The 104,603-nt window shown below is 40.2% G+C and overlaps 4 protein-coding genes and 1 non-coding gene across 6 annotated transcripts; 4 read left to right on the top strand and 1 right to left on the bottom strand.

The window, feature by feature from the left end:
• Positions 1-7,069: 7,069 nt before the first annotated feature.
• MOS (MOS proto-oncogene, serine/threonine kinase) lies at positions 7,070-8,119 on the top strand. Its single transcript, XM_062514182.1, has one exon. The coding sequence runs from the start codon at positions 7,070-7,072 to the stop codon at positions 8,117-8,119; it is 1,050 nt and encodes a 349-aa protein (XP_062370166.1).
• Positions 8,120-24,684: 16,565 nt separating this feature from the next.
• On the top strand, positions 24,685-27,655 carry RPS20 (ribosomal protein S20). The gene is made up of 4 exons (XM_062489106.1): positions 24,685-24,836; positions 26,095-26,194; positions 26,938-27,011; positions 27,432-27,655. The coding sequence occupies exons 1-4, from the start codon at positions 24,834-24,836 to the stop codon at positions 27,612-27,614; spliced, it is 360 nt and encodes a 119-aa protein (XP_062345090.1). The 5' UTR covers positions 24,685-24,833; the 3' UTR covers positions 27,615-27,655.
• Positions 26,795-26,858, top strand: LOC134054495 (small nucleolar RNA U54). Its single transcript, XR_009934042.1, has one exon. It is a non-coding gene; the product is annotated as a small nucleolar RNA U54 (small nucleolar RNA).
• Positions 27,656-29,444: 1,789 nt separating the features above from the next.
• On the top strand, positions 29,445-53,550 carry LOC134042018 (kinesin-like protein KIF20A). The gene is made up of 18 exons (XM_062489095.1): positions 29,445-30,393; positions 31,548-31,622; positions 34,632-34,751; positions 35,653-35,791; positions 35,880-36,064; positions 39,312-39,408; positions 39,881-40,078; positions 40,159-40,270; positions 41,719-41,790; positions 43,253-43,399; positions 43,986-44,151; positions 45,453-45,623; positions 46,271-46,410; positions 47,848-48,013; positions 49,543-49,660; positions 49,739-49,806; positions 51,346-51,465; positions 52,644-53,550. Exons 1-18 carry the CDS (start codon positions 30,154-30,156, stop codon positions 52,917-52,919), a joined length of 2,610 nt encoding a protein of 869 aa, XP_062345079.1. The 5' UTR covers positions 29,445-30,153; the 3' UTR covers positions 52,920-53,550.
• Positions 53,551-53,701: 151 nt separating this feature from the next.
• LYN (LYN proto-oncogene, Src family tyrosine kinase) lies at positions 53,702-104,284 on the bottom strand. Of its 2 annotated transcripts, none has more exons than XM_062489076.1 (13): positions 104,212-104,284; positions 83,307-83,443; positions 82,027-82,075; positions 81,829-81,934; positions 81,276-81,374; positions 81,067-81,170; positions 79,475-79,624; positions 78,060-78,212; positions 72,010-72,192; positions 70,431-70,507; positions 62,894-63,047; positions 61,384-61,515; positions 53,702-56,379 (listed from the first exon to the last, which is right to left on the bottom strand). In XM_062489076.1, exons 2-13 carry the CDS (start codon positions 83,436-83,438, stop codon positions 56,177-56,179), a joined length of 1,542 nt encoding a protein of 513 aa, XP_062345060.1. In that variant the 5' UTR covers positions 83,439-83,443; positions 104,212-104,284; the 3' UTR covers positions 53,702-56,176. The 2 variants fall into 2 exon arrangements, with proteins under 2 accessions (XP_062345060.1, XP_062345068.1); XM_062489084.1 differs by having other exon boundaries at positions 83,370-83,443.
• Between the last annotated feature and the right edge of the window lie 319 nt (positions 104,285-104,603).

The following is a 104,603-nucleotide window of genomic DNA, read 5'->3' as shown; positions in this document are numbered from 1 at the left end:
AGAGGAAGGCTGTTCTGGTTTTTCCCTTTTCCCTGGTTCTTCACACCTTCTTTTCCTTTCCACGTACGAGCATGCCTTAGGATGAAAAAATGTTTTTTGACAGAGAAATCCAGAACTCATGCAGAGCTACTGCTGAATGAGCAAGAACTGATCAGCTATGTGCTGTTGGTTTCCCTGCTTTGCAAATCAAAACATTCTATAAAATCAGATAGAAATTAAGTTTTCCAAAGTGGGAGCTGCCATAGCTCATACAGCAAGGACTGGTGATCACAAACAGGCAGCAAATGGGACAGCAAGATAAACTCTGCTACAAAGTTTAGTCTGTATTTAATAGTTTGAGAGGTATATTGGAAGATTAACTGGTGCTTATCAGTGTGAGCTGGGGCCTTTAGCAAATAAACAGCAACACTGTATTTGTGTTTTGAACATGAGATAATGGTGTTGAAAATGACAGACCCCAGCAGTAGTATGATGTTTCAAGTTCCTGCTTATGTGCTATATCCCAGTGTAACCGCTTGCCTGGTACTTTTATTTTTCTATAAATTTATTTATTTATTTATTGTAGTGGTCTGCATGTCCTCAAGTAACGAACATTTTCACAGAAATAAGTATTTGTAAAAAATATAATGAACAATTCTGTTCTTCATTGTCATTGTCATCACTCAGCCTTGTCTCATTTGGGGGTATTTCTATCACAAGATCACCAGCTATATAGCTAGTTTGCCTCAGAGGGGACCAAAGGAAGAGACATCAGCTGTCAGCTGAGCATTCTGAAAACAGTCCTGGGGTAATGCCTGCTGTGGCTGAGCTGGAAATCATTTGAATTGATCCCTAAATACTTTACCCATGGGGCTGATTCTCACTGTTGCACTGAACTGCCACGTACAAAGAAGAATGGTTCAGTGTCACTTTCATATGTCAGATCTCTGCTTGATGTGTGTTAAGTAGTGCAGAAAACCTCAAGAGTTACAGTTTCTAAAAATCAGTATATTGCTTAAACTCTGGTGAATGTTTGTGTGCACATGTATGTATGCATGCATGTATGCATGGGAAAGTAATCCAAGCTGGAAAAGTTGATAAATTAGTTTGGGTTTTTTTACATTTCAGTTTCTTCCAAAATGTTTAAAGTGTTTGTGTTTTATAAGTCCAAAATGAATCATATTGTTTGTTAAGGTATCCCCAAGTTAACACAGTGCATGCAGGCAAGCTGGAAGAGCTTCTTCAATTACTTGATTAATCTATGAGAGACAGCAGTTTATCTAAAGGGTGCACAGACTCCAGTGAGGAAGGTGTTTGTCAGCTGTCCCTGTGTAGTCCGAGATACAGTTTCAGCAGAACAGTTCTGTAGGCTGTGCCTCTGAAATTTGGCTTGACTTCTGGTTTTGTGTTAAATGTTACACACATGGTCGTGGGTAAATCCTTAAATTTCCTTCACAAGTGCGTACGTTGAAAATAAAAATAAAATAAAGGCTTTGTGTGGTTTAGGGGCATGCAATAAGTGAACAACATCTGAGCTGTAACATAAGACTATCAAATATCAAGCATTCATGACAAATAAACACAGACTAAAGTCCCAAACATTCTGAAGTCTCACCTGAAGATTGTCCTGTTTTATTTTGTCAGTGTTTGACTCCTTACACCAATGAAGTATTACAGGGCTGCCCCATACTTTATATGCTCTGTTCAGCTTGGGCTGAAGTCAGCAGTGTTTTTACAAGAAGCTTCTGCTTACACACTGAAAGCCTTGCAGTAATGTACTTGAATTGTATGACCCAATTTAATGTTAGTCTTAAAACACTTCAACTTCAGGCAGCCTCTGAGAATTTGCTGTGCTCCACCAGGGTACCCAGGCTGTCACTTCAGAGCCACCAAATTTAGCTGATTCTCTTGCCTCTTCTTCTCTACAGCTCTCCAAAGAGGTGGTGTTTGCAGGAAGCCACTACATTTGCTAGGGCAGTGTATTTAATATACATCACAGAGCTGGGTGTGATCTGTGTTAATGGGATTGTGCAAGCCGCAGGGCGAGACTCACCCCTTGGTGTTTCAGTCTAGGCATCAGCATTGAATCCATGTACCTAGCAAAGCAGCAGCCTCCCAACACTAGACTTAGCACTAACATTGTCCCCCTGGGTCCTTTGCTGTGTGTGATTAATTTTTCTCATTAAGCATTGAAACTGTTTCCTTGTCTTAAAGCTACAAGTCTTAAATGACCCAGCAGAGTCAGCTTTGCTCCAGGGGCAAGACTGCAAAACCAGTCTTGGACAATTTGGCTGAAAATACTGTATAAGGTGCCTGCCATGTGACAGCAGTCGACCTGCCAGGGTAGGCATCCATCTTTACATGGCCAGAAAATACTGCTGTGGGTGAGAGCCTGTAGTTTACATTTTATTGTCTTTATCCCCAAATCTGGATTCTTTTAGCTTGTCACAAGGTGCTTTTTTGAAATTGTGGTATTAATCTACAGCAGCAGGTCTCAGAATTTTATCCCTGGTCCGCCTTGAGACCCCTGTGAATTAACTGTGAAACCTCACCTGCCTTTCCAGTGCCTCAAGTTAAAACCTCAGTGTGTTCAGGTAAGGAGAGCCTTTGCTTCATGCTCTTGAACACATGGAGACATGGAGTAACCTTAGTGTGAAGGAAAAAAAAGCATCAAACAGCTGTTTGGCACTGTGTGTTTGAAACTTGGTCTTATTATTTATAAACTAGGGTTTAACCTTTTATAATGTTTATTATTATTATGTCTCAGCAGTGAAACAGCATCACAGTTCTTGCCGATGTATTTTTTCCTTGCATTTGGGTTTACCTTTCACTCCTTTAATGAAAACTTGCTTATATTTGTGGTTCCAGGGTGTCATCTGTCCCACCAAAACAGTCCGACTCTGAAACATGAACTGGATTATTTCCTGGCTTGTTCTTGTAGGGGAAAAAAAAAAAGGAAAAACAAAAAGAAAAAAAAAAGTTTATCAGTAGCCTATCTTCAGAGCAAGCCTCTGTAGGGACTAACTCTAGACAATGCTATCACTTACACCTGTGCAATTGATCATATCAGAATTCCTTTCAGGCAACTCTGAATATCATTTGAGGTCTATGAGGTGTGACCAGAAGCAACACTTGGACTGTGAAACTCTGTGCATGAGGAGAATGTAGGTTCAGCATCCAATCCTAAACTGGGATTAGAGGGACTAACAGTAAAAGAGAAAAAGGAAAACTCCCGGTTTCAAGCAGAGAAGAAAACCTCTCAGAAGGCAAGGGAACTGTCCTGCTTTGAGTAGGACTGTAATTTAAGTACTGAAGAGCTACATTTGGCTCCTTTAGCAAGGTTACAAAGTAACCTAGTAGAAACACAATGTGTTGAAACACAATATCTCTCTATTGTTAAGGCAGTTTTCAGAAGCCTCTGGATAGCCAAGCCTTCAAGGGATTGTTACATGGCACAACCACCAAACGTACAAAGAAATAATCATTTAAGAGAAGTATATAACTATACACTCCTAAACTCTCTGACGTTCCAATCCCCAGCCCTGTCCTTCTCCTGTTTTAGACAAAAGTGGCTATTAACCACAAGAGCGATGTACCTTGATGAAAACAAAACTGGTGTTTGGTACGTGCCCTGTGCTGTGCTTGGTTATATCCATGCCAGCCCTTTAAGGGGCTGTCCAGTGACCAAACAAACAGCAGTAGTAACTAAGAACAACGGCAAACAAAGGGTTCCTATATTCCTGATATGCAAGTGAAATATGAATGGGGGAACTGAGCAAGATTCTGTACTCCTTCTCATCCAGGAGCACAGACTAGGTTGGGCAGCTGGTGCAGCGTTGGATGCACAGGTATGTTTTACCTGCAGAAATACAACACACAAGCTTGGAACAAACCCATTGCTGCTGCAGTTTATTATAGCTGTGACACATTGCAGCCCACAGGACACAGGCTGTGCGCTTCCCCTCCTGTCATTTGGAAAAGTTGCATTCTGTACTGATGGCTTCTGGCTCCTAGTTTCCTTTTCCCTCATGGAAAAAGCAGTGCAATGAGAACAGTGTGGTTGGAGGCTGGTGAGGGTTGTCCTGGGGAAGGGTGGCCAGGAGGGAAGGGGCAGCATGCCCCCAGCAGCCCTGCTCCCCTCTGCAGGTGGCTCCCCAGCCACCCCAGGAGCAGCCTGGGCAGCAATGCCAGAGCTATACAGGGCTGTGAAGCTTGGCACGGACATCCTACAGCAGTTGTGGCTCCTGGGAAGTCACTGGGCCAAATCACCAATGGATTACAGGAAAACAATGTTCATGAAGAACAAAAGCCTGCTTGCGTTTAAATCAGATTTAATCATGTTCACATTGAAAGACTCTGGATATTCCCTTGCTTTGGTCCTCAGCTGTAAGAATGAGGCAGGACAGTAAGTTACACTGAGGCACTTTACATCCCAAAGGATGCCCCTCTTCCTGTTCAAAAATTCAGTATTCCCCAAGAACATTACAACAGTGTCTACCACAGCAGGGCAAAACAGAAAGATTTCTGACAGAAAAGGGTAACAAGAAAATTACCTGAAACAGTAGCAAAAGGACAACTGACAGATGTGGACATGGAGTTTGGAAATAATAATGTGGAAGGTGTGATATATCCTTTCAAATTATTTCAATCAAAGAAATTTGAAAACAGCCCTAATCCTGTCTATTAAAAAAAAATACTTTCTTGCTGTTTTATAGCATTCACAATCATCAGATAGGCTGCTATAGTTGTTGGCTTAACAGGTCTATGCTCAGTCTTTTCATCCACACATCCTTCTACCTGTGCCTCCCTACACCCAACTTTCCCTCTGAACTTCACTGCCTGCCACCATAACCTGGTGAAAACAGGCTTGAAGAATTCAGGAAATAAATGTCTTTCTAGTGCTTTTATATGCTACGTTGCACAGAAGCCCACTGAAGAACTGGAGCCATACTAGCACTCAGAAAACAGGCATAAAAAGATTTTCTCTCTCATGTAGCTTCATCCACTTTCTGCAGCTTCTCATTTCCATCACAACTCAGCTGCCCAGAAGACATTCTCTTCAAAGATTGGAAAGCAAGACTTCTACATACAAGCTTAACATCCCTAGTGCTGCTCAAGAAAGGAAAGTTAATACCTGTTGTCTCCATGGCTTATTTCACTGCGCATTTGAAACTACACTAAAGATCCTCTGGTCCTCCCCCACCCCCAAAACATCACTGTGTAATTGATGATGAGCCAGAGAAATGCCCCGAAGCAGGGGTAGCAATAGGGTACTACTTGGCTGGTTCATGTTGTGCAATGGAAAGCTCACGGGGTGTGGTAGCACCTGAGGGTCCAGGGGCCCCTTGCACTGCCAGGGTCCCTTCTGGGAGGGGCCAGGAAAGAGCAGCCTTGTGTTGTCAGTCAGCCCCGTCTGCAGGAATTGTCCCACCCACGGCCCTTGCGAGGTCTCTTGGCATCCCTTAGTCTTTCCGCTCTCACTTGTCAACAAGTCCGATTAGCACCTATTTATTCATTTATCTTCCCCAGCCTGTCTGTTTCACACTGCCAGATGAGAACCCAGATTCTCCATTCCCGTTCATCTGTGGTCCAAGTTTGCTTCCCTGTGAATTGCTACGGCAAATTTCTCCTGATTGTCCTAAATCTCAGTACTGGGGAAGATCTCCATCACTGATTCACTGAGAAGTGATGTCTTTGAGACTCTCTGGTCGAGCTGACCTAGAGTTCAGGGAGGGTCAGAAGATGACTTTGGGACATCAGGTTTGTGTGTTAAAGTGAACTACTGAACCCATCTCAAGGTGGAGAACACTCCACTTCTGCTTGCACATGGTCTGGATACCCTTGAAACCCGCCTCAGCAGCCTGTGCTGCGTTTCACTCATCCAGAGGGGAGAAAAAAAAAAAAAAAAAAAAGAGAGAGAGAGAGAGAAAACATCAGTAGACCCCTGCAGGAACTGTCTGCAGAGTCGGTGCTGCCCAGAGATAAACCCTGGAGAAAGAGGCACTGTCAATCTGAAGCCCCTTGGCAGAATCTGTACTGAAAAATCTGACATCCAGAGGAAGGTTCTGAAGAGTAAGGAGGCAGTAAATGGCTTACAAGTTTTCAAATATATTTGTCAACATGTACAGAAAGATATTGGACTATTAAAAAATCCTTAACTGTATAGGTCCCTTAAGGGTGCTCTGCTATCTGGGCAGTACATCAGGTACCAAACACTATGGCAGTTTGCATGAGCACTGTAAATATGTGAAAGGGTCAAAATTCAAAAAAGCCCTTTAAAAACCACATGGACCACTAACACAAAATTATGTTTCTTTGATTTCTACCAGAACAGCTCTGTAAATTCAGCAATAATTTTTCTAAGAAGGATCCAGAAATAAAATACACACCTGTAATACTGCTAAAATGGAGTGTGATGGGAAGATGACCAAATACTTATGCATAATTCTAGTTACTGTATCCAAAGGATGGTACAGAACAATGATTTGTCTTTATGCTGCTGTTAGGGTTGTGATCATGCATAGACAAAGCTGAGCATCCAAACCAGTTCCCTTGTCCCAGTCATGTTGAAGTGGTAGGTCTCTACAAACACACTTTTGTATTTATGCCTGCCATAGCATCATCAAATGCTAGCACTCACCACTTCAGCTGCTTCCACTGACAAAGACTTTGAGCTGTTTAATGCACCTGATGCTGATCATTTCTGCCTGGAGCCATGGTGAAATGCATTCACCAGTCACTGCTTTATTTACTCCTGGGGCATTTTGCTAGAGGCATTCAGTGGGCAGAACATATTTCTTTTTCTTTTGAGATTATAAATTATATGAAATAATTATGAGTTAATAATTTTTTAGCTTTAGATCCATTTGTCTTGACCTTCTAGAGGTTTGCTTCAGGGCTGGAGAAGAATGTTTCCAGGTGAACCTGATTTGGTTCTAACAGTTTTGACAGATGCAGTTCATTTGGGGGAAGGAGGGAAAGCGGTGAGGGGAGGATAAAAGGCTTTGGAAACCAGTTTAGAGTTCTTTCTGTCAGAAAAGCTTTCTGGTCTTCTGTCTTAGTAACTGCCTGTTGTTTTCTCCTTCATATTATGCCATCACCTATTCCTCTTAATTGTTTTCTTTCCTTTGAGTATTCCCCCTCGACAGATTTGCGCCCCTGTAGCAGCCCTTTAGTTATCTCTGGCAAAGACAGCAAAACCTTTCTGGGGGGAGCTTCTTCAGGCAGGACTCGTCGCTTGCCTCCACGCCTGTCCTGGTGCTCTATTGACTGGGAGCAGCTCTGCCTCCTGCAGCCCCTAGGATCTGGGGGTTTTGGCTCTGTCTACAAAGCCACCTACCATGGTGCAACAGTGGCTGTGAAGCAGGTGAAAAAGAGCAGCAAAAACCGTCTGGCATCGCGGCAGAGCTTCTGGGCTGAGCTGAACGTGGCCCAGCTCCAGCACGATAATGTGGTACGTGTGGTGGCTGCCAGCACGTGTGCCCCGGCCAGTGAGAACAGCCTAGGCACCATCATCATGGAGTATGTGGGTAGCATCACTCTGCACCATGTAATTTATGGCACTGGGGATGCGTGGAGGCAGGGGGAGGACAATGAAGGAGGATGTGGAAGGAAGGCCCTGAGCGTGGAAGGGACTGTGTGCTATTCTTGTGACATCATGACAGGCTTAGCCTTTCTGCACTCACAGGACATTGTGCACTTGGACCTGAAGCCTGCAAATGTTTTCATCACTGAGCAGGGAGTGTGTAAGATTGGAGACTTTGGGTGCTCCCAGAAGCTGGAGAAGGGCTTGTCCCAGAGCACCTATGTTTGCCAGCAGGGGGGCACATACACTCACCGTGCCCCTGAGCTCCTAAGGGGGGAGAGGGCCACTGCCAAAGCAGACATCTACTCGTTTGCCATCACCCTCTGGCAGATGGTCATGCAGGAGCAGCCGTACCTGGGTGAGCGGCAGTATGTGCTCTACGCCGTGGTCGCCTACAACTTGCGCCCTTCGCTGGCCACCGAGGTGTTCCACGAGTCACCAGTGGGCCAGACCCTGCAGAGTATCATCAGCTGCTGCTGGAAGGCCAGTGTAGAGGAGCGTCCAAGTGCAGACCAGCTGCTTCCTAGCCTCAGGGCCCTCAAGCAGAGCTTCTAGGAAAACTCAGGACTCTTTATATTCCTTTTGTCGACTTTTCTTTCCCTATACCCTTCTTCTGAACATAATTAATTTAGCCCCTATGTTATCTAAAGACTTTGCTGTTTTTTTTATGCTTGGGGGAAAAAAAAAAAGAACCCAAACTGTTTGAAAAAAAATTAAAATAGAGATTTAATGAAACTGTGGGGTTTTACCCTGGAAGGGGATAGAGGCAAAGATGTTGGCAGACATGACTTTTTCTGGTTGGTGTGTTGTGTGCTGCCTTGCTCACTAGGAAATGTGATATGCAGGAAAAAATGGTGGCTGTAAGTGAAGTAAAAATAAGGGTCTGCTTTTGGAAGGTTCTTTATATATATAACCTTTTGGTGTTTTTAAAATCTCAAATATGAGTAGTTTTTGACACCAGCTAGGGTAGTGCATTTGAGCTTTTCCTCTTCCTTTACCAAGGAATGAGTATGTATCACAAATCAATGAATGCAGAAAAATAAATACAGAGTGTCAGTGGTCTATTGAACTTATTCTTAGATGCACGTAATTTCAGTAAGAATACGATGCTTCTGATATGGAAATGTGAACTACTCACGTACTCCTTGATACAAAGAACCTTTTTGTCAGTTTAAGGCTACTAAGACTTAAGAAGATGCATTAAGAACCTGTCCTTTTTATAAGATTTCCCTGCTACCAGGCGTGTTAGTAGTAACTTGCTAGTTGGAACACTGTAAACTTTGAAGTATTAGTAGACTTTGTGTAGAACAGAGCTTTTAAAAAGGGGGGGGTGGAGGGGGGAAGAATAGTCAAGTGAGGATAATTTTGCTTTATAAAGCATGGCTCAGCATTGGACAAGATACTGGAAGTACATAAAAGAAGTTTGCTTACAGCACTAATAATGTTCCTGTGCTGGTGCTCAAAGCATACACTATTGAACTATCCTCTGCACTGCTTATGTCTTATCTGCTATCTTTGCTAATCTGGTTGTAGTGTGTCTGGGAAAGGAAGTGCTGTAGGCAATGCTGAAGACAAAAACCTCTGATCCCTGACTTATCAGAACTGATAATTGTATATCTGAATCCTTATCTGGAGCTGCCTGCTGTAGCTGATATTGCCATTCTGCTCAAAGCCTCTGCTTCTTTTTAAGACAGGAGGGAGAGTGATGTTTCAGTCAAATTGTTTTTTCTTCTTTACCCTTCCTCCCCCTTGCTTCCATTCTGGAAAAAAAAAAATCCTAAAGGAATTGAGCCAGTTTCCGGATTTCTGACACACATCTGTTCGTAGCCCTGTGAAATCCTGGAAATGAGCAACTATGTGAATTTGAGATGATTCTGTAGGTCTTTATGGTATTTGGGTTGGTAATTGAAATTAATGGTTTATAAAGCATATCTAAGCTTAACTATTTCTTGGTCTTCTGTCCCCCTTAAGTGGAAATAGAAAATGCTGGCTGGAATATAAAACACTGAAGTAAATTCTGGAAAAAGTTTCCATTGTTTCTCTGTCAAAATAATTATGCTATAGAACCAGAACTTTTTTTTTGTGGATGTTGTATAGCTTATTTAATAAATAGGTTGTTTTATAGATGTTATCATAATAAGCCAGTTACCTTTTGAAATTATTAGCTGAGGGCATGCAAGATAAAATTTTAGATAAAGCCATTGACATGCCTCACCTTAACATCAAGCCTTAAATAAAAGTTTCTGCAGCTTTCAAAAAAATAAAAAATGGAATTAAATTTTCAGTAGTTCCTAAATGTTTGTATTGTATTTATTTTGCCAGTCTAGGAAGCTTGCTGCTTATACTGCAAGAAACATGTGATTTTTTTGCTTAATGATACTTTAGCATCAACAAGTGCTACTTGAGCCTCTGTGAAAAATCAAGCACCCTTCAAATCCTCTGTTGTACTTGACAGAAGGATACTGAATGGCCAAGATCTACTCTTGAAGTATAATCAGCTCTGCATATGTTTCTGTCAATTTTATGGGGTTCTCTTTTGATAGTGTGAGAGAGAACTCTGCACAGCACTCAAGATGTAGGTACACCATACTTTGCTGTTATAATGACGGTCTCTTTTTTATTAACTTCAAAGGTTTGTTTTGTTTTTTGATTGCTAATGAGCTCTGAGTTAATACTAATCAAGAAATGTCTCAAGCCTAACAGCTCAGAATCCTTGGTTCTATGTGATGACAATTTTGCCTGTTCACCTCACTTTACACTAATATACCTTGAGTTTCTTTCTAACAGTTTGTACTTGGCCCTCGTATTTAAATAACTCCACCATCAGCAAATTTGTTTATCTTCTGGGTCCCCTTCTTGCACTCCATTTGTGGATGTGCTGGGGAGCAGAGGATCCCCTGAAACACCAGTGGGTACTTTCTCCTGCTGAGAGAACAGTTTTACCTGCCCCCGCCCCCACCCGGTGCCTATCTTTTTGCTTATCCAGCCTCAGGTTTTCTCTCCTAAATGTGGCTGTTTAGTACCTTTCAGACATTTGCAGTGAAGGATTTTTTCAAATACCTTTGGAAACCCTTAGGGAATATATCAGTCAGAGTCTTATCAACATGCTGTCAGTGCTCCTAAAGAGTTCCAATACAATCCAACACAACTGTGAAGTGCAGTTCTTCCAATGAAAGCAATATTGGCTCCTTCTAAACAAATCATGTCCATGTATCTGTTATTTCTGTTAATATGGAATCTGCTAATGTGTCTTGTACAGATGTCACTCATGTAATCAGGAAATATATTTTTTAAGAAAATTTCCCAGGATAGGATCCTGGAGAGAAAGGCAAACAACACCTGATGGATTTTCAAGGATTGCCTTTTCCAAGCTCAAGACTGGTCCATCCCCATGAGCAGGAAATCAGGTAAAGGTGACAGGATGCCTCCAAGGACAAACAAGGAGCTCCTGATTAAACTCAAACATAAATAATAAATATGCAGGAGTTGATAGACCAGTGTGGGGTCTGAAGCAAGGAAGATTTACTAATGGTAAAGACAGATCAGGTTAAGTAAGGAGCCCTGAAACCAACGAGATGTATGGAAGTTCATAGGTACTGATGGGTTGCGTTCACAAATGCTGAGGGAGCTTGCCAATGTCATTGCCAGGCAACTCTTGGCTATCTTTGGAAGGTCATGGTGCTCAGGAGGGAATTCTGAGGTCTGAAAGAAAACAAATATAACTCCTTTCTGCAAGATGGCCAAGAAGGAGGATCTGGAAAATTTAAAGCCAGTCACCTCATCTAAATCCCTGGAAAACTGGTGGAACAAATAACACTGGAAATCACTGGTAAACATATGAAGGACAAAAAGGTGATTGGGAGTAGTAATCAGGGATTTATGAAGAGGAAATCATGCTTAACCAACTTTGCAGCCTTTTGCTATGAGATTGCTGGCTGCTGGAGGGCAGTGGTGGTTGCTCATCTTGAGCTTAGGGGAGGTTTTTAGCACTGTTTGACATTGTATCTTCATAGAGAAACTGATTAAGTACTGGCTGAACACTGGAAACTGAAAATTAGCTGAACTACTGGGCTCAGAGGGTTGTGATCAGTGACATGAAGTCCAGTGGGAGACCAGTCATTAGTGGTGTACCCCAGAGATTGGCACTGGGCTCAGTGCAGGCTAATATCTCCACTGAAGGCTTGAATGATGGGATGGATCACCCTCTGCAAGTTTGTAGGAGATACAGAATTGGATGGAGCAGTCGATACCTTGGACGGTTGTACTGGCGTTCAGAGACATTACCAAGCTGGAGAAACCTGCTGGTGGCAACCAGTGCAGGAACTGCTGTGTCTGGCACGTGGGGCAGGATAACCCCGAGCACCAGGACGCACCCGGGCCACCCGGCTGGGAAGGAGTTTTGCAGGAAAGAGCTGGAGCTGCGGGCAGACACCAAGTTGAACGTGAGCAAGCAATGCACCCTTGCGGCAAAGGCGGCCAACAGCATCTGGGGTGCACTCCAAAGACTGCTGCCAGCTCCTCCAGAAATTATTCCCCGGTGCTCGCTCAGCCCCGGTGAGACACATCTGGGGCGATGTGATCGCCTTAGGACTCTGCCGGAACAAGAAAGTCACGGATGTACTGGACCAGGAGCTCAGCATTAACTTGATCACAGGATTGGAATCTGCGTGTGAGGAGGAACTGAGAGACGGAACCGTTCAGTCTGGAAAAAGAAGGCTCGGGGGGGATTTTACCAGTTTGTAGAAATACTGATGGGAGGTAGTAAAGATGGAACCCGTGTCTTCTCAGTCCTGCTAAGAGGCAGGGTTAGATGTAATGGACACAAATAGAAGAGTAGGAAACTTCATTTAAATGCAAGAGAAAACATTTTTACTGTGAAAATAGTCAAACACTGGAGCAGGTTGTTCAGAAAGGTTAAGGAATGTTCATCCTTGGACATACTCAGAATCTAACTTGACATGGTACTGAACAAGCTGCTCTAGTTGACCCTGATTTGGAGGGGACTGGACTAGACTGTCTCAAGGTCACTTCTAACCACAGAAGGTCTCCAATTATAATAACATTTATATATGTTTGAATTTCAGGCATCTCCTGAGTTCTCCTACTAAAATCCTTCTAGTTTGAGCCTATTTTATGTTTCCTTCAGGGACAATGTACATGCAAGCGTCACTACATATTTTCCATGGCTTGTTGTCTTGGGGTTGAAACAGGTTAAAAGTTGAAATGCTTCAATGGGGGTATTCCTGATCTTGTTTGGGGGGGGGTGGGTGGGTGGGTGTGTGTGTGTTTGGTTTGTTTTTCTCTTAAAAACCTGATATCAATAGATCTGCCAGAGGGTCTTGGCAGATTTCTTGTTCTTGGTATTCTGAAAACAAAAAAAAAGAAGAATATGGAGTTTATGTTAGTTCCTTGAAGGTTTTTCCCTCTCTCTTTTTATATGTAATCCACCAGATTTTTATCCTTTTTGTTTTCTTCACCTGGACACAGCTTCAGGTTTTAAAAAGATTCTTTCCTGCTTCTAAAGCTGGAATGATCTAATAAGTGTAGCTGCACTTTGCTCTTAGCTTTGTCACACTTGCATACCTCCAAATAAAGTGTTGGTAGAAGGCACATGATGCTAGCAGAGCAGTTGCAGACAATTATGTCAGAACTCTAAGGGGATTCTGTTCATCCAGATTTTTCCCTTTCTATGAACTGGTTTTGTCCTTTATCTCTCCTTCCCCATATATATGTATGCAACATATTTCCAGATGGTTAGCAAGACCTGATTACAAGTTACAAACCTGAAGGGCTATTTGTACCTAGTTTATTTATTCTCTTTGTTTCTGGAACTGGTTGCCAGTAGATTGACCAGCCTAAACAGAAGATTTATTGAAGTGTTGCACAGATTCCGATGATGATGCAGCACCAGTGTAAGTCTGGGAATGGTGGTATTGGAATGTCTTTGACAGCCAGGTATGCTCTATTCAAGGCAGGGGTTATCTGATGCTAAGAACATCAAGTAAGAGTGTGCCTCCTCAAATAAGAATTGCCACACATCTTGACCGTGTTCTGGGGAAGGAACAAAGACTCATTTCTCTCATTTACACTGGTAAATGAAAAAGGTCAGATCTCTCACGTTTTAGTATTAATGGAGTTTCACAGTTTGATACAATCATTTTCCCTGGAAAATCAGCTATTCTGGTGTTTAGTTTAGTTTAGTTTGTTTGTTTACTTGTTTGTTTGGGGTTTTGTTTTTAATAGCAGCAACCAAAGTGGTGTTTCTGGGACCCAGGGATACCATCTCACAATAGCCAGCTTTGCAAGGTGACCTGCTTTTTTTTGTTGCTATTTTACGTTTTCTGTCCCTAAGCAGCACAAGCTGCCTTTTAAACTTCCAGCTCTGCAGCACTGAGAGCTAACTATTCAAAACCGGGTGGGTTAGCTCTTGCCTCATACCAGTCTGGGGTAACCACAGCCTGCATGGAAACTTCAGCTTTTTCTCATTAATCTCTCAGTACCTGGTTGCATTTAGTAATTTTGGAAAGTACGTATAAAGAAGATACTGTAAAGTGCTTGCATTCTCATGGGTAGTAAACAACAGCAGTAGCCCTGGACATATTATTCATATTAGAGTATTTTATTTTGTGCTTTCTTGTTTATACAGACAGTATTGTCTACGAAGGGAAAGCATGAGTTAAAAGTTCCAATTCTGGCCTTTTTTTCTTTTATTTTATAGCAAATGGCATTCACTATCCCAACCTCCCCTGACATGTCTCCTCTTCTTCCACAAATGTGCACATGTGTAAAGCTTGACAGGATGCACTTAGGAGATTTTATGTAATTTTACCTGATTCAAACTGAATCCCCAGATAAGAGTCAATACTAATTGGTGCTGGAATGGTTTTAGGTCAAAATTAATTTTTTCTCATGCCTTACAATGAAAAGCAACTTATACAGGCTATCCTGATCTCTGCAAAGTGCAACAACTATTTTAGCAGTCAAGTGATTACAAGAAAGACAAGAAAAGATGGCTAGAAGCACAGGAACCATGCAATTATAACAAACTGTTTCCAGGAAAAATGAGAAATGTGGAAGAGAAAAAGCATGGAAGCTTATCATTCCATATTAATCTTTAATTACTATAGCTATTACCAAAGGTTTAGTGTCTTTGGATCCCAAGGAGAAATATCAAGAGACATTTAATAGGTTTTAAAAGAAATTATCATAAGATACAATGCTCTTTATTTGGCTTGTTCTGTTGTTTTCTGCTCCTCTTCCTACATTTTTTAAAATTATGCTTTATCTCAACCCAGAAAGAAAGTGATAACATCACTATTTTCAAACAATAAAAATACTACATGACTTGGAAGGGGGCCCATCCTCAATTGAGAAGGTAGAATGGGAAGCATGAAAACATAAGTCTGAAGAAATATGGGTTATTACTGTATTCTGAGGTAAGATATACTACAGCAAAGAAAACAAAAACTGTTTTATACAGTATACCACAAATACTTGTAAACTCAACAGGACTTAAGTGGATGCTTACTATTTGACTCGTGTTATCAATTTTTGCAGTGTTAGCGTCTGTGTACATAATTTCATCTGCTACAACTAAGATGAAAATAGGGACAGGAAATGAATGGTTATTTTTCAAATTAACTGTACATGGAATATTCTACTTTTACTTTGTCCTAGCTATTTATCTGGTGCAAATACCTCCATGCAGTGCTCAAAGAGGCTCTTTCTATGCTTCAGTTAACCCAGCTGCCAAATATTTGTCTGCCTGTCAAAGAAAAGCCTTAAAACCAGTTAAAGAAGGCAAATGGAACAAAAAAGTCTACTGGCATCTATCCCAGTCTGCCAGTAGCTAAGGATGCCATGGGACAATTTGACAGTAGAGGCACTACCATCCACCCCTGGACTTCTCTGAGCATGAGGCTGAGTTTTGCTGTCGACCCAGCCTGAAGTTCAATAGCCCAAGTGTTCAGCAGAGCAGGGAGGTGATTGCATTTGCCTTTGCAGGGCACCTGGGATAATAGGGCAATTCATAACTTAATAAATATTCTACTGCACATGTGCCAGGCTACAAAGAGCAAAGTAGGCTGAAAATTGGAAATGTAAATGTCCAGTTCTTTCTAAGTCACTCCCTCCACAAGGGCAGAAGGAAAACCAGTTTTATTTTCAAGTAATATATTTTTCTTGACCACTTAAAAATGTTGAAAGGGCTTTGATTCAGATATGGCACAAATGAAGCTAGTACCAGAGACAAGTGTAGAAAATCTCTGTGCACCTGAACAGAGATTGTATAAAAGCTGAATGTAAATAAGGGAACTGATAGGCTGGGGAGGCTGGATTTCTTTTAATAGTAGTTAATAGTATATATTACACAATACAGTAAGTTTAGAGAGATATCATGCACCTTTTCCACATCCTTTTTGGTTATCCAACAGTTCCAATAAAATCATTTACAGATAAGACAAAAGCTACATGCAAAAAAATCACTGTACTAGCATGCCAACAGATGAATGTCACAGTGATTTCTCTTTGTTTAGAAAGTAACAGAACCCAGACCTCCCCTAAAACTTCAATCCTGTCAAAACTGTCAATCCTTCTACAGCTTTTGGGAGTGAAATGATTGCTATAAAAAGTTTTCTGATTGAAAGGGGAGAAGTAGGTATTCCTAAAGTTTAATAAATCATTCCTGCCAACAGCTGACTTTCAGAGGAAACAAATGTAGTTATATTTTTAAAACGTTTTCATGGTTGCATAGTTTGTTTAAAACTTGTTGAATTGCAAACAGCATTTGAAAAAGTGTTGATCATAAAAATCAGCACTACCTGACCGATCCTAGCAAAAGAGCCATTCTCCCAGGGAGACAAGAGAGGGGGCTGGAGGAGGCAAGGAGACAGGGAGAGAGAAGACACCCCAAAATCCAAACGTATTTGCTACAACCTCTTCAATCAGTGAAGCTCTCACTGAAAAATAAGTTTATACAGGCATGTGGCTTTCTGTGCTGTATGCTGGAGATACCTGCCCACTGGACTGTCAGGATCTTGCATGACTTAAACTAAGGTCTTGAATCAGTGCTTAAAATCAGACAAGGCCACTGATTCAGTTCAGAGTGGTCACCTGTTTCCATCAGGTCAAAGCAGTGTCTTGGTCCGCTGAAAGAAGCACAGACTTGCTCTCACTCCCAGCCCCCCAGAACCTCAACTGGTCTTGAAAACTTGTCTGACTTCAAATGCTCTGCTAGCCATTACCAGTTCCCAATGTGCCTGAGAGGGTTTTTTATTTCCTTTTCTTTACGATTGCACTATTACTAATTCTGATTAGTGCTGTATTTAAGTAGGACCAATGACTTAGCAATGTATGCTAGTACACAAGCAATGGTAGGTTTTTCATTGGAAATTTCCTTTATATATGGAAGATTTTAAGAGTAAAAAACTCCATTTTCTGTATCAAGGATACAGACAGCTGCTTTCACCTTCTTTTATCCCTAAGAAAAAATGAGAAATAATTCCTAGGTATTAGCATAAGCATTTGTTCCTGCCAGAACAAAAGGATTGGCTCTTCCTCACACTAGGAACATTTCACAAGAGTGTATGAGAATCAGTTATTCCTCTGAACAGGTAAGAGATTCTTGAAAAGGAAATACACCTGTGGCAGTGTGATAAGGGGTTATTGGTAGGATGAAGTGACTGCTAAATTCGCTCAGAAACAACTTCCAACAGTCATAATTATTGAAAGAATATTTTAAAACATATGAGTTTCATACATGAACTAAAACCACAAGGTCATAATACTGAAAAAAATGACGAATATTAATATTTCTGAATTTTTTTTCAGGGGACATGGGTACCATCCTCAAACCCACCTTCTATGTTTTACAACAATACTTAATTTTATTTGCCTAAAAATGGGATGCTTGACCACAACCTTAATAAATGGTAATACTAGCTTCTCCTCAGTTTTAAACCTGTCGAAAATACTGCTTCCCTTGATTAGCATCTGGAAAACCTGTTGCTGGGGATTTCACTGTGCACAGAGGCAGAAATGTTGGATGTGCAATCGTCTGCATGTTAGTGCACATTAATTTACATACAGTTGCTCTTACATTATTTAAGTTATTGCTGCAGGGGAAGGAAGACTTTTCTGTTTTATATCATTTCCAAGGGGAAGAATATAGCAAACTATATTCCACATTTGCAACCATATGTTGTAGACTGGTGTAAAAGGCCATGCACAAGTCCCATTTTCATCAAGTAGGAACTTTTTGTGAAGTAGGGACTTCTAGCATGCATTTAGGTGAAAGATAAGTTTCACAGACTTGCTGTAATCTCCTAATAAGACGTTCCCTTAAACAAAACTTCTGGGTCTTCTATGAATAATATTACAAACTCTGTGGTTGTTTCCCTGCCTTGCTACTGCAGCCTCATAACTTCCATGCAGTAAATTGCAGCTGCCTCTTTGCCACATTAGCCTTGTGGAGAAGTTAGTAAACCCTTTGAAACCAAAACTTCTTCATATTTGACGCCTCTTGGATCTCTTTCATGTTATGTTGTGGATCTGACCAGCTGTTCTGAGCAATCACAGCGTGATGATTTCCTCAGTGGCTACTAACTCCTGTTTCTAAAGCACATCTTTAACACCACAGCATCTCCTTTAGTTCCAGCTCCTAAGTTCTATGTTGCTATCCCTGTTTCTGTCAGGTTTTGAGTAATTTAGCTTGGCTAGTTCACAGAGGGTCAGGTCACAACAGGAGAAGCATTGCTGAATTGGCTTTAATCTTTCTTTACAGATGCCAGGGCTGGGAAGGGAACCTCAAGTCCCACAGAAGGCTGACACATGGATGTAATCTAGATAAAATTGCAAGTTACAACTAATATCCAGCTCTAATGGTCCTGTAACATCAAGGTGGAAATCACGCCTTGCTTTAAGTGTCTTATCATCTGTGGCAAGCATTTGCTAAATTTTGTGCTTGCAAATATTCACCATCTGAAAACCCATTGATCAAGAGTATCACAAAAGGACACCAGTCCTAAAGAGATGAAGAAAAACTTTTCAGGAACAAAACACCTAAACATGAGGAAGGGATGCATTCCATATCAAGAGAATTTTTTCTTCTAGTCATAAGGCACTGTGAGACCAGAACCATTCCTTAAATTACCCCTCTCCATGAGAGAGAAAGCAGCACAAGCACCGTGAAACAATTCCCGACTACTCTGTCTCGCCAAAGAATTACATTAGATTAAACTGGTCTTTGGATAAAAAAAAACACATGATCAGTGACTTCATAACTGGGCTCTGTAACACATGGGCAAATGTGTATATGGGCTACATATACTGATAAACAGAATTGCTGTAAGATTAAACACCATATTTTCCCTCTGGGACAGACTCCAACCATGCCAATACCCTGAGGCTGGCAGTTTTACACAGTCTTTGCAGGAGGCAGAGATGAAGAGGAAAGACAACTCCAAAGTCTTTCACAGCACAGTATTGTGAGAGTTTGTATGCACCAGTATGTGCCACTAGTTCCTAAACATTCTCAGTAGAAAGCACACATAGAGAAGCCAGCGAGACAAGAGCAGCAAAACAACCTGTGTCCTGGAAGCCATTTCCAATTCTGGTGAGCAAAACAGCTTGTTCTGTTCAACAAGTCACATAGATATTATTTGAATAGGTGCAAGTTTTCCACATGTTCTACGAACTACTGCAGCCATCTTGAACTATTGTCACAAAGCGAAATAGATCACAGTGCCAAGTGATGCTGCCTCAAGTGGCCAAATCCAAACTGGAGAGATTTGTGTAGTTTATTATTTATTTTGTACTTGAGTAGCTTTTCCCCACATGAAGTCTTCTGAGGTGATTTCCAAAATGAAACCTGGATGTGAAAGAAAAAATCACAGTTCTGTTTGTACGCCCACTAGTTCTGCTTTCACTGGGGATTTTTTGTACAGGAATTGCATGCCCCCACTCTTGGTAACCTGGCCTGAATATCAACAGATGATAGGGTAGGAATGTGAATATAAATAGCGTATGTGAATGGAATACCCAAACTGGCATGTTCTGAGAGGATGTTTGCCCAAAACCTGATAACACTAAGAGGAAATTAATAATAGCAAAGCTTGTTTACGACAATGATGACCCAGATTAAATGATAAACAGGGAATTAGATTAACAAGAGGGGGGAATAAAAAGGCTTGAAAAGCAGCATGAGAATTTGTGATTATTAGAAGAAAACTTATGGTAGGTGCTATTTCTAAGACCTTCCTCATCAGACATGGAAAGGACCTGCCACCCCACTCCTGGTACAGACTGAGGGGACTGACAGGACTAAGGAACAGAAAGGATTCACCCCTCCTGGTATGTGGAATGGCTGCACAGGCTTCCAAAAGTGGGACTGTGTATTGTAACTCATGCTTCTTGCAAGAGAGTGGAAGTGCGTATAAGGAATGTGTGACTATGTAGATGAGATCAGTTGTAGAAGGGTATGAAATTTGTAGGTGCTTACCAGAATTGTCATTTCTGTTATAGTGCTGATACTGATCCACAACATATAGTTCATTGATTACCAGTGAATTACATGTTGCTAATCAATAAACCACCTTGGCAGCTATCAAGGCCATGTGAGTTACACCGTCATTTTCTGCAAAAAGTGTTTTTTTCATTATTATGAATTTGACAGAAGCATCACATCTGCAGAGCAAGGACTGGAGAGAAAACATTCTTCCAGGAAAGCAGAGAACACGTAATTCACCAAATTGAAAAAAAAAATTAAATAAATAAAACTTAAGATTGAACTAGAGCAGGATGAATTCAAATATCCTCCTGAAAGCCTCCCAGATGGACAGTGCTTTTTCAGACCTGAATGTTTGAAGACATATTGTAATGATGTATCACCGATTTGATGTCACTAGAAATGCTAGTAGCATATCAGCAGCTTTGTATTTCTTGTCACAGTGATCTGTGTCAGAAAAACAAGGCAAAACAGGCTGACAAGGGAGAAGTTTTGCTCTAACCGCATCAGTGATATTAGAGGCCAAGTGTAATATCTGCCAGGCATAAAGCACATATTTAGAAGGAAAGGGCCCGTGGTGATAACGATGAAGTTCAAGCTGCCCACTTGAAAATATCTCCTAACAATCAATATTTGTGGCAATGTTTGTCAATAGTAAAGGATTCCATTAAGGCACAGTTGCTCTTTTTCTGAATCACAAACCTAGTTTATGTTTTCCATGCTACGTGAGGAATTTTTAAGGTAAAGAGAGCCTAGTATTTTGAGGGGCTGTTACATTTTTATATGCTGAGCTTTATGCTAGAATTGGCATGAAAATTTAGAAAATGTAAAATGGACAGACTAGGTGCAATATGAGAACTCCAGCTGTGCATTCTGTCTGCCTGCTACCTGCAGAGAGCAATGCCGTTAGCAGCTACCCATCTACACAAATCAGTCTTTTAAAGGGGGGTATTTCTTAATTCGGGAGGGGGAGGAGTGCAGGGGGGTGAAGTTCCAGTAGTTTGGGCACTTGTAGAGAAAGCTAATTCCTGAGCAAAGAACTTGGATGAGAGTTCTGCAACATGATACAACTGAGAAACTTAACACAAGAGGATCAGCAGATACCTACCATTAAGACCAAACAGATGCTGTAGCCTTTCTTAAAAGGGGTTGAAAATAGCTTTCATTGGATTCCTCCTGACTGGTTTACAGACTCAACCATCTATTGATGACCTTTGTGGAAGCTATGATCCTGCTTCACAGGTATTTGAAGACCAGAAGCTCAAACCAAACCCTTAAAAGTGTGTTCAGATCCCAATGACCTTGGAGAAGGAAGTTATTTACAAGTAAATAGCAATATGTTAATTGCCACTGAAAGCAAATATTAGAGGTATTAGGCTGGCATAACCAAGACACCTTCCAGGTAGCTGTTCACATGAAATAACCACTACGAAAAGTGACACAGCAGATTTAAGGAAGCTACTGTGAGCCCCACCAAAACCATTCATGGGACACCAGTGTGAAATAAGCAGAATAAATCTACTCAAAAAAATGAATGGTGTTCACAACCCAAGCTGCAAAGCCTGGGGAGTATGTCTGGCCTCTGATCCAGCCAAAGGTGCATCAGAAAGGTTCACCATTCACCAGAAGACAACAAAAATCTGCATTTCACAAGTTACTATGAAAGACCCGATTGACTCTAGAACATGCTCCTTCTGACACATAGATAGACTCATCCTAGGATCTACTCTTCTGAAGGACAAGTAGTCAAACAAAGAGAGAGAGAGAAAAAAATCCACACTAATCTGTAAACCCAAAAAAAAAAAAAAGTCAGAAAGTATCATGAACACACAAGGACTGATACTCCGCATGATAATCATAAAATTAAGTATCAAATGGTTTCTGCTACAGACTACTAAGTCATGTCAAAAGCATGTCTTGCTTCTTAATAGTTTATCTTCTTAATTACTTGACATGAGGGAAACATTCATGGAAGCCTCACCTGAAAAGCACAGGCTGTTGGGTATTATTTAAGACATAGAATCACAATCGCTTAACTGAAATTAGCATTGTCTAGGGAGAAAAACATGACAAGCAGTATGTAATCAAAGGAAAATCAGGCAGAATACAAAATATTAATCAGAAGTCAAGAATGACAAAATACAAGATAAGGAGAAAGTTGTGTTTAGAATGGGTTTTTTCTCACATGAATGGCAAGAAGGAGCATTTTTTGATATATAGTGTATTTCAGAGAAAACCAAGTTTAGATAAATTTCTGTTGCACATTTGTGGAGAAAAACAACATATATCAAAAAATTCCAACAATAGCCGTGGAAAGCCTTAAACATAGGAACAGAAGTGAGGCGGTTTTTAAATCAGCAGCTCCAGATAGCCTGCATCCAAGAATTTTAAGAGCTGGCAAAGGCAAGTTGTGTGCTGTTAATGTGGATTTTCCATAAGCTCTGAGAAATCTGGGGAAGCTCAGAAAAAAAAAAAAAAAAAAAAAAAAAGAAAAATCTCAAAGAAAGCTGAGGTAATGCCAGTACTAGGAAAATAAGTAAGAAAGGAACAAATTCAGGAACTTACGGTCAACCTCGCCTTAATCCCAGGGGGGGAAAAACCAAACCCAAACCAACTTCTTCACAGAGGAACAAGAAATAAATGAGCAAATTGTACTTAAATTGTATAGCTTAAATCTATGGAAAACTTGTATCTTTTTTTAATTACTTTTTTTTTCCCTCATGCAACTATAGCATTTGTTTGGTAGACAACAGGAACAATGTTGATATACCACATTTGCGCATTGACTATTTCAGTAGGACACAGAGAAACTGGCACAGTTCTGCACATACAGTTCATAACAAGCAAATTAAAACTAAGGGTACAGGTCTGTGTCAGACATATTTCTAATTGAATCCCACAGGAATTAGTTCTTGGCGGCAAGGTAGTCAGTATTTTATCTGGAAATAAAGTTTACTAAGAACATTCATAAAAGCTCTAAGTAAACAGTGAAGCAAAGCTGCCGATTGGGAACCATCTGGATTACTGGAAAATTAAGTGCTTCAGCATGATCAGTGTGAAGTCATGTACTTAGTAGTGATGAATTTAAAACACTTATAGATGGAAAACTTCCTCAGGAAGTAGCTGGAATAGCTGGTAACAGAATAAACATGGGATCCTTGAGTATGAGTTCAAAACTCATATATATGTAATTGTTAAGTGGCTCAGAAAAAAAAAACCACACCAGAACCAAATGATGTTTTTATTGCAGGAAAGAGAAGACCAGAGAAACGTAACTATCATCAAAACAGATTTCTCAAGTACTGATCTCCATTGGCAAAAGACATTGCTGCATTTCAGGAAACAGCAACAGGACAGCAACTTCTGTATCCACATTTCTTGGAGCTGCTTTATCAGAATACAGCCTCTAGAACTTTCAAAGAAGGTATCAGTAAATTACAGATTTTGAAGAGCACAGATAATCCAAGTGCAAACAAGCCTAAACAATGGAATAGTTGGCATATAAAAGTTAACTGCATCACATGAGGTTTTAGGACCAAATGAAGATCTCTAAAACAACTGGTATGGGAAAAAAAATATACTAAAGCAGGGTGTGATAGCTGAAAGTAGGCTCATCTTAGAATGCCAAGCAAGTTTTCTTGAATAACTGTAGTAATAAATAAGCTTCCAGATGTACAGTAGTTATGCTAACATTATACATGACTATGATTCCTGGACAGAACTCCAAATTAGAATTTAATTATTAATTTTAAAAGACAGTCATAGTGACCTTACTACAGGCCATAATTTCAATACATGTTTCTCTAGTTCTCCAGTGATGTAACTTGAAACAGACATATTTTCAGCAAAACGCTTGGTTTGGGACTAGCAATTACCACTGCCCAGGCCAAATCAAAGACAATGCTCAGTAAAAAGTACCCCTTCCATGGCCAACCTGAACAGATAATGGGACTTCCATGAATAAAACAAGAGCTTTAACTTAAAACTTCTGCTCTCACACCTCCACCTTAAACAATCACAGGATCACCTGGCCTAGAACAGACCTCTGGGACCATCGAGTCCAACCTGTGACCGAACACCACCACGTTCAACTAGACCATGGCACATCCAGTCTTTCCTTAAACACCGCCGGGAACAGTGCCCACCATCTCCCTGGGCTGCCCATTCCAATTCTGTGAATAAATCCCTAATAATGTCCAACATAAACCTTCCCTGGCACAGCTGAAGACCATATCCTCTCTTCCTGTCGCTTTCATTATAAAAGAAGATAAAAACACCCAAAGGCTCAGAGGGGAATGGGCCCGCTATCACTGGAAGCGATAAAGCCCCGCTTGTGCGCCAGATCCCGGCCCTCTCCCCAGCAGAACGCCGAAATCTCTCGGAGAAGGTAAGCAGGAGCCCGAGATGCCCGCGGGACCCGAGCGGGAAGGACGCTGTGTCCCGCAGGACGGGCCAAGCCCGAGCAGGGGGCACAGCAGCTACCGGGCCCCGGTCCCGCTGGCGCTCGCCATCAGCCGGGACTACAGGGCCACCACCCCACAGGAAGCAGAGCCAGCCCGGCCTCCCCGCCCCGGCGCTTCCGCGCCCGGCGGGCGGGTGAAAGGTCCCGCAGCGCCCGGATGGAGGCGGCGCCGCTCCGCTATAAAAGCGCCCGCCGCCACACCACCCGCCTCTCCCGCGCCGCCGCCTCCTGGCTCACCGCTGTTCGCTGGGCCCCGCGCTGCCCGAGCCCGGGAATAAGTCGGTCAGGAAGGCTCCGCTGCCGCCATGGTGAGGCGGGGGAGCGCCGGGGGCGGGGGAGGGAGCGGGGCCGCCGCGCCGGCCCCACCGGGCGGTGCAGGCCCTCGGCCCCGGGAGAGCGCCGTGCGTCCCGGCGGTGCGCGGAGAGCCCTCGGCTGCTGGGGCCGCTCCCGGAGCTCACCCCGAGCCGGCGGGCGGCCTGCGGGCCTGGCAGCGCCGTTCCCTCCGGGAGCGGCTCCGGGGGAATGCGCAGGCGGAGGGGAGGCGGCTGCAGCCCGGCGTGAGCGGTGCTGATCCGGCCTCGTATCCCTTACAGCGGCCCTTGTTAGGGAACGTGGTCACTTAATGCGGCAGGAAACACCTCGTCGTCTGTGTGCCGTCCCGTGTTAAACAGAATCGGAGAATAGATCAGGTTGGAAGGGAACATAATGGGTCATCCCAGAGCACGTGGCACAGGATTGTGTCCAGACGGCTCTTGAATATCCTCAGTGAGGGATACACCACACACAGCGTCTCTGGACAGTCTGTTCCAGTACTTAGTCACCCGCCCAGTAAAGCAGTTCTTCATGTTCAGGGGGATCTTCTGTGCATCAGTTTCTGCCCGTTGTCTCCTGTCTTATTGGTTAGCACCACCGAGAAGAGCCTGGCTCCATCCTCCGGGAACCCCCCCATTTATATTTTTACAGAGGCATATGTATATATGTATCATTACTCTTTTATTAAGACTTCTCTTTTTCCATGTTTTTACTCCTATTTCATCAGCTCACTTAACTCACGTTAATGCCCCATTAATTTTGCCCCAAGCGTTTAAGCTCCTCAGATCAGTTTCCTGAGTGGCCGAATTATCCTTTCTGGCCAGGTGCCCCTTTTTGTTCTCCTAGTGTGAGTTGTAGATTTGTTGATCAGGTCTCTGCTACTTCATTTGTTGTGAGGTTAAGTTGTAAGCTGCAAGAAGAGTGAAACTTTTTTTTTCCTTGAGGAAAGGAATGTTTGTGTCAGCCATATATAGGTAAATGAGGGAAGGGTGTGCTTGCAGCTTCCTACCTGAGATGCAGTTAAACACTAAAAAGTTGCATTTCCTTAGAGTTAGGACTTTGCCCTTTCATTCTCTTTCCGTTTTTTTATACCGTGCCACCATGCCCTTCAGATAGCTCTTCTAGTCGATAGTGTTAAACAGTCCCATAGCTAAATTGTTCTTTATGCTTCAGAAATCGTTTTTTAAGAGGCAGTGGATGGTGAGAGTTGGTGTTCACTGTAGTGTCTGATATTTGTAACTTCAACCTTCTAGGCGTTTAAAGATACTGGCAAAGCACCTGTGGAACAAGAGGTGGCGATTCATCGCATCAGAATTACTTTGACAAGTCGCAACGTAAAATCACTGGAGAAGGGTGAGTAGTACTTCCCTGTTTATGTGGGTAGCTTGTCAAGTAATGAATAATAGGTGCCATGTAAGGCATTGCAAAGTACAGTGTGTTGAAACCAGTTGTAATTGAAGATGTTACTGCTTGCCTTTTTGTATGTGCCTTGGCTTGCAAAGTCAACCCCAAGTGCTTCATACACCAAAAAGTAAATTCTGATTTAATTTTTAATGCAAGTTAGTGTTTTGGGGGTTTTCATTATGCAAAAATACTTACGTCATAATGACTAATGTAAGAGAGTGCAGCTTCTTCCCTTTACCTCTGAAGGGGAATTTTGAGATAGTTATCATGCTTAGAATGTATAATAACTGAAAGGCACTGGTTTCTCGATATTTTGTCATTTGTGTTATGAAGAGTTTATCATAACATTCTTTAAAAAAATTCTTAATCTTGTTTAGGAATTAGCTTTGCCAGTCTTTAATCATATAATAAAAACATAAAATAAGTTACTATTTGCAGGATCTGCAGGCTGATAACAGCTTAAACACAGTTTAAACTTGTAATGGCTTTTGCTTACTGTTGCACCATGATTTTGCTCATGGTGTCACAACACTTCCAGCTGTACGAGGTTGGCTGTGAGGATAATGCTTATAATGAATGGCAGTGATCACTCATACGCTATTCTGAGCCAACATCTTGTTTAAAATACTTGCTTTAAAGAGCTAAGTAAGTAAAATAGTTGCAAACCTGGGCTGTTGCATGTCTCTTTTCAGTCTGTGCTGACTTGATCAGAGGTGCTAAGGAAAAAAACCTGAAGGTGAAAGGACCTGTTCGCATGCCCACCAAGGTACTTGACACTGTTTTCCTGTCCTAAAAGTTCGTTTGCTTTCTGCAACTGTGTGGTTAAAAACATATTTTTTTTAAAGAACAAAAGGTGAGATGAAAAGCAGTGCTATTGAACTGAGGGTGACCCAGTGTAAAAAGATGATTTCACAAGTTGCTTTGACACCTAGGGTAACTGTTAAGTGCAAAAACACGTTGAATATGGAAGGGGCTTTTCTGTTCAATTTTATTAATGAACCAATTTTTAAAATTAAATTAAATATGTAGGGAAGGAGTGTCAATTAACATCAGTAGACCATAACTTAATAGGTAACTTTCTAATGGCATAGATACCATACGGTATTTGTAGGCGATCATCTTTTTATATGATTGTAGATAACTCCACTCAGTGTGTCAGCTAAATACTTCATGCTTGACTTTTCAGACCCTGCGGATCACTACCAGGAAGACACCTTGTGGTGAGGGTTCCAAGACCTGGGATCGCTTCCAAATGCGTATCCATAAGCGGCTCATTGACCTGCACAGCCCTTCTGAGATCGTGAAGCAGATCACTTCCATCAGCATCGAACCAGGTGTAGAAGTTGAAGTTACTATTGCCGATGCCTAAATGATGGTCGTCGTTGAATAAAGTTGATTTACAAATTTTCATCGCTTGCTTCTTATGTGTGCCAAGAGATAGTTCTGTGATGGTTTTTGTGAAGAAGGACAGCAGAAAACACAATCACAATGCTGTGTGAGAGGAGGCTCTATTTAAGGAAGAATATGCCAGCTGTAAATTCCAGGAAAATTAAACATTGGCATCCTGGTTTCATTGGAGGCTGGCAACTATATGATTGTGCAGCACTTTATGAAAAAAATACATTTTTAATAATTTAAGGGTTTGATCTTGGCCAAAATCTTAGTTTATACACAGACAAGTACCTGAATTTAAATTGATATATTTAGGTAAAATTACCATGTTTTCAATTCTCTGTTCTTGCTGTGCAAGACTGAACTAATGCTTAGCTTATTTGGATTTTCTTTTCCCATGTGTGTCACAATCAAAGGATCTTGGGGGATGCTAGTTATGACTTCATAATTTGTGGTGAACACATTGAATTGAACAATTTTGTTCTTTTGATGTGCGTGTAGAGTCACAACACTGAACTATGGACTTACCTAGTTGTCTTTTCAGGTTTAGATTTCCATAGATATTAATGCTGAGTAAGCTTCATATGTAAAGCAACAAAACAGTCATTTTTATTGCTGGTTTTAAGTCTCAAAGGGACTGTGATTAATTCTTAAACCAACAAAACAAAGCCCAGAGTTACAGAGAACGGTTTTATTTAATCCATTTAAGGATCAGGTTGCTGCTTCTTCAAGCATACGAGAGAACTTGAATTCTAAATAAAACAAGCAGTGGTGGTTCTCTGCAAGCAGCTTCAAGTCCTGTTTTATGTTTGCCAAGACCTAAAACTGACCAAAGCTTGAGCTTTCTTACTCGAGATAGAAGAGACCTTTGATTTCCAGTTAGTAGGCTGGAGAGCTTTGGTGGAAGGGAGATGAATGAGTTCAAGCGAACAGATTGTGTCAAGTCTACTTCCTTGAGAAACAACTATGAGAGCAGAGGGGAAAATACCCCCCAACATAAAACACCTGCATCTTCCTTAAAGTCTCTGAAAATATGCCACAAATACAAGCTGCCTGACAAATACTTCTAGCTGAGTTTTAATAGTATTTTTATTATTTGCTCTTTACAGGAATAAATGGGCAAACAAATACCTTGCAGTCACTGACATAAGTTATTTGTACTCAAGTAGTCTTCCTCCTGATGAGCAGAGTATCCCTGTGACTGAAAGCACTTGGAGGGATCTAGGCACGGCTGCTGTGTATGACACCAGTTCTGCCTTTGGTTTTCCAAAGGGCTTCCAAACAAGTTTTCCCTGTTGGCCAAAACTGTGGAACAGTTTTGTATCCGCTTACGTCTGGCTGTACCTCTTTGACTTACAGGGTACCTCTTTAACACACCTAAATGACCTGAAGTCCCACCGATACCCTCATTTAGCCGTGGCACTTCAAGGACCAGTTTCCTCTGTCATATTTTTGACTTTACCCATAAACAACACAGGTGCAACTTTACCTTTGTACCTTTGGGTCCCGCGCTGTGCAGAACTCCTGCTGCCCGCCTGCTCGCCCAGGAGGGCTGTGCGTTTGTCAGCGCCAGGGTAGGCGCGGCCCTTGGCACGCGGCGGGCGCTGGACCGCGGGCTGTCCCCTCAGGTCCTCCCGGCTCGTCCCGCCTTCCCCGCGCCACGCCGGCCCCGACCCGCGCGTTTCGCGGTTTTGTTTATTTTCTACTTCGTTTTCTGCTTCTACACCGCGGCAGTGCCGGAAGGGTTACGCAACACCCCCGCTAACTTTATATAACTCGCTCGGATGGAAACATTTAGGTACGCGCGTCTCCCCCGCCCATCCTTCGCCCTCCCGCCCGTGTCTGGCAGAACACCCCTCCTCCTCCTCTGGCCGCCCGGCTGTCGGTTCAAACCCTTTCTTTACCGCCGTGCCGTACTGCGGCCGATAAGCAAACGCTGCGTCTCCAACACACTCTTCTCCGTCCCGCTCCGCTCCATCCCAGCGCCCCCATTCCCTCCCTCACGAACCGGCTGCTCCGCTGTCGTCCTCTGTGCGGCGGCTCCCCCTGCCGACTCTGCCCGTGCCCGCTCCCCCGCGCTCGGCCAATCAGCGTCCGCCTCCCCCCAACGCTCGGCCAATCAGCGTCCGCCTCCCCCCAACGCTCGGCCAATCAGCGTCCGCCTCTCCTTCCAAAAAGCCCCCTCTGCGCCCCAAGGTAGCGGCGCTCCTGGGAAGGGCGAGCGGGGCTGCTGGTGGCTCTTCACCGCCCTGGTGCCTGAGGGTGCTGGGCCTTGCGGGAAGGGGCTGCAGGTGGATGAGAGCAGCGCCCGGCTCTGGCTGTTAGCGCGCTTTCCCTTGTTTGTTTCCTAGTGTTACCTGCTAGGTGTTTTTTTTTGTTGTTGTTGTTGTTTTTTTTTTTTTTTTTTTTTCTAAAGGTCGTGCTCCCTAGACTTTTCTAGATTACCTAGAGATTTCTAGATTACCCTGTCTTCTTCGGAAGTGCTTGTTTGTGTACGAGCTGGCCCCATCTTTCTTATGCTCCATACGTCTTTTTTTTTCCACTCTCTGAGCAAACGATGGGCTTTATGTTTTTTTTTTTTTTTTTTTTCCCCCCTTTCCTTACAAGTTCCTTTGCAGAGGACGATGGCTGATGAGGGGAAAAACTGTGTTTCCACGGAAGTGTGTGATGTGTTGGATTCGGTTTCTTTTCTGAGTGTAGAGGGTAAACCTTCACCCTTGGAGTCAACAGTATTGCCTAATACAGAGGAACAGCAGGTGTGGATTGGTTTTACAAGGTGTCTTCTGGTGATGCTGGGTTGTTTTTTGGTGTATTTTATTTTTCCCCTTTTTTAGCTTTTACAAATGCTTGGTAAGACCTGCTGTACTCCTTTGCTCGTGGGATGTGTTTGAGTCTTCTGCTTATTTCTCACTGCTTGTACACAGGTCATAGCCTGCACTGAATGCAGATACATGGTCAATGTTATGCGGTGTGATCTGCTAAACTTTGAGAAAAAAGAGTAAAGAACTTCAGTAATTGTAATTTGAATGTAACAAGACTGTACTGCTCTTTAAAATGAGCTTTAAAAATATGTGGTTCCTTGATGTGGAAGCTCATTAGGTGCTTGGAAATAAAAACCTATAATGCTCTGGTGTGGTGGAGCAGGAGATAATAAACCCAACTATGAGTTTTTAGAGGAATACGTTTCCTGGGTGGCTTTTCCTCAGGTGACTTCACTTTGTCTGATTAGTGCTGGTCTTGACAGGGCTGTGGAGAATGCCAGTAGATCCATCCATGTTGCTTGCCGAAGTAAAGACTGAAGCTGCTTGAGAAAAGGAGTGCTGGAATCCCTTGAAAATGTTCCCTGCTGATATTGCTTTACCTGGATGGGGAGGGAGATTATTGTATAATGGTTGGGAGATGGAACAGGCCACTTGAGCAACTGAGAATGGTTGCCTGATTGTTACAGTGAGGAAGATGAGGGTCTGGTGCCTGGATGGTGGTAAGAAGTGGTCTCCTGAGGCTAGGAATGTGTCAGTCAGTGCTAGCTGAACGTGCTCTCTATAAAATGAAAGTGCAATACTATGCTAGAATAACACAGCTTGTATTCAGTACAGCGGGAGACCAGAAGGTGGAAGCACTGCAGTTTGTGCCTCTGATAGTGTGCTCTTTTAAAATCAAAACGCGGGCTTTGTAATGAAAGAATGCTGAAAGGGGGGGCACACAAAAAAAGGGTTACTTAAGGACAGTAGAAGGTAAAGAACCAAATAAAAACGTAGAGTCTAAACTTGATGTGGAGGGAAAGCGTGAGACATTAACTTAAACTAGGAAACACTGTATCCGATATGTATACTGATAATGATTTGGGGCTGTTCTGTTTTAAAAGTGGCAATTATAACTGTGTTTTGTCTGTCTTCTTTTTAATGAATAGGTAAATGAGCCTTTGAAAGTCTTCTTGAGAGTGAGGCCCTTTTCTATAGCAGAGTTTGAAAGCCATGAATCCCAGGTTTGTTGTAGAACTAAGAAATAACATTTTTCTTCTCTGAACAACACATAGTATTGTAAGGCAGAACTTTCTTTTACATAAGCCATGTATTGCCCCCACATGGAATTATTGGCTACTTGGATAGGTGTAAGGTATTTTTTTTTTCCCACCCCCATGACTTTTAATGTTTATAGTATGGACATGTGCACCTGTAGCTCTTCAACATTCCCCTGGGTACCTTATTTAAAAATTGGTGTCAACTCTGTGTAGTGCTCAAGATACAAAGGAGTTCCATGGAAGAGATTATGCAGTTCTAGGCATAATTGGAGTATCTGACCCTTTAGTTTCTTTTAAATGCTTGAATAAGCTCCTACCTCATCCTGGTGATTTTCTGCTCAGAAATGTTCTGTAACCTCTATGCTGTCAGATTCAGATACTCCAGCATTTTATACTCACACATGCAGAAGCATTTAGAAGTGCTCCCCTTCCCCTCATTATGATCACTGGTACAAAGAATTCCTTTATCTGTCTTTGCAGGACAAGGTCTCTATCATCTCTCAGTCCTTGTCTTTGCAGGCTTTCTGATTGAAGAGAGGTCAGTTTGAAGAGCTCTGAGAAGGATTTAATATTCATTCTTATTTGCATCTTGCAAAGTGCTTTTTAAAAATGTTTTCTTGCTTTTGATCTACCAGAGTTGGAGCCTTTGTATCATTTTCACTTGGATAATTCTTTCCTCCACCCCTCAGATTCCATTTGTCTTTGCTTAGTGAGCTCTCCTTGAATAGTGTGCACTTCCACAGTGTCTCTAGTTTGGTAAATTCCACAGTTTGAGCTGACTCCAATGTAAATTGATTTGCAAAATTGTTTAATGAGTTGTTTATCACATTCCTCTTTGGAGTGAGATGTTTCTTTAAAGTGGGGAGGAAAAAAGTGTACATTGAAGTTTGTACTATTTTTTTTTTTTTTGTTTTCATGTAGTTCAGGCTGAAGTAGTTAACTTCCAACCTATTAGCTTTATAATCAGTTTTGCATGGGATTAAGGCTGTTTTCTCAGCCTCCAAAAACAGAATGTTTGGAAGATCTTCAACATTTCTAGTGCTTTCTCCTTTCTTTACTATCACCTGAATCCAAGAAGAAAATGTTTCCAAATGGTACCGAATGGAAGAAACCCATGAAAAACAGTCAAGTGAACCTCACTTCCAAATCATTAAATCAAACAGATCAATTTAACTTTTAGGTCTTTTATTCTTCCCTGCCATGCATTGTTTTCAGGAAATCACCTTTGTTCCAAATATGTGGCACAAAAAACGAAGGTACAAGTAGATCCCAAGACCTATTTCTTATAGGCTGATGCTTTAAACAAAAATAATCAACAGGTTAACTGACCAGCTGTTGCTTATAGAGATAGTGATTTATGGGAGTAAAGCTTAAGAGCTGTGGGTGACATTCTGTACTCCTGCCAGGGATTCTCCAGAGTCACCTGTGTGAAAGCAGGAAGTTGTGGTTTTTGGATATAGGTTATGTGTATGGTGCCAGAAATGGTGTAGCTTTTGCCAAATTACCTGCAGGGTTAGCTGGGGGAGACAAGTCAAGTGAATTGTTACCAGCTGGCTTCCATCTCTGCAGATCTGGCTCTGGGCCTCTACTTGCAGGTTTCTATGAGGTTGGTGGCAGCTGATGGCACATGCTGCAGATCCTTGATTATTCTGTAGCTCTCTAGGGTTTAGCACATCTGACCTGCATTCCTGTCCCCAGTGAGGTGGGAGAAATGTTAAAGACTGTATAGGTTCAGAGCCTGGCACAGTGAGCAGGTGATTGGTCTAAATTCAGAAAGCAGTTTCTTAGAGCTTCTCAGAATCACAGGATAAGCTAAGTTGGAAGGGACTTGCACAGATCATTCAAGTCCAACTTCTGGTCCTGCACAGGTCAGCCCTAAGAGTCACACCATGTACCTGAGAGCATTGTCCAAATGCTTCTTGAGCTCTGTCAGGCTTGGGGCTGTGACCACTTCCCTGGGGAGCCTGTTCCAGTGACCAAACACTCTCTGGGTGAAGAACCTTTTTCTAATTTCCAAACTAAATCTCCCCAATACAGCTTCAGGCCATTCCTTCATGTCTTCTCACTCTTCACCAGGGAGAAGAGATCAGTGCCTGCCCATTCTTGTTTCCTCATGAGTGAGTTGTAGGCTGCTATGAGGTCTGGACCAGTTAATTACTGGCATGGAACTTGTATATCCAGTTAATTATCAGACTTGTTAATTGAAGCTCCTTGGAACCACAGTACTTCCTATATATGTACCATATATGGGTTTTTGGTCTTAGAATTTCTGGCCAGTCTCTGAACATAAATATCAGATTAAGTTACAATCAATCCTTTCAGATGATGCATCAAGACATTACAGTATACTGGGACTTCACTTTGCATCTTTGGTAGCCAGTCTGGTGTAAAATAAATTTTCATTTAATACTGCACCCTACATTCATCTAGCTAGTGAGTGTTTGGAAATTATATTTCACCTTTACTTAATTGAGAAATAGCAATCAAATTACTTGAAACTAATTAAGTTTCTTTCGTTATTGATAACACTATCAATCAAAGGATAATGCTTCAGACTTGCTTTAATTCTGTTCTTAATCTGTTTCACACTGAAAATGACTGTAGATTTCTCTGTAATTTTTTTTTTCATATTGATTGTGCAAGCTTCAATCACAAAATACAAGGATTTATAATGTTCCCAAGGAACATTTGCTGGAAGGAATGCTAGTGAAAGTTTTTACCTCTTAAAAAACCCTGGAGGGTTGCCATGACTGTGTCTATACTCTGGCCTTCATGTAGTGTGAATATCTGTGTAGGTGACATGCTTTGAGATGATATATGTAAACTGTGGGGCTTTTTGTAGCTGTGATAAATGGGTGAAGACACTAGGATTTTGGGGGATTGTTGGAGGGGGTGTTTATTTTTTGTTTTGTTCCGATAATTTTCTTCATGAATAATTTGTTGTGTTTTGGTTTACTTTGTCTTGTTTTTAAGGGCTGTGTATCTATTAAAGATGCCCAGACAGTAATTCTTAGTGCACCCAAAGAGTCTTCTGCCATGAAAAACAGTGAAAGAGGGATTGGTCATGCTGTGCACAGCTTCACCTTTTCTCAGGTAGGCCAAAATATTTCAAATTTTTAGTTTTTTATTTCACTATAATAAAAGCTGAATTTTGTACTATGTCATGCAATGTGATTTTTCTTCTTTTAATTACATGTGGTGGTACTTGCTTTTTTTTTTTTTTTTTTTTTTTAAAGACTGCTTATTAATTACTGACAAGCTGTCAGGAAGGCTGTATTACAATGGAGGTGCCTATTAGATGGGACAAGGAAGCTTCTTTGGCATATCAGTGGTTTTCTTTGATTAGATGCTACAGAAACTTCTTGTAGGCACAAATATACTGTGGTTCTGCTGTTCCTGCAGTAGCTTTTATCTTGGAAGTGTTACAGGAAACCTTATGTTTGTAGGAATTTATGTAAGCATGCATTTAGTAACTTCCTTTTGAAAGAATAGCAGCTAAACTGCTTAAACCTTCTATACTGAAAGCAAATGTCTTAACTCTGCCTGCTGCAATAAGTTCTGTTCTTACAGTACCAAAAGATAAACAGTTCCAGGGATTGAGTTATTTCGACCATTGAAATGCTGATTTTCTTGTCAGTTGTGGGTAACTGGTGAAGAGTGAGGAGGGAGTTTTATATCACAGGCGGTGCTCTTGAAAGTATCCACTGAACAGCATGTGCTCAGTAGAATTCTGAGCAGCTTATTTTAGGAGTAGAAAAATACTCAAAAATTAGTGTAAGCTTGAGTGCGTCTCCGAATTAAGCAGGCATCCTTTGAGAACCCAACAGACAACATTGAATCAGAAGGGGCTCAGGCAAGACAGGAAATTAAGCTGGTGTCTGCTACCCAGCTTGCTCTGAAAAATCAGTCATCTCTAATCAGTACTTAATATTTTGGCTTATGAAACTGCTTTGGGCCATTTGTCACGTCTTTTTTTTTCTTCCCCTTATCCTAGGTCTTTGGACCAGAAACTACTCAGAGTGAATTTTTTGAAGGCTCAACAAAGGATCTTGTAAGAGCATATGTTAATGGAGTGAATGGACTGGTATTTACTTATGGAGTTACAAATGCAGGCAAGACATTCACTATCCAAGGTATAAAATATCTGCATGTATAAAAACCAAATGAAATCCAATGACATGCTTACATGAATGTCTGCACTTAATTTTTAATATTTTTAAGGGACCTCAAAAGATCTTGGTATTTTACCTCGCTCACTTGATGTGATTTTTAACCACATAAGAGGAAAACATTACCTAAAGATGAATTTCAAACCATATTTAAGCAATGATGTTAAGAAACTGGAAGATGAACAAGTTAAGCAAGAAGAAGCCTTAAAAACTGCTCTTCTTGCGTCACTAAAAGAGGTCAGTGACCAAATGCTTCTTTAAAGCTGTTCTGTAAGAAAGGAAGTTTTAAGTCTTTATTCCACTTTTTTTCACTGATTCTTTGTATATATAAAACTGTACAGTATGCACACTTGGTGAACCTTGGAATAATAAGACAATTGGCTGGTTTTAGAGCTCAGGGTAAACTGGAAGAAATTTCTGCAGCACACAGTTCCACACCAGGAACCATTGCAAAGCCAAATCTCAGTTTCTAGAGAGAAGTTTCTTCTTTAGAGGAGCAGTTCTGACACTGTGGTGACAGTAGCCTTTGAAAAGTCTGAGAGCTACATGACCTATCTAAAACCTGATTCTTGTTAAGTGGCTCTTCTTGTAGGTTGAGTTCCCAGGCTGGATCTGGGTGCACTCATTCAAATGCTTGTACCATCAGGAGAGATGATGGCACTGTCTTAGCAGAGGCAGGGAGAGTCTCTTTTGGTGGAAGACAGTCTTAAGGTAGATTTGAAAGTTTATGAACCTGTGTTTTATGTAACTTCCTAAAGAAACTTTGTGATTCAGCAAGTGAAGTGAGATGCCACAGAATGAATGTCCTAAAAGGATTCCTGTCTGGCTTAGGGAATGCTAGGTGACTAAGGCTGGTCTCTGAAGTCTGTAGGTAGAATAGAGAAGTCTTTATTGTGGCAACCTCCTGTTCTTATTGTCTAGTAATTTTTTTCTAAGGTAAGAAGCTGTCTCACCAGAAAATGGGCATCCATGTGCTTGGGACTATTTTGTATTTTTAAGTCCAGTTGCAGTTTGCTGTCTGATTCCTTTTGTTCAGAACATTTTCCCCTGAACTGTGATTCTGTGCCTCTAATCCCAGAATGCAGTAGACTCAGCTGGTTATCACTCAAAGCAACTCTAAATTAATTCTGGGATGTACAGAAATAATGATTGGGTTTTCTTTTTTCCTGTGGTCTTTAATACTAGCCTTGTTTAAGTATTCCAGTTAGCCCTGAAAAATATTCTTCTATGACTCTAATTTTTATGTAAAGTCCCTTCTAAATTCTGTTGCTTAATTTAAACCCTGCAACCCAAAACTCTGTTTAGTCTGAGTCAGGTTAACTCTTGAGGAAATAGCTCAGATGAAAAATCTGAAAGATTTGAAAGATTACATATTTATTTTGAAAGTGTCCCTGAGTATGTGTATGTGAATGTGCTTAGAGGATGAGGGGGCCTTAAAGACAAGTTGAGATAGTTAGGAGGGTAGTAAGTAAATACCTTTAAAAATTTTGTGGAAGCTATTGCCTTGAAAAGAAGAACAAGCAGGAGCCCAGGGTCTGGAACAAAAGGTCAGTATCTTATTTTGAAGATAACTATAAAATATTTCCTTCAGTTAAACCACAGTCTGATTTACTCATAGCTTAGGAACTGAGTTTTGCAGCAGGTGATCTAGATGCTGATGCACTGCAGTGAAAAGAGTAATGCTCTACTATGAGGAAGGACAGGTAAAAATGAATCAGGAAACCCTTTACATGACAGGACCTTGTTTATGTGTTACAACACTTCCATAGAGACAGATCAGTGATCCCCAGTTCTGAAGCTGTGCTTCTTGATAGCCTGTGAATGAATAGCATCACTGTTTGGATGCTCTCTCAAGCTGTAATCTGAGAGCAGATATGATTTGGTGGGCTTGGCTTTGGTTCACATGGATTTCTGTAGGCTTGTTTCCCAGGCTTAGTTCACATGTCACACAGAAAGAGCTTGCTGTTCCTTCCTTCCTCTCAGTTTTAACTGCTCTGAGTTACTGCAGCACTTAATGTCCTGTTGTTTATGTTCTATATGCAGTACTGCTGCAGCAACTCTTGCATAGCATGGTTCATACCCTCTTTTCTTCCCTTTCCTGAGTCTCTTCATGGGATTAAATACTGGTTTGCACTGGAGTAAAAGATGCTTTATGTGCATTCCTATTCCCACCTGTTATTTTGTTTTCTATTGAATGTCAGCTTCTGTTGTTGGCAAACATCAGCTCCTTTTCTCACTTGTTTTTAGGCAGTCATCCTCATGCTCTTTTCTGCATTTCACTTGAAGAGCAGTGTAGCAACATTTAATTCACTGATAATGTGTTAATTACAAAAACTTACCACATGCACAATTAACGTGGTACTGGATTTTGTAAATTCCACTGCATTTTTGACATGCATGGATGAGATACCGTGTGTGTTAGTCCCATATCCTGCTTGACACTTCACAAACAATGAATAGGATCCCTGCTGTGGTTAGACTTCTAATACTAGAGAAACATAATCATGTAGACAGTGCAACTTTTGCAAAATGGCCACTTGAATGATTTTTTTTTTTTTTGTAATTCTATTCTGTGCTATTTAAAATGGGAGGTCTCAAAGTATGGCTTTGTGCCTCTCTGTTTGTAAGAATTCTGGTTTGGTTATACCAAGCAGGTAACATTGGCATCAGTAGTCAATCCATGATCAACTTAGTGCTGCATTTGAATAGCTCTAACACTAAGGTTTGTGTCTCTGGATCTGTTCCCTTCTACTGTAGGATGGCCCTTTCTCAGGTAAGAGACATCAGAGTGAGTGTCCTGATTTACAGGGGCCTATAAAATATATAGAGAGAGGTAGTATGTAAAAGTTCTGGACTCTAGTGGGAGTTGCTACTTCATTACATTAGTTTTTCCAGAGGTAACTTACAGGCTGTGCTTGGGTGAGTCTTGGCAGGTTTAAGACAGTTCTGTTGGTGTAAAGAAATTCAGCAAATGTGTGTATTTAAAGAAACTTATGCTGTTATCTATTTTTCATGGTCTTTTAGTTCAGTCTGAATTAAAGCAGCGCAGTGTTGTTTTGTCATAACTTAAGTCCTACCACCTTGGCAGCTACTCCTGGAGAAAACTTTTCCAGTTCTTTTGGGTGACTGAAGCACTGTTCAGATTTGGTGACTAGGTCATAAAGGCATTCTGGGCTGTTGCAGTCTGACAGAATCCTTTTTCTCCTAGGACTCTGAAGTTAAGTCTCTGGTATTAGCAGCAACTGGCCACCAAAACTGGTTGCTGGGAGTAGCAGCAAGCAATAATTCATGTGATGGAAAGAGCATTTATTGATTATAGTTCAGTGTTGTTAAAAACATTTCACTTTCAGTCAGAGTAAGGGTGGCCTAACACTTAATACTACTTCAATATTTAAATCTTAAGTACTGCAATTGCTCTCATTTTTAATTTCTGCTTTTCTCATCGTCTATTCACAAGGATTTAATAGATTGTTATTTTCTCAAGGAGACAGAGAGCATCTCAAATGCTACCATGAATTTCTGTGATGTCAAGTTGGATTCTTCTAACTGTACTTCAGACCATCACCCTTCTAACTCCCTAGGTAAAGCAGAAAACTGTTGTGTGTGGGGAAAACATAATATAAATTAAGAAATATTAGTGGGTAACTACCAGTGGATAAAAAAAATCCCTACACTATACTGTGAAGTAAATATGTATAGGTTGTGACCAAATTTTTGTCTCTTTCCTCTGGAGAAAGGGCAACAATATAAAAGTATTTTGATAGTTTCACTCCTTTTTGGGGGAAGAGGGGGACTTAGTTTTGCAAATATAATGTAAACTGTTGGAAGTCTGTGATAAAGCTTAGAACTTGGGCATATTCTTGTAACAGATAACTGAGTTTGAACACTTTTGGATAGAGCTAAAGTTATCCATGTGTATCTAACTGTAGAACACAGATGTATCTAAGCCTTCTCCTTTTATCAGGTTCTATAGGTCCTTTTAGAAGATTCTATATACTGATTTAAAATCTGTCAATGAGTTGATCTTCGAACTCTTCCTCTCTTTTGGGTTAGCAGAGAAGAACTTTGTTCCACTTGACATTCATAGGACTAATATGCACCAAAAAACACAAGCATCTGTGTGGATTTCCTTTTGTGAAATTTATAATGAATATGTGTATGACCTATTAAGTGTTCTATCTACATCAAAAACTCAAAGGCGCAGAGTTTTAAGAATTTGTGAGGATCAAGGAGGAAATTGTTACATTAAAGGTAATAATATTGTTTTATGACCTAGGCAGTTTGACAGAATTTCTCTGATCAGAAATGTATGTAAAAGGTCTCTTTTTCAGATTTGAAGTGGATTAATGTTCAGAGCACTGAAGAAGCCTGCAGACTACTGAAAATTGGAAACAAGAACCGAAGCTTTGCCTGTACTAGAATGAATGAGCAATCAAGTAGAAGGTTTGTTCCTCTGATTATAAGTATACTCTGTCCCTTTTGAGGGGAATAGAGGGGCCTTTAGAATATGTGTGAAATTAACCACTTTTCAGTAATAGTTTAATACTTCCCTTGATTATTCTGGGCTTTTTTATTAAATTCTTTCTGGAGAAAAAAAAACAACAAACTAGGAGGGACTCTGACTGATAGTAGCTGGACCTGGGACAGCTGTTCATGTCTTTGGACAACCAAAAATATCATATCACATTCATTTTGGTGTGCTATGCATCTTGGTAAATGCTAGTGGTACTGAGTGAGAATGGCTGTGTGAGAATGTTGAAGGAAAAGCAGGTTAATTTTTCATAAGTGATAAATAATTCTTGGAAACCTGGAGCTTGTCATAAGAAGGAGCAAGTTATGTGTTATCTTGCTGTGCTGCTAGATTTTTCTAGATGCTTTTAGATTGCTGTGTTCAAGCTGAGCTTACTTGGTATCTTAAGAATTAAACCCCTAACTTTTTACCCATCTCTAGACAGGGATCAGGGAGAATCTGGCTTTTGATGGAGTGTGAGGATATAGAGAAGGTTGCATAATTTCTATTGAAAGTGCCACCTTTCTTGATTTTCAAGACCTCTTAATTTGTCCTGTAAGTGTGGAAGTGCTGTGTTTTATTTTTAGTTAATACAATCAGTGTTACTAAGCCTGCTTTTTTTCTCTAAAAAGCAAGAGTTAGGTTGCTCTGTATTAGCTCAAGACAGCTGCTGTTAAGTTTCATGCTCTTCTTACAGAGCTTTATGTCTAGAATGCCCACTGCTTTAGGCATATACTAAAGAAGTTTGTGTGCTGTGCTTCCTGATGACTCAGAAAAACAGGGCACTTCTGGGCCCTTCTCTTTGGTTTCAGACAGCCTGTCCACTGCCTGTGATTTTTGTCTAAACCACAGTTACTGGGTTTTCAGGTGATAAAAATTCAACCTTTCTGGAAAACAGAATTATTTTAAAACTGAGCAAATAACTATGCATGTTGAAGTAAGCAAAATTACAGTACTATAGAACTTGAACTTATTCCCTTCTCTCCACCATTTGTTTCGAAGTTAATCCTTCAGATTTGCTGATTTCAGATATTGCCTAAGGTTTTCTGTATGAAGTGGCTACATGACTGCTTGTCTATTGATCAGTAGACTTTAGTGAACTGGCTTGGTTTTTTTTCTCCAAGACAGTTTGTAGGCTTTGTGATAATTTTCCTTTTCCTGTGTGGAAAGAAATACAGTCTTAAAATACAGCTTTTATTGCTGCTTTTTGCTACTGAATGAATGCATTGCAAAGGTAACTAATGTATTAAGGTAACCAGTGAATTATTTCTTGTCCTTTCTTCAGCACTGAGCTTTCTGTAGCATACAAATTTTACTTTGCTTCAGTGACTGCTTAATAACTTCATAACTGATTATTAAAAATGACTTCTTTCCATTCCAGTCACAGTATATTTTCCATCAGGCTACTCAAGCTAACTGATGAACATCAGCCACGTGTTCTTGGAGTATCAGAGTAAGTGAATGCTTCATGTGATTACCAAGAATGTAAATATTTTTGGAATAAAAATTAATAAGGTGTAAGCATGCCAAACTGGTGAACTTTCTAATAATAAACAAATTCTCTGGGAGTTGAGCAGGAAATCAGTACTCCACTGAGCACATAAACTGACTGGAAGCTCAACAGGGACAAGCACAGAAGTATTTTCCTGTCCCTTACTCTAAGGCTTTTCTGGAGCAACTCTGTCAGTAATTGATAAATAGAGGAAAATGCATATTGTCTCACATAATGGGGACGTGGTGGCAGAGTAAGACTGTACTGCACCAGACTCTATATCCTGGTAAGCAGAATTCAAGTGTCTGGCTGATAGAGGGTGATCTCTGCAGCTGGAGGGCAGCAGTTGATGCTGAAGGTGCAAGCTATGCCAGCCTGTTTTCTACTCTGGGGCCAGACTAGACTTTATGGGTCAAATGCTTGTGACAACACTTTTGCTATGCTCCTAGAATGCAAATTAAAATCTATCGTCCCAAAAGAATGCTGGTGACGTGGTCTCAAACTGCTCCATGGTCCAATGGTAGAGTAAGAGAGGATCATCAAATGATTTGGTTAAAAACTCTTCTCCACTGATATAAAATGCTAATGTAAGTGCACCCTGTTAGAGCAGTGTTAAGTCTGTACACTTAAGTCTCTGCTCTTTTATGGTTTAGAGGAAGCAGCCTAATCTTCTGGCCTGAAGCCATTTAGATACACCATCCCAAAAAAGCTATCTCTTTTCTTCTGGTTAATTTAGCTTGATACAGAAAAATGGAGACAGCCTGTAGCAGCATGTTTTAGTTCAGTCCTAGCTCTTACTGATTTCTCTTGTCTCTGCAGAGCAGAGATGGTGATAAATATACCTCACTGAGAGAACACCTTAAAATGTCAGATGTTACAGTGATAAATACTGTTAAAAGATAACTTGAGAAAATGACTGCATCTATATATTTTTGCTCTTTTTTGTCATAGTTTATCCCCCTGGCAAAGCTTGCAGCAGCTATTAGATGAATGACAGTGTTTTTATGTTGCTTAAGGAAGAAAAAATATTTTCATCTTGTGCTGGAAAGGATCAAGAACATAAGGCTTTCATACATTTGAAATACATGCCTGAATAATTTCTATAGGACTTCAGCTGTATGAAAGGTTATGGTCTTATAAGTTATTTTATTCAAATAAATTTATATATGCGAGTAATGGTTTGATCACATAAATTATCCAACTTCCAGAGCTTCCTGTATTTCAACAGCTTTCCTAATATAAAGTAAAACTTATTGAATTCCGTGGTTATCCGGGGTGACTTTCTTATTGTAACCTATTGTGCCATGAGGGACAATTCAGGGGTCTGAGTTTAGTAGCACATAATTGCTGTAGCCAAGCAAAGAGCTCTAAGGTGAGCTGGGAAGGACCTCATGTGTGTGTTCTGGACAACTCTTTCATGCAGGTTGTCGTTCTGTGACTTGGCTGGTTCAGAGAGGTGTAATAAAACACATGTCTTTGGAGACAGACTAAAAGAAGCAGGAAATATTAATAATTCTCTTCACATCCTTGGAAAGTGCATTTCAGCATTGAAGCAAAATCAAAACCCAAAGTAAGTGACAAGTTATTTACATGCTAAGTTTTAGGTGGAAACACTAAGTATCCCTTTGTTTCTGCAAGAAGCTTTTACAAGGAAAAATGTAAATCTACCGAAACTTGGAAGCCTTCTTCATTATAGGTGTCACTGAAATGCCTGCAAAGAACACTTTCTCCATAACTGGTGTTTCTGGAGAGCAAAAAAAAGGCAATATGCAGCAAACTACCGAATTTTTTTAGTGTATGTATATGAAAAATACACGTTGTGTACAAGGCTCCAGTTTTGTCTTCTTCATGTCCACCTGCAAATTATACAAGTAGATTCATCAGGCAGCTGATGGATAACCTGTACTTAGCTTTTGGCTTGTTCCACTATCTGTTTTGGAACACTAGGGAACTGTGATGCAGACGCTGTGCTACTTGTATTTTTAAGTAGTTGAGTTTGGAATCCGGGAAAAACCTTGCTCTTTGATGTAAAATAACAGGCTTAAATATGAGCATCCTACTGGATCAATTTCCTAAAGGAGAGAAACAGAATTAAGATAACTTGTGACAGCCCACAATTTTTATTTTGTTTTCACAATTTTTTTTCCCTCCCTGAGGATGAAGCCAAGCTATATTCCATTCAGAGAGAGTAAATTGACCCGTCTGTTTCAGCCATTTTTTTGTGGGAAAGGCAAAGCTTGTATGATTGTAAATATCAATCAGCATACTTCCACATATGATGAAACACTGCATGTAATGAAATTTTCAGCTATAGCCAGACAGGTAAGAGTGTATCTACTTTCTTTGCTAGTCTGCCTTTTTTTTTTTTTTTTTTTTCTTGTTACTAGTGAAATGATCAGGTTGTATGGATTTGAGTGTGATTTTAATTTTTGATTCACCATATTAATTCTTCTGCATGTGGCCTCTCTCTAAAAGGCTTCTAGTAGTCTTTCCCATCTTCAAACCTATTTGTAGTAAGAAGTTAAGACAACTGCAGGTGTACTGTTGTTCAGTTCTACACCATTGATGTTCTGTGTAAAACATAGAGCACTTTCAGATATGACTGATTTATACCATAAATCTGAGCAAATGCAGGATTTAAATTCAAACTTTTGATGAATTACTTAACCTGGGTGCAGTTAAACATCCATTGCACAAGATGAGTTGTTCCAAATTTCTTGGACAGCTGGTGGTAGTAAAAGGAGTATCATCTTATTTTATAGTCTAGATGAGATCTTGTGTAACTGCATTGCTTCATTTGGCGAAATGCAAGTAATTGACAATAAAAAATTGTCTTGGCAAGCTTTTCTTCCATCTCCTTCAGTACCCCTGAATATATCCAGCCCCATAGACATGTGTGTCTGTGTGCTGTAACAGGTCAATGCCCCTTTTCTCCTGGGTTATGGGGGCCTCATTCTTCTCTGTCTCAATCTCCTGTTAAATTCAGGACTTGAGGTTGATGTTTTGCCTTAACCTCATTCAAATTCCCTGAAGCTGCTTCTTGCAGGGAGTGGGATGGTGGACTATACTGTGTTTCATGGCGGATACAGTCATTTTTTTAGTCTGGAGCCATGGATTAGTTCTGGCATGTTATTACAAGTCTGTAATAGCATGTCTAATGTGATCTCAGAGAGGAAGATTTTTTCTAATTCTCTTCAGGTGTGAATTTTGTTATACTTCTCTGATATGTGTTGTCCTACGACATAGTTACTTAAATGTACTTCACTTTTATGTAAATAGCATGAATTGCTGTATCCTGGTCGTGGTATTTCAGGAAGGAGCAAATATTGTATTGCTAATGCTTTTCATGAACTTTGCAGGAAACTACACCCAAACCCTTATATTTTAGGGGAAGAGAAACCACCTGTCTAGACAAGGATGCTAAGTTTGCCAGCAGATATTTCCAAGAATTATGTTATATTGGTAGTCTTCTTTTTTCTGCTAAAAGGCATGTAAGCTTTTGCTGACATTCATGTAATCATTAAATACTGTGTAAATATAACAATGCATTTATGCTACTTCTTCCTGATATTCTGATATTTGCAATATTGACAGCATTGGTAAATCAACTCTGGATTTTTCAGGTTATCCAGACAATTGTGCCCAAAAATTTTGGTTATTTTCCACCAAAGCTAGTTGGAGGTGATGGCAAAACGATCATGCACTTTGATGCTAACACATCTGTAGATGACTTTGCTGGCTGTACTGAAACCTCTGCAGAAGAGGAAGTGGACATCACCATTCTGAGTCATGAGGTAAATACATGGCTACTTAGAACTGCACCCAAGAAAGCAAATAGTATTAGTTCCAATGTTGTTTTAGCCAAGGAGATGTGCTGGAAGCTGCATCAAATGGGAAGTTAAAGTTTCTATTCAGTGTCATACTGACTAGACTTAGAGTGGCCTAGTTCAGTGCAATTGTGGAAGGATGCCCTGTGGCTGTTCTAGTTAGGTCAAGTGCTAAATTTGGAGTTCAACTGATTGCCCAACAAGAAGACCAAGGAAGCAGTACATATTTTTAAAATAATATAATTTAGGGGTTTTGTGGGTTTTTTTTTTTGGAAACAGCAGTAGCAAGTTAAGATGTAGCATTTTAAAAACAAAGATATACAGTCTAATAGCAATAAACTGTAGAAATTAAGTAGGCTTTATGTTGTGCAAAATAATATTTAAATGCCAAAAGAGAAGTAAACTTTCTGATAGTGAACACTATCAAGATGGACACAGGATGTGTTTGCAGTAGAAATTAATGTTTGAAAATATTTAAACTTTGTTGCAGAGCCCCAAAAAACATAGGCTTGTAAAAAGTACCCTCTGTGCATGGCTGCCTGTATGAATATTTTGAGATCTATGTCAGTATGAGTTTCAGTCTTTGATTTTGAAATGAAATATTTTAAATTTAGGAGCTTTTGAAAGCTGCAGAGGACTTAAAGGAGAAGGTAGCTGCAGAAAGGCAAAGCAAGCTCTTTCTGGAGGTGAAGATACGTAAAGAGATGGCAGAAGCAATGTTTCAGCAGCTGTTGGAAACGGAGGAAGCCTGGAGGCAAGTCATATTGCAGTCTGCTTTGAGACTGTAAGGATTCCACATGTATCAATGCATATGTATGGATGTGTATACATATGTGTATACTTGGGACATACCTACTCAGGTTGTTTAGAGAAGATAGGGCTGGAAAACCTCTGAAGGAAAGGGAAGAAAGAACATTAAACTTGTACAGATCAGCATCTTCCCATTTACAATGGAAAAATAATGCTGTTTTTTGTTGATCTTTCCTTTGTTTAATTTGTAATTACTGGAGCTTGTCCTGGCTTGTTATTACTACTCATGGTCTTTGAGGGCACTAGCAGATGTGGAAGACTTGTTACAGGTACCCCACTGAGATTTGACTCTTCCAAAATGTTCACTCTGTCATGTTAGTATGCATGCATGTGCTTAAGGTAGTTTGAATCTTATCTCTTTTGAGCTCCTCTGCATGACTTATGAACCATTGTTAGTTTACTATCTTATAAATTCCTGTGGCTCCCTGCACTGATGTTAACAATTTAGGAATTTTTTTTCCAAGTCCAGATTCCTCAAGCTGAGTTCACTTCCTCTTAACTCTTCTCTAAATCAGTTTCCTGCTGTTTGAATCATTAACAAAAATTAATACCAGGTTGCCAGCTGAGCACATTATGGTTTAACACCTGCACTAGCTTTAAAATTGTTTGGTTGCCTTAGCCAAACACATGAATTAGCATTGATGCTTTTTCTCTATTGGGATGATGTTCTGCATCACTGATGGGGCATGTTTTTAAGTTTTGACAGAAATTGGAGTAATGTGTAATGTAATGAAATAATGGGTGGAGAGGGACTTCTCACAAGAGTATGTAATGATAGGACAAGGGGGAATGGATTCAAACTGAGAGTTGGTCTAGATTGGTTGTTATGAAAAAGTTCTTTACTGTAAGGGTGAAGAGACATTGGAAGATGAAGTTGTGGATGCCCCATCCCTGGAAGTGCTTAAAGGGTGTGTTGAAAGGATCTAGTGTAAAGTGTCCCTCTCCATGACAGGGAATTAGAACTGGATGATGTAGGGTCTATCCCAACCCAGGTCATTTTATGATTCTATGAAAATGAATTTGGCATTTATCTTAAATGGGGGGAAAAAAACAACAAAAACCCCAAGTGAAAGATGCCCCCAGGATATATGCTTCAAATATAACATCTAAATTGGTGTGGTAAATTGTTTTGCTATATGTTGGTGGATTTTTTTTGACTGTTGAGTGTGTGTTCTATGGAGCTTTTTTCAGTATATGCCCAACAGAAGTCACACTTTGGTGCAAGTCTGTAGGATCATTGAGATTAAAAGGAAGAAAGCCTGTCTTTGTTTCACTATTTCTGATTAGAGAAATAATTTTAATATTCTCATTTGAATACATGTAGTCAAATGTAATAGCTGGAATACAAACATATCACATGTAACTAACATGTTCTCTTTAGCAACCGCTTGGAAGATTTGAAAGAGAGTTATGAGGAAAAGCTCGAGAGCAAATTTGAAATGTATAAAGAGGCCATTAAGAAACATGCATATATGTGTGCAATGGAACAAATTGAAGACCATTATGTTCCCATAGAAGAATTTCTAGCTGAACAAGAGAAAGTTGAGGTATGACTTGATTGCCATTAAAGTATGTTCTAGCCTCTTAACTGTAATTTTTTCTTTAACAGGATTGCTCTGGGATTTTGAATGTAACACTAAAAAAGGAAAATAACTAGCAGTTTAGCCTTGCTCTTGTGTTCAGTGCTCACCATAAACACACAGATGTGTTCTCTGGCACCACTTGTAGTGTACACGCAAGTCTCTTTGAGGTGTGATCTTTGGGGGCACAGTTCAGTTAAATCCAAGTCTTCTTTATCCTTGTGGTGCAGTGATTGGAACACCCAGGGGAATGATGTATACAAGAGTGTGGCTTTCTTTTGGGATCATTGGATGTAGAGTAAAATGCTACTTTGAGAGGGTGAAGAGGAAATTGTTACAGGACAGGTGTTTTAATTAAAACTGATCTCTGGTCTGGAGGTTGTGGGAGGATTGTGGGATAAGAAACTGATAAGAAATCAAACTTCACGCAGAAGAGAACTGAATCTCCTGAATGTACTTAAACGTAGAATTGCTCAGAGTTGGCATTAGTAAATTGCTGTTCCTGCAATACAGCCAGGTTAGCTACAAGCAACTTGGTTTTCTAACCTCTGCATAGATGCTTAAGCGTGTCCAGGCAGCAGATGAGCCCCGTGGGTCTTGTTTTCAGAAGGTGTTTAGTGGAAGAATAGAACAGCTGTGGTGTCCACCAGAGGAGCTTTCTCACTGCACTCTCCTGTTCTGGAACTGATAAGACATCACATTCCATGGATAGGCAGGTTCCTTTCAAGATATGAGAAGTGGGTTTCTCTTATAGATTGTGGTATATAAATGTTTCTGCTTTTACAGGTCTCCATTCAGGTGCTGACAAGTAGCATCATATTATGTAGTGGCCTGTGTTTTTTCCAGCTCCTTCACATTTGTCTCTTTTCCTCATTTAAACTCTATTCTAACTATGCACTGTATTAGAGTGGACAAAGAGTTTTAATAGTGCTCTTACACGGGCCAAGAGGCTGCGTAAGGGAAGACTGAAAAAGCAAGATGCTTTTGGCAGCAAGTCAGATAAGAAACTACTGAAATCTCTAATATGTAGAAGGGTTAGTTAACAAAGGAGAATTGGAGTGGGCAGCTTCAGGAACCAGCATGAGATGAATAACTTCTCTGGATGATGCCACTCGTTTGATTTCTCGCTCTGAAATGCTACCCCAGCAATCTGACAGATACTGGAAAAGAGTTTGAGATTAAAATGTAGCTGTATGAAGTATATTCTTCCTCAGTTAGCAAGATATAATTGCAACAGTGCAATTCCTTTCTGCCATTTGGTTACTTCTTATACAGCTTGGAAATCCTCAGACTGGAAGAGTGGAGTACTGCACAAAGAAACTTCCTCCTAGATAGCTTTGTGACCTGAGTGTTATCCCTTACTGTCACTCCCTAACCATAACCTATGAAATAATTTAAAATTGCATGTGTGTGGTGTAATTGAAGGATGTGCAGCAATGCACCAGATCAAGCAGAAATATAGACAAATTCTACCATATGCCATTATATTTTTTCAGGATAGAGAGAGGAAAATACTGCAATTGGAAAGACAACTTGATGAACAGTCAGGGAGGCTGTTTTTTCTGGGAAGTCTGAGCTCGGATGTTCCAACTACTGCAAATAACATGGAGCGAGGTAGGAGTGTAATCTGGGTATTCAAAGTTCACTGTACTTCTGGTGATGTGTATAAGCGAACTTTTCTTTTGCCTATAGATCTTATGGACAGAACAATGAAGAGAGCCACTGAAGGATTGCAGAAACAATGTGAAGAGAAGGAAGAGGTAGCTCCTGTTTATTTATCTGGGGATAATGATTGTAAACTCTATCATGGTTCAATGCTTTAAGATGTGCATTGTAGACAAAAGCATGAAGATTCCTGCAAATGGGCATTGAGCATATTAAAAAAGTCTTTACTCAGTTGTGAATAACTTTTGCTAGAGACTGTTCAGGCTTTAAAACCATTTGCTGTTGTAATAAGTCATGGTGAATGTGGTGTAAGTTGAAGTAAGGAAGTATGTTTAGCCTTGTGCTGGAATTTATTGGAAGTATTGCTGCCATGACCTCAGTGCTTTCCTTCCTGAAATGCTGCCTGTTTCTGCACAGGGGAACAGTTAGAGAATCTGGTAATAGTTTGGTTTTAGATCTAAAATCAAAATAGTGCCTTAAAGCACTATACCTTTCTCAGCTCCACTATCACCCTAAACTTAATAAAGGTGAATAGCTCTGTTCTTCAGACAAGAACTGTGTTCTGAATACCATATAGATGTGGAAATTATGGAAAGCATTAGTTTTTAAACATGCATTTTTATTCTATTCCTTGAGTGACTTTCTTGTAAAGATAGCTTTTCCCATGTTTAAAGAGGATGGGGAGAAGGGAATAGCCAAGTCTTGCTTCTTTTGCTGATATCAAATAGAGTAGGGATTGGAGAAATAGCTCCAGCTGGTTCTAATAAACCATGTAAATGGGAAGTGAACTTAAATCCTTTTCTACTGAGAGAGAATACTCCAAAAATAACTTTTTCCTTACCAAGTTTAATGTCTTGTGCTACGGCTGTAGCATTTGTTTTTCACGCCTGTTTTTGAGAGCTCTACATAATTTTCCCATGTCACTTTCAAGTTTTGGTGAAAGTTTGGCTTTTATGCTTGTTATAGTTATAAGGTTATTAATTTGTGTGATTAGAAAGCTTTAGAATGATGAGATTTGATTCCTGGCAATAATTGAAGTGAGAATGATTTAAACCAGTTGGTTCCATCAGTGCCTTTCTGCTGCTTTGCCTCAAAGATGAGTGCATGTGTGACTTGTAATTCATGACTTTTTTTCTTTCCATTCAGCCATTAAACACAGGCAAAAGGTGTGAGATTTTTAGCAACTTCATAGAAGTAAATTAATGGTAACATCTATTTTTCTTCTTCAGAATTTATTTTTCTTCCTGGGATTTAGGCTTAATCCATTAATATTCCCATCAGGAAGGTGAGGTCTTCTGTGGTAACTGTTCTCCAATTCTTTATATGAATAGTGTTAATGAGACAAAAGTGTTTTTAACTGCTCTTACTGAAATGGAGCTGGCTGCTCCAGATGTAGCTTAGTTTGTGCTGCTGTTCATTGATTTACAGACCTGCCAATCAAAGTAGCTTCAACACAACAGCTTTTGAATGCTCCAGTTGTATTTTATCACCTGAAATGATGAGCTGGGACATAGGAGGTTGAGACAAGCAGACTTTCCTGTTTTGTTTTTGCAGTTTGCACTGTTCTAGTCACAAACAAAACTAATGTAGAACATGCTGGTTTGAACTTCTATATGTATGGGCTTTATTTTCAGCTTATAAAATCTCTGAAGTTTAAAATACAGAAGCTGAATGAAACCCTGCTAGAAGCTAATGAAGGGTACAGAAAAATGGCAGAAGAAAACAGTCAACTGAAGCACACAATCATGCTCAAGGTTAGGCAATGATTTAAAAAGAACTTTAATATGGCTTGCATCTATAGTTGTACTGGATGCTTCTGCATCTTTTTACATGTTAAACCACTGTTAAATTAGCAAATTATTTTGATGTTAACATTTTTTCTGTGCCTAAACTCCTGAATTATGAGCTCAGAGCCCTTGTTTCACTATTTGACTGAGTCTTTAAAGACAAAATTCATTTTTCAATTTAAGTGATAGACTCTGTCAACAGGTCAACTCTGCTGGCAAAGCCTGCTAATCTACAGATGTCATGAGTTATTGTCATGCAAAGAAAATACTGTGTAGAACTCATCATGAGGCATGTTGCTGAGGCAAGCAAGGTGTCAATACACAAATGCTACTGCAACAAGGCCTAAGGACCTATGGCTTTAGAGCTGTACTGACAGTCCTGCTAGAAGTGGCCAGACTGGATGAGAGATATGGGCAGATAAAACTGTTTAATACAGAAACAGACATCTTTCCTTCAAAACCAGGGACTTTCTAAGGTTTACAGCATCTGACCTCAGATATCAACTAGATTCCTAAACAAAAAAATGAAGCTTTTGAAGTCCTGGCACTTTGAATCTATGCCTTACTTGTAATCTGCAAATCTGCAGGCAGAACTGCTTAGTGATGTCTTTCTTTGAACAGTAGATTACTTTCTGCATACTTTTCAGTTTAAATCTGAGACTGAAAGTTATTTGGCTTGAACTTTTAAATTGGAGGCTACCTTCCTATCCATTTTTAATAGGAAGGTGATTTTGTTAGTCACACAGATTAGGGAGTATATTTAATGCTCTGTATTCTGCCCACTGGAAGCATTTATTCAGTCCTGGTTAGCAGACCTGTCATAAGAGTTTTGCTTTCAGAAATTGCAAGGCAGGAAAGCCACCTTTATTTGGTTCCTAGAACAACTTCAATTCCTTGCATAGTGTGGCTAAGTATTTTAGCACCAGCCTCTTAGACTTGGTCTCTAACTAGATTTTATAACCCTGTAGTTTGCTGGGTTTTTAATTAATTTGATGTAATTTAGAGGAAATGGGTACTGAATGGCCATATGACCTAGTAATTACAAGGGTGTTTATGGGTTTAATAAAATAATGTGAACCAGAAAATTAACTGCATGAGACAGACCAGGCAGTGTTCACATCCTTAACATAACCTTATCCTCATAGGATCAAGAAATGAATAGCCTTCAGGACTGGGCTAAACGTGTTCTTGAGCTTGAAGAAACAGTGTCTTCCCTGCAAAAAGAGCTTGGAGAACGGAAAAAGCATTTCTTTGCTGAGGAGTCAAAACAGCAGAAACCCAGGAGAGGTTTGCTGGCTAACCTGAAATCCACAGTAGCATCCACTGCTACTATACCTCTTGGTAAAGGCTGGGGGAAGTATGAAGAGGCTTCACCCAATTCAAGAAAACAAGTACTGTTGCCTCATAAAGCAAAAGAATAGTATTTGATAAGTCAGTGTGCAATTATTGGGCTTCTTTATTAGTCTTAAACTGTTGGTAGCTGTTTCTCACTCTTAAAAGCCATCACTGTCATGTTGACTGACAGAAAAATGTTTAATACAGAACTTTTTAAAATTTAATCAGGGTTGAATTTAGAGCTATAAAAGTTTGGGTTTAGACATGTGCTTTTACTGTTGATATAGGGATGTGATTTGAGAAATATATATTATATTTTAATTCTGGAGTGACTGCTACTGTTGTCTTCTGTACTGATAAATGTGAGGCTTGTGCAAAGTGGGATGTCCCTCATCTGCTGTTCATTATGTTTTTAAGTTATTTCATTGCTGATTCCTAGAAATCAGATGACTTGTAAACTTATCCTAAGTAGTTAAAACAGCATGGTTCTTCAGTTAATATTCTGGTATTGACCTGGAGACTCCCTTCTTGGGACCAAACTAAGAAAACTGCTAAAGAAGGCAATGGAATGAAATCTGATGTGGCACCTTGCTGTTTTTCAGCTAACTTGGCATTGTGGAGAAGCTTTTAAAATAAAATTTGAATTTCCACTAGGAATATGTATTAAACTTTGAAAAATGTATTTAATAAAATTTTCCATTGCTAAATTCAGCCGAGTCTTCATTTTATAAATCAGCAAACCAAGATAGGGAAAGATCATAAAATTAGAGCCCAAATAATGATAGTCATTGAGATAAGATGATCTTGAGTTAAAAGAATCATATCCTTGATTATATTACTTAGCTTTTACCTAGTAGTTTAAGGATGGGAGACTGGAGCATGATAAAACTTGAAGTAGTTTTCCTAGAGCCCTTTCCACTTAGTGAAGGTGAGGGGTTTTTTAACTACTGTGAAAGTACAATGCCTATAAAAGGGCTGTGGAATCCGTAAGTAAATGGGACAGATCAGTCCCTGTAATGGTGTTTCTCACAGTGGAAGGGAACCGAGTTCAAAGCAAGAGCTTCACCCTCTCTGGAGAGAGTAGGTGGTGCAGCCTTCCTGTGTGACAGGACAGCCCTTCTCTGCTGTGGCTCCTCTTTCGAGGTCGTTGGGAATTCTGGGTTGGTCTGTGATCAGTCATCACTCTGAAATCTCTTTATCAAGGCTGTAGAGGTTGTACTTCAGCCATTGCTTTTTCTCATGTTTTGAACTGTTTCTGTTAAATACAGGGTTAACTTGGTTTAGTAGTTCTGAAGGCCTATAATCCCTGCGAGGTAGAATTTCTAAAAATATTTTTCTACTCCCCTATAAACAATTCCAGCTTTTAAAAAATATTTTGGTGTAGCATGGGAGACACTGAATGCTGATCTCTTGAATAAGAAAGATGTTATGTACAAATTGCTTTAGGAAAAGCAATTAAAATAGAAGCTAAAAAATCATTAGAATAGGCTAATACTGGAAAATTTCCCTTTTTTTTTTTTTTTTTTTTTTTTTTTTTTTTTTTTTTGTAATTCTTAAAATAAAATGAAGCCTGTAGTGAAGTGCTGGCCAGTACTGAACTGTTAATCTTTTCCCAAGAGTTGCTAAAACACAGTGTAGCTATTGCATTAAAGGCCTCTGAGAGGCTCTTCAAGAATAGCTGAGGGTTGAGTCTTTTCTTCATACCCCCCGGGACAATAAAAATATCAAGAAGGATGCAAAAACAGTTGATTTGATCCTTTTCAGTTTCTCAAAGGTGACTGAAAGCAGAATCCATTAATCTTGATAGTGGTGATAATCAGAGATTTCCCTGTTCCAAATGAAGCTACCACTGGATAGAACATCAGTCGTCTGTTTTATCTCAAATTACTACCATACAATTTGCTCCAGATTAAGTGTTTATTAAAATTAAAAATCACCATACAATAGAAACTATTTACATATTTAACTGGTAGTCTGTTTAAACTGCACAGTTTGACTGAAGGAAGCCACTGGAGAAGAAAAGCCATGAATGCTTCTGCTGCTGAGCTTCAACTGCAGGCACACTGAAGCTTTCTCAGAAAGGTTTTAAGCTTCTGCAAAGTACCCTTTGCCTAAATAATTGGACTGAAGGATGGCAAAGATGTATACTGGACTTTAGTTTTAAGAACCAGTGTCACTTTGAAAAAGAAGTGATCTCTGCTGTGGTTACATTGCAAGTGCACTAGCTCATCTATTGGGGTAAGTAATTTGATAGAACAATTCAATGTAAAGAGCATAGAAACTTGCATTCACTTTAAGAATTAGATTTGTAACACTGAGCAACAAATGACAATGTCACTGCAATGTAACTTGGTTGCCTATTGCATGTTTCCACAAATTGTTTTTGATAGTGCTAGAGCTAGTTTTAGCTTTCAAACAGATTTGAGGTTAGTTGACTAAAGCAGCAAAAATATAAGGAATATTGTTGAATAACCCCAGAGGATTAAAAATGAAGGTTAAAATATTTTCACTGGTAACAATTTCAGCAACTGCAATGAAAGTATTAACTTCCTTCAAAATCCTGTGCTTTTTCATGGACTTCAGATGGTGACTTTAGCCTTGTGGGAAGCTGAAGGTTGAACACAGAGTGAGGTGTGCTGCCACATCTGCAGTCATGTGTTTGTCTTGCATTTCAGCATCTGTGATGGTTTTGCAATGCTTTGAAAATTATTTTAAATTTAGGATTTTACAGCAGTAAACCAAGACTTTTTTCAGTGTAAAGAATTACATACATAACTCTTCCTCAAAGGAAACCTTGACACTGTTTAGAAAGTCTTACAAGAGATGACAGTATGCCTGGTATTAATATGAAATAACAAGGATATAAAAATAATTTTTGCAATATGCTGTATTTCAAAAAAGATGATTTAAGAATGTCACCATGTCTTAAATCTGTAAGTTCTCTTTTGTGACTTTGTTTTGAAAACAGCTGTTCATGCATCCTCTCAACCCTTTTATCAAGGTCTCCTTGTAACATTGCATGACAGATCCTAAGGTCTTGTCAAGCTGTACCAGGGCAGGATTGCTTTCCTTCCTTCTCTCTCCTCACCCCAAAAAGCCTGTTTGCTTTGGGGTGTTTCTATAGATGCAAAACACAGAGCCTTTAAGGAGAACTTGAAGCTTTGGAGAAACTGTTTTAACCAAATAAAAACATTATTTCTTTGCAGAATTATTCTTTCCTTCAGCATTTCAGCTTCCCCACTCAGTTAAGACATCTGAATGCATGAAGTAAGTGGTTTGAACAGTCTGTTCTAAAGACAGTCTGTGCCAATAATCTATGGCAATAGAAAAAGTGTTCCTTGTTCTATGGCTGTTGTTGATACTGCCCTTCTGTTGCTGTGTAGAAGTCATCAAGCACACTCTGTAGGTAATCAAAGGTTGGCCTCTCTTCTGCTTTGTCTTTCCAGCATGTTTTCATGATATCATAAAGCTCAGCTGGGCAGGTTTCCATGCGTGGCATTCGGTACCCACGCTGAAGAGCAACCATCACATCAGAATTGCTCATACCTTCAACAAAAAAAGAAAAAGATGTGATGAAATTATCTCTTTCTAGACAAATTATTTTTTTCTTTTTTTTTACTTTACTCACTAATATAAGACCCTTGCTCCTTATTAAAGGTAGCTCCCAGTGTGAGTTCAATAAACAAGGTCAAGGTGTACACCAGCAATGAGAGACTTGTTCTGAAAATCCTGGTGGGAACCTTTCCATTTCTGCAGTTGAGCATCACAGCCTCTTTAGTGCCAAGTCTAATAAGACTATGGGAAAAATCACAGTTCTTGTCTCCAGAACTATCTCTGTTCTGTTCTTCCAACCAGTATTCTCTTCATCTATTCTGCTTCCTGTGGTGGTGTTATTCTCAGCAAAAGCCTTCCCTGGCACCAGCCTTCATCTCTAGCTGCAGAGCTACTGCTCTACTTGCTGGAGACCCATCCACCCTGAGATGGAGAGCAGCCTCCCTGTTTGAGCACACTGCCAGTCAGCCTGCCCAAACCTTCCAGCTTTTCTTCTATATCAGCTTTTGTGTAAATGCTGCTGCTTGCAAGATACTGGACAGTCACTCATGAAATCACTAATTGTAATAGGCAATTTCCCCTCTTGTCCTGTTCCTGTCATGCAAAACCATCTTGCCAGCTGTGCTGAGCTTTGCTTTTTCTGCTATGCTTTTCTTTCAGAGGACAAGAAGTGTAAGTACCAGGAATGGATCCTGCATCTCACATGCCAGTTAATGTCACATGAGAGAGTCCTGCCCAGGACTCAGTCTTCCTCCCCCCCCCCTTTTCTTTTTTTATTTCCTGTTACTCCTCCTCCCTTTATCAAACCGTTGAGAAACTGGTTCACAGAACAACTTCAACACCTACTCTCAGAAGGCCAGCTGCACTAGGGCCAGCTTTTACTGTTTTAGGCTCACCACTTCCTACCCAGAAAACCTGCCTTTGAGTTTGTCCCTTCCTCTGCAAATCTAATCAACCCAGTGGTTGCATTATCTTCTCTGGACACAGACTTTTCTGCACTCAGTAACTACTGTTTGTTCTGATGGCTGGGCATGCAGGAAGCACCTGTGCTTCAGCCTAGACATTCACACTCACCAGAGCAGGCTTTCCCCTTTGAGAAGGGTACCCCAGACCTCTCAGCCACTGGCCACTCCTCAGGCTAAGTGCTCCATGTGGTGCAGTTCTGCCCAAGACTACAGCTCCTCAAGGTTTTCTCAGGCCATTCAGCCTCTGCTCAGATCCATGCAGGACAGTCTCCTGCTCACACCAGCTTCCCCAGAGGTGCAGGCAGAGCAGCTCTGCTTGGCTGAGAGGAGGCAGGATGGGATCTGCTCTGAGCAAGGTCAAGAGTGGAGATGCAGATGTGGTGCTCCCCTGAATTCTGAGTGCTGAGCTCTCTTGCTGCAGACTCTGCAGATCTTTGTATGTATTATCTGACTGCTCTGGCTATGGTTTAAGCCACTTGGCAGGTAAGGACACGTTTGAATTACAATCAAATGACAACTTTATCCACTATAACTACTTGGATTATTCAAGATGACCATAGTTCATACAGTTGACTTCAGCTCAAGCCTGTTGGCTTTAAGCTTTTCCAAAAATACCCTCAGCCATGTAATCTGAGTCTGGATCAAAGTGCTTACTTTGGGCACATCTTTTATATTTTCAGTTCGTCCTTGGAAGGAGAAGGGAAGTTTTCCTGAACTAATACCGCCCATGTGCAGAAAAGAAGTATTTCAAAGTAGGGGAAGGGCATGTTGTCACAGAATAAGGAATTACTGCTATATAGAGACAAATTAAATACAGGAAGAAAGGCAATAAAGTATTTTATAGAGAACAGCGATTGGACTGCTTGAACCTAAAGAAATGGATTGTATATAGTATATGCAGTAAAACAGTTATTCCTACCATACAAAATCTTATTTAATTGTGCTGCTACATGAAGACTGCTGCTACTGGGCTTTGATACAGAATGGGGATTATTTTTTGGGCTTAAGTACTTTATAGGATTGTGCTTAGATCTGTTGTCTACAGGACTGATTGTTACATTGTGAATGCTAAGGATAAAGCCTGTTTTTCAGCTACCCTGCAGGGAAACTGTTTAATATCCATTTGAGTTCAAAAGCAAAAAATGAAAACACTTTTATCAGTATCCCATAGTAAATATGTCATGTACATACTTCCATGTGTTTGGGGTTTTATTTAAAACAAAAAGGGTTACCCACAGTCCAAGCACTATTCTCAAAGTAGTTACTTGCTGAACTTTTAAAAATGTTTTCATTTTTTTTTTTTTGTAGCTAAAGAATTATCTGTCTTACCGTATCTACATCCCAATCAGTGAAAGAAATCTATCCCCCATACGTATTTATCACACACCCTCTTGAATGCTAAAGTTTTGGTACATGTCTGTTAATTTATGCTGTGGTACCTGTTAGGTTTCACAAAGACACATTTGTTTATGTTAGGGCCTGGGAAAATGATGTTAACAGAGTGGAGTGGAGGTAGAATTCCACTGCAGAGAAAGGGTCATACCTTGTGGAGAATAGCAGACACAACTGGAATGCAATTATGGATGTTGCCAGTATTGACATACTATGTAATCACACAAAAAATAGGTTTTAACTAGCAATTCAACTTATGTGCCTAGACAATCAGATACTTGTTTCATATTTCAGAGGTAGCTCCTGAAACTGTAGTTCCACTAATGGCTGAGCTCCTCAGGAGGAGAAACAGCTGTTGGAATTTAAGAACAAAGATCACAAAAGCTCCAAGTTTCCTGGCTAGAAATGCTTCCTACCAAGTTGAGTACAGGTATTAGCTACTTGCCAGTTTCAACTCCAACTGTTTCATATGCAGCTATATGCTGAATACTCTGGTTGCTAGAGCTGGTTAATTAAAAATATTTCGAAGCATTCCCATTAGAAGTGAAAAATCTCTTTCTGTTCAGTGGCTACTAGTTACAACCAATCAGCAGCTTACTCTTGCCATGCTGGGGTAATTTGCCCAAATCTGTCACATCTCTTCATGTAAAGTAGATTGGTCACCCATGTAATTTGCTGTGATTCTGATTTTGGGAATCAACTTTCAGTCTAATAGGCTGTTTCAATTTATGTTTCTATTTAAAATAGATATATATAGTTCTTCTTGCAAGCAATACCTGCAAATACTAAAATAAAATACTTGCAATATTAAAATATTCTAATATGCAGTCAAGAGCCTTCCTTTTGTAACTGCTGGTTGACAAATGAATCCACAGTGCATGGAGAATTTATGGTGCTCATAAAAATGCTCCCACATTTAAAAAAAAATATTGCCCAGACTTCCCCCAGAAGAGAGATTTTCCCACAGCAGTGCAGCAGTACCATGTCTGCTGTACAGATTGACTTTGTTCTTAAAATAAAATTATGATATGGCTCAAGAAGATAAAGAGAGAGCAGATTGAGGTGCAAAATTAAGTGTTGGATTGGATTTTATATTTTTGTAGTGCTGGTTTCCAGGTGACCTTTTAGGTCTGCTCAGAGAAGCATTTTTTAAATTTCTAAGTATTCTAAACAAAAAATTCTTCAGAATTTCTCAGTGCAGGGGCTGTCTGTACACACAAGCAAGTGCTAAAGGGGTAAAAAAGCTATCTTGACTGGGGGAAGAGCCATGCATTACTTGGCTGCACACATCTCCCCTCTGATCTTTCCTTGGGACATAAGCACTGTTTAAGAAGAGCTCTGGGAGGACCTGCTGTGCTGTTAAGTATTTCACAGCCCTCACCTACAAACTGATCCAGAGCACCTAGCTGTGCAAGCAGCCCTATCACCTCTTGAAGTTTAAGGGGGCTGGTCTTGAGTTGAAGTGTTTTCCTGGCCTAGAACTGTGCCATGAGAATGTCTGGTTTGGCTCTACCTCTTACATGGAAAGTCACTAGTGTTCTTCCATAGCACAGTAAAGCTGGCTGCCATCACCCCTTTCCCACTGCCCAAATCTTGTGGGATTTCCCACCTCCCTGTGTCTGGAGGTGTTCAGCTTTCTGTCACTTCAAGGACTCAGGTCTGCCTCTTGACCATCTCTGGCACTTCAGAATGCAGAATTCCAGCTGCTCATGAAGTGGTGAAAATGTTTTCACTGTTTAAACAGCAAGAACTGTTGCACTGGAAGCACTGGGAAAGCTTTGCTTGGATGAAATATCTGTTGGCCCTTTCCTGTCAGGATCCCAAGGCTCTTCTCAGGAGTTACTCTGCCTATGAGATGTGCAGTACAGGTGAACATGGCTGTACTTTCCCCATTTGCCCACAAGAGAAGGGAATTTAGGGCAATTTCCCATAACCTCAGTAAGCTTAAATGAATGCAGTATGCTGCCCAGAATTAATCATCTATGCCTGAGATGTAAAAATTTTATGTGCATAAAAAACCCCTTCATACAAGGTGTCTCTGCATGATGGAAACATTAATATATATTTTGTTTAACATTAAAGTGCACACCTCTGTGGCCTTGTATGGACTGTATGGAACAACAAGTAGTAAACATTCCTAGTGGTACATCAACACTGCTTTAGGGTCTGCGTTCATATTTGTTTAGACTAGCTAGCACTAACAAATTATTACAGCCTATTTGCTTGTGAAAACATGCTTTCTGACTATCTTCACATATTATGATGTTATTAAAATCCCCAGCAGCTTACAGAGCACTGTTAGAACTTGCAGCACTGCATCCTTGCCATGGGACTGTGCTTCTGTCCACAAAACAGGGATGTCATAAATGCAGGATAGGCATTTGCTGCACTTGTAGCACCTTAAGAATATATAAAAATGACTATATACCCATGGTGCCATTAGTCTGTTTGCTAAAATTTACCCTGGAGAGGCATATGCCCTACACATACAGTGACGAAGTTTTCAAAGCAGTAAGATTACCTGTAAGACATTTTCCCAATCATCAGTGTCACCACTGTCAGATGCCAGCTCTTTCCCTGAATATTTTCCTTGCCTTTTAGTACCAAAGTAAAAATACAGAGTAAAACCACAGGCCCATACCTGGATAAGGAATCTTTCCATATGTAACAATTTCATACAGGAGAATCCCAAATGACCACACATCAGATTTAATAGTGAAAGATCCATAGTTAATTGCCTCTGGTGCCGTCCATTTAATAGGGAATTTTGCACCTACAAAAAAGAGTACAGTCTCATATAGTCACTTTAATCCATTTCACATTCAGCCATAGAAGCAAAAGCAGTAGCAAGACATACCTTAAAAAGTAATATCTTAAATTTATGTTTTTCATATCTAACTAACTGACTCCAGAAATTGCCATATAAAAGCAAACTCCTTTCAGTTAAATAAAAACATTCAGGCAGCCTTTGTTGGGAATACTACATTAATTCATTTGACAACGGGGACTAATACAAGCAAAGTCTCTCTAAGCCCTTTTAAGCCTGCTCTAACATTCTGGCACAAAATACCAGGTGAGCTAGGAAGCTCTTCTGATAGCAGAAAACACATCAAAGAAACTTGACATAAAAAATTTATAACCTGAGAAGTTAGTTTAATCAATATGCAACGTGCAGAGCTAGCTAAACCCCACAGATATGGGTCTGTACCTCTGAAAACTGCTTAATCAGACCCTTCCCACTGATCTATTGAATTACTATAACTCAGTGCTTGCTGAATAGCTCATGCTCCTTGAATCTCAGCTGTAGTGCATTGTTCTCTTTCTTCTTCGTACTTGAGTACTTCCCCTCTCACCCTACGTTTCCACAGCATCCATCCAGACTGTGAAAACCTGAGGCAGTGTCTTTAAAAGGAGAAAGGGAAAGCCAGCCAACAAACCACTCTGGAAAGTCACCCTTATGCATGGAGGCATAAATAAAAACTTTTCACCACAACCAACAATGCACTTCTTGAAAGGATCCTTGACAGCATTAGCAAAACACTCATGGCAAAACCCAGACATACACCTTCCATAGCATGCCTTCCCTCTTGCCAGCTCTGTTACCTCCCATCCATGTGCTGATCAGGGACATAACCCAGCCTTCCAGTATCCATGCCATGCTGCTGAACATGCAAATTAATGCTGCAGCTCCTTAAACAGCTTCCAAAGGTAACCAGTTCTGCTAAAGCTTTTCTTGTTACCAGCAACTACACCTGCTAGGGTGTCTTCCTTTCCCTAAGTGAAAGGAGATCCACATGGCACTTAAGGATGTTAAGAGAATATAAGAGCACAATTTCTTGGCCTTTCATTCTGTGAGATGGTAGCTATGACTGTGCAGTTACTTTGTTCAATTTAGGAAAAAATTGTGTGCAGTTAAATACTCTCGGTTGCCTTCATCTCTCAATTTTATTTAAAAATAAACTCGTCACAAAACTTGGGCAGCACAGAGGTTATTTGTTTCCTTTATTCATTTTAGAAGTTGTTGGCATTAGAATGCTGCACCTAAGAAGCTGTTACAGCACCTTCTATCCTTGATGACCATATTTCTGTTAGATACAGCCTCACTGCCTCCCAGAGGCTGAAGTTTTAAAGACAAAAATAAAAATACATACCTTCCCTTGCTGTGTATTCATTGTCTTCGATCACTCTCGCCAGTCCAAAATCAGCAATTTTGCACATCAGTAAGTCTGAAACCAGAACATTTGCTGCTCTCAAATCTCGATGGATATAATTTTTCCTTTCTATGTATGCCATCCCTTCTGCAATCTGTAACCAAAAGAACAACTATTTTGATATTTCAGTACCATACAGCTCCATTAGCAGGTCTGATCCCTCCTTCTTCCAAGGTATCAGCAAAGCCACATCCATTTATTAATTACTGATGTCTTTGGAGAATTTTTTAGATGGAAGCCAGGAAAAGGGGGATTGCCATGGAAAACCTATGCACAGATCCAGTCCTGCAAAACTCTGCTTACAGTAGCAGATCTGAAAGAATTGCTTGGGTGAATAACAGCTGGCAGGATTACATACGTATGAAAGACATTTCCTGAAACAGAATCTTGAATAAAATGTTCCTAGAATTTTATTCCTAGAAATATCCTCTTTCCTTAGTTTTTAACCAGTTTATTTTCTAAATACTATGAAAATAGAAGGAGTTAATCACTTAGGATACAGGTGTTCTGATGAAGCAGGTACTGATAAAGCAACAGTGCAGAGAAAATTTAAAATCCTAACAACTTTCTATCTACCCAGTACAAGCCTGGACAATCAGGAAGCAATTACTAAGATAGGGGAAACAACTTTATTTTCTTCTACAAAAAACATGTACCTGTTCATACATGAGGAGTTTTTCGCAACAGCCAGCTCTCAGATGGTATCATAAGTAAATATAATCTGCATTTCAGCAGCCCAAATTGATTTCCAAACCAAATTAAAGAGGATTAATAACCTCAAAATATGCACAGGGGATGATATTTTTCCAGGCAACCTTTTTTATTGTCTTTTTTCCTGAGAAAAACCTTTTCCTTTTCAGGGAAAAAAAAAAAGAAACTGAAACAGTAGTTTCTAAACTCAGTGTGATAAAACTGATGTGCAGACTGTATTCTGTCCAAAAGTTTAAGAGGAGCTAAGAAAAAAGAAAAAGAAATCCAGCCTTTGGGAGCCATCAGTTTTTGTCTTTCTTGGGAGACTGGTGATGGGACCTCTCTGGGACGTACCTCACGGGAACGTCTTTGGGGTGTCTGTGGGGGGTGACAGACCCCTCTTGGCCACATGATTTGGGGAACACCCATGCCCTCAGATCTGCCAAAGGAGCAGCAGTAAAGCAGTGAGGGTCCTTCAGCAGCACCAGTCCCTGGCACCTTCACCAGAGGCTCTCTCCTTCCCGTGCAGCTGAGGAGCAGACAAGTGCACAGATCCCTCCCCAGCACCAGAGGTGCTCCTTTCAGCTGTGCAGTAAAGCAGGCAGAGCAGCTGACCAAATATGAAGAGAACTTGAACATCACTTCTGCTTATTCGTTTTTAAAAAGTCCCCAAGGGGTATTGCCAAGGCTCAGGCTGCCACCACTTACAACACAAAACTACACAGCCTTTGTTCCTCTTTTTCGGTTTAAGCAATGGAAAAATAGAGCCACTTGCCCTCTCACTTCCTTCCACTGCAAACCTCTTCTTACAGTCAGATACATTCTTCAGAGAAGTGTGACATTGCCCTGGTACAGTACAGGGGGGTTCTCACACTAAACCAAGAAGAAACTCTGATGAAGAGAATGAGCAACACCTGCATTTCACATTTTCTAGAAATAAGTAAAACATTTACTAATGAAGGAAGTAGCTACTGGTGAATAATTGCCACAGAAAGTCTTCTTAGGGACTTTCAGACAGAGCAGAAGAGCAAGATTTAATGTAGAGTCTTCTCTGCCTACATGGGTTTGGGGAGGAAGCAGAGATGAAAAGGAAGGTTTTGCTGTAAGATCGATGCTGAGTTTGCACTGGTCAGCATGGCAGACACACCCAAAATGCAGACAGGTCTGGTAATGCTGCCAAAAATACAGCAAACACCACAGAGCAATCAGCTTCTCTCCTTCTTCCTGCACAGATATAACATTTGGGTAAACTGCTGGAATGAAGAGTCACTTCACAAAAGAAACATTTGTGATCGCGATATTTAGTTTACGAGTCCAACCAAGGACAGCCATTGGAAAAATGATTTTATTTCCTCTTATTTGTGCTTGATTCTTTGAAAAATGCAGAAAATTCCAAAGTAGGAAAAAATTAATAGCAAGGAATTTTTGAATCAGAGAAGGAGGGGAAACACAGTGACCAAACAACCAAATTCACACATCTGGTCATGTTAAACCTTTGCTTATGGGAAAAGAAGAAAGAAAAAAATTGAGATTTTTTTGATTGAGGGAATGGGTACCAGAGCCCACGTGATAACTTCTAATGATTATTGTTGAGTTTTCATTGCCAAATGAAAAGTTAATGCTAGAGAAATTCATATGAACAAAAGAAAATTAAAGCCTTTTTCCCTCTCTTTTAATGATCATTGGTACCTGTCAAGACTGTTCAGCTACATGTAACATCTATTCAGGAGCAAGATGGGAAAGCTAATTTGGGTTTCAGGAATATGTTTTGTGGCTTTTAAAAGAGAATTCTGCCTACACTGCTCAAGTGCTACTGCCAAGAAGGGAGCAGTTCCCCGTCACCTTTAATTAACTATTGACACACACTTTTAGAAATACCCAAATTAAATCCTTTTAAAAACAACCCAAACTAATCTCTACATAGTGGGAACTATGGTAAGACGAGGGTAAGAATGAAAGGAAAAGTCCTCCAGGAGAAATACATCACTCCATCAGCCAACCTCTGTAACTGTAAAGCTTCAGCTAAAAGTCCCAGTGGGTGTGGGACAGTGGCCTCAGAGCTACTCCCAGCTGCCCGCCTGGGCTGGTCTGGTCCAAAGCTTGCCAAAGTAGGTAAAGCAGCCCAAAAACTAGACTGGAAATGAGTGCAAAACACTGAGGGCGGACACAAGCATACTGTTGGTGCATTTTAAGCAGAGGAAACATTGAAGCATACCCTGAGTTTCTCAAAGCCTGAAATCTGGTAATTCTCTCAGTTCCTAGGGAGAAGCCTCACTAAAAACAGTCTGCAACAGTCTTTGAAAGGTTTGATGTGGAGGTGTTATTGATCTGAACAGTGCTGTCTTTGGTCTGGGATCAATCTTTCAATAACTGTACCTTTCAATAATGTCCAGATGCATAATAAAATCAAATATACTTGTTGACCACAGTTTTCAAAAAGACAGTTCATCCTCACATTACTCTTTGTGTATGAAGATGTTGTAAACCCTTTGTATCTGGCCATTGAAAGCTGTTTCAAAAGACATATATCTTCTAATGATACATTGGTGTAGTAACAATTTTCTGTTTGCAGCAGTGCTTATCCTAAAGGTGAAGTCAGGAAAGGTTGCAAAATCATATTCCTCTTGCCCCAGTCAAGCAGCTATGTAGTTAAAGGAGATTCACAGGGAAAAAAAAATATTATAAAAGTAATGTATATAATTATGCACTGGAACATTAGAGTGTATCATTAAAAATCAAAGAAACACGAAAAGGAATACACAGTGGAAATGTCACAATGCCAAGTAAGACTTAAAATTAATTACAATCTAGGTACGACTTTCTACTATGGCTTTAAAAAGAGGGTAAAGAGGGATTGAAACACTGCATTAAAAAAATCTCTATTAATTTTATTCTAAGTTTACTATTTTTTTCAGTGGCACTGTAGCCTTGGAAGACAGAAGGGAGTTGCCACTCAAGCTGCAGATCATAGAAGAATTAATGAAAGTATCAGCAGTGCATGAGAAAGAAGAAATGACTGTTTTTAGGACAAAGCTTTGACCCTTTCAAAAGTTATGAGTTTGTTTAGCAAAAACAGGCATCATTTTCCTAACCACAGCCCCTACACACATATATCCTACCTGGAAGGTAATGGATTTGCATAAGAAGCAGGAAGAGTTTACACATACAGAAGGTTCCCTGAATTCCTGTCGTAGGTTTTCAGCAGATCTAATCAAGCAGGAACAACTATGAATTCAGGAAATATAAAACAAAGAATTGGAGGCTCTTCTGGTAAATTGCCTCTGAGGCAAAAAAAACAGAAACCAACTAGTAAAACCCTGAGTCTTCCAGTTGCTTTAGGAACTGAAGGAGCCAGGCTGGTGCTGACTTCTATGGGAGATGCCACAGCTCTACTCTGCAGTATGTGCTTGAAGATATGTTTGCAAAACTCAGTTCCCCTTAAAACATTCTTATTTCAGAGACTTCTAACATTCATCTCCAATGGGCAAAATTGTCTTTGCCAGGGCATAGCTAACATTAAATTCCTCCAGCCCCTATTCAGAGGCTCTGACTAAAATACAGGTGATACCTTCAGCTCTGTCAGAGAGCAGGTTGCTTTAGAAGCTGAGCTGACCACCTTCCTAGCAAGCATTTTCTTACCATCTTGTCCACAAACCCAATTTCATAAATTGTGACCATTAGTACAGAAAGTAAACCATCAAAGTCCAGAATCCACAGCTGTAAATTAAGGTAGGCACTACCTGTAAGTGTAACCCAGTAACAGCTATCTCTGCCAAAAATGTCCATCAGCAGGTGTGTTCACCTAACTAGACAGCTAATTCAGTATAGCAGAGCAGGAGTGTATTTGATTACTTGCTTGAAAAATGCTTACTTTAAAAAAGTTGTTTATTACACCTAGAGGAGCAGTCCTCATTTTGCAAAGTCAGAATGTTTCACCTCTTGCAAACACATATTTTTTTCAAGACTCTGTAAGGCAAAGGTATAATGAACTCAGAGAGTGGAGAACTGTACAACAGCCTGGCAATGCAAACAACCCACAGTGCTCTTCACTTGGAAAATCAACTTCAGCTGTGGCTTCCTGTACAACTGCCTGTACTGTACTCTTTAGACAACTAATAGTCACAGAGACCACATCCTCTTCTCCCTTTCTCCAATTCCCAGCCCCTCCTGTATCTTGTAGCATCACAGATGGATGAGGGTAAAAATAAGCTAATGCCCAGCTACCATTTCCTGCATTTCCAGTGTTCCTGAGAAGCTGGGATAGCCTGGCAAAGTGCTCTGCTAGAATGGTGTGATTAGGGATTAATGTAAACCTCGTGTGCCCACCAAGGGAAAAGAAAAAGCCTGATCTTATTTAAGCATAAGAATCTTCACCACAATCTTTCTTCCATGTTAATTTTAACTTCTTCTGAAACATATCTCTCTCCAAATTTCTTTCTCCTTCACTCTGCAGAGAGGTTAACATCACTTCTGTAAGAATAAATTAGCGTTCCATTTGTAAAAACCAGCGTCACACCAAAAAACTACACACTTTAAGTGTTCTCCTTTATACATAGCCTACATTCAGAAAAAGTCTGTTTCATAGGTTACCTTAACAGAGGTCTGAAAAGACTTTTGTCCATCTTCTGCCCTAAAGAGCTACCAATTAATTCAGACTGCCAGAGGTAGAGAAGAGCGGTGGAACATCTGTGTCGGTCAGAGTGAAATCTCTGGTCTGGAACCACACACATGCAGCCTGCAAGTCTATTCCACACAGTCTTGTTATCACACAGTGGCATTAAGGGCTCTTTAAATGTGCTCAAAACCCCTACAAATTCTTTCCATAACAAAAATCCCAGTATCTCTGTTCCAAAGTTTTCTTTGGGCCTCAGCCAGAAATCCTCAGAGAGGCATTCCTGAACAACCCCTTAGGATGACTGCAAGCCAGTCTCAGGAATTTCTCTTGATGGTCTACATCTTCTGTGACAAGAGGGACCTCTCACATCACCTGTTCAGCACAAGGGCCTGGCCTCTGGGGCTAAGTGCAGGAACTGGCTCTGAGAGGTTGCTGTCAGATCAGGGTGACAAGTGAAGTCCATTTGAAGTGACCTTCAAAGCTTTGTGAATGACAATCTCTGACCCTTCTTATCTTGAAGCGATTTACCCAAACTCTACACAGAGCTGCTCTTTAGTTCATTACCCTTTTTCAAGCCTTAAATTTCTAAAAACACAGTATTTAAAATGAACACAATGTCCCTGACTCCAATAAAAAGGTCTGCTGTGAAACCACATGTCCTTTTCTCTCCACATCTCAGGTCTCCTTTCATACCAATACTCACAGATATTATTTTCTCTCTTTAGTTTTACACACTACTTTCAAAGCTACCTTTTATTTTCCTTTCTGCCCACTGTAACTCATCTCTTCAGACCATGAGCTGGGATCCAGCAGGTTTTCCACATCTACAAAGCTTTTATCCCACTAAAACTGAATTCTCAATGACAAACTATTCAAAAAGTTCAGAGAATTTAAAGAGCCTATAGCCACACTAAACCAATAATTATAGGAAAAATAGCTCTTCCATTGAGTCTATGTGGAATAAAAATCTATATTTGATTCACTGAACATCTATATAACAATATGTGACATATAATATACTATAGAACACAATAATTCCAGTTGGAAAGAACCTTCAGTGATCATCTAGTCCACCTGCTTGATCACTTCAGGCCACTTCAAACAGAAGTTAAAGCATATATTAAGGACACTGACCAAATGACTTTTAAAATATGACAGGTTTGGGGCATTGATCACCTCTCTAGGCAGCCTGTTCCTGTGTTTGACAACTCTTTTGGTAAAGGAATACTTCCTAATATCTGATCCTATAATTATTTGCATGGCAATAATTAGATAAAACATTGATATAATATTCTTATTGTGAGTTTTTTGTATAAATTCCTAATGCTTTATTATACCATTTAACGTTTTCCCATCTTTCCTCATGAGTTATAACAAGTTAACATAATAGGGTACAACAATCTGTAAACTCTAATGCATTAAACGACACCCCCACGAAAGGTTGGTTAACAATAACCTACCAGAAATGCCATCATTACCCACTACTAACAAGAAGTACAACCTGCAAAAGCAGTATTATGACTCTGTTTTTGTTCCATGCCTCCCTGGACACCTAATTCTGATAACTATCCAAGACAAAACACCAGGTTCTGGGACCTTCGATTCAGGCTTTGACACAAAAATCATTCTGGAGTCTCTCTTCAGATTTCATTTAAGACAGAGATAACTTGTATATTTTGAAACAATCATCCTGGTTCATAAATCATACACTAGTACCTGAAACACCATTTCACAATAATTTACCTAAGAATTTGAAACCAAGCAGAGTACACTGATGTTAAGAGGAGTTTGACCAGTTAACCTTACTTAAGAAGTGAAAAAATGACACATTTGTTAACTCTGAAGGAATCTGCTAAGCAAAAACTCACAAACTTGTCCTTACACTTTCAATTCATAGCTGCTCAAATTGAAAGCAGCCTTTTCACAAAGGAAGGCAGCTGGGTACTGTGGCCATCTAAACGGGTCACCAGTAGAATCTGAGTTAAGCCTAACCACAAATTCCCTTTGAAACCCCTCCCATCTATTTCCTCCTGTCAACATTTACTCAAAATTGATCTGTAAATTGCATTTTTTTAATGTAAAAAATCCTTAGGATAAAATGGCCTAGTATGAATTTCAGACTCTAAGAGAAGTAACCTGGTAAAATTTTGAGCATATTTTTTTAAGTTTTACCTGAGCAGAGAAGTCGATTAGCTTTGGAAGCAACAATTTACTTCCTTCATCACTCTTCAGAAAATCCAGCAAACTTCCTGTTAGAACAGAGAAAGATTGAATCAGTGACTCTTATCACAAAAATAAAGGTCACACTGGTTCCCCAATTTTCTGCAAAACAAAACTGATGCAGTATTTTGATGTATTTTTAAGTTGACTACGGTAAGACAGTGCCTTTGTATGATTTAATGACAGGAACACCCAAATCAGCACGCCAGATATTCAAGTTTTGCTATTTCCCTGGCTGTAGAAAACTCCCATGAGACCATACCTCAGTCCAATGGTGCTGAGTTTGATAAGCACCCTACTCTGTGGACCATTAGGAAAGCTGTCTAGGAGAATCACATACATCAATCCTTTCCAAGTCATACAGACTAGTTGCCTCAACATTTGATCATTAAGTTACCAGCAAAATTGCTAGAAAACAGAACAAAAGAAGAAAAAGTACTACCCAGGATAATTTGAGAAGGAAATTTCACATCTTTTGTGCAGTAATGGTCAATACAGTCCTTTCCTAGTAGTGCAGCCACACTTGCAGGATCATTCCTCACTCACCTTATTACACACACCTTTATCAATTCAAGTCCCACATAAGGCAATTAATAAGGTTTGTTTTAATTGCCTTGCTATGATACCAGAAACAAAAGTTAGTCAGGGAGTCCAAAGGAACCAGAGCTATTCTGGGAGTTGTCTTCTGATTCGGAAACAATAGAAAATGCTGCATTTACAAAAACTGTAAAAATGGTTTATCTCACAAATGCAGTAATGGGTCATAAAATTAAAGCCTCGTTCATCTTAAGGATAGCTGTTCCTTCCCTTAATATCTGAATTTTCAAAAATAACTCTATTGTTCCTTTCTTTAAAAAGAAAGGGAATTAGTTTAGGAGTAGCAGAAGAGTTCACCAAACTATTGCTTTCAGATTGTCGTGGTTTAACCCCAGCCATCAACCAAGCCCCACGCAGCCACTCACTCACTCCCCACCAGTGGGACCAGGGAGAGAATCAGAAGGGTAAAAGGTGGAGAACTCATGGGCTGAGACAAAGACAGATTAATAGGAAGAGGAAAAGCAAAGGCTGTGCACCCCAGTAAAGCAAAACAAGGAATTAATTCAGGGCTTCCCATGGGCAGATAGGTGTTTGGCCATTTCCAAGAGAGCAGGACCCCATCACATGTAATGGTTACTCAGAAAAACAAACACTGTCACTCCAAATGTCCCTCCTTCCTCCTCTTTCCCCCCAGCTTTATACACTGAACACGATGCCACATGGTCTGGAATATCCCTTTGGTCATTTGGGGTCACCTGTCCTGGCTGCGTCTCCTCCCACCCTCCCATGCATTCCCAGCCTCCTCACCAGCATGGCAGCACAAAAAACAGGAAAGGCTTTGGCTCTGAGTCCTGCTGAATAGTAACCAAAAACATCTCTATATTATCATCACTGTGTTCAGCACAAATCCAAAACACAGCCTCATACAGCCACTGGGAAGAAAATTAACTCTGCCTCAGCCCAAATCAGCACACAGATTCAATGTTTTCCTCACCTTTTGCCATGAATTCTGTTATAATATAAATAGGCTCTTCTTTAGTCACTACAGCATAAAGCCTAACAAGCTTATCATGCTGAAGTGTTTTCATGAGGTTGGCTTCCTCCAGGAAGGCTTGCACAGACATTGTTCCAGGCTTCAGGGTCTTCACAGCCACTTTGGTACTGCTGTGATAGTAACCTACAAGGAGGAAATAGGATCAGAGCACTGAAGTCACTCTGCAGCCCACAGTGTCCCAACAAGCAGGAATTTGTGAAGCAGGTGAGGCTGGATTCCAGGAATAGCTAAGAGCCTGAAAACAAGTGCCAGATGTAGCACAAATATTTACACTAGAATTCCTTTTTATTTTGCAACTTATACAGCACCACAGAGAAAAAATGATCCATTCCTTATTTTTAGAAATAAATTATTTGAAAAAAAAATAAAGCAAGCAAATGATCCCACTTCATAGCAAGTTTCCATTCACAAGCAGCCCCTAAAATACTCAGTCAAGGAGTGCTTCAATGAATGTCCACTTAAACTGCCTCAGAACAATAGAGTCCAAGGACTGACTGCAAGATTCTGAAGTATCTGAAATCCCACGATTACACTTATTTCATGCATGCCAGTCTCATGCTTATAAACCTTCCTGTAACCCTTAGTGCTCAAAATGGAGCATTACAGGAAAGTGCAGTCAGATGGTTCTCATGACCAGCAAGGACATGCTGCCAGGACTGCAATCCTGCAGTGCTCAGCACAAGATTTAAAATGTGATAACTTCTTATCACACAGCCCATGCCAGGAGTGGAGGAGACTGTGGCTGTGGTTCATTTCTCTGTTCAGCACACCTTCTAGTGTAACTTTCTAAATATACAAAAAGGAACAATCAATAAAGAGAGAAAAACAGAGAATTATTTTCAGATTTAATGTTTGGCAAACATTAAATAAACGTTAAAATAGCATTAAAAATAGAGTACTGATCCTAAAGTTTATCTTGTGAAGCAATTTAATTTGAAAAATAAAAGAAATACAAGAGTGAGAAAGAGCCATACCCAATGCAACATTGCAGAACTATTTCTCAGAAGAGGTAAAACCATCATGACTCAACAAAATAGCTTCATTTCCTTATTCAGCAACAATCTGGATCATCGCCATGGTGGATACACCTCTAAACTGGAATACACCAGTTTAGAAATAAATGGAATTTCCCTATGCTATTTATCATCCAACAAAAGAAATCAGTGGCAAAGCAAGGACATAGTTTACAGATCTTGAGTGATTGCTCCGAGCACTGCATCTTTTTTGAAGAAGGATTATCACCTGAGAAAAGGCACTATGCCACAATCACAAAATATTCACCTGCATGATTATTAGATCTATTTTTCCAAGCATGGTCAGGTCAAAACATAACAAAGACATTTCTCTAAGTTACCTAATAGTAAGAAAGTACAGCCACAGGTCAAATCCACTGTTAAAGCTCAGGTATATGATTTATAATTATCAGAAAAACAGGTAATAAATATATTTCTCACTTTTTAAGAAGCAGAAGGATTATTTGTATAATTTCTACTATTCCATCCCATGCCCTAAAGCAGAGCACAAGCTCCACTCTCAATTTGTTGAATTCTCTACTGAACTTACTAATTCATACAACTTTTTCAGTGAGGCAATTATGACCAACACACTTAACATTAACTATGTAACAGTATTTTACATTCACTTAACATGTCCATCAAACTTGGGTCTTTCTTACAGTTTGCTTTACTACAACACCTCTGTGATACTGAAGTTTTCTGCTGTAAAAAATTCTACCTTGACCCTCTGGTGGTAATGTACAAAACAAATAGCTGGTGAAAGTACTAGAAGTACCTGATTTTGATTTCTCTCATGTTCATTTATTTCATCATGTATTGGGAGGGATGGGACACCAAAACAAGGTGGCCATGAGCTCTATGAGCACACTCTGGGATTTCTAACAGCTGCAGAAGAAAATACACTTCCAAAGCCCATATTACTTATATTCTAATTTAGAGCTTATTGAATAAGAGAATATTTCACACCTGAGATGCAAACAAGATGTGACTCATTAATGACCAACACCATAATTGCTGCATTTTCCTTGTTAACTTTCCTCTAAGCCCTGCTTGAGAATTCTCTTCATGAATTATTAATAGCACAGAGCATCATGATTCACATCATATCAGTTCACACTAGGAACAAAATACATAAAACATAGACCCTGCTCCTGCAGTGCTGCTCTGGTTCATCACATCACTAAAGTAGCTGCCCAGATACACTGAACTCCATGGTCTAAAAACCTTTCATACCATGGCAGGAAGTCAGTCTCTTTGCAGTTTTAGCTACACTTAAAAATCAAATGTGAAGCAAGCAATAGTATGAAAGTTTGAGGATTGTGCGATGATGTCTCACAGAATGAGCCATGTTCTTCTCTATGTGTAAGAATTGAATTCTCAAAAAAAAAATAGTGTTTCGGGTATTTATTTTGGAGTTGATTACTATTGTTTTGACAGAGTAGTATCTTGCATAGCCAGGTTGCCCCCAGAGTTTTGCACAGGCTAAATCAGGCCAAGGTGTGATATGAACTTCTAAGAGACAACTAAGGCTGAGCCTACCCTTTCTGAACAGGACTGAAAATGCAGAGCTTTGTGAAGAAGCCTCTAATACGCAGCTTTCTCCTTCCTCTACTTTTCCAGTAATTCCATGCAGGGTATACTGGGAACAACTTGTTTGAGCTATGGAGACATGACACTGCTAGAAGGCAGATAATGGCTGGAGCAGTTACTATGGGAGGAGGTACTGGGAAAGAGTCTGAAGAGCAGCAGCTTCTCTGCATCCAGTTGCACGTCAGCACTTCACTCCTTCACCTTCTACAGCCATAATTCAGCTGCAGAGCAGAACAGTGCAGCAGGGGCTGCATCTCCCACTCATCTCCACACAGCCCATTCAATGTGAAGGCAGAAAGCCCAGGCTGCACAACTGATGACCAAAAAGGCACACATAAACACTAACTTGGTAGCCTAAACCCAGAAATTCTCTATAATATACATAAAATTGCACTTGTATTGATAGAAAAAACCTGGAAAACTGAGAGCAACTTTTCTTTGTGGAAAAGCAACTCTTCAGAACTGGAGGAGATTCACCTGCCCATTCCATAAAACAGATTCTCTGCACAGGTCATACAGGTTCACAGCCAAGTGCTTGGGGCATACGGAGGCCTGCTTTTTGTTCCTAGGATTTTCTTACTCCTTCCATAATACAAGTTAATTTCCTCCAAACTCTTCAAGAGGAAGATGTCCACATGGAAGCCCAGAAAGTAGTCGTAGAGATACTAAAAAGAAAATCCTATAAAAGCTTGCATATCTTCCGATATTGCGTATCTTCCCGTTGCAGTATCAGCATCATCTCTATATTCCCATATCTCTCAGAAACACAGAAAGAACCTGTGGAAGGCATCTGTGTCCCCCCCCCAGGGACACCTAGAGCTGTTTGCCCAGGATTGTGTCCAGTTAGCTTTTGATTGTCTCCAGGAATGGAGACACCACAACCTCTCCAGGCAACCTGTGCCTGTGCTCAGTCACTCACACAGCGCTGGGAAGGAAGTGCCTGTGCTCCAGTGTGTGCCCCCTGCCCCTGGCCCTGTCACTGGGCACCACCGAGGAGAGCCTGGCTCCATCCACTTTGCATACCTCCTTCAGCTATTTACAGACACTGGTAAGAGCCCCCTAAGCCTTTCCTCAAAGCAGAGATGCTGCAGTCCCCTCACCATCTTTGTGGCTCTTCATTGGATTTGTCCAGTAGCTCTACATCTTTATTTACTCAAAAGCACAATTCCTCTGAGTGGGACACTGTTCCCTCTGAAACCACAATACTAAGTATCCTTTATCAAGCAGAAATCTATTTAGTAATTAAACCATGGAACAGTATTTCTCTAGTTCACACGATGGCTGAAAAATATTTTTTTTTCTCTGTAAGGAGGCAGCATAACAAGCAGCTCTCAAATCAGGAGAGTGCAGCAACCAGATTATTGCTCAGTACCTCTACATAGCTCCCTAAATCCCTGGGTGATCATTACAACACACAGTGTCTGCTGACACCCTGTACCACACAGCTGGCCTAATATGCTTTTCCATCTTGAACTTCCTTGGTCCTAAGATTAACTGTGCTCCTGATTTGATAGGATCTGTGCCATGCAAATCATCTTCTTTCACTTCAGAAAGAAAGCAAAGAAGAGGAAACACAGCAATTGCTTTCACAGTACATTAGTTTTTCTCACAGTGCAGCAATTCAGACATAGGGTTCAGGCCCAATTTAGATGTTCAAATAATGACACAAACAAGAGGAAGCATCTTGAAGCAGAAACACCCTTTTAAAGTTTTATTCTTTTCTGTGTGTATGTGCAGAAGTAGCCACTTTCCAAAATTATCTCCATTTTCAAGCAGTTGATTAGCTCCTACCATGAAGCTTCCACAGTGTTTCCATGTAAGTAAAGCATTTGTTGCCCTGGTTTATTAGACAGAAATAACTGCACAATGGTTGAAACTTGTCCTGACTAGTATCTAAATTGTCATTCATGTATATGATAGCTAGAGGGTTTCTTAAGCCTTTTCTCATTAAGGCAGATAAAAGGCTGAATTTGGCCATATTGTATTATAGAGATGTGCTGCTTACACTTTTTATGTGATTTGTACCATAAGATTTCACCTAAGACTCAGTTAGGACTTTCTGATTGACACTGTAGTTGTGTGTGTATAATTTGCCACTCAGCACCACTCTGTGATTTGCTTTTCTAAATGAGAGCATCTCTTCAAAGCAATGACATTCCTGTCAGACTGACACATTCCCATGGATTATCAGAGACCCCTTCATAGCTTTGTGTCTTCTAGCCAGATTTGGGATAGACTTTTAAGTTGCTCAGAAATGTTCTGCCTATAGAATCTTGGGTCTTAAAATTAAATTAAAAATTAAAATTAATACTGATTATCATCACCATAATATGATCTTTTATTATATCAAAAATGTATTCCTATTTAAACATAATATCCCAAAAAAGAGATTTGGGGAAAGGCTAAGAGAATGATTTGGCCTGAAAAAACATCTTAATGAAGACTTTGGGAGGAAAATACAGTTTACCTCAAATAAGATGGTAACTGGCAGAAAGTGTGTAAGCAAAGAATAGTGCACAGAACATGCAATGAGGAAGTCAAAAGAATACTCTGATGTCAAAATAGGTAGCATTACAAAAGCAAGATTATTAAACCATTTTCCCAGAATGTGACATTGGGCATAGCCCCTTGCCAATAGGAAGTCACTAAGGCTGAGGAAATACTGCTTGTAAGTCAACAAAGCAGGTTATTCAGGTTAAAATAATCAATGCTATCATTTTCTGCTGGGTATATATTAATATTTACAACTTGTAAGTCTTATGACAGTTTTATTGTTGGGGTCTTGCCTGATGATTTAAGGTATGGGCTGTTCAATCTCTGGTTTTCTTACTACATAAATCACCACTTTCTGAGCTTCACACTGGCAGAAAACACTCTTGGGTTAAGTCTGTTCCCTTTTTTTCAGCCAGTATGGCAGTACCAAGCACTACATTGCAGGAGGCATCTTCTTTACAAATGGACAATCTTCATTACACAACTCACTAAAAGACATTGTTTCTTTGTATTCTTCATATTCTTTAACACTTTCTGATTTGAAACAAAATTCTGAGAGCCTCATCGATTTTGAGATTCAGGAGCCACATCTTACCATAACCTTCTGTTTCCACATCAAAACAAAAGACTATTGTCTTTGACTTTCTAAATTACAGTGCTTACTATTTTGTTCCTTTAGAAGACACCAAAAAGATTTGTTCCACTTTCTTGTCAGGTATCTACCCCCTTTTACAAGCCCTCTCTCCTCATGAGAAGGTATATTCTGGGCCAGATTTTGCTATTTTACAAGTACATAGGATCAGGTTTATGTCCACCATGTTTTTGAATGACTCTGAAATGACACTTCCTTCTGAGTTAAATTCTCATTTCAAAAGAATAAACCATCCTTACCCATCCAGACTTCTCCAAACTGACCAGCTCCAAGTTTCTTCACTAATTTAATTGACTCCCGTGGAATTTCCCATGCATCTTTATCCCATGGTTTTTGAGGTTTGGGACTAATACAAGCTTTTTCCAACTTTCTGCATAAGCCATCTGATTGCCCTGGTATTCAAAGAAAAAAACAAATACAAAATACATTATTCTCCTGTGCTGCATGACTTGAGACAAACATTTCTTAATTGCACTAACCAGCCCACAATAATATTCAAAATAACCAGATGCTATGATGAAAATGTAGCCTTTCTGGTGCTTCCACAAAAGTTTAAGTGTCTCTGATCCGAAATTTGGCATTCTGAGAAAAATTTAATAAAAAAGTATCACATGCATCTGGTTACTGTCAGATTATTAAGGGGTTTTAGTACAATTTGCACCAAGTAAATACAATATCAGATCTTATTACTGACATTATGTTGATTAAGATGCACACTGGCATCAGATTTGGGATCTGTATTCTGAATTTGTCATTAAATTTTCTTGCAACGTGGTTTCAGACAGATGTGCATGCAAGCATAAGTAGGTCAACATTTTTTCTCTAGACACTGACCAGCTATAACTTTTGTATGAATGCTGAATAATTCTCAGGTTTTCCAGCAGTGTTGAACAGCTAGCACACATATCTAACTATTCTGATAAATTTCACAGCCAAGTCCTCAGAATGGCTTTGAAAAATTACTGTGTGATTTTATGTCCTACATTTTTTGTCTTGTCTTTATTTCCAGTTACAAGATTAAAAAACCTGAATTTTAGAGCTATCCAGCAGGAGGTTATGCAGAATGAGAAGTCAGTTCTGCAGCTAAAACATTGGTAGGCTCGTCCCTGCCTCTCCCCACCTTTTCTTTTTTTTAAATAAATGTATGCATTCTATGTGGGTGCAATTTTATTTCTTTGAAGTATAAGGAAAATTTCTTCCTTTAAAAATAAATAACTAAACAAACACATTTACAGGAAAAATAAAACCACTTTCACACTCAACACTAAGTACAAGACAACATTCTTAAGTCTATATGTATTTCTGTTAATTATGAACAAAAATTTACTCTGAAATAAAATACTATTTACAATGTAGACAATTCCTATTATAGCTTCACATCACCCTAAGTTTGATGGATTGTATTATAAAGCTAGTCTTCATTTCACAGTGGTATGCCACAGAGCAATCCGCACTAGATCTTGTTACGGTAACAACAATACTTGGGTTCCAATCAGTTTTACTTTATATTTGATAACATGCATGCCCAAGTTATTTATGAAAAAAAAAAAAGAAAAAATAAAAGCTTTGAAACAAAAGAAGAAACCATTTATTATCCTTCACAGGAAATAATGGTTGCATTCTATTAAGTAATTCACCAAATGCTTTAACTTACGTTGATAATGTTTGATCATATCATTGATGTTAGGAAAAGTTATTCTTGGAGAGATGTAAAATCCTCCATTGTCTAGACTCCTGATTTTGTAGTGCTTAATAACATCACCATGCTCTGGATCATAGTCTCGTATGGAGAGAGAATAGCTGCCTGTGGATAAAGGAGGAATGCTCATTAACAGATAACAAAAAATCTACAGAGTCCACACATGCACAGTTGAACCTAAGAAAATCACCATTTTGTCTGCTTTTCTTTTAACTCCCTTATTTCCTCAAAAAACATTTTGCAATCCACAGGAGGAAGTTAGCAAAAACCAGCCCTGAACTGGTCACCAAAATGCTTGCAGTCACACTTTCTTTTTCAATCTTATTCAACAAACTCACTTGTTCCATATTCCAGGCAGCTGCACATTCGGCGCCCAGTTTTGCAGAAGGTCCCCCAGCTCTACTAGAAGTGGCTGGGAGAGCAGCACCAGGGCTGTCACCCTGCTCAGGCAGAAGCTGAAATCTGGAGATCAGCATTTTGAAAAAGGAACATGCTGGTTGTCATGGGCTGACTAGCAAAAGAATAGTTTGGAGATGGCTTCAGGCATAGAGGAAGGAGAGCAGATCTGTTGATCTGCTAGATCTGTTGATCCCTGGGCAGTTCTAGGGAGCCTAACATCATCTGGGGCAGGAGAGCATCTACCCTTAGCTGCAGCACTCTTTGTTTCTTCTACTTGTACAATTCTTATCCATTATCAAAGGATAAAAAAGGATCTCACCCCTTTATCTCTCCTGACACACATACCCAGTGATTCTGGGGGGCACTTTGCTTTTACTCTCAGTACCCAATGTAGAATTTAGAAGACTACCTTTGAGAACTTCATTTAAGAGTCTTCAGCTGAGAGCACAATGATACGGGTGCATTACAGATGATACCTAGTCAAGAATCTGCAGGATTAGAGCCAAAAAAGCTACCCTGTGGAGAGGCATGACACTCTTCACGTGTCTTCCTCTGGAGGATGCAGTGCTAAAGCATCCAGCTGGAATATCCATCCAGACTTACAGAGTCCACAGGCTGGGGCAGAACTTCCCATGCTCTTCTCAAAGTCCTGGCTGAAGAGACTGGAGACTCCACAAAATTTTACCAAAAAGCTCTCTGAAAAGAATCCCACTACACTGTAGAAGTGAAAACCCTCATTATTCACTGACTATAATTTTAAACTTGTAGCAAGGGATACAGACCAAATAATGGCAGACTACAGAATGTAGCAGCTACTATTACGGTAACATGCCTTTCAACAAAGGAGTCACAAACATTAAGAAGAGAAAAGATGCCACTTCATTCATTCCTGCTCCTTGCCAGTATAATCACACACATAACACATTTCCCCCCCCCTCCCCCCCCCCCCTTATCTCAGCTTTGGGTGCTAGCCTGCAACTCTCTTCTCTCCTTTTCTGGTAATTTTCTCATTCTTCTCACTCCTACAGAACTGCAGAAAATTCACACAATAGGATGCAACTACTCCACACCCAATGCCAATTTTTGTGTAGACTGACTGCATGTTTTTATCTCAATATCAATTCCAAAGTACCTACCCCAAAACCTACCTTTCAATGTTTCACTTTCTCTTATAAGGAAAGCTCCAGGACCATTTCCAGGAGCCAGGAGTTGTCTTTCAGCATCTTTTCGGGTTATATCTTTGAAGAACCATCTGAAAAGTATTTCCAAGAATTAGAACCACCTCTTTCCCCACCCATAAAGGATACACCACCAAGGTGAAGAAGTTTGCCAGAATTTGGAGACTGGGAGAACTTACTCTTCTGTTTCCAGGGTGTTTACTTTTGCTACATAGTTGCTGGGAATGAAACCTTCTTTTCTTGTTGTGAGAGATTTTGCTCTCCACCATTCTCCAGATCTGAAAAACAAAAACAGAAGTATTCACAGGAAAGGAAAATGATAAATTGTTATTTAGGTTCCAGTCTGCTGAGAGCTTTGCCCAGGCTGGAGAGGGAAGCATAATCTTTCCTCTGAAGTCAAGGGCCCTGAGAAGCCACTGGCTCCAATGGATCAAGGTTTGGTCACTGTTACTACTGAGGCCAGCTGCCAAGTCAGAGAACCATAGACTCAAAAAATGGTTTGGGTTAGAAGGGGCCTAAAAGATCATCTCTTTCATGGGCAGGAACACCTTCCATTACAGCAGGTTAGTCAAAGTCTCATCCAACCTGGAACAACTCCATGAAGCATTTGTATTATCACATGTAAGGGAGCTCGTTCATACACCCATGGTAAGAGTAGGATATCAAAGCACTGCAGAGGGAATTAGATGAGCCCAAAGAAAATGTGCAAAACAACAATACTGTCAAACTTACTCCTCAATAACTTTCAATTTTTCTCCTTTTTTGAAGGACAAGTCCTCTTCATGAATGCCATCATAGGGATACAAAGCTACCACAATGACTCCATGCTCCTCTGCATCTACAAAAGTAGAAAGACAAAGGCACGTTCACATCACTTTGCAGCCTGACATGGGCACAGCACACAGCTGTGAGATTTCTATCGAAACATACCTTGGCTGACAAACCTCTGTCCTGGTAAGAGCTGTGCTTCTGGATTTGCCTACAATAAAATATGTCTTTAAGTAGGCAGTTTTAGATCTTTGTGACAATCTTAAATTACAATTACATATTAGGCAGTTGTTTTGGTATCATCTCATATGTCTTAAAAGGAAATGCTCAGATTTTTTCCCACCATTATTCAAAATATATATTATATATAAAACTTGTATTATTTATATGACAATCTAAAAATACAGTAAATCCCCCATGATATTAAATTGAGCAGCTCAGACCTTGTGAAGGTGTGGCACAAGCTGTGGGGAGGAAGTTCACAGCTTTGGGACTTCTGCTGAAAAGGCTTTAGGAAGGGCACTTAGGCAGCATGGATATTACCATGTACTTGTCATGCTAAAGAACTAAAAGCACGGTTATGCCACTAACACTGCAAGCAAAAAAAAAAAAAAAAAAAAAAGAGTCATAAAAAAATGTTTGTGATGTGTGTTCATCGACTGAGAGCACACTGAGTTCACTGTGTCAGCTGGGGAGAGAGGAGAGCAGGGAGCCATTCACACCTGCAGAGAGCAGGTCCCTGAACAAGGGCAGGCAGGAGACACAGTTTCCTCAGCACAGTAGAGAGCTGGGGGTGGAAAAAGGTACCAGTCACACTGCAAATTAGCAAACCCAATTGGTACCCAGAAGAATTCTCCATCCCAGCACCCCTCCTTCCAATGCCAGGCAGCACACATGGAACACATGAGCCTGTTCCTCCTGCAGCACAGTGCTGCTCCCTCCACCACTGCACCCTTCCCTCCTATGCTCACCTACACACCTCAGGCAAGGCTGAGTAGTGGCCTTCAGTGAGTAAAGCTGACTAGAGTTGGTAAAGAATCACCCATGATTACTTCAGGCTTTAAATGGAATAACCAACACCTGGATCCCCTCGCTATTAAAAACCCAACACCAATGCTTTAAAAAATGGATCTAAACTATTTTGGGTTTTCTAATGTCATCTAGCATTCTTCTACAGACATGGTTATATCTACTCAAACATTGCCAGGTTACTTTTTTATGTAGAAAACTATGACAAACATAAAGTAACAAACCACCATGTTTTAATTTTTATTCCTCTATGTACTTATTCATTGAGGGTGAACTGCACAACACTAAAAACCCAGTTGCAGATTAACAATAATTTGAATTTTTCCATGCATATGCTTTGGATTGAAATTTAAGTTATGCCAGTCATGTTTTGTTCTTGCTACAGGATTTCTCTCCTGAGACTATCTACTTACTGGCCTTTGCTGTTTATTGGACGTTGGATCCCTCACATAAATAGTTCGTTCAGTTTTACGTACTGGTTGATTCTTCAAATCTAGCCCATCTCCATGCAGATTCTCTTTCCTTTTTGATTTTATACACCCCATATTTCCTGTTGAAATAAAAAAGGTATTAAACAAAATCATTGTGCTGTAAACCAAGCCCTTTCCCATGAAATCATCTGGGCTACATAGTAAAAATGTGCTTCCTTTTCATGCAATATAGTTCATGGGCAAAACAACTGAAGGTTAGGCCCACACACCGATAGCTCTTTTCTATTGCAAAGAAAAGAAATAACCTCGTCTCAATCCACAGATGAAGTAAATAGTTATTTACCATTTCTTCAGATTTTTTTCTATTTCCTCCCCAGTCCACCCTTATCTACCCAAATCCCTTGTATCCTTCTGATACTTCTCTGAGGTTTGGAATAGATACAACAAAAATGTAGTTAGTGTAGGGATAACTTTTATCTGTCTATTTTGAAGAAAAGACTCTTTTGGAAGACTCAGGAAAAAATTCCTGTCCAAATTCTGAGAACTACAGCTGGAACTAGCAACACCTGTTATCTCCCCACTACATTTGGCAGAGGCCAGTCTAGCAGGGAGCTCTGCTTGATTCAAATCCCTGTCTCACATGAGGCAGATGACTTGTGCAGCCCCGGCTCCATGGCAGACATGCAGCTACTGTGACCTTCAGTAATGCATCTCCTTGTTCACGTGGGTGTGTTACAGCAGCCTAAACCAGCCAATGAGTCTGCCAGTGATGGCAAATCACCACACAAGGATTTCTTTTTCAGTATAATTTAGAAGGCTAATCCTTCTCTCAGGATGCGCATCCATGCTAAATCAGATGAGATACAGCTGTTAGCATCTGCATAACTGGAACCTGATTGCTAATCCTGTGATACAATTACATAGTACTCCAGCAAATATATATACAACATTATCTCTACTATCCTCCCTCCGAGGAGAGTAATTATACTGACTCTTCAAAGATTCCACTATGAATGCTTTCCAACCTTCTCCTTCCTTCCTCTCTCCCTCCTTTCAGGTCAGTGCTCTAATGCTAGGTTCACAGTCACATTTTCCCTTGCAGGCACACAGTCTCACTCCCCCCTGCCCTAATTAATCTTTAAAGCCAGTTCTTTGAAGTACAATGTAAAACCTAAAATAAGAGCTCGGTGCAAATATAGGCTCAAGTAAACAAACACAGCTGGAGAAGCTAAAGCAGACCATAAGACTCTCATCCTACTTTTACCTTCATCTCTAGAACAGAAAAGGTTCATTGTAGTGAACAGGTAAAGGAGTAGTAGAAGTGTCCATTGGCAGACACAACTGTTCAATGGGATGGTGCCTTGCAGCTACAAAAATGAACCAGATTGGTCTGGGTTCATATTAAGATTCATACTTTTGTAACAATACTTATTATAATCACCATCCTAGCCGACCACAAAAACAAACCAAGACAACAAAACAGTCCTACATGGCAAGTCTCAACTTCCAATATCACCTTAATTTAATGTCCTATCCTGCCACTGAGAAAGTGCTACAGAATGACACATGCACTGTCCTATCCATAGGCAGAACATTTGCTTCTAAATACGACAGGAGGATACATTGTCTTCTACCATTTCTGAAAATTATCTGTCACCTATTGCCAACGTGTCTTGGATGTCCATAAGATTTCAGCAGTGATCTGTTATCCTGGTTTAAACCAGCAATAGAACCCATTGCTCCCCTTCCTGTCTTCTCCTGAACTAAAAAGAAAAGGAATCCTACAGAAAATCAATAGGCACTGACCAGGCAGAGAATAAGAGTTTCCTTTTCTTGAGTGTCAACATTTCAGTGTTCCCACACTTATTTAAAAGCACTGGAGCACATCTGCATGCAGAAGCTTCCCCTGGAAGCAAACATTTTTAATGCCTAATTTTAATGCTTTATTTTTTTTAATGCTCAGCTCCACGTGGGCTACATACCCAAGTTGCTTTGCAATACTGAGGATTTAAAATTTTATTTAATTTATTTATAACTGTGGGTATGTAGATGACTTGTTCTGTCACTAATGGTTCATAGGAAATTTCTGTACACCCACAGGCAGACCCGTGTTTGCAAACTCACTCTAGACATCAGGAAGGCCAGTGTTTAATTACCTGCTGTATCTGCAAGATCAGGTATTTATCCACTTAAGTGCTAACCTTTTTGCTCTTGAATAGTTCTGCTTCTACAGAACAAACAGCTGAAGTGGAGGGCGTTATGTAATTTGATCTAAGTAGTCAGCCAAAAATCCCTTTCCCTATTCCTGTAAGAAAGCTGAGAACATCTTTAGAGACTGCAGCATGCCCAGTGCCAGTGTAAACTCAGAAAAAAGCATTTTTTACTGAGATTTTTTTTCTGCAGCTGAAAGCACATGAACAGCTGTAAGTTAAACCTGCTGTGAGACTGTGCTGGTAGTAACAACTGATCAGTAATAACTATGCAGAGGTGCTTCAAAATCACACAGAAGTTTACTTGATGTCATGTGAAATCATACAAATACAAATTCGTGAGATGACCCTTGTGATGGCTTCAGACCAAGAGAAGATCCTGTGCCTCATCACAAAGCACTGTTTTTTCTGGGTTCTTTTCCTCACAGAGATGAAAGTCCACACTCCTCACAGGACTCAGCTAGTTCTACATGAGCGAAAAGCCCCAACAGTTGGTGCTGAAGCCCAAAGCTGTTTTAAGGGGATCGTTGCCCCTTTCACTCCAGTATAGCCTCAATGATTGAAAATTTAGCAGGAGCCAGCTGATAACAAGGGTTTACCTAAAGGAGAGCCCCACTCTGCATTCTCCCAAAGCAGCCCTATTCTTGCACTCCACTTCTGCTCCAGAACATAGATTACAGCTTAGCATGTGGGCAACTGCTTCAGGAGGGGGATCCTGACCTAACTAAAATGCCAGTGCAGAGAGGAGTGTATAAATAAAACATTTCATTTGCTGTAAATGTTTATTTGCCCAGCGCTCTGTTGCTGTGGCAGAAGGAAGTGTTTTGTGCAGATAAAAAGATAGAGAACACAGTAAGCAAAGAGCAATAGAGAGCCCAGCATCACTACAAAACAAACTCCATTATTCTTTATCAGAGATTAAAAAAAAATTACATCAGAGAAAATGCTGCCAGTCCCTACCCAGATGTTTCCCATTCCAACAGTTCTGCAATACAGAAGACACTATTTCCTATCCATGCTTTTCATTTATCGTCCTGTCCACACCTCTACACATGAAAGATAAACACTGAATTAAAAGAAATTCTATTTGACATAGTTGCTAATCTTTATAAATAGATATCTAAAAAGGTGACAGCTTCTCTTTTAGCAAAGAGCATACTGTAGTTCTTGGCTAAAAGGTAAACACAAATACTTAGGTTAACAGCTACAGCAAGGTGACAAGAATCTAGGTTCAGAAACCCTTCAAAAAGCAACAGGATTAACCATAAGAGCTAACACACAGAGCCTCCGCAGCAGGGTTTTCCAAGACACTGATTTTGATGTCTACATTTGCCTTGAATTTTCTTTCTGAATCCCCTATCTCATCTTACAACTACAGCACTTGGATCTTAATTCCAAAATGGTTTGGGAGGAGTAGAAGTCAGAAACGAATGCAGCACTATTCCAGGATTAATAGCTGCTGTCTGTCCCTGAAATAGAATTGCTTTATATGACCTTTTCTACACTTCCAGCAAAGTAATGTGTCTAAAGACACATTTACTTCCACACGTACTTCCTACTGCAAGAAGTCAAGTTTCATGTCACCATCACCTGTCCATACACCATCAGAAGCATTTGGGTTTTCACTTCATCCCAGTGCTTATCCTTTGCATCATCTACAAAGGTGATCTCATTTATTATGTTCATAACCATTCTCCTCCTTGTGATTTTGTTTCATACAATATATATGGTGCATATTAGAAATTATTTCCTAAATATCTCACTTGACATGTCTGGTCTTTTCTTGATCAAAGTCATATCTTCATGGAAATGATTCTCAAATCTTCATAGATTATACTTCAGCTTTTCCAATAGTAAAGTAACTTTTAAAATAATCAGAACTACAACACTGATCATACAAGCTCTAGTTTATAAAAGAAGTATGTATTTTATCCAATAGATATCTATTGTTGAAAAGGTCAGTAATCGTGTATCTAAACACCAAAGAACAGGAAGCAACTGTTTATATCTATATATAAAAACCCAATTGGTTTCACAGCTGGAGCTTTAAAAGGGGTTTAGAGAGCAGAGGAGTAAATAGTTTTATTTTTAATACCTCTTTCAAAATTTGAAAACGATACCATTGCCATCCTCTGTTTTAGATGTTTTATTCTGGCCTTTAATGCCAGTTGTTTTGCTGCAAGTTACAGTCAGAGGTAACACAGTGATACCTTCATCAGTGATGCCTCCTGAACTCCTGTGCATTTTCCTCAAGGTCAAGGCAGAAGTGTCTCAAAACTCAGAGTAAGCAGCAATTTAGATTGAAACTGCTGGGGAGGAAGGATCATAAGTCTGCTCTGCTCAAGTACACAAACACCTGCTTTCTCAGAAGCTCATCCAACATTCTGTGTCACTTCAATCAACAGTTCAAATTTATAATTCTATGAAAAAAACCCATTTTCTTAAATGTAAGGACTTCATTTACCTTAACCATCAGTGCTTACTTTCACTTTATGTTGATCTGCTTCCACATCATCTGTGCTATGCAGGTGTTGCAAGATTTCCTTTATCTCTGTTATTGAGACTATGAGGAGCACTATTTCTTGGAAACTTGGGTTCATTTCTGACCCATCATCACATGGCAAAGCAACTGCCAAAGAATACAGAGCAGGAGTTTTAACTGGAGGTGGTAAAGCTCAGCAGTGGCTTATCAGTACTGCACTACACGTATTTGTGCTGCTGAAGATTTGCCACTAGACCATAGTGAGAATTGGGAGCAATATGAAAGCATCAACTGAAGAGAAGTTGTTTTCTGTACCTCCCTGGTCTCAGGTAAATATATACATTTATAATACTATGTATATATGATATGATATGAATTTATCATATAATATATCGTATCAATTATATATCTATATAATATATAGATATATAATATCTATAGATACAAATTTCAATTTTACTCTAAGTCCTGACTGTCTAATAGCTTTCGTCAAATTAGACTCATGCAAATGCAGAAATCTGGGGTCAGCTTTCATTTTGAGCTTGTTTCACTTCCTACATCTTGTTTTTGCACTAGCAACTAGCTAGGGGAACTTAAGCAGTTTCTTCTTCCCTTGCCTTTCTGCTAAAATGGTTCTGTATGTCTCATTCAATCCTTGCTGCATGTTTTTTAATATATTTTTAAATTTAGCTTATTTATGTAGGTCTGGATCACCTCATCCCTGTGTCTCCCAAATGGAATTAATCCATGGATAAATGCATACACATGGGCATAGACACACATGGGCACAAATCACCATGTGCTCCCTGCAATGCTTATGGAAAGGACCACGGATAACCTGAATCTACCCAGTGTTTGGCTGTGACAGACTTGCCCTGTGTAGACTCCCACTGCTCCTCAGCTGTGAGAAACTATAGTCCAGCTGCCAGCATGTAAAAGAAAATGGAAAAATAATGGGGCAGTTCTCTTAACTGCTTCAAATTTCTTGGAGGACAAGGTGAGACAAAGTTAAAATAATATTTTGACATACATATCTATAAACAGGTGAGGAAAATAAACAAGTTAACCCCCAGTGTAACCAACGTTACTGTGGTGGAAAAGTATGGAACAAGAATGTTACTGTAAAATTTCCTCAAATCTGGTCTCACTAAGTCAATCCCTCAAATTTTCCAGGGGTGCACATCTGTCAGAGCAAGACAACACAGCTATCTAGTTTATCAACCATGATTAGAGCAAAGGATGACAAATCACTCATTGGGAAAGGCAGATCTGTTCTAGGCAGCACAATCGCACAGCACAAGCTCAGAAGCAAGTTTGCCATGCTCCATTGTTAGAGAGATTAATGAGTGATGGTGGGGAAGAACAAAATATTATTGCTGAAAGATTTTAGAACTTCATTTCACTTGGCTTAGAAGCTGTCACGAAAGTCCCAGTCTTAAAAATGTTTTGGAGACAATAATGGCATTTAGCCCTTCAACCTCCTGGGAGATGAGGAAGAAGTTACATCTTTTTTAGCTTCTCTTCTTGACTTTAAAGACCAAAGCCTCTCAGTTTTTTCCCTTTCCTTTGGTTATCCTAGCAGCCCTTCTCCACATCTGTTTCACTTTGAAGTACGGGAAGTTGGAGATGCTGAGGTGTTTCAAGATGGTTTTTAGCAATGCCTTGAAGCAAACAGCATTACTATTTCTTCCATCTACTGAAATACATCACTCAATAAATCCCAGAAATCAATTTATGATTTTCACACTTCCATCACATTGGCCTTCCATAATCATATGGCCATCCAAAAAGACATCCAAGTTTGTATCACTTTTCATAAGGACAAACTATTCTCACAGCAGACTTTCCTATCTCCTGTGGCATTATCTTACACCCTGATATTAAATTTCTCCCCATTATTTTCCCAGGCTATTCATCATGCACGATATTCTCAGCCACCTGTGTGTTTCTAGTGCCTCTTAATATCGCAAGGGGCCTCATTTTTTCATTGCAAATGAAAGGACTTTTTAAAAGTCTCAATGTAATGCTAATGTAACACCAGGAAGCAGAAAGTGGTCCTGCTAAGAGACTGGTAGTGGTTCCCGTCTGCTGCACTTCCCCTTGCTCTGTTTCTTTCACAATTCCTTCCTCAGCAATTGAGTCCAAGACAAATTCTGCTCTGTCTATGCTCAGATTATTTTTTTGCTTCCCTGTAACAGTTACAGAAAGTTATCACCCTACCACATTCATGCTCCCTAACACATGCATTCCTGTTACACTCATACATCTAACCACATTTCAACTTCCTCTTCAGCGCTCAATTTTGAGCCCTGCACCAGTATTTCTGCCTCTCCTCTTCAGAGCCCTGGTTCCCAACATTAATGCATAAATATATCAATCCAACTAAACCAGTCTGGGTTGGCAGACACCTTCCCTGAATTCTTTACCAAGCTGAGTACTTTTCTCAATGAAATTCTCACCACCCATTCCTCTATCGTTTGGTGTCCTGTTTTTATTTCCCATATTTGCCTTTGTATTGAAATGAGGGGTTAGGACTCTGCAATATTCATACCTCAAGTCCACTTCCTTAAAATAAAAACTCAAGTTACAACAGGGCCAAAAGGTGTGCTGCCATACAACTATATTGGAAGTGGATTGTGGATGAGAATCAATAGAATGGTTTGGGTTGGAAGGGACCTGCAAGATCATCTACTTCCAAGCCTCATGTTGTGAGCAAGGACACCCTCCACTAGACCAAGTTACTCAGAGCCCCATCCAACCTTGGCCTTGAGCATTTCCAGGGATGGGGCAGCCACAGCTTCTCTGGGCAACCTGTGCCAGGGCCTCACCATCCTCACAGTACAGAATTTCTTCCTAATATCTAATCTAAACCTGTTCTGTCAGTTTAAAGCCATTCCCCCATGTCCAGTCACTCCATGCCCTTAAAAAGCATCCCTCTCCAGCTCTCTCACACATCCCCTGTAGGTACTGGAAAGCTGCTCCCTGGAGCCTTCTCTTCTCCAGGCTGAACAACCCCATCTCTCACAGCCTGTTCAGCAAAAATCCCCCAACAGCTGACATAAGAACCAAAAGCTTCTGGTGAGATAAAACACCTGGAGCTGCCATACTGATGCTGTATTGATGTGTTTCTGGAAAAGGCAGACCTGTGCTGAGCAGTAATATATTATCATATATCATATTTATATGATATATGATGTATCATATATGATATATATGATATATATAATATATCATATCACATCACATATCACATACATCTTTTTTTCCTATACATTCCATTTAGATTTGTTTTTTCTTACTAGATGAGGCTTTTTAGTGATGCATTAACCAACACGAACTAACACATTGCTATACTAAATGGCAAATAAGTCATTTAAGTTATCACATCTCAAATAGGAAGGACTGCTTTGGTAAACCTAATTCTATCAAAGTAAACATCTTTCCATATTCAAATGGCACTTCCCAAACTTGGCCTGTATTGCCTTCAAGTGCCCAGGAGAGGGTAACTTTATTCAGTGCTTGGCTAAAACACACAGTCTTTGCTGGAGCTCATAAATGATAGCATCATACATATAATAAATATCATCACAGCTGGTGACATGAAAGGTAGCTCTAACAGGGGTGGGAAGCTTTGGCCAAGAAAAAAAAAAATCTTCTATTTTTTCTGTAAATTCACTACAGTTCTGTCTAGATTACTTATAATCCTGGTTTCATGCAGGAATTTTGGAAGTGGTTAAGAAAAACACATTGAAGTAAATATAAATCAGCAAGAAACACTGAAAATAATATCACTGTGGTGGTATAATGATGTTATAATGCTTTCAGAAGGATGAAAATAAAATCCTGAAACAAAACATCACATTGAAATGAAGCAGAATTTGTACAAACTACTGATCCTTGTTTATTTAACTGAGAAAAATAGAATTACAAAAACACAAGAAAGTTAATCCACAGAAGACTGTAATTTTGCTAACATTGCATAATAGACTTTATATATTATGAATATGTTCCAGATTCATTTAGTCAGTATTTTTGGCATTAATTTTATACCAAGTCTTACATTAAAATAACATCTGTTTTCTGACCTTATAAGAGTTGCTTCATTTTATGACAATAATTTGCCTCAACTTCATCTTCCAGAATTTTGAATCAATATCAACAATGAATTAATTCACTTTGCCAGCCCTCAGGCAACCACATCTTCCATTTCCTCAACTTTTTTCCACTGTACTATATCTTTTGAAGATAGGGGAAAAGGTCAAATAACATCTTAATTTGGCATAACAGAATAAATACTTCTACGACATTCTTCAAAAGGATCATATGACATGGAACAGAAAAGCTGTGCCAACACGTTAACCAACTTAAAGCAAATGTTCCCAAAATACTTTAAAGACTTTAAAGTGTAATGCAAGCTATAAGTAAAAATGTCATTTTCTTGACGGTTTAAAACTCTCAGTAATGACATACAGCAGCTTCATATAACCAAATCTCCATTTCCAAATGAAAATTTGGCCAAACCACTACATTGAAAAGGATCAACATTCTTCCTAACTATTAGGAAGTGTCCCAGTCCAGCTAGCAAACCCCAAAGATGAAATCTACTTTTCAAGTTGAGTGTATCTATGACTCACATACTGTTCTTTTCGGCTTTAAATTGATGGTTTTGGCCAGTAATGGCAGTGTGCTAAATTTTCAGTAGTCTATATTTTCCCTGCACTTTATGTATGTCTACGCCTGCCACTAGGATAAGGATCCTTCTCCATTCCTTTTTAGTGATTAGAGCAAAACCCGTGGTATAGGAAAATGAGAAACTACCCATAAAAAAAACAAAGGCATTGGAGTGAGGTCCAGGAGTAGCCCAAAGGTCTTCATCCTCATAACAAGTGACATGATGGAAGGATAGGACAAGCTTCACACAGTTCCTTTGGAGATCACAGATCTTGGAATTATCCTTCTTCACTCCCAATGGTACTTACCCAGCTACTCATCCTCCCCTTCTCCTTCACAGACACTTTGCCTCCCAAAACAAGGTGTGGTTGAGAGATGTGCAACCAGAGCTCCTATGTCAGTCCAAAAGGCCTGGTTCATGTCCAGTGGCTTTACTCAGGTGTTGTTTTTCATTACTCTTTGATGTATTGGAAAGCAAAGGCACAGCCACACAAACCATCTGAGTATTACTGTGCAGTGCCCCATGCCTGCATTTACAATGTGACACATGAAAGAGAAATGAGAGGTTCCCTTTGTTTTCACCGAGCCTCAGAAGACAACAAGGGACAAAGTGAGCAAGCTACTAACTTATAATGAGTTTGGGGGACCATCACCAGGCTGCACCTTAATGAGCTCTTCTGCTGAAATTTGTTACTCAGACTTCTGCAGAAGGTGCAGAGGAAGGTGTATTTGCAGATAGCAGCTGATATTTGAAACTTTTGTCTCCTTCAAGTAAGGCAGCTTAATGCTCAACCTCCATGTGTCCGGATAAATGGATTGATGGGACTCTTGTTGAAGCAAATTATTAAGAGCTACTACAGCTAAGGGGAGAAGATAGTTATTTATGAAGGTGGCCTTCAACTAATTAATATGTTGTTGGCAATAAAGACTATTTTGCAGATGCCATCTCTTGCTTTGAAGTGTACCTGCAATTCAAACCCACTGCTATATTGTAAATGGAACGCAATGATCATGAACGTCAGGAAATTATCACAACATAAAATCATAGGATTGTTAAGGCAGGAAAAGACCTCTAAAATCAACAAGTCCAAACTGTGTCCCTGACTGCCACATTTAGTGAGGTATTTTGAATGCTCTCAGGGATGGAGATCCTACCACTGCCCTGGGCAGCCTGTTTGAACACCAAACCACATGGTCAGTGAAGAATTTTTTCCTAATATCCAATCTAAATCTCCCCCAGCCCAACTTGAAGCACTTTTCTCTTGTCCTGTCACTTGCTGCTTGGAAGAAGAGATCAAAGCCTACCTACTCTGAGGGCATTGCAGAGAGTGATAAGCTCTCCCCCAAGCCTCCTTTTCTCCAGGCTAAACAACCCCAGCTCTCTCAGCCACTCCTCATAGGATTTGTGCTCCAGAGCCTTCCCCAGCTCCACTGCTCTTCTCTGGACTCACTCCAGAACCTCAATGTCCTTCCTTCTTGTAGAGAGGGGCCTAAAACTAGGGGCACCCACTACTTGGTCTTGCTGAATCTCATGCAACTGACCTCAAGCCATCAATCCAGCCTGTCTAAATCCCTCATCACATCAATAAAAATATGATGGAGAACAGCAAATTCACAGCCAGCACGCCCTGATTAAGGTTTTAAGGGTGGTCTCATAGAAAGTATGCCACTTCTCCTTTGGGTTTATCTCCTGTTTTCATTGTGTTTAATAAGAGAGGGGAACGGGGAACAGAACATTAAGTGCATATTAGCTTTTGTCGTTTCAAATTCGGGTAACTATATCCCCAGGAAATAAATCAGTTTTTATAAACCTTACCTGGTTTCATGCATTCTACAATCCACTTTCAACATGGATTATGACAGTTATGGCTAAATCTGGGAAGAATTACTTCTATGTCAGTGGATCCCAATTGCAACAGCCTTGCCATTGTGTAGCTCATATTACTTTTCCCTGAGCTGCATATGCCATTCTGCTTTACTGGTCAGAAGACTTCTTTATTTGCTGTCAACTCCATGTTTGATTGCTGATATGTACTCGTGACTAAACTTGCAACTAAAACACAGCATTCTTGTTATAATAGCATCATATTATGTCTTGAGCACAACTAAATCACCAAATTTCACAAAAGAGAAGCAGATTATTTCTTTCACTATCTTCAAACACCAGCATACATTTAAACTGTAAAAAAGTTACTCCTCCAGCAGCTTGAATTGTGTTTAATCAGCTGCACAGCACCAGATATGCACAGAACTCTCCTGAAACAGAGGACATTGTACTGGGGTATAGGGATTAAAGAATGAATTCTATGCTTATATAAAAAACTTGGGGTTAAATCATTCATGCTGATGTGAGCTAACACTCAAAGTACAGTTCCTCCTGAAAGTTTGCAAACATTGGGCAAGTTTGCTCAAGTTGCAAGAGGAAACTGCAAGAGTCCCCCCCAGAAAAATCACCATCATATCCAGTGCCACTAAATTACATGGCAGAAATGAAATTTTTTGCTGTTCAATCTTTTCAAGGATACTAGGCCAGCACTGAGCACTAACTGTTTAGGTATCCACATGATCCACCTTGTCTTGTTCTCACTGATGTTAAGTAGCAGAATCTCCCTTAACTTCAAGGGTGTAAGAACATCCTCCAGGTTCTGGCACTTCAGAGAAGCCTATTTATAACTCATTTATTTTGCTTAATTTTAAACTCTGTGTTATTTATATTCCTTCACCGGCATGAATCTAAACTAGGAATGTACCAGTTGGTTTCTCACCTGGCTTAGTAAATTGTTTCAAGCAGCTGTTGCAATTTGTCACACATGGTACAGCACCAAAGGGTATCATCCGAACCAATAGTTTGCTGCAAACATGATGAATAGAATTAAAAGAGCTCTATGATTAGGAATTTTGGGGGGTTTTTACATTACGTCCTTGAGATCAGAGGGGTTTTTTAATAGATACAAGTACACTTCTCTTAAGTCTATCAAAAATATCCTGAGAGGCTGCAAAATCTCACCAATTCGGGTCTGAAAGCCTGTCATGTAAAGAGGGAAGCATGCTCTGACTGAAGCCTTGTGAAACTACATGCTCAAGCTGGAGTGGCAGTAAGAGTGTAAAGGGAAATACTTCACCGAAAGAAATATGTCATGAATAAGAATTCACATCCAAGTTTCTAAGCATATTTTTCACATTTATTGCACACATGAGCACGAATAAGTAGTTTGTCTAAAGTTAACCAAAATTAGAAATATTCTGCATGCTTTCTATTTTCATAAAGGAGTGAGAATGTGAATCTGGAAGCTCTCATTGAAGGAAAGATTGTAAATATCTGATGTGACAGTTCACTTGACTGCTCCTGCTTCAAAGGTTCTAAGGAAGAACTGGAGTGCTTCAATTTTAAACACAGGTATGTCTTTGCAGATGACCTTTCTCAAGGGTAAGAATGAACAGTCTCCCATATTACCAGGGCAGCAGATATGCAAGTATATTAACTTGATTAAAGTTCTCCTATATTTGAGAGAAATTATTCTATACTGAACAGAAGACCTGTCTAGGAGACTGACTTAAAGATGCACATTGAATTTGCTCAATATGCTAATTTATTTCATTTTCAAAAACTGATTAATAATTTGACCTCTGCTACTATTTCAACTTTGCCTTGAAATTTCTTGTTTTCTCATTCTAAGAACAACCAACATTATTGTATTCACAACATACCACTACTGGATTGTGCAGCACTTCCTATTTTCTGTTGTTTCTAGTCCTGTTTAATGGTCAGTTGATAGCAGATGAAGACCCAGCAGTTACAACCATAACAAGTTTCACTGAACCAGGCTCTGATCCTGCAATTGACAGCACACAGTTTCCAGGAGCTTGACAAACTTCAGGAGACTCACACCAGGACTTTCTGCACAAAGGGCAGCACACAGACCTTAAAAAATAGGCTAGAACTCACAATAATTCTAGCAGATTTAGACTCACAATAAACTGGAGGACTATGACAATAATTTTCACATTCATACTGAAGACTGCAAGAATTTCACAGTGCTATGATTACAACCATACTGGTTGCTCATTAAAGTTTATAACCTTTGTAATGCCACATAACTCAAGTATACAGCTCACAGGCAGGACAAGTGATTATGCTATACTTTGAAAAACTGCTTTAGATTGTGCCTAAGCCCCAATGCTTAAATGTGACTTCAGCACTCACGGGCCATGCAGCTAACTTTCAAAGCAAGAACTAAAACCAGATCAGTGTTCACAATGGTTATCCAAGTTTGTTTCAGGAGAACAGTAATGAGTCCACAACTTCCATTTTAATTCCACAGTATTGAGTGTTGTGCAAAGAAGATGCTTTAAAAACTGGTAAAACTTCTTCATTGTTTGGCCACACATGGGAAGTTCTCAGCAAAACACAAACCATATGAAAAACGGTGTAGGAGAGGAGGCCATAATCCCTAAGAAATCAGAATTTGGGTTGATATTGAGAAACAAATTAAGCAGGAAGACTGCAGAAGCAGAGACAAAAAGAGAAAAAACAATCAAATAAGAATGCAGATGATAATAACTAATTGGGTAGAGACAATTATAGTCCCTAGGAAAACACATATTCTCAGTCAGTATGACGAGACACAGAATATGTAATAAACATAGGTATTCTGTGCTCCAAGGAGAAATTACTTTTCTGTGTCATACCGTACAAACCATTTGCTTTCATTGCAGTAGGGAAAAGGACCTTTCACTCATCCAAATCTATTCCAATACATATGATTTGAATAAGCTACTCAAATGCATTTTTTTGACACTTGTAGCCTTGCTTAAATGCTCCATTAAGAGCAGAAGTATCTTTCCTGAAGCAGCCTTCTCCCACTTGCTCACTCTACCAGAACTCCTTTCTGCTGGTGCCAGCTCCATTGAACTAAGTTCTTCTAAACTTGCACCGCCTTCTCAAAGGCAAATTTCTTAAGTTTCACTTTCTGTGGGGTCAGTGTATGGGGCACACCAACACCAATGAGCACAGAACATCAATCCTGGAGCAAGAGCTGTTGTCTTAGCATCACATCCCCACAATACCAAGACTTGATTTCTTCTCCACAGGCCAGTACACATGCTGATAAATCCATGCTCTGCTTCCCTGAACCAGAAGTGTTTACAAGGAGGGTCAATGCTGGCTCAAAAACTTTTTTACATGTGCCACTACAAAGCACACAAAAACCTGCATACAAAGTTGACTAGAGAAGGTCAAAGCAGCATCACAAGAAGGGCGGACAAAGAGGCAGGGGACAATCCACACTGACCATTTTCAAGACAGAAACCTTTTTAAGTCAGTATGAGGTCACAATTTTAAATTAGATATGTCAAACAGCAGTTAGCTGTCTCTCAAGATCAATTACACCTACATATAAACTGTACTCTACACAGAAGAATCTTGCTGACCACCTACAGAAGTACGAAGTCTCCCTTAAACAAGGCACAACCTTAAAATACTTTGAAGACCATGTCAGTACTTCCAGATTGGTATGCCTCTGGACTTCCTATCTCTTCAAGAGGCTGGGGACACATGTTTCTGGGTGTGTATTTCCTGTTAAGTAGTTTACAAATGATAACTGGCTTATGAAGGGTGCTAAGGCTTACTCTTCCAGAAGAGAAAAAGAAAATTTGCTGCAGATATCTAAATCAAGGGATGAAATAAACAGTTCATAACACTGATAGTCCTGAAGACAAAGCTGGAGAGAAACAGCAGAATGATGTTGGCAAAACACAGAATGAAGGGAGAAGAAGAAAAGGAAATCATGGTAGGGAGTATTCCTACAGCAGGGTAAAGACTGAAACATGGATTTTTCCAGGAAACTGGGGAGAAAAGCCTCAAACAAACAGCACATCATTACTAATGAAGACATTTGAAGCAGCGTGGGTCAAGGACTGTTGGAACACTGGTAAGCATTATGGCAGAGGGAGGGGAACTGCTCTCAAGGAAATTTAGCAGGAGATTCTGAGAAGAGGCAAGCTCTCCTAGTCAGGCATAGCAGGAGCACTGCTGTCTGCTGCTTGCCATCAGTCAGGCCATCTACATCCAAAGAGAAATGGGCCTGGAGTTCACCTCAGTGTGACTTGGTGCTTCTCCACTGGTGCCAGGACAGCTGCTGCAATCTCTCTTGAAGCCCAGTGCAAGTACAGCTGGACAGGAAAAGAAGGACAAATTGCCACACCATCAATCCAGCAGAAGATTGCTTAAAAGGCACATTTTCTAACACCCCTCATGGGCTGCAATGCTTCCCTCCAGTCCTTGCACAGTTCAGCACAACTTTTGCAATGGCAAGCCTGGAGTTACAAAAGTGTACTTTGAATCCCATTTGCACATTCTGCTACATCACAATGCCACATTCAAATGACTCTTGCAATGTATTTGGAACAAGTCGAACACAGAATGTCCAATATAGGATTTCCTCTTTCCCCTGCCCATCCCCTTCCTGTTTGTTTACTAAAAACTTTCACTTCCCCAGTGACACTGACACCAGCTCTGGCCATCACTTAACCCTGGCTCTCCATTCCTTGTCCACTCACACCTGAATCACAGCTCCCCAGGGCATTTAGTACTTACAGAAGGCTTTTAAAAATCCATCAAAACACATGGTAGGACTGGGGCTGCCCTGGAGAAAACCATTTTCTGTCCACTGGATCCAATGAATAAACCTCATGATTCTGGCAGGGGACACTCAAGCAGGCAATTTCAATATATGAAATAGATGTACTATTATTCAGATCTTTCCCTATTCAGTTGATATTACCAGGTAATAATCTTTTTGTCTGAATACGGTAGAACTTAGTCATATGTCAAACGTACAGATTTATAAATGTGTTACCACTACCTAGGAATTCACTCAAATATATTCTTTAACTTTTGGTATTAATTTAGTTCTAAGCCCCTAGTACAGTCATACATGGAAAGAGAAAACTGCTTAGCAGACAAATATACTTGTGTACTAACTCCTGTGATACCATATAGCTACAGATTAAACCTAAGATAAAACTTGAATAAGATTTCATTACAAAAAGAAACAAAAAAACAAACAGATTTGTATTCACCTATCTGTACAAACTAATGAAGGAAACATGAAAAAAGCAATAGACTGTAGATACCACATCAGAAAGCCCACTTATCAGGTTATGCTTTTTTTTTTTACGAACTTCCTGAAACAGCTTTTTTTAAACCAACAAAGAATTTAAAAGCATGTCTCAGAGGGAGTCCTTTCCCTCCAAAATTTTATCATTTCCATACTTAGAGCAGCCCTCTAAAATAGAGAAAACTGCAAAAGTGCCATTGCAGAAGAGTAGCTGCATCCCATACTTCAATGCCTTCGGTGAACTAGCATGTGTTCCAGTTTAAGATTTCACTATTTCCTATCACAGCTGGCCTTTGCAAATTAAAATAAGAAATTCTACAATATGTCAACCACAGGAAGAAGTAGCCTTCTGCCACATGCAGCAGAGACCATAGAGGTTGTTCATACTCTTTGTTCAGACTGTTTATCATTGGAGTCCTTTGAACTGAAGACGTAAGACAAGTGTGTAGTGCAAACACAGGAACCAATTGTAGATACTTAAGATGCCAGCAGTTTGAAAAAGATAGGCAATCCTGACCTAAGGGAGAGCAAAGGCTGGCCTGGACAATACTAGTCCACCCTTTTAATCCACCAGAGAACTGAAATCTACCCATTACCCCCTTCACCTTTCCCTAATGTATTCCTTCTTTTCTCCCCAGCAAAGTATTACTGTCAAAATACCATTTCTCTTCTGACATTCACCTGACAAAAGTAACTGGTCTATTTACCTCTATGAGCAGTTCTTTAGGGCACAAAAAAATCCAAGTATCTCATAAATATTTGGAGGAAATGCTTCCAGCACATGACGAGTTCTGCCTTCATGCTTTGTTCCACGAACCCACATTTTTCAGGAAAGATGCTGAACTCAAACATGAATAATTCAGCCTCGGAAATTACAGCATTTAATGACAATGTCAACAGGAAATCTATCTGAATCAGGCAAAAATAAATATGAAAGCACAGACCTTTCCATCCTTCCCTGAAGGACAATGAAGTTTAAACTAGGAACAGTAACACTAAGGACAGTTACATTGCATTTGCCTTTTATTAGTACAGGATGATTTCTTTGAGAAGGCACCATTACTGTTTACAGGGTGGCAGACTCCTTTGCCCTGTATGCGTCATTGAAGACTGTTTTCATACAAATGCAATTTTATATTTTTATCTACAGTTTCCTGTGGTATGGCTTAGCAAGTCTGGAAGCCTTTCTTATTACACCATCTCTAGCATTCCTACACTCATTAAAGAGGGGAAAGGAATAAATGGGAGAAATAGGAAGTAGGAATAAAATCAACAGGACAAAAAATCCTAGTTCTCAGCTGGGCAACTGGTTTTTCTATAGAATGAAACTTTTTTTGCTTAGAGATGGAAATCCTACAGAGGCAATATCATAATAAATGCTGCTTAACAGAGTCACACGGTTCGGTGCAATTATTTACACACTCAGCTCCATAGCTTCAAAAGGAAGTATCATTCCTTGCATATAAAGCTCACACAACCCTCAGGATCCCCAGCCCACAGATTCTCCTCCCATCCCTTGCATTAGCACATGACAACTCATATCCTTCTGGGATCTCTTTGGCAGCAGACATCCACCTCTGTGTGCAGCCATGCTACCACAGCAGATTGCTAGGAACCTAGGTTATATCTAACTCCCACCCCATCAATTAGTTAGTAAGTTAGTTAGTTATTCCCCATATGCTTGTCTTCTGTGTTCAGTCAGTTTTGAAAAGGGCTTCCTGAACCCCAAGAGTAAAAATGGCTTTACAACTCCCTGGACAGAAGGAAAAATGTCACTCGGTTACTCAGGATATACACATATGGAAAGGAAAAAAGATCTCATCCCCTTCTCAGATCACCTAGCCCTTAGACAAAAACAAAAACCGTCTCATGATCAACATGTGTTCATCCCAAAACCTCAGAGATTCCTATTATGACTCAAAATAGCATGCAGAGTAGAGTTAGCCAAACATCTCCTTTTTGTGACAGCAATGGAATCACATCTGAGATTAAATATGGCAGCACTTAAATGTTCCCAAATAACTACAGAGAGATCAATGTTGCTCCCTGATGTGCCCCAAAAGAAGGGCCAGGTGTAGCACCTCTGATTTGGTGAGACATGCCATTGAAGAACAGGTACTAAGCTGAGCCATAAAGACTTTGGACATGTTTTCATTGCCTGTCACAGGTATTGTTTCCTGCAACACCTGCTGTTCTGTGATGTCATTTAGCTTACAGGAGTCAAAAAGGCCATAGGAAGAGAGGCCACTTCAATTACATAGATAAAATGGGGGGGGGGGGGGGGGAGGAAGTACTATGAAATAGTTACTTCTACATTCATAAACACTCATCTATTCATAAATACCTGCAAGGAATAGTTTCACATTTATGGAAACTCTCTTGAAAAAGATAACATCAAACCCCATAGTATCAAACAACTTAAAGGCAACAGGGTTTAACTTTGCATTGTAAAGTTTCACAATTGATTGTTTTGTCAGAAAGAGTCATTGAACAACTCCACTGGTCAAGGGGCTTAAAAAGGAAGGCCCAAACCCTATCATGTCTTCTGTATATTTATGGAGGAAAAACCTCTTATTTACTCAGAAATGGAGAAAAGTCATCCAGCTACTGTACAAAGATGATCGTTCTGTGTCATTATGGTTAAAAAAATTATCTCAACGGCACAAAATTAAAATAGATTTTGATGTTATTAAATAAAGAATTCTTTCCTAACTAGTACGTAGCTCACAAAGTTGAAACAGAGAAAGAAAAAAGCTTTCAATCTCAGAAGATATCCATAAAATGAGACATCTTTTGATCTCACAGTTCATTAATTTCAATCCTTCTCCAGGCTTCATAACATCCTATTAACAGTATCTAACTGATTTCCAGCCTGTTGCTACTTTTTCAGAGAAAACGATTTGATTTTTTTTCTCATCCATACTTTCAGTGCTGTTGATAGTACGTATTAAAAAGATAACACCTATTCTGTCCTCAGGGTTGGATTGGAAACAATCCACACAAACACAGCTTGACTCTCCTTCCAGTAAAACTGAGGTGTGTTTTCCCAACATAGCTTTGCAATTTCTCAACACGTATCTTCTGCTTTTTGTTTTAACTCTGCAGTGATATTGTGTTGAGTGCAGACTTATCTATGTGGCACTTGTATTTTACAGGAACTTTCAACAAACATTACTATTACCAAATTGCAAAAGTCTTACAGGTACTTGATGGGATCAAGCTTAAAAATTTTAATTTTCAATTTGTGTTATGACGTCCTAAAGTACATTAAGATTGGTCAGAGTGTTTCTCTTTCCTCAAAGGCAGGAATGAAAGGCAAGAGATGGGATATTGATTACAGGTTTCAGATAAAACCAGCTTTGTGCTCCCTATGTATATCTGCGGGAATATGATCTGGCTAAACAAGTTCTAAGCGTTAATCCCTTTAGTGCCAACAGAGGGGAGCAAGGCAACGAGATGAGTTTGTGCCAACCCATTCACTGTAAACACTTGAAAGATGCCATTTCCACACTCTAAACTGCTTTACTGAAGGTACAGCATCAATTCCTAAACTAAAATTGTAAGGAGAAAACCCTTCAAGACTGCTCCTCAGGAATACAGTACCTATGACAGTAGTCTGCAAGCAACATGGCACACCAAACATCACAATACCATTTTCTCATCTTTCTTTTAATTCCAAGCACATTTGAACATACAGTTAAGACGAAGAAGCTTTGAGTTGCAGATCGCGCCAGAAATTATGGTCCTATAAAAAAGCAGTGTAAGAAGGGGTACCCAGGGATCACATCACCTCACCTCAGTCAAGGCTATCGTTTTGGCTTGAAGTGCCGACTGCAGACTTAAACCAGCTAATTTCACACGCTCTCCGGCACGAAACTGCCAGAAAGCACCCGAGCCCTCCGGATCACAGCAGAAAGCCAGGAAAAGGGGCATCAGATAAATCACGCTTTTGAGAATGATTATTTTATCGCAAACGCGGTATCTCCTTTAAGATCCCGTCCAGACCTAGCGGGCAGGTCGGGCGGCAGCGGCACCTCCTCGCGAGGGCAGAAACGAGGGAGAGCCACCTGCAAAGCGCCTGGTCCCGCCGCACCGAACCGAACCGCACCGCACCCCGCACCGCACCCCGCACCGCACCGCACCGCACCCCGCACCGAACCGCACCCCGAACCGCACCCCGCACCGCACCCCGCACCGCACCCCGCACCGCACTCCGCACCGCATCGCACCCCGCACCGCACCGTACCCCGCACCGCACTCCGCACCGCACCGCACTCCGCATCGCACCCCGCACCGGGCGAGACGGGGGCGCGGAGCGGCGCGGCCGGACAGGCTCCGCGGCACCCCGCGGGAGAAGCGGAGCGAGCCGGGACCTCCGCCCCCCGCTCCCGGGGGAAGGCACTTACTTTCCCGGGTGCGCCGGCCGAGCGGCAGCGAGCGAAGGGCAGGGTGCGCGCCGGGGCGCGGAGCGGGTGTCCCGGCGCCGAGCGGCGGGGCCGGAGCGCTGCTGTCGCTGCGCGGGCGGGGCGCGGCCCGCGGTTGGTTCGCAGCCCGGTTACTTCCTGCTGCCGGGGAACATTTGCATGTTGTGGACGGCGGGGCGAGCGAGGGAGCGGGGGGCGGCCCCGGCCCCGTGGCTGCCGCTCCTCGGCTGCAGGCTGTGCCGGGGACGAGGTGGGGCAAGGACTGCTCCGGGGGCGTCTGTTCTCGCAGAGCGAGCATCATGAGAGGAGCGAGCCTCCTCTGAAAGTTACAGCTGAACAAAACCCTGTTAGTCTGAGAGGCAAAAAAGGCTGTG

The sequence above is a fragment of the Cinclus cinclus genome, chromosome 1 (assembly GCF_963662255.1).
Source record: "Cinclus cinclus chromosome 1, bCinCin1.1, whole genome shotgun sequence".
NCBI classification, from domain to species: domain Eukaryota; kingdom Metazoa; phylum Chordata; class Aves; order Passeriformes; family Cinclidae; genus Cinclus; species Cinclus cinclus.
This window is presented reverse-complemented; position numbering and strand designations above follow the sequence as displayed.

Bases quoted from the DNA above. Each gene is read 5' to 3' on its own strand.
- MOS (XM_062514182.1), top strand. From the start codon at position 7,070: ATGCCATCACCTATTCCTCTTAATTGTTTTCTTTCCTTTGAGTATTCC.
- RPS20 (XM_062489106.1), top strand. The intron at 26,195-26,937 runs GTGAGTAGTACT...GTCTCTTTTCAG, and splicing joins CGTAAAATCACTGGAGAAGG to TCTGTGCTGACTTGATCAGA. The intron at 27,012-27,431 runs GTACTTGACACT...TTGACTTTTCAG, and splicing joins CTGTTCGCATGCCCACCAAG to ACCCTGCGGATCACTACCAG.
- LOC134042018 (XM_062489095.1), top strand. From the start codon at position 30,154: ATGCTCCATACGTCTTTTTTTTTCCACTCTCTGAGCAAACGATGGGCT. The intron at 41,791-43,252 runs GTAAGTGAATGC...TCTTTCATGCAG, and splicing joins CGTGTTCTTGGAGTATCAGA to GTTGTCGTTCTGTGACTTGG. The intron at 51,466-52,643 runs GTTAGGCAATGA...TTATCCTCATAG, and splicing joins AGCACACAATCATGCTCAAG to GATCAAGAAATGAATAGCCT.
- LYN (XM_062489076.1), bottom strand. From the start codon at position 83,438: ATGGGGTGTATAAAATCAAAAAGGAAAGAGAATCTGCATGGAGATGGG. The intron at 81,171-81,275 runs GTAAGTTCTCCC...AATACTTTTCAG, and splicing joins AACACCCTGGAAACAGAAGA to ATGGTTCTTCAAAGATATAA. The intron at 63,048-70,430 runs GTAAAACTTAAA...TTTTGGTTACAG, and splicing joins TAATCGACTTCTCTGCTCAG to ATTGCAGAAGGGATGGCATA.